This window comes from Ammospiza nelsoni, chromosome 11 (assembly GCF_027579445.1).
Source record: "Ammospiza nelsoni isolate bAmmNel1 chromosome 11, bAmmNel1.pri, whole genome shotgun sequence".
In the NCBI taxonomy this organism is placed as follows: Eukaryota; Metazoa; Chordata; class Aves; order Passeriformes; family Passerellidae; genus Ammospiza; species Ammospiza nelsoni.
The window spans coordinates 11,125,917-11,253,546 of record NC_080643.1 but is presented as its reverse complement, the minus strand read 5'-3'; the positions used below and the strand labels follow the sequence as shown (position 1 = coordinate 11,253,546).

General features: G+C 43.5%; 2 protein-coding genes across 4 annotated transcripts; one reads left to right on the top strand and one right to left on the bottom strand.

Annotated features, from left to right (window-relative positions):
• Positions 1 to 10,656: 10,656 nt before the first annotated feature.
• KBTBD12 (kelch repeat and BTB domain containing 12) lies at positions 10,657 to 50,241 on the bottom strand. Its single transcript, XM_059480467.1, has 6 exons — positions 50,177 to 50,241; positions 39,582 to 40,716; positions 38,381 to 38,651; positions 35,007 to 35,157; positions 24,355 to 24,552; positions 10,657 to 12,140 (listed from the first exon to the last, which is right to left on the bottom strand). Exons 2-6 carry the CDS (start codon positions 40,649 to 40,651, stop codon positions 11,971 to 11,973), a joined length of 1,860 nt encoding a protein of 619 aa, XP_059336450.1. The 5' UTR covers positions 40,652 to 40,716; positions 50,177 to 50,241; the 3' UTR covers positions 10,657 to 11,970.
• Positions 50,242 to 65,257: 15,016 nt separating this feature from the next.
• MGLL (monoglyceride lipase) lies at positions 65,258 to 127,241 on the top strand. 3 transcript variants are annotated; one of them, XM_059480177.1, is made up of 8 exons: positions 65,258 to 65,455; positions 66,504 to 66,642; positions 86,032 to 86,138; positions 110,398 to 110,534; positions 112,016 to 112,126; positions 116,067 to 116,156; positions 121,954 to 122,169; positions 123,505 to 127,241. In XM_059480177.1, exons 2-8 carry the CDS (start codon positions 66,518 to 66,520, stop codon positions 123,628 to 123,630), a joined length of 912 nt encoding a protein of 303 aa, XP_059336160.1. In that variant the 5' UTR covers positions 65,258 to 65,455; positions 66,504 to 66,517; the 3' UTR covers positions 123,631 to 127,241. The 3 variants fall into 3 exon arrangements, with proteins under 3 accessions (XP_059336160.1, XP_059336159.1, XP_059336161.1); XM_059480176.1 differs by lacking the exon at positions 65,258 to 65,455 and adding an exon at positions 65,519 to 65,922; XM_059480178.1 differs by lacking the exon at positions 65,258 to 65,455 and adding an exon at positions 66,005 to 66,223.
• The last annotated feature ends 389 nt before the right edge of the window (positions 127,242 to 127,630 follow it).

The window sequence follows — 127,630 nt, the reverse complement described above, 5'->3', positions numbered from 1 at the left end:
TCTCTCAGGCTGTTTGACAGGTGCTTGTTAGATGTCCCTAAAGGTTTATTTATGCAGGTACATGGGCTCTAGGGGTGGTGGCATGTGTGAAACGAGTCACTAAGTGGTAGTTCATGATCTGAGTGACAATGGGGCACAGACATAAGGATGACCTTCAGGAAACCCTGAGTAGACAACATTCCTGAAGTAAATTGTTTGCTACTAACCTAAAAGAGACTTAGCTGGTAGCTCCTTTAATACAATAGCCAGACTCCATTGATTCCACAGAGCTAGAATCTCCCTGGTAGTCTGTAATCAGGAGAAAATCTCCCAGTTTGAGGAGCCCCAAGCAGCTGCCAGTTACAAGTGGTGCTCCCCAGGGCTCCACACTGGGGCCAGTTCTGTTAAATATCTTCATAAAAGATATCATCTGGTCCAGGGGGTGGAGGGCACCCTCAGGAAGTTGCAGAGATGACACCAAGCTTGGTGGGAATGCTGATTTGCCAGAGAAGACACTCCAGAGGGGTCTGGACAGGCTGGACTGATGGGCCAAGGCCAATTCCATGAGGTTCAATGATTGTGAAGTGCTGGGCCCTGCCTTTGGATGTTTCATACCTGTGCCTGTTTGGAAACAAAAATCCAATTTCAATATCTAAAGTGAGATATCCAAACGATTGATCAAATAGAATACATCAAAAGAAGTTTGCCAGACATAAGACCAAAATTGCAGTGCACAAAAGCATTTCCAATATCATTATCAGGACATGAGAGGCTAACTGAATATCTTGCTACTGCTTTGCACAAAGTGTTTTGGGTCCTGAACTCTGTTATGACTCACCTCCCTATTTCTCAAATTTGTTCACCCAGGTGTTCCTAGAATATCATTTTATTCCATGTATTTATGGCAATTCTTAACAAGGTGTCTAAAATACTGTACAAGACTGTACCTTTAACAAGCTGTGCTCCCAGCTGGCAGCATTACAGCAGTGCTTGCTCAGTAATGAGGATCCTGATTTCTGCTTCTGATAAAAGAGACCTTCTACATAACACACACTTTGTGTAGCACAAGGAGTCAGTAGCTAAACCCTGATCCTGTCAAAGAACAACAAGAAAACTGCAATAGGAGTATTGTTCCATCCTGCATCTTTCCATGAAACCTCAATATTTCAAGTAGAAACAAAAGGTAATGTGTGGTTTTGCAATGAGAGCAGCACTACTGATTCAGAAAAAGCTCTGTAATCGAGCTACCTTCTGTTTGCTAAACCATGCCATGGAGGGGACAAATTATGACAAATTACGGTAAAATTATGCAGATCAGCCAGCAAGGTCAGAGAGTTACTTACCACCAACAGCTCATGCAATATGGGCACTTGCAATATATGCAAGAGGAATGAAAATGGTTCTACACCCTTCCCTGGGGGATGCAGTGTTGGTGAGTGCTGGCCACAGAACTCCAGATTAGACTGATGATGGCTGGTTCTGTGCAAACTGTACCTGCCCACAGTGAACCAGCAGGTGAGTACTGCAGCAAGACTGACAGGCCTACAGCTAATACAAGGTTAAACTCTCTGTACCATCTAAATGCTTCCCATGTGTTCTCTCACAGCTTCTTCAAGGTTTCAGAAGCCTTCAGCATGCTTTTATTTATGTTAAACCCCTCCTCTCCCTCATAGATTGCTTATTTTTCATGCCCTACTTGTTTTTCTGTGGCTTATCTAACTAGATTCTGTAAAAAATGATAATAGACCTAACAAAACCAAATGTTTTCATATTTCTGGGTATTAAGAACTAGCTTTTACATATATGATCTGTTTTTCAGTCATCAAACTATTGACCTGGAACCATTGTTTAAAAAAACCCAAAACCCCAACAAACAACAGTGTTTGGAACATTAAGGAAAAAAGTGCTTGTCTTGCAAATACTGATGCCAATTTCCCTTAAGGGCCCAGTAACCAGATATATATAGCTCTGATAATGGACCAATTTACATAAAAATCACTGCCAGCTTGATTGTAACATTCCCCACGTGGAAATTGGCCAGGGCTGGAAATCACCACTATTAACCTGAGAGCCTTTACACCTTTGCAGAGACAGCTTTTGGCACGGAGCTTTAATTTCATCTAGAATTTTATGAATCATTAGCAGAAATACCTTTTGGGCTGCAACCACATTGGACCTGTATTCGGGAATGGAAACCTACCACCAGAGGAGGTGTTTGGTTTTCAAGTCAGCAAATGTTACCTGACTCCCTCGAGTCCAGCTGGGAAGTTCCAACAGTGGTCAAATAACAACGTGAACATTGGACTTCAGCACCACCTGTTGTGCTTCAAATCAGTGTTTGGATATTGAATTTGAATAACCTCATGCACCCAGGGCTGTGGAGTTACACACAAAGCTGTACTGGTGGGGTGCACACAGAGTGAGGCTGAGCTCTGCCTGTAGCTGCATGGCTTTTTCATGCAAATTCAACCTGTAATACACTGACACTTCTGCATGCAGTAATTATCATGTGCATGCTTGAAAAGAAAATGCTGTACATGTAAAATTCTGCTTTTGATCCTGGAATAGAACTGATTTCTGTTTATTTTATGGATATTTGAAGCTCTTGCTGAATAATTCTGTGATTCTTTCAATTTTCATCTCTTGACAACATCAGCTTTTAAATCCAAACTCTTTGTAAACTACCTTTTGAGCAACTGTCTTTTTCTTTCTTCTGGAATTCTGAGCAGCAGCAGAAATTCATCAAGTAAATTGTCTTCCTGGCTTTAAAACCAAATCTGAAACCTAAGCTGTTCTGTTTGGTACGTAGTGAATGGGCTTTGATTTGATTTTTATTGTATTTCATTCAAACTTTATTTTAAAAATCTCCCAGGGACACTTGCATGAGAAACACTTTGCAAGTAAAACAGCATTGTATTTCCAGTCTCCCATTTTTAAAATCTCTCCATTATTGTAACCTTTTTGTCATGCTTGCTCATCTCCATAATAATCCACTGTATGGCAGACAACTGCAGCTGTTAGGTCATAGAGCTAGATGTCTCTGTAGGTTTTTTAATGGATTTTTTTTTTCCCCCATACTACAAAAGGGTTTCAATGTGTCATTAACCCAGTGACCAGCACTTCTGCAGTCAGCCTGTGGGCTGTCCCCAGGCAGCTATATTTCCACTGTTTTCTGACTCCAGTTTTGTCTCGGCTGATTTACTGACATGGAATTTTGTGTAGATTTGAGATCCCTCAAAAAACCATTATGGCTTAAATTGAGCAGATGATCTTTATGGGTGGTTCAACAGTGAGTTTTATGTTGATCCTTGTAGTTAGTCCCTTTAGAATTTATCCACCCATATTTTTCAGTGGAATGATAGTGACTTTCAGCAGATGGATAATTTCAGGTTTGGATTCAGGTTGGGCATACAAAATGTATTCTTGATATCTCTTTCCTTGTAAAAATTGCAGTTTAAATCCAGACTAGATATAAATTACAATATATCACTTCTTTTTATTTACCTTTGATTACTGTTTATCTCTCAATCTCAGAGAAGGCTTTTTTAAATGCTAAAATTTAACAGGCTTGGTTTGATCTGGCTTCTATTTCCATCATTGGCCAAAAAATCCTGCTGGGTCACATCCTCTGAATAGACATCCCTGTGGATCTCCTAATGCACTTTATAAAATGCATCCAGTAAATCCAATAACAACAGAAATATGATTAAATACACAGTGAACACATGGCTCCAAAAAAAGCAAGTTAGAACTTCACTTTGAATTTTTACTTACAAAGATTTACTTTCCTTGTGAAAGTAGGCCATATAAATCTTTATCAATATTTACTTAGCTCAGCTAGGGAAATAAAACAGTAACTACACCCTGATCTGTGCAATATCAGAGCAGTACAAACACATTAAAGTCCTCCTTAAATGCAAGTGGGCAGGACTCTGGCCAGCTAGAGAATTGCTAACACGCCTGAGTTTTACAGACATGCCAAGAGGCTTAGCAGCCTTCAGTGAACATTGCTGTTACAGCAGCTTGCCTGAAATAAGAAACAAAGAAATCAGATTAAAGACTGAGCTGCTTAGGGCAGCAGCATTAGTATGGCAAATTTCCTGGCAAGAGAGTTGTGATTTTGGGCATCAGATGGCTGCTTTATGCTGCAGTGCTGGGTGGCAGTGGATTCCTCATCCCTTCTGAAAAACACAGAACAATAACTGTCAGGAAGGTTTTATCATCTGTGAATACTGGAAAGAGGGTAAATTTCCTGTTCCTGTGGTTTTGTTCATCCGCTATTTGGCATCTTTGTGTAAGAGCCCAAGAAGCCATCAAGCAGTAAGCTATTAATGCAGCAGCTATGACAAGGCTTTGGAGCAATTTCAGTCTTTGTACAGCCTCTGACTGTTTGTCCCTCTGAGCACTCCAAAGAGCTGGCTTTACAGTGGGCTGGCTCCAGAGCTGAGGTGAATGCTGGTGCATCCAGGCAGCCTTTGATAAGTGAATTTTCAAGTGGCAGTGCTGGCACAAGCAGCTGCTGTGCCACACACCCCTCAGTGAGCATTTGTTCTCTGTGCCTCTCTCTGTGCTGTGCTGCTGTAAGCAATTTGTAGCTTCATGGCAGCATGGGCTACAAAATTATCTGACTGCAAAATGCTTTTTCAAATCCTGCAGATGAACTACAGATTTGGTCATTTTATACTCATTTAGGAGTTCTGATGCGGCATGAGTGAATGCCTTGGTTAGCTTCAGCTGAGGCTGATAATTAATGAGAGCAGCGAGCATGTAACAGCTTGGGCTTCAGCATGGGCTGTCCGAGCCAGCCAGAGATCACACTGAATTGCTCTGACAGCTGGCACCTGCACTATTGAATCTTCATTGCTGATCATTACATCTGGCTTGGAGACATCTATTCAGCTAAAAATCACATCTCACAGCACCAAGATGGCCATAGCTTTGCCTAATGGAGGTGTGCTCTTTCTGACAGAAGAAGGGAGATGGAATCAGACACCTTTAAAAGCCACTTTTCTTCTTACTTTTTAATCTTCTTACCTTTCCCTATACACTTTATAGTGTACCTGTGGACTATTCAATTAGTTAAGTGGGCAACAAAACCTTAAAACATGTCATTACTGAAGGATGCTCAAGGAATAAGCAAATTAAGAACCCCTTAAGTTTTACTTAGTTTTATTTAATTCAGTAGCTAAGCAAATAGATGCTATTGTAAAACAGCAATATTGTACAACCCTTTTATGCATATTCTGTAGGTGATTCCTTGGATGCAGCAGGGCCTTTTAGTGGCTAGTTAAATCAGTCACAGGTTTGTTACAGAGCTCCCCAGAGAGCTGAATTTTTCCTATAAAACCTGTGGTAGATCCTCTAAATTCAGGTCTCAGTTACCCAGTAAATCTACTACAGTTCTGCAAAGCACCTTCTCTTTTTTTGCTTCTCTGCAACTGTGTCTAAGTGGAGTATTTTATTAAATCAGATCTGCTTTGAGAAAAAGACAGTTCATTCATCCTTCTAATTACTACTGTTCAAATTTAGCCTCAATTAGTGACCACTCAATTTGCTGAGATTAGCTCTGCCTGTGTCCAAGTGAGACTGGCTGTGAAGGTACATGTAATAAGCCCTACATTCCTCCTTCTACTTAACACATCAACAATTAGATATGTGGTGTTGCTTTTCTATAAAGGAGTAAATAAAATGTTCTTGTTGGCTGCAAACACCCAATCTCTCCTTTCCCAGAAAAGCTCAGTTTCTGAATGCTGGGGACAAATGTGTCACCAAAAATCAAGGAGGTGAGAGCAGTGGAACAGTGTTATTGTTCTACCTCTGTACAACACTTTCTGATATGTGAAATGTCAGGTTGCAGAGATGTGAGCCCCTCCTTCTAAACACACAAGACAGCCACACAAAATGTTTAAGGATGTGTTATTATAATTGTTTCACATGGGTGAACCTGGGCAGAGACACCAGATGCCCAAGACTAACAAATGGAGTAATTGAACTGAAAACACACCCAGAGAGGTTCAAACTTCTGATCAGTGCTCTAGTTACAAGCCATCTCCCTGTGATCCTCCTCCTCATACTGGGGAGCCTGCAAAAGCCTATTGAATGGGTATTATAGCTTTTTATGTTTGGATTCAGCAGTTGTTTCAGCCACATTTGAAAGGAATGAGTCAGGAATTTGTGTATGTGGGAAGTGGTTTCCTCTCACATTACTGCATGTATGGATGAAATACATTTCTTCTACTATGAAGCTGCTGAATGGGAAAATAAAGTAGTGCATCTGACTGGCACTTTAGTGGCTGTACTTGGACCCTGATAATGAAAAGCCAGTGGCCTTGGGAGGCTGGTTTGGACAATGCATTCCACAGAAAAGCTGGGGAAATCACTTGTATTATTATAAAGAATGAACTAGAAAAGGACAAAGTGGAGAAAAAATACCAATATTAAAACCTGATAAATTAGAGACCCAGTTCTTTAGTGAAACCTGGCCTGGCTGAAAATGCAGGAGGAAATGTGGCTTTAAGACATGAGCTACAAAGCAATAATGAAGACGCCTCCCTCTGTGCTTCAGGCAGTTTTTGCAGCATCCAGTGCTCAGGAATCAGGGATAATGATAATGGCTTGTGCCTGCAGTCATTACAGCCGTGGCACGCACAGCATGGGAGGCATTAACATCAAACTCAGGGCACCAAGCAGCGAGGGCAGGGCAGGGCTGGCTGGAATGCAGGTCACCTCCCAGCCTGGCCATGGCCACAGGAGTGTGACATTTCAGAGCAGGCAGGGTTCATCTGGTATGAGAAGGAACAGCAGAATTTTGGCTGGAGCTACAACCTGCCCAGAAATGAGTGTGCACAAATCCAGGGAGCTGGTGTGATCTTCCTTTTGTCCTTCAAAGCTGATTTGATGCTGGAACTGTAGGGTCCTGTGAGGTCTGGAGCTGGTGAGCAGCCCAGTGGCTGTTCCCATCTTCTGGGGAACTGGAAGAGAAACAAAGGAGTTTAAGGACTGGTCAGATAAGTGGGCTGAGGAAGAAATGGGATTAGAGGAAGAGAAAAAGGAGAGACTTGCTTAAAGCTTTTGGGAAAACCCTGAGGAGAAAACTTTGAGAAAACTTCTGAGGAGAACACAGCCAGCATAAAATTGGAGAAGGGAGAACACATAGGGAAGTACTAAAAGATTTCCCTGTTTGTTCCTTAGCTCATCAGGAATTTAAGGATCTTTTTGACTTGAAGCCCAGAATAGTTCAAATTATTTAAAGACCGACACAGTTTTTTTAGAGTACTTTGATGAGTTAGGCAGAAGACAGAGTTGCCAGGTATGTTTTATAAAAAGAATCTTACTGCTGTCAGTAAAGAACTTCTAAAAATAATGTTATACATATGTATATAAACTACATGGGACATTGTGGAACACTTAAGGTTTGAAGGTAATTCCTTAGGCAGGGCAGCCTGTCAGGATCCAGAGCTCCACTGTGGATCCCTCCAGCAATGCCAGCATGCAGCCCCAGCCTGGCCCATGCCAGGGGTGATGAGTGAATTACTCCAGGAAACACCAAACACACTGAGACATTCACTGAGAGAGAAGGAAAGTGTATTTCTGCCTACTTTCTGTGTATATTTTTTTGCCATTTCCAAATATTTCCTTTGCTTTCAACCTCTACACATCAAATGATAGCAAATTGCAAATGTGCTAGTTCCAGCTGAGCACAACTGGGCGTGAAATAGCTTTTCTTTGAAGCTGGAGCTAAAGTCCCCTTGAAAAGCTGTAGGGAGAGCTACAGACATTTGCAAATGAAAACTGAATTTCTGACCAGGTGACTCAAAGCATTGTGATTCATGAAACTTATTTTCAGAGGAGCTACATAATCCATTAGGGGAGCAGGCAGTGAAAGGGACCACCCCCGTAGCTAAGATAGCAATCACTAGGTATACAGCTGATTAAAAGAATGTCATTGTCTTCCAAATCAGCAGAAAAGCAACATAGATCTTTGTGAATATATTGTAATATTAAAAAATATATTCTAGCTTCTTTTATTTTTTCACTGATTGGAACATGATCATGGATCTCAGTACACATCTCAAGCAGAGGGGAAAAAAACCCCAGAATCAGGAGATCCAGGGCCGAATCCACCACATGTTGTAACACTCTGGAACCTCTTCCCATCTCTGTTGTCAGCCTCTTGTACAGATGCTCCCTCAGCCTCTTACCTGGAGCATATTTGGGAGTGCTGGTAGAAGAGCTGACAGCTCTGTGCGCACCAAGGCAATTTTCTTTTGGCAAATCAAGGCTTTCTGAGTATCAATGTGTGTCTGCTGGAACAAAATACAGACACTGCCCCATAAATCTCAATATTGCACACATGCGAAATGCAGTGTGTGTGTGTTTGCCTGTTGTGGGCAGGGACTGAGACCCAGGCAAGCAGCCCCAGCAGTGCTGGGTGAGGGTGAGCAGTCAGATGCCTGGTGGTTTCCTGCTTGACAACATGTATGAAAACAGACATGAGAAATCCTGCAGGAATCTTTATGAAGTCAGTTATCTATGGACAATTTCAAAATTAAAACATTAGCTGGGGTTAAAAATTGAGAGCTTCAATTAGCTTTTTGTAGCATTTCACTTTTTTGCTTTTTTCCCTGTGTGCCATGTGACCAGCTACCATTCCAACTTTTTTCTTCATGTATGGGAACCAGTGAAATACTTCAGCACCTCAAGTGAAACTGTGGTGTATGCTTTTGCTTCATAAACCCCCCATCCATTTAAACAGCTGGTGGCTTCCAGCACTGCTTGCATTTTAGAGTTATGGATGATGTAAATTCAGCCTTGATGAAACACTAAGCTAACTGCTGCTCAGATGGAAAGGGGCTGCAGTAAAATATTATTTCAGTGAAACCCACACTTGGTGGAGGTTGGAGAATGCATACTCTGCAATTTATTTTTTGCTTGTATCAGGTTTTGTCATAGAAGAAGTTAAGACTCTTAACAACTTTGACAGCAATGTGAGATTACCCATGGACACAGCAGAGCTGCAGATTCTTATACTCTCAGAGGGATGTTGGTTGACATCTATACCTCTCAATAAGCATGCTTTCTGCTTCTGCCTGCCTCAGACAAGCTGCACTTTCAAATACTGGTTTGGAAATTTTAGTCATCCCAAGGGCAACCCAAGGAACTGCATGGGGCCCACATAAAATTAAGAAGTTAGTGCCCCCATTCTAGATATTTAATCCAGAAAAAAACCCCAAACATTCCCCTGTGCTAGACATTGTGACTTGGGCAGAAACAGAGACAGACACATGGGGGTCCCCCCTGGCAGTCAGACCCCATGGGCAGCAGGAAAGGTGATGCTCAGAGCATGTGAGGGAGGTCACTTGGCCCTGCTGCATGAAAAAAACCTTGTTAACTGGCCGGTGCAGCTCAAGCTCCCTGATTGCAAGGCCATTATATAAAATGTCTGTCATTATTCTCCTCAGTTATCAAGACAGACCTTCTCAGAGTATATACTTTCCTTCCATCCAGCTCATTAAATATCAGTATTAAAAGCAAAACATATGAAGTGAGAAAGAAACAGCAAGTTCACTACTGAAATAAAAGTTTAATTGGAGTGTGCCAGCTGAGTTTCACACACATGTCAAATATTACTAATGAAAGGTTGCAAATATCTCCCTTCTTCCCTTGAAATATTTCAAATAGACTGTCTTTTAGGGAGTGAAATCCAGTAATTAGCCTAGGCTTTAAACCACAAGGACTGTAAGAAATTGACCACAGAGCAGAGACCAAAGATCAAAAAAAATCCATTAAAGAAAAAAAAAAAAAAAAAAAAAAAAAGGAAAGAATTAGGTACAGTTACAGAATTTGATGTTCACAAGGAAACCCTTAATGGATACTCAAGAGCATTGCTTCCAGCTGCCTTAAGAGCCTTGTAGAGAAATGAAAACAAAATTATTTCACAGTAACAACAAAAGTCAACGAATTTCCAGTATTGGATGGTTTTTGATTGGAAGAACTTTCTACTGATTTCATTTAAAAACTTATTAAAGCAGAGTTTGCCTTCTTGATCTTACACCTACAACTGCACTTGATGACCAGAGGGGTTGAGATTTTAGCAACTGGTCACTGATTTGCACTGCTCAAGTTCATGGTTGTCACTACTCTGTTCTAGGCAGTTGATAACCTATATAAGCAATGGAAAGAAAAAGAGGATTGCTGAATAATACAGAAATTATGCAAACACAAGAGTACATATTTAGGCTGTGGCACACATTCTGCTTGGGAAATGCAATGGAAGACAAGCAATTAGATGTAAGGCTCATGGATTTACTCTTTTTCTATGTGTTTTCCTTAATTTCTTCCCCTCAAATCCCTTCTTGTCTGAGCATTCCTCAGTGTCCTACAAGAGTTATCAGGGAAAATTAGTCCTCTTCCTCTTAAAGTTTTTATATGACAGCTTAATATTCCCACTGGATATTTATAGAATAATTAATGAATAACACAAGTTGAAATTGGGAAAGGGCTTTTGGATCATCCTCTCCATCTTTCTCTGCCATAAGCAGAGCACTGCAGTCAGAAAAGCAACAAAGAGAGCTGGCATTCTTGCAGCCTAAAACATGATTGAAAGAGAAAATTGAGATGCTCTTAAACAGAAATACTGGAAGTAACTCTGGGTAAACTATCTGATGCACTCCCTCATTTCTTTGCTTTTTTTTTTTTTTTTTGTTTTTGTTCCACTTTTGTTGCTGCTTTTGTAGTTATCAAAAGCCACTTCTTGCTGGCAATGATTATTCTCACACAATATCATAGTTTAGTCTTATGTTTGCCTCTGACATGCAGTCTGCATTGCAGCATCTTCCATTTACAGCTGTGGCCCAAGAGCACCATGAGATTTCCAGTTCTCGTCTGCAAGAGATACACTGCAAGGCAGGCACCAGAGAACTGAGAATAGTTATTGGTAATTCAAATAGGATAGCAATTTTCACTCTAACCTACTGTCTTCAAGCCCTACAAAGGCTAGCACTGCCTTCAGAAGCACTGTTTGAATTGTTCCTCTTCCCTGTGATTATAGCCAATTCTGTTGGTAGAGAATTAGCCTTATTAGCCTCCATTAAAGCTATTACAGAAACATTTATTGTTTAGCACATCTCTCCTTTCCCTGTAGCTGCAATGCTGATATGCAGATAATAGTGGTCTCATTTATTACTTTTTAGTTGGCATTCCTTTATCCATCTCTCAAGGGAAGTTTCCTAACTGAGCTCCAAGATCCTGGTCATACCAGGCTTTGTAATAAATAGGATTTATGTGAAAATTTAACATCTTTCTTGTCTTTGCTAGAGACTGCCTACCAACCCTACTGAAAGGCTCATTTGTGATTTGTTGCCAAAGGATTAATTTTCTACCAGCACAGGTTCAGGTCTATTAGCAAAGACAGGATGTCTTGACTGTTGTGTCTGTGCCTTAGATAGTGTTTGCAGGAGCTGGTGTTCTTGGCTAATGGACCTTGGCTAATGGGATTTTGTTTCAAACAAAGGCTTTTCTATGTTTTACCTTTGCATCAGTCAATTACAGTCTGGCACTTGTTTCTCATCAGCTGACTTACTCTATTTCTTAGCTTCCTGGGGATGAACAGCAAAGGAGGGATTTCCCTGGCTGGAGCTTTCTGCCATGTGTCTGCTGTGAGCTGAGCCCTGGCTGCCACTGTGCCTGTCAGGCAGAGTCCCAGCAGCTCAGGCTTCACCCAGCACTGGAGCTTGCACAGCCAGACTGAAGATGCAGAGGCACACACAAGGGCTGGACAACCTTGCCTTTCAAGCACAGAAGTGCAGAGCACCAGAACTATCAAATTAAGCATCATCAGAGAAGCACAGCTCAAAGGCAATTACGTCCTTAAGCATGCGTTGCCCTTCCCTCTGTGTGGGACCCAGCTGTGATCCAGAGCCAGTGCAGCATTTTTCTCCCCAAATTCTTCGGTATCTGCAGAATCTGGAAGTGCTGAGAGCCCCATGAGTTCTATTGGTCCACTAAATCTGGAGGAGGAGGGATGAGGTCCCGTGGGTTCAGCCGGGCCACAAGGCACACGTCGTAGCTGTCGTGCATGAGGACGTTGGTGGCCACCACGTTCCACTGGTTCTCCCACGTGTCCAGCTCCAGGATCTCCTTGGAGATCACTTCATGACGAGCTGAAAAACAAAGGCAACAGCAGCAGGGAGCAAGTCAAACAGGATCCAAGAGGTTTGGGCAGTTGTTATTATGACCCTTCTGAAAGGGGAAATAAAAAGGTAATTTCTGTGGTACTGACACTGTCAACAAACAGCAAATTAAAAAGTTCAGATGGAAATCTCCACAGTGCAGTCAGTCTTCACACTCTGGGTGCCAGGTGCAGAGACAAAAGCACCAAGTGCTTCATCATTGTACAAGTATGCAGGTGGCAGTTTATCCTGCAGTCAATTGTCAGATGCTCATCTTTTAGAGCCAGAGTGTTGCCTCTTGTTCACAAGCATGCCTGCATGCAGTGTGTTCTTTTCTTGGCCCCAGCCAAGATGCAATTCTCAGGCTGCAGGAAGCACTCCAATACTATGGCTTTTCTTGGGTGCACAGTCTGAACATCCTGTGATTTAGGGAGAAACAAAGACAGAAAGAGCCCCCAAGGCTCTAGATGCACTTTAGATGTTCTGAAATGCTGAGGAATTTGTCATGGACAGGCAGGTTAGAAGAATGTCATTAAATCACAGCCAACCTCCAGACAATAAGCTTTTTACAAAGACAAACAAAACATAAAGGAATCACCATGAGGCAGAGAACCAGCAGTGCTATATCAAAATTCTTACAAGACTACAAATCCTTCCTTTGCTAACAACAGTCCTGAGCTCTGCAACAATTGTTACTCAAAGCCAATCTTATGTAAAAATAAAACCATCTTTCATTTCTGCTCACTTTTTCTTTTCATCTTAAAGTTGCTTTCTCACAGCAAGTAACTTTAGCCTAAGTTTTCCTTACTTTGAGCTGAGGACATGCACGTGCTTTGCTGTCAGATGAGCCTCAGAAGAGATGCTTTAAAAGCCAGGTCTCAGACTTCCAAGGACAGACACTTTGCAGGTACCAGGGCAAGAACCATCACAGCAAGAAACATTGAATACTCAATGCTGTTTTATTGAGTCTTAAGAGACTGGTAACAGGATAAAATTTACAGGCTCCAGAGTGAGATTCCCATTCAGCTATCCCTTATAGGAATTTTTTAATACAAACAAACCTCCAGCAACAGCCCCATCTCATATCTACCTCATGGTTTGGGCACTGCCCTTATGTGTAACTGACGCTGAAGGATTGAAGAAGGGCAAAAGAATGAAAGCAGAAGAGCACCCAGAGACACAGATTGTTCCTCACGTTGGAAACAGACCACATATTTCTCCAGGGGACGGCAGCTCTGGGGGTTGAGTACAAAATTGGTGTTGATGTTATAATGATGCAGTGTGGTGGGATTCAAAATACCCCCCCAGGCTCCCCTGCAAGGAGGAGCTTTGGGATGTGGGGAGGTCAGATGGAAACAAGGCTTCTCCTCCCAGAATTGGCTCCCTTGCTGAGTGGGTACAGGACAGTTCTGTTTTCAGCAGGTTCTGAACATGCACGAGATCTGTGGATGTTGCACAAGTTTTGTGGACATTTCTGCACATTTTTGTCATGCTTATCTAAGGAATCCACTCACCATCACCTTCTTTCATCTGGATACAGGAGGGCAGCACAGCGTTTCTACCCCCGCTTCCACAACTTGTTCTCATTTCCCCCCATAATTTATTGTGGTGTAATTTTTGTTGGTCCAAAGCCAGACCTCTGGGACTCTCATAGATCTCCACAAGCCTACTCTCCAGGAGCTTTGAGCAAGATTGCAGGATACAGTCTCATCTGAACAGTCTTTGTTCCATTCCTTTTTGTGAAACAGGTTATGATGGATTGCTTATTGAACCTGGACTTTATAGGAGGAAAATAATACATTGGAAGTCTGCAGCCATTCAAGACAGAAGACAGCAAACTGCTAAAAAAGCCATGTGTGAAGAGAGAAGACACAACTGAAAAAGATCAAACAAATAACATGTGCCACTACCAGCAAACTCCTGTGTGACCCTGCAAGAGTGAAGAGGTTTTTCCTGAGGCAAATGCAGGAACACAGACCAAAGCTGTGGCACGGGAGGCTCCTGTCTCTGTGGTTTTTTATTAGATCATCTCTTTTATGCAATAAATTTTTATGCCTGGATTTTCTTTGGCATGCACGATGACAAAAATGAGACAAACACAGGAAAAATAATCAAATGCTGGAACCAAGACATTCTGTGAGTGATTGCAACACTTCAGAAAAAGAATTCATAATTAAAAGATCAAAGGCAGGTTCAGCAGCCCTTCCTTACAAGCCTTGCTGTGTTTTTTCCTGACCTGGGTGACTCTCAACCTTTATGTCCCTTGTTTCCCTTTTTCTGTGGGATCTTCTGACTGGTTTTGTTCCACATTAGAAATTCTGCTTTGCAGCACAAGCAGTGTTAGTTAACTGTTAACCCTTGGGAGATAAAAAGAGTCAAGGGAAGCAATAACTTCTCTAGTTTTATCTTGTTTAAAGGAAATTAAGCAGCACCCTTTAGATGAGAAAGTTCATGTGAGGCAAAGCACTGCTCAAAATAGTCATACTTCAGAAAAAAAAATTACACCTTTTCTAAAAGAGAAATTAGTTGAAAACCTTCAGTTCTCAAGCCTTCTTTTAATCTTATTTTTTCTTGGTAAAAACAACAGAAAAAGTGGTGCTTTCCAAAGAGAATAGCACCTTTGATTCCAGGCTATAATGCTGGATTTGGGCTTTAATCCCAATAACAGCTCGAAGGTACAAGTCATTACTGATTCTTCTTCATTGATTTGCCTTATTTAATTGCAATTTTAAAAAGGCAAGGTCATAGAAGATTATTCTGCTCACAGGAGAATCATATGACACCTGCAGAATGATATTGGCTGTATTGCAGAGATCACCTTCCTAAAAAGCCACCCCACACAACTCTCTGTCCTCATTGCATTATTCTGCCTCACCAGACAACCACCTTCCCTAATGAAAGGGTTTCACTCATTTCTACAGAATGAGGCATTGTTTTTCTGCATGTTCTTGTTTAAGAAGTTAAAGTTTTAAAGAAACTTTCTTACCCTGTGTTTTTCTGCACAGGATTTAAACCACTTTAGATTAGAATTATTCCAATTGTACAAACCTATGCCTGATGCAGATCCTTTTCTAGCAGTAAAACAGTGATTTATTCATATTCAGGAAAGAAAGAGGCTAAACCAGCAAAGGGATCATTAATCCCAGTGTAACTTAATCCCCACCAGAAATGGTGGGGTGTTAAAAAGACTCAGAACTCTTTTGGTACAGTTTTGCCTTCTTGATGTACAAGTCCAGACTGCAGGTTAACAGTGACCCTAGAAATCCATCTCTTCCCAGTGCAAGACTTAAATTACACCTGAAAATGTTCTATTTAGGAGAGTTAAAACTGTATTTTATATATGCAAATACAGTAGTCAAAGCAAAATTAGTTTTAAGATTAACTTTTATATTCTGGTCTGCAAACAAAACACTTTTTCACATCAAATTTTTCTTTGAATGTGCAGAAAGGAAAAGAACACAAATATTAATTTTCAGTAAGTGATTGCCTGCTTTCCATATACACAATCATGTTTTTTCTTGGAAAGGTTTGTGACTCACTCCCCAAATATGGCCAGACTTCACTTTATGCCATAAGTTTTTTCATGCCATTTGAATCAGGATTGAACATAAATCAGGATGAACAATTCTTGGAAAGACACACAGTATGACTGCAGGCAACATAAATATTTCATTTGCTTTTTCATCTGTTTTGTTGTTGGTGGTTTTTTGTTTTGCTTTTTGGATTTTTTTGCTTTGTTGGGTTTTGTATCTTTGTAGGTGTTTTGATGGACTTTTTTTTTTTTACCACGTTACAATTCTGATTTGGAGGCTCGGAATGAAGGAACAACTTCCCATATTACATTAGTATTTATTACCATCCTTTTTGGACCTTTCTTTCTCATTTGTAACTGAAAATTCAGGTACAATTGTCAGGTTTTCAGTTGAGGGAGGGAGATGTAGAAGAATTAAGCAATATGCTTAGCAGGTAGAAAATCCATACTCCATCCAGGACTACTAACCACACATCAATTACACTTGTAAGCCAAGATAAATAAATCCTTTCTGCTGTAGCCTGCTCATTGTCCAGAGGATTGAACTTTAAAAAAAAAATCATTCTGAATTTCCATTCACTGGAGGGAAATCTATGGCAAGTTTGCTGAAATGTGGTTGATATTTCATTGTTTCTTGCAGAAGCCCATTGACATCAGCTGGGAGGTTTTGGGAGGTTTGCTCCAGCACAGGAATGAGGAAGCAGAGTGGTGGAAACAGTGAGAGCAGGTGCCAAGCCACAACTCATGGTGCCTCTGCATCAGTGCAGAGCAGAAAAAAAAAAAAGAGTATTCTGGGACAAGTTCACCTGCCTTCTAGCAGTGACAGAGCCACACTGACACACTGTTAGATGGCCAGCAGCACCTCAGCAACTTTAGCCAGAGCAGGGCCACCTCGTGTGCTGGGAAAAGCCTCAGTCTGTCCTTGAGGACATTCTCACACAGGCCACTTGTCTGAGCTCCTCCTGATGCTGGTTCTCAGGCTGATACAACCTTTTGTCCTTTCCAGTTTGAAGGCTTCTAATATGTTCTCTATTCTTTTGCCATAGATCAATTTATATAAATAAATTTTATAAAAAAGACATGTAGCAGTTGGACTGCTGTCTGCTCTGCTCTTGTCATGGAAAAAAGCACCTGAATATCACAAGGTGCTTGCCAATTCAACAGTCCTTGAAATATTTACTCAGGTGTTTCTTTCACTTGTCTGCCCAGTTCTTGTCACCAAACAGCCAACCAGAACTGCCTTGGAGCAGTTCAGCCTCCACTGCTGGTTTGTACCTGTTTTTTCATGCCATTATCTGCACCAGAGAATGATTTCAAGCACATGGGACTAGCCTCTGCTACTTATCTTCCTCACCACTAATAGCTGCTTCCATAATTACATGAGGTGGAGTTAGGTGACCTGGGAATTCATATTTGTGTGGCAATGGGATAGAAGTGCATTTAGATCATTACTACCAGATGTCCTGGCTCCTCATTTGCAGTAGGAAAAATAATAAGTTCACCGAGTCTGTGGCCTTCAATCCCATTTGTGTGTGTGAGCTGCTCCCTATCTCCACCAGGGAGACACAAGCAGCACCCTCAGGAGGTCAGGGCCATCCATCATCTGTGCCTGTGGGCAGGAGCAGGCAGAGAATCCACAGCTTGGCTGGGCTGTTTGAGGCTGGCCAGGTGAAGTGCCCAGGCAGTGTGTCCCACCAGACACACCCAAAGCTGGGAGGAAGGCGGGGGCTTCAATTTACCACTGTGCACCTTGCTGTTTCCCCAGCACCTGCATGGAGTAAGGTAAGCTATTCATTCTCATAAACAGGTCCTCCCTCATCCTGATCTGCTGTGCAATTCTTCAGGACCATAGATTCAAGAGCCACCCATTCACTCACAAATCAATGGAGACGAAAATTAAATATATATATATATATAAAGAATGGGCTGGTCTACAGAAGGGAGTTCCTAATTCAGTTGCTTATCCTTGGGACTGACCCAGCTGCTTAAGCTTTTAAAATCTTTCCAGATTTTGCCTCCTCTTCATGGCCAAGGCCTCTTTCAGGCACAGTCTCACAAGCAGGTGATAGCAGGATCACAGGTTACTGAGGCAGCAATATGAATGAATGCAATATGAACTTATATGGGTAAAAACAGCAAATCAGAGTAAGAACTATTTGGCTCAGCCCATCCTGAAGTACTGTTCCTAAATGCCTTACGATAGGTTCATATATAATTTATAGAAGATATAAAACATGTTTAGACTGTGCACGACAGTTTTGAACACAGTTGATGTCACACATGGCTACAAGCCATGTTTCTAAACAACCTATTGACCTATTCAGCAATTAATTAAAATGCATTAAAATATCTATTAATCATTCATTAACCCTTTATAAACAATAAATGAGCCTCAGTAAGAAGCAGGACTGAATAGCTAATACCACTTCCAGAGAGTGAGAAGGTCAAATTTAGATGTGAAATGAGCAGGTGCTGCTGCCCAGCAATTCCCCTGACCTGATTTGGCCTCATTTATGGCAGCACATTTCCAGCTAATGAGCAGGGTAGAGGAGCAGCTCTCCCTGGGCAGGCAGCATTTCAGGGGTCTCTCCCAGTGCCAGCAGCTCATGCTGGTGCTGGGGGAGGATTTGGTGAAAGGTCAAGCTGCATTTTTTGGGGTGGATGTGGCTTGTGAGCTGCAGAGCCATGGCAGCGCCTGCAGCCCTGAGCAGAGCAAAATGCAAGGGCTCTGAATCCCTTCCATTGGTGGGAATATTTATTCTAATGGCAACAACTGTGGGCAGGAGAACTTTAATTATTCATCTGTGCACACTAAATTTTAACAGAGGGAAACAAACAGTGCTGCAGATAAGCAGCCCGGGGTTTGAAACTCTGCTTTATTTAGCTGGGAACATGGGAAGGTGCTGGAGAACCAAGTTTTGTTCCAATCTCTCAACCCCCAAGCTTCACAAGTGCAGTATTTACTGTGCCAGACTCCTTAATATGTCTATATTTAATTCCAGTAATGTTCCATAACCACTATAATAAAAAACAAGCACTAGAATGATTCTCCATCTAAATCACATAATGGAGGAGACTAAGGGGAACAGCTTCCATGGGAGATTAGTCAAAATAAATAACTATTAAGTTAGTCAGCTATTAGGAGTGGGCAGCGTGGAGATAAAAACTCATTAGCTCAGCTGGAATATAGTAATTACTACACAGTTCTGCACTGCTGCAAGCAGAGCTGCTTCTATTCCAATGCATGGATTGCAGATTATGTAAATGAGGAAGAATAGACTAGAAAATTAATCCACTGTAAATTTTTGTTTTGTTTATAAGAATCAAAATTAACACAAGTAGCAGGACTCTGTATCACTGTCACCTATCCTGGGTAACAGTTGCAAGCACAAAATAATTTAGGTTCTTGCATGTCCATTTCACAGATATTTCTTCCCTTCTTTCTTTCTCTGGCAGTAACAATATTCAAGAGAAAAATTTATTTCTACTTGATATGAGTAAGTAAATAACAAAACTGGATTAAGCAGCTCTGGTACCATATAAAACTACACACATTACAGAAAATTTCAACATACATGTTAGGGAAGTACATTCTCCTCCTCTGCCCTAAGCTACACAGGAGGGAGATGGCAAAACTGCCAGTTCAGAGACAGCTCCACAAAAAGCCCCATTACCTGATGAAATTATGAGACCTTTTAGGGGATATGTGCTGCTAAGAGCAGATCTATTAAACATTTCATAATTTGCATTGGGGTGCTTGTACCTGTACTTTGCACATCAGCTGATGTCACATGGATGACAGTATCACAGTAGAAGTGGCATTTTAATTAACATCATAGAATCATTTAGGTTGGAAAAGGCCTCTAAGATCACCAAGTCCGACCATTAACTCAGCACTGCCAGGCTACCCCTAACTCACGTCCCAACTACATGTGGCTTTTAAACACCTCTCGGGATGGTGAGTCCACCACTGACCTAGACAGCCCATTCCGGTGCTTGGCAGTGCTTTAGATGAAGAAATTTTCCTTAATATCCAATCTAAACCTGCCCAGGTGTAACTTGAGGCTGCTTCCTCTCTTGTCCTGTCACTTGTTACACCTGGGAGAAGAGACTGACCCCACCTGGCTACAATCTCTTTCAGGTGCTGTAGAGCCATAAGGTCCCCCTGAGCCTCCTTTTCTCCAGGCTAAACACCCCAGCCAGTCCCAAGGAGGTTTGTGCTCCAGCCCCTTCGCAGCTCCCTTGCCCTTCTCTGGACACACTCCAGCCCCTCAATGTCTTTGTGTAGTGAGGGGCCCAAAACTGATCCCAGGATTTGAGCTGTGGCCTCAGCAGTGCCCAGAACAGGGACAATCACTGTCCTGGTCCTGCTGGCCACACTGTCACTGATACTGCCAGGATGCGTTGACTTAAAAAACCCAAAAAACAAACCAACAACTCAGCTCTGGATTTCAGTTTCCAGACAGCTGGACCAACACCTATAGCCTGAAACTAAAGCTACAATCCCCAGCCACCAGATACAGGCTACAAGTGACAATGACTGCAGATGACATAGTCCCAGTAAGCAGGCACACACACACCTTTTCTTTCATTACTTTCACCAGAAAAACATTTATAATGCTCAGAAGCAGTCAAAAAGAAAGAACCTGATCTGGCAGGCATTTTATAAGGGTGTAATCCTGCATACCTGAAGAGCTGCTCCCCCTCCATCAGGGAGCCACACTAATGAGGCTGCTTCTGCTGGGCACAGGCTGATGTCAGTAGCTGTCAACCTGTGCAGCCTGACAGGTTTTTGTTCAATGAAAAGAAAATAAAACACATCAACAAGAGCACTGTACAGTCAGGCTGCAAAAGCTGGTTTAAAATCCACAGTTACAGCAGGAAATGTGGCAGTGTTTCAGCAGAAATCTGACTGGCTGTTGCACACTGAGCCCTGCTGAGTATTCATACTTGGGGTAGTGCTTTCACCCTGTGCTGAATTATAAACCAATGGGAAAAAATTAAACATGTGTGATTATCTTGATGAGTGCTACAACAGTGCTAGAAAATGACATTTGTGACAAAAGCTTCATGAGCTGGAGCAGAGACATGCAGGTTAATGGCTCCTGTTTACCATGGACGTTTTAGTAGAATATGAGCTAATTTATATAAACAACTGGACAACAGATGAAGTTTTGCAAGTCTCACTAAGGAGGAGACAGATTCAAAACAAGAAGTGTGTTTTTTGGGTACTTATGACTGTAAAAACATACAAATTAATCAGCTAGTGATAACAATACAGAGGTCTCAGATGTTTGCACCATCAAACCAGACACCAAGTTCTGGATGTCTTTGCCCTAGGTAAGCCAAGTTAGAATCCCTCACATCCTGATTTAAACCTGAAGCTTTAAAAGAAGGAGAGCTCCTCTGAATTCTGAATTTCTTTCTGCTCCTTCAGAGCAGATATAAAGCACCAAGGATCTGAATCTCCCTCTGAAGTGTCTGTGGTTCTCCATCTGCTGCAGGGAGCCCAGGGTTACCAAGTGTAGGCACTGCAGAGAAGTGTCTGAGCTTCAGCTGAATTAATCCCCTCTCCTCTTCCATGGCCAGCTTTGAGCAAGCTTCTAACCTGAGCAAGCCTCAGCAGGGGAAACCTTACAAGCATTACCAACATATCTCAACATTGAAAAATATTCCTGGCAGTTCAGAGGGAATTTGAACACACTTTGGAGTTCACTTATCTTCTAGAAGGACTCCCATTGCTACTGTCATCCAGCCAAGCTGACTTCCCTCTTGAGTAGCTGCAGTTTTTCTTCCTTTTCTCCTGGGGATGATGTTAGGGCTGCACCATTTGTCTTCCCTTCAGGCAGACAAGGACTTGTGACAGGCAATACATATGGAATGGGAATCCTGCCATCACAAAACTTCAGTTGTCACATGGGACTCAGAGAAGATGGTAGGTGAGCAGTACTTATCCTTTCTTCCAAATTTAGGGCCCTTTAAGCAGTTAACAACTGCTTTTCAGCTTTGGCTACAGCATCTCTGGGCTCTAATGATCCACTTAGGTCTGTACACAGGCAGGAAGGCATAGAGAGCATGACACATACCAGTCAAAAATTAACATGAAACAATGTCTTTACCAGGTCAACTTCCTGCTGGATCAAGAGTGGGTTTAAGCAAATGCAAAGGCAAGTGAAGGCTGAAGAGATTAGGACAGATCTATACTATACAGGGGGTTAGTTTCAGCCCTATAGGCTAAGACTTCAATTGCAGCAGTGATTTTGGCTTATTTTCCTTTTTTTTTTCTTTGCTGTGCTTATTCTTGAATGATCACAGCAGTCTTTTGGCATTCAGCAGGCAGAAAACCCAATGACTACAGCTGTGCTTCCAGCTTGTTCCAAGAACTCCAACTGGATGAAAATAAATTACAATGTTTTGTAAAACTGGAATATCCTCTTTCAGTCACATCCCTCACAAAAACCAAAGTGACATGCCAAGAAGCCCAAAGACCAAAACCAAACAAACACATCCTAAAATAATACTATCTTCTACTAAAGCAGCAGAAGCACATGCTGTTCTGTACCTTGAGGCTGCTGAGCAGCTGTAATTGTGAAAGTGCAGGGTCAAGGCACCCTCTCCAAGCTCCCATGTGGCAGTAATAACCCTCCCTCACTCCAAAGGGTAATAAACCTCTCTTCATCAGGCAAGAACCCTTTCCAGCATGCAGAGAGCATGTGGCCAGGGAGAGAGACCAGCCAGGTGACACCTCCACCCTCAGCTCACGGCCTCTGCCCATCCTTGTCCTGATGATGGAGCCAGAAGCTGTTATTGTTGTGACCACTTAGAAAGCCCTTTTCCTGTACTAACTTGCAAGTCACATTAATCAGCCTGTATTTAAGGCACAGGTTCCTCTCAGCTCCTAAACTATGTGGTTACACTTGATTTGACAGTGAGACTCTTATTTTGGCTGCCTTGTTAATGACTGCCTAACAGCACAACTGCACACCACTTCTTTACTGGTGCACAGAATGCACATGTAGGGGGTCAGAATTCAGGTTGCACAGGTAACTGCAAAACTGGCATTTTGTAACTTTGACTTCTTGTTTTCCAATTTAAATAGCACTATTAGTACAAAGGAGTTCTATACATAATGATACAGAATGCAATTGTAGAGGAGGAATCAGGACCCCATTGAGCTGGCATTATACAAATATACAAAAGACAGCCTTCTTGAAATCCACAGGAGGACTTTCAGCCTCTCCCAGAACAACCACTCTTTATACATGACTCAGTGACAGAACGTGGTGGCATTGTACAGAAAGTGTTTTTTATGGCTCTGAAGTTACACTAGTCAGAAAATCTCATATTAATCTGTTAGTCATCTGGAAAAAAATTGCTTCATTTTTCACCTGTTAATGATCATAGTCATCAAATTGTTTAGGGTGAAAAAGACCTTTAAGATCATCCAGTCCAACCATTAACACAGCACTGCCAAGCCCACCGCTAAACCACGTACCCGAGCTCCTCATCTACACATCTTTTATCTCCCTCCAGGGATGGTGACTCAACCACTTCCCATGATTAGCCTTTTGAAATTCTTACCCACTAACTTTAGGCTCTTTCATAATGTTGCTGAGAAAAAAAAAACACAACTAGAATGGCACAAGATTTGCTATGGAAACACGGTAATTTGTGATAAGCAAAATTTCTCTGACGTCACAGAACTTCCATCAGAGATGACATGGAACGCGCCAAACAATTCTTTTCAGGAAGCAGCTTCCTCAAACAGCAGCAAATGAAAGCAGAAGGCAAGTTGTGAACTAGCTGATGAAAATCATAATTCTAAAATAACAGCATCTTTAAGTTTAGACATTGTTGTACAAGTAAAACTGTAATGAGAAGGACAGGTCTCCCAGTGATACCACCATTCCTGATCAACAGTGAGGCTGACATGATATTTATTAGCACTGGATAACTGCTATTGCTATCTGTGCTATTGCTTTCTCCTAGAAAGGAATTTGGGGTGGCAGCTGTATGTAGCAGAATCGTTTAAGTGTGCTTGTTTTGCAATCCTTTGCATTTATAATGAAAAAAAAATAGGTTATGTGCACTGGAGATCTAGATAAAGCTAAGCAAAGTTGGAAGAAAGAAGACTTAAAAGCAGAAAGGTGTCCCTGGGGCTAAGATTATTTAAAATCACCAGACCTAGACCTTCAGTCTTTTTGTATCCCAGGGCCCTCATTAAGTACACAAGCTTTTTCAACATTGATTACAAAAAGCATGTAAGTAAGCAGGCAGAGTGAGATAGCATGGCTAAGGACTGATGGACAGGGCCCTAATCTTCAACAAATATGCCCAAGTTCTCTGATGTCCATAAAACACTAAGCTCCTCATTTCTGTAACTCTAAATATAAATCCAGAATAATTCTGCTGAGGTTTTAGATTCGGACAGGTTTAGAAACAGATCACAAACATCCTTAAATTTTTGTGTTTTGTTAAGGAAAACAGCCAAAGCCAAACATTCAGAACCCAATTCATATTGACATTAGGAGCTGGCAGTCCAAAGGGCAGAATCAGGTCTGTGACTCCAGGGCATGCCAGTGCCACCTGATAGGGCTGATCACTCACCAGGGCAGTCTGTGCCCAGTGGAACTGATTGTAACTCCACAGAGCATGCTGGACTCATTTTAGTACCTGCTCCATGAAATCCTCCACAGAGGTACAGCTTCCCCTCCACGCAGCCTGCACTGGTGGAGTTGGTTCGTAAGGAGAGGAGGGGAGAAGGCAGAGGGGCTCCATTCCTCCAAAAGTCTCCATCAGGGTTGTAAATCTCCACTGCATCAAGGCATTTCCGTGTCTGTCCTCTGTCATAACCAAGGCACCCAATTCCTCCTGCAAAAGATACAAAGGTGAAATGTAACAGTCCCACGTTCTGCTGTGAAATACATTGCTGGCTGCATTCTGCTTGCATCCTCTCATTTCCCACTCTTTCCTCTTTGCAGCTTCAGAAGTTTGTGAGAGAACACAAATCAGGAGCTACAGCACCTTATCCACAGACACCAAAGCAAGATCCCCTCTGAAGTCTCATATCAAAGGAAGGACAAGCAGAATGCCTTCAAAACACAAAGGTATTTTGTTCTATTTTCTTCCCATATGGTAGAAATTGTCATAATTATTTGTTCTATTTGCTGGACAAATTGCAATGGATGAAAACCTATTTTTCAAATACTGTTGCTGGATTTGACCCTCACACATTACTAGCAATTATTTGCATTTTTTGGTGAGTTTTCTTCAATATTATACCTATCTCTTATGCTAAATTACACTTATTTCTTAAAGCAAATAAAATTCCTGTAACAAACCCATTCAACACACAGGAGAGCCAGCTGAGTTATTAGCAACAAGCCCTACTGTTGAGTGGCTAATTAAGGTGCTTGAAGGCAGTATGCAGGATTGAAACAGATCCCAGTTTCCTTTTGCTGGGACAGCCTGCAGGTGTACCTGAGATCCCCATGCACACTGGAAACAGTGGCAGTACTTTGCAAGCTCTGCCTTTCCAAATCCCTTCCAGTGATCAAATCCACATTTTGAATTTGCAGCCTTTGGTTCCCAGGAATTAATATGCTGACATCCTCCCCATGCAGGTTTTCCATCTGTGCCAATGGACACAATACCCTGTAATGAGCACTGATGGAGTTCTTTTGTGCATGTGTGTGCTTGTGGCTACTTTTAAACATGAAATGGCTGCAATAGGCAAGCCATTTCCACATGGAGGCTGGCATTCCAGATACACGTGTGGGGCTGCTCAATTGTGCAAATCCAAAATGCATTGTAAGCATGTAATTATGCCTATGCAAAGGGAAAGGACTGCAAGTGCAACCTGTGCTGGTTCAGCTGCTTTTAAAATACATTGTCCCTAGTGCTGTTTAGCTGGTCTGTCAGAGAAATGAGCCCCTATTGCTCCAAGTTTTACTTGTATATGATTTTCAATCTACCTCTTAAAATGGACTGTGTTATTTTTTAAATCTCTTGTGCATTCTCCAAAAGTGTTTGGAAGAGGAAGCTCCCTATAAATGGGGACTGCAGTGCTCCAAATTTGCTAGCACTCTGTTTCTGATTTGCATTAGCATTTAGAGTCAGGCAAATATAAAAATCAGTTAAACCTGTATCAGAGCAGAAAAATTAGAATGAAATTCAGTGTTCGTTAGCACCAGGAAGTTTTCCTCTGGCTGAAATTAACAGCATTTTATTTTGTTCAATATTTGAAATTGAAAACCTTCATCAAGTTTGGTTTTCATCTCCTTTTCCAGCTCAGGGAACCTTTACTTGCCCCAATACCCGCCAGCAAGGTCCTTGCATTTGGTACTAGATACCCCTTAGTGTGTGCCAACACAGGGCTGGCACTGAAATATGCTGAGTGTTAACATCCTCAATTAAAGCAGCATTTGCTCTGATGGACTCCTCCTCTGAAGCTTGATTCACCTGAGAGCTGAGGTAGAGATTAACTGTGGTCATGGGATTTTGCTAATCATTTCCTTGTCAAAAAGGGAAGCATCACCCTACTGAGCCTTTCTCATGATGGAGGCTCACTGAGCTATTGCTTGGGGTATTTCAGAATTCAGACATTTACTGTATTGCTCTTTACACCAGAAGCATTGTCCTCTCCTGTGCAGCCTTTTCCTCTACTCCTTAATGCCTCATTAGAGAGGTGACACTCTTAGAACAGGACAATAGTCTCCTAAATTTATCAAGAAAAAAATTTAAGAGCTAATAATATTTTTTAAGCTATTTAATTGATTGCTCATCTCATATTGTTTCTGATTGTACAGATCCATTGGCAGATTCATAGAATACAGCATGAAAACAATTTGCCACCAGTTTATGTACAGTCCACAGACTGCAGTGTAATGCAGAGAGATTCTCAAGGCAGTTTTAACTGGGAACCAATAATATTAGAACTCCCCACAGACTAAATTGACCCTTTCAAAATACATCTTTGTGGTGCCAAAGACAGATGGCTGCCGGTTGTCAAGCTAGATATTTTTAAATTAGCCCAGTTGTTACTGTACCCCACTGAAGAATATGCACTCACCCAAAAGAAAAGTCTTCATGTGAAAAATGAAAGAGGTTCTTGTTCAATCAGAGGAATAAATGGCACCAGCTAGGGAATGCATGCAGCATGTCAGAAACCAATAACTCAGCTGATTGCCTTATTATTTCAGGCAGGGAGGGGGAGGTGAACAAAATGGCCCTGAACTTCTTTAGAAGCATAATAGCTGTTTATTTCTTACTGGTTTTTTTATTGCCATTTTCTAAATAGAGTAACTGTGGGGCAAGGTAACTTCAGAAAGAACACAAATAATCAGGTACAAAACTGACAAAGCAGTCAGTGACTTTTTGCAAAAAAACCTCACAACCATTACCTTTTAATGAAGGCATTCAGCTGCCAGTCCAGGGGATCTCCCACCAAATATTTTTCCTGTATAGTTATTAGAAAAGCAGTTTTCCAGGACCTATTGATGCATCTTTTCAAAAATTTCAGAGCTACTACATTTTCAAGCATTTATGAAACCTTCATGGGGTGGTTTAAGCAACTTATATTTAACCTCTGTTAATCCTGTCTTTATCAGAGACAGTCCTGAAGGTACAAAACATTTCCATTTTATTTAAACCCTGCACAGCTATTTCAGCTAAATCCAATTTCATATTCAATTTATAATGGCAAAACTAAGTTCTCAGCAAATAGAAAGGAAGAAGGAAAAACCAGAGGGGAGTAAAATTTAATTTTCAAGCTTAGAAGAAGAGCATTATGGAAAACAAGACATCATGAACTTCAACCTCTTCTCTTAAAGCAATGTTAACACTGCCAGGTTGCTAACAAAGGAACTGAGGATCTCAGACTCTCTAAGCACTGTTTTTCTGTGTTCCCAGATGCAGTAGCTGAGAATTACTCCTGTGAATAAGTATATTTTTCCTCTATGGAAATGGATGTCTCAGGACTCTTTCCAAAGAACTGAATACAAAAACCAACAAAAGTCTCAAATTTAAAACAATTCACATCTACAACTGAGTGGAAGAATCTCACATTAACCAGGCTATTCATAATCTACAATGTATATATATATATATACACAATGTGAGATTTCAAATTGGCAGAAAAAGTCCCCTTGCTGTGTCAGACAGCTCTGGCCCCTTTGTGCTCCATCATTCAACAATTCACATCACCCAGAAGCCACTGGCATCTTCATTCATTTTTATGGAACCATCACAAATGCAAGTGGAGACACAGGGAACTATGGTTAACACCACAAAGATTGTCTTGATCTCAGGTTCTCTGGATAGAGCAGCTGAAAAACTGAGCTGGTGCTCTGCTCCTACAGGAGCCTCTACACAAAATGGGGCTGACATTTAGGGAGCAAAGGCAGGTGCAGAAGAGGGCACAGGGGTTTAGGACATTAGGTTTGTGTTTAACTGATGCTCCTGACCTGTGGGCAAAGGGGTGGGTGGAGGCCCCAGGTGATGCTGCTCAGGGTGATCAAGAGTTGTTGGTGCCCTCAGGGTACTGACAGTGTCACTTTTTATCCTATAACTGAATCCTCAGATCAAAATAGCAAGCAATATGTGCTTTTAGTAGTGCCTCTTTGAATTTTTATCAAAGGAACCTGGGAAATGGGGGAAAAAAAAAAAAAAAAGGAACTCTTCAACAAGCAAATGAAATCCAAGATTTGTCTCCTGTAAAGTAATTCATTATTAAATTGATCTCTGGAATGCACAATGAATTTAATAGTGCTAATCTCTTATGTAACATTTCCCTTCATTACCAGCACTCAAGCTGAGTCCCAGCAGTTCTATTTCTCTCTCATGCTCTGCTAGGCGGGGCAGGATGGCAGAGAAATGAGGGAGCCATAAAGCAGCCCTGGCAGGCACTTCCAAAGGTGAAACCAAGAAGCAATGTCATCCTTTGCTAACCCAGAGCACAGCAGATGAGGTAATGCAGCTTATAGAAGACACGAGGGCATAAGATTGATTAGAAGCAGGGCTGAAAAATCAGATTATTGTCTTCCTAAGCATGGTCAATGTTTCAGTTTAGCTCCTTTTCTCATAAAATGCCTTTTCTGACTTCCTTTGAAAATACTTAAGTGTGTAGAAAGCAGTTTCAATCTCATCTGTCAGACCAATTTCTCTGCCTATTTTTGTTCCTTCCTGCACATGGACACTTTGGTGGCTGTTGCACAGGTACAAAAGCTCAGCATCAGACCCATAAGCTGCTACTTGTCACAAGTCCAAAGCATATTTATAAATAGACATGTTTATTTTAAAAGAAAGTGTTTTTCAAATGCACAGTTAATATTCAAGCATGAAAGCTAAAATGTTTCCTTCCAGCTCCTCCTACACACACTTTCTTTTCCAGAGAGACCCCAAAGTACATATTCAAATACGTATTTTTTGATCAAGATGTTCAGTATTTAATTGAACCTCATTTAACTGTTTAAAACTTCCAAAAGAAGCTTTCAGCAAGAGCCCAGGGGAAAAAACCCAAGTTGTAAGAGGTAGGATGCCAATCTGAGGAGGATAAACAAAAATTCTTTGGTTCCTAAATCTTCCCTAATAAGATTTCTCATCTAAGTCCTTCAATACATTATTATTTATAAAGCAGGAATTATACAGCATAAAAGCAACACATGGTTGAAGCTGCCATAGTGATACAGCTTTTTTTTTTACCACTGACCTGTATTTCAGAGACATTAGTTTTACTGAGTGTGTTTTAACAGAAGCAATGAATATGGCATTCAAATGGATTCATTTGGATAAATTTTCCTGATTTGTACGTCGGCTGTGATAAGTTTTCAGAGAAGTAGCTGGAAAGGATATTTTTTAAAGTGAGAGATTAAAATGCATGACCTTAAATAGAGCCCTCCCATCTGGTTTTCTTCCAAAAGTGTCTCAATTGCCTCTGTCATTAAGAACACAATACTGCTCTTTCTTGGGCTTTCCAACAAATATAGTTATGCTCCTGGGAAAATATGGAGAGAAAGAGCTGAGACCAGTGAAAAGAGATGAATAGGAGAAAGGATTTTGAGCCTTAGGAAATGCTGTTCATTTACTTATGAGGATTATGTATGGTGTATAAATAGATGAGAGTCTCTAGGAACATTGCACAACAAACAGACAATTACAGTGCAGGACTGCTGATTAAAACACACGGTACAGGTTCTTGAACAATGCTATTATTCAGACCAAAAACTCTGATCTACTTCTCATTTTCCTTCCATCAGCTTGACTCTACAATAATTCCATTTAAGTCATTAGGGTTTTACAAGCTGGAGCTGGCAATTAGTCTGGGAAGGGTTTTTGGACAGTGACTGCATACTCTGTGCTGTGCTAATAGAACTTTTCAGAAATTAACACTTCAAAGGCTAAGCATCAGATTCTGATCTGGGTGAGAATAAAGTGATCTTAACACAACTGCCATCAGTAGACTACTTACTACAGATTTCCACCTACATGGATGACAGCAAAAATTAAACTTGTCTATCAAAGAGTCTGCTACTTTACCTTATTCAAAGCTAATATTCCATCAATTCTTTCTGCTTCATATATATGATAGAAATTGCATTTATACATCACAGACATTAGAGAGGATCAACTTTCTCTGCAATGATTTTTCATCTGTGCTCTAGAGTCCCTCAATGTGCTGACACCTGTGCAAGAGATCCTGCTGGAAAGAGCTGACAACCTTACTCTATTTAAGGACTTTGTTTCCAAGACTTGCTTGAAAGAAATCTCTCTCTGCATCACTATGTGCCCAGCTAGAACTCTCTCTTTATTTCATGCTTTTATTCCTGGGAAGCAGGGTGTGGTCCTCCAGGCATACAGAAGATATCTGGCATTTACCTGCTTCAACCTTGCCTCCTTTCCTTCCTCTGCCTCCAGCAGCCCCAGGGGATCTCCTCAGCTGACTGCAGGATGCCCATGGAGATTTGCACCCCAAAAGAAACAAGAATGGTAGGAGAAGTGGGGGGATCCCTGTGGGAATTCAAGCAGTGCCATTTCATGCTTCTGAACAGCCCTTTCACAGAGTGTCCCCTGGCTGGGGCTGTGCAGGAGCCTGTCAGATGTGCAAGTTCTGTGCGCACACACTTCACCATGAGAAACTCCCATTAGGATTAGAGAGCAGAGACCCAACCAAAGCCTCTCTCTCACCTTCAGCACAAAAGCTTAGACATTATCCCTGAGCTATCTCTGAGGCCACTAGATGAGAACAACTTATGACCTATCACAGCTGAGACAGCCACCATACACAGAGTATCCCCACACAAATTAAGAAGGCTTCAACCCACACACAGTAACACCATACCACATCAGAAGCTTCAGGTGTCTGCCCATACAGAGCAACATCAGAGCACTTCAGAAGGCTGCAAGGGTCTGCTCTTTCTTGTTCCTCAGCCCAGACTTTTATCCCCTCCTGTTGATGCCCTGCACCTGTGTGCCCTCTGCTCCCTTTGGTGGTTGGGCAGTGCCCTGGGCACTCCCTGGCTCACTGCTGCCAGTGCTGCTCACCTGCTGCTCATTGGGGATGAGGTGGGGCCAGCCCCACTCCCAGTTACCACAAACTGTGTGCCTACAATGATCCTCTTCAGAATGTGCCTTTTTGCAGAAATCACCCTTGACAGCATCTTTCTAGACTCCCAGAGTACCTGGCACTTCTTATGAAGCAGGGTGATGTCCAAGGGATGCACAGCTTTGGGGTAAAACCACAGTATAGTGGTTTTACCACTCTCATGACAGTTGCTATTCTTTGCTCTGTCACTCTAAATCTCTATTCTTTCCATCCCCATTATCTCCTGAACATCATCTCCATGATCAAGTGCCACATCAGCCAGATTAGGAGCATTTTCACTTCCTCTCAATGCCATGAGCTGCCTGTTCCCCCAGCTGGAGTTTCCATCACAATTGTGTCCAGAGGAGAGCTGGACCCACCTCACAGGCCAGCAGCCTGAGAACTCACAAGGTAACATGAGCCTGTCACCATAGATAAACCATGGAATGATTTTTTTCTTTCTATATGAGGTTTAATTACAGTTGGTGAGTGTGTGTTTACAGCTGCAGATGAGGCCGTGTGCAGTGTCTGCAGAGTAAGATGCCAGTATCATGTCCGTATCACTGTTTCCAGCCAGAGTTCATTTGGAAATTGCTTCATCACTTTGAGAGGTATTGGAAAATGCTTTAATCTCTCCACAGTTTTCAGACTGTGATGGTTAACATTTAGCGACTACATTGTCTTCTTAGTTTTAACATATAAATCTGTTTCCACCCGTACTCTTGCAGGTGGATTTAAACCAGCATATTCAAAGGCAGAATTTGTTGACCAATCATTTTTGGCTCAGACTTGTCTTTCAATTTAAAAATTAGTTGCAATATTGTAATATTGTAAATTTTCTTCCCAAGAAAACAAGACTCATGCAATTATATGTGGTCTCTATCTGCAATTACATTATTTTCTCTACCTTACATATCTTTTGTGCCTGTTGGCCAGTTTCAACTAAATTTTGCAGATTTATGAATGTTAAAGTTTTTACAAGGTTTGTGAAAACTGGCAATGAGGAGATTGTGAAAGCAGCCCAGACCTAGGTCAAAATGTCTTTTCTGCAACTGATATTCCTGCTACCTGATGGTAAATGATCTGTGTCTGCACTTGCTGCAGTTACACCTTGAGTGGGCAGAGCATCAGAAGGGAGGCAGGCTCAGAAATGTAATGGTAAACATAACCCAAGCTCTCTCAAAAATCTGCTGTTGGGAGCAGTGTGTGAGCTTAGTTACCCTTGGTATAAATCACAAGCAAGTTTGTCCATTACAGTGAAATTAGCCCAGGTTTACACTGTTAAAACTGAGAACAACAGTGGCATTATGATTGTTTAGTTAGACTTAGTGGAAGGAGTGAAGGGTCCAATGCAGCAAACTGTAACCTAAGCATTAAGTGCATTGGTTCCCTTAGGAATGGGCTCAAATAAAGACTGCCATGGGAAGGTGTGTGAACCAGCAAAGTGATGGAGACAGAGCAAAACCCTGCTACCAGCTATGTTCAGATCAGATTGTAGGAAAGATTTTCTCTCTCCCACACACAGAGAATTATTTGTACTGACCAGCAGGTAAGAAAGAATTCAAGCTATTCAGTGTTCACCTCCCTGAATACTGCAGCACTGGCTGCTACATATACTGAACCAAGGCTTTTTTATTTTTTAATTAGCAAAGTGCTTCTGAAGGTCCACAAGACCAATATTTACCTCAATGCCATTTAAAGAGGCATTTTTTGGATTTAAGGCTCTGTTTTGTGTTCAATCTGTACATTTCATTACTGTAAGCTTTCACATATGCTTCTTGCTTTGTGAGATTTTGAGGGAAGAAAATGGATGCAGTTTTCCCCATTAGCCACTCCTTTTCCCTGAGCCAGTTTCAGGCTTGCTGGGAAGAAGACTGTCAATTTGTTTTATCACATGCATCCCAAGGCAGCTGCTTATTTTTGCTCCCTGACTCCCTGTGTCATCACAGCCTTCGAGGTCTTGGTCTGGGAGCAGTTCTTAGTGAGACACATGAATGTGCTGTTCTCTTCCAGCTATTCCAGCTGCTGCCCCATTAGAGCACGAGTGTCAGTATAAATAATTACATATATTTAACCTTTTACAAAGCATGAAGCCTTCATGTTTTCAAAGCACCTTTGAACCAGGACAGCCAACACTCTCATTATTTAAGAGCACACTGACATTCTCTATCACTAACCTTTGACAATAATGACCCAACTTTCTGTTTTCAAAACTCACTTTTTCATATGAGCTTCTTTTATCCTTCCTCCTGGTTGTGCCTATGGGCCTCTCTCAAATCACTTAAGAGAAAGAAGTTTCTCTAAAAGAAGACAAATGCAGCATTAAAGCCACTTTCCTCTTCTGCTTCAAAGACACCTTTCCTGCACACCTCCCTTTCTGCATTACGAGCCAGGAACAAACTGCTTTATCCCTGGTATGTAACAACCAAGACAAAGCCAGAACAACCTGATATAGGAGGTATATTATGCTGATAACACTGTATTCTTGTGTTCACTTTGATCAGCTAGTAAGCAGGAGTATTTGAAGCAGAGGGGATTGAAATGTCCTGAGGTGCTGATAGAATTGCTGCTTTCTTCATACCTAAAGCTGCCCATGAGACCATGGGAGCAGGGAAGGGCATGAATCACTCACAGCCCACCTGTAGATTGACTGGATGGACTTTTTTCCTTGCTTCCTCAAGAACTTTCCAGTCATATAGCTATCTACAATAAGATTTTGGGGCAAAAGTTCTTGGGGCAGGTAGGAGATTATTGAACTCATTTGCACAAATTGTAAAACATTTGGTCAAAGTACTGGTTTGAAACAAAAAACCTGAAAGGATTCAATCAAAACTTGACAAAAATAATTTTTTTTTTTAATGCACTGTGTTGAGATAGGTGGAAGAGAGTTCACTGAGTTTTGTCAGGAGACAATGATATTAGTTTTGGGAAACCAAAATTTTCTTTATCCTTATGCCTTTCCTTCAGGATGCTGCATATATTCCTTAGCATTTCACTGCTCACCTGTGAAATGATGCTTCAAGGCTTCTCTACTCACCTTTTAAAATTCCTTATTATTTATGTCACACCCTGACACCCCAAAGAAAAATATCTTTGTTGCACAAATCCAGAACACTACGCATTCACATACTTTAACCTACATAAATAACAGAAGGAAGAAATAATGTGGGGAACAAATAACTTTATAAAAATACTCCCCATTTATCACCAGCTGTGGTCTATGTACAAATCACAAACAGGATGGGACTGCTGGGAACGTGCCTTGAACTGTTTTATTTTCCAGCATCAGTCTCATTACATGGTTATGACAATGGGAAGATGCCAGCAGCTCACATCCCAGGCAGCAGTAATGTTACAACTTACTTCATAAGGTTTTTGACCAATCACACAAGGCAAAGCACACTGACAGTAGTTCTATCCAACCACTATAAGCACACGTACTTTTGGTTAAAATAATGCTTGCTTATTTTGTATACAATACCTGCTTGTAAGCCTGAAAACACAATGCACAGAGCTCCATTTTTAAGCTTAGAACTTCCTAATATCTCACTAGATATACTTTTCTGCAGCTTAGGGAGTTATTCTAGACAAGCAGGAGTTATTCTGGACATTACTCCCCATTCAGTATGAGGTACTTTGCCCTACGGTACGTAACAAAGGGTGAGATATTTCACTTCACAAAGGCAAATTGCTGGAAAGGAGAAAAAGTAATGGTCCTATCTGTTAAAGATCTGTTTCCTCTTACCCAAGACATAAATCTCCCCATTGACCACGGCAGTGCTGAAGCGGTACTTGGAGAACTTCATTGGGGCTCTCTCCACCCATTTGTCTTGGCCCGGGTCGTAGCGAAACGTTCTGTTACTCAATCGATCCGGCTCCTCGTCAGGCAGATCCATCTGCATGAAATATGACAGCCATGTAATAACACAGCATTTGGAGCCCTCCACACATGCCTGCAGGCAGTTAATCACAGCAGACAGCTCGGCAGATAAATAGCACAAACACATCAATTACAGCTGGGGGGGATTGTTCTCCCCAGGGTTTAGCAGCACCCATGGCTGGTGGCTGGGAGTCTGCTGTAGAAGGCAAAGGAATAAGTGGATGTCTCTATCCTGCAGCAAGAGAGCCAAAGATTTGGATCCTAACAATACATTCAGGGTTAGGGTTAAGGTTCCCAGCTCTGGAAGAACATACCCCCTTCCACAAGGCTGCTGTGCAGTCCTAATAAAAATGAGAGAAAACCAGTCTGTCTTTTTTTTCCTGATAAATGTTGAAATCTCTTTCCACTATTACTCAGACTGTACCATGAGTCTCAGTCAGGTACTTTGCTGGCCTTTCTCAGTCATATGTATATGTATATGTATATGTATATGTATATGTATATGTATATGTATATGTATATGTATATGTATATGTATATACATATATATGTGTGTATCTATTGATATATATTTTTACATCTTATCCTAAAAACATTTGCATATTTATTTAGTCAGCCTAACCACTGTAATGTTGTTGTTCAACAGCTGTAACTTCCATAGTTTTCATAATAAGCTCCTAACCCCCTCACTATATCTTTGCTGCCATAACACTTTTTATACTCACTCCTACTCCTCTTGTTCTCTCTAATCTTCTTTCCCCTTCTCTGCCTGTCTTATACAATGCAGGGAATTCAGACGCTGTTTTCTGGGTATGACACCCTTGAATGTTAGCAGTGGGATGTGGAGGGAGGATTCTGAAATATTTTGGGATGAAAGTTTTCACATAGAGAGAGTGAGAAGGAGAGAAATACTTTGCTTACTTGTGATGGCGTTACATGTGTCCTTATTTTCTTGTTATTTTTCTTTCCCAAAAAACCTTTCCAACACTAATGTCATGGACAAGGTAGTAGGAGGCAAACTAGAGAGTAAATATAAAGCCCCTTGGTTACTCCCAGTAAGTGCCCGGGGCATGTTCTTTCCCTGTGGTAAGTGTGAAATGCTAATTTATTCACTGAAAGAGGGATATTTGGAAGCTGAGTATTTTCAGCACAGACTAAACATGTACTTAGGAGAAGACACCACTTGACATGCTGTAAATTCACATCCAACCTCATTTTTGTGGTAACATTCTCCTTGGAGCGCACCCTGTTCTCCTTGTGTACAGAAAACATGACTTCCAGCAGCCCTTCCCTGTGTCTCAGGGGTACGAAATCTTCCTCTCAGCCTCACCAAACACTTTCTTCCATTTTAACAGCCCCCAGTTAGCAAGGCTGGAGTCACTTTGTGTTTTAACTGTGCTGGCATCAGGGGCCAGCCCGATGCTGAGCAGAGCAGCGCTGTGATGAGCGAGTCCTTGCCCTCCTAAGCTGTTATTTTATGTCCTGGCTTGACTTCGAATTGTCTTATTTCAATTACAAAGCCTGAGTGGGAAGGGTATTTTTCTCTGTCCTGTAATGGACACGTGCATTTAGGGCACTCTGTCAATGCTGTTGTTAGTGTTTGTTCAGGATTGACAGAACATTCAGTGCTGCTCCATCCAGCACAGGGACAGCCCCTGGCTTGGCCAGCTCATTTGCTTTCCCCGTGCAGCTGTGGTAACCCCACACAGGCAATCACTGCATCTGACAGGGGGAAGATAAATGGTACAAGAAGAATTCAGCACTCTTAGTGCTGGTCTCAAAGCACTTTTTCAAGAGTACTTTAGCTAATTTATCCTGGTCTGCACAGGTACAGCAGAATCTTACAAAGCTGTGGGTTTTGATCAATTGCTGTTAATCTGCTCATCTCAAACCTATTTCTATATAAACTCAGACACCCATGCATTGTTACTGATAGTACTGGTAGGCAGGTATCCACTTTAGGTGGATTTTAAAAAAATTATTCTTGGCTCAATATTCCTGACTCGTGCTTCTAAGCCACCTTTCCCTCTCACAATCTGTTCTGGAAAAAAGCTTAACAAACCTGGTTGTCTGACTTCAACATCTATCTTTGTTATATGACATATCTTTCAGTTCAAGGTTTTTTTTACAGACAGATTGTTTCTACATTAAGTGTTTTCGTATTTTAGTTCTTTACATATGAGACACCCTTACACAGTTGTTTCTCTATCAGAAATATTCTCTGATCTTTCTGTTGCCTCTTTGGGGACTCCCGCACTCAAAATATTCAAAGAGGTGGAAGTCTTGTTAGCTGACTGCATCTCACTTTTAAATACTTTAAGCAGTAATTTATTTCGAGAGGACAGAAACCATTGAGTTGTGGTGACAGTCTGAACATATTGCAACGAGCATTACAGATGCTCCACTTCATTGTCAAGTGAATGCAGGGCTTTTTCCTGAGCACTGAAATTTGAAATTCACCAAGCAATAAATAAAAATGGGCTAGACTCTGAAAAAAACATATTTTGCACTGGGAGAACTGGAGAGAGTGAGCGCTGCCCTTGACATCCATCTTCCTTGGAGCATAGCTCTGTATAATCTCTGTACTACTGAACATGTATCTGTGGCCCTGCTGAAAATCCCTTTAAAAACTTTACATAGCCAAGCAAGGCAGCAGAAATAAATAAATGGATTGTTTAAAGGACTCTGTTTCCCAGAGAATGCTTTGACTTTTCATTTAAAATGTAATGTAATAAAAATCAAATAAATTAACTTTAGTTAACCAAGAAAGCTTCCTGAGAAAGCAAGGTGAACTTTAAATGTCATATAGAAATCTGTCCCTGAAGTGTACTTGTGTACACACTTTTTGAAGACAGGGCACAGTTAAGTGTCCCTGTACGATTAAATGCCATTATTTATTATACCTAGAAAAATTAAGAGGATTGTAAATAGGGAATAGAAAGGACAGAACCTATAATGACAAAGGAGATGTATTTTAAACTCTTGCTCACAGTCAACATCTTTGTGAATAAAAACTGCCCTTCCTGAAGTTGGTATTTACAGTGAGGATGGCATAGATGGATATTATTCTTCTTCACCCTGTTTGATTTTCCTATAGAACATGTTTAATCAGAGAAATGTGAGCAACTTATTCTTCTGTTATCACTGATGTGATTTCCCATGCAAGAAGCACTGTAAAACTACACAACAGTTCCTGTTAGTGCACAAAGCAAACAAAGCAAAAGGGCACAATTCTCAACCTGTGGTGTCCATCCACCCAGCACGTACAGCTTGTCCTTCACTGTCACCACCACGTGGCAGGCCAGTGGCACTGGCAGGGGCGCTGTGCTTCTCCAGGTGCCTTGCTCCATGGAGTACTTCTCCACACAGTTTGTGACCAGATACTGATTTTTCACTTTCATTTGCCCTCCTATCACATAGAGGTCGTTGTGGGCAGTGCCCAGCGCGTAGAGCTCGCGGAGCTGAGTGCTGCACAAGCTGTGCCAAAAGTGGTTTCCTCGCTGGTGGTATCTGTAGGAGAACCCACAGCTGTGAATGCCCTGCTTCACCCAGGTCCCATCAGCCTGCTTGGAAATGTTGCCCCCTTTAATTGTCAGTGTTTACTCAGCACAGTGACGAGAGGAGCTCTCTCCTTCACAGAGAAGTTATAAAATAGAGCCCAATGTTTGCAGGATCAAGCATGTTTAGTATGTGGAATCCTAGGTGTCCTTCTTTCAAAGATATTTTACCCTAATTAAGACAAGAAGACACTTATTTCTGCATGTGCTGCCCAATCACAGTTTCTGCTGAAATTAGTGGGAGCAGTGAGAACTCAACGCTGCTGAAAAGAAAGCCACTTCACCTGCCTCACTATGAATTAATTTCCTCAAATTTAGGCATTTGCATTTGAAAATGGTGTCACCATTTTAAAAATTGATCTTTAATCCTGGAAATGTCTGGTTTTCTTTAAAATGTGTGCATCTGAAAGGATATGAGTAAAAACAGAATGAGTTTTTTGAGCTATCAATCATCATATTTAATCTATGAAGCATTATCATCAACATCAACAGAGAAGCATATTTTCTCTCTTTTACTGGGCTCATTGGATCATCACTTGGCTCATTTCCCTCTGATAATGACCTAGAAGAGAAATATCCAAGGAAAATACTGAGATTTTGGTAAAGAGAATATAAAATCTACATGCATTTATCAAATTGAGCTCATTTACTCAGAGATACCACAAGAGTAACTCTTCATTCTTTCAGAAGAATTTGGTTGTTTGTATACCTCAGAGCTGTGAAAATAAATTGTGACAAATTGATCCAAGTAGTCAAAATCTCTAAGAAAAAAGAAGCCAAGTCAAAAATGCTTTGTGGAATGGTCTTCCCCAACCCCCCCCCCCCCAGGGACATTATTTAAAATTTTGCAATAATTAGGGGATTTCTGACAGAGGGTACACACCTATAAATTTCAATGTTCCTCGTCCTTTGTCTAGACATTTTGACGGCGCTTGCCTCGCCTGCTACAATGATTTCATTTTTCTCAGTGACAACTCCAGTGCAAACACATCCCAAGCCCTCTCCATATTTTGGGGAGGAAATGAAGTAGGTCTTTCCTGTCACAGGAGCATAGCAAAAGCTGGCATCTGCATAGCTGCCGTGCCTGGACCTGATGCCGAGGGAGTTGTTGCCGATGCAGAGCAGGAGATCTGTGGTCTCCATGCCATATCTCAGGCTGAGGGAAGGGTGCCTGGACAGCTGGATGGCTTTCAGTGCTTCCTCGAACATATCATTGCATTCTGAGTTGCACAGAATCATTGTGTTCCTCTTCCGGGCTTCCACAAGAAAAGAGGGGCTGACGAGCACCAGTCTCACTTGCTTGAGGAGCTCAACAAGGTGCTGTGAACGGGACTCTCTGCTGTGCTTGACCCATCTAATGACGAGGTCCAGAATGCTCTCCTCCCTGGAAATATTCAGGTCATCTGATTTGATGAGGGTCAGCAGCTGCTGGAATTCAATCTCTAGTATTTCTTCCTGCAAGCTCACCTCAGCAAAATGCTGATACGTGTATTTCCTCGCTTGGTCACACAAATCATCCGCCCCGATGTGGTTTGCAAAGTAATAGATGCCCACGCAGTTGGAAGCGTCCATGTGGTCCATCATGTACTTCTGACACATGTTGCAGACCTCTTCCATCTGCATGAAGTAGGCGGCGAGGGCGACAGTCTGCACGTTGAGGCCGGTGAGGCGCAGCTCGGCGCTGTACACGTAGTGCAGGATCACCGACACGCTCTCAGCTGAGACATCGTGCAGCACCACCTCCCTCTGCGTGCACTCTGCCAGGCCGCACGTGAACATGGCCCTGAAATAGGCACTGAAGGCGGCCAGCACCACCTTATGGCACGGGAACTTCTGGCCCTCTGCAACCAGCACCACGTCGATGATCTGTGTGCATTCCTTCATGCTCTTCACCTGCTCCAGCAAAGCCAAGCTGTGGCGCTGCTTTCTCTTCTCCTCAGCCTTGCGGTCCATGGTGGATCCCCAAACTTCCTCTCTTTAAATATCCTCAGAACTAAAGGTCTTCATTGGGAATGTCTCTAGAGATAGAAGCATAATGTTGTCCAATAAGAACAAACCATTGGGCAAATGAATATTGCTGTAATTACCTAAAGTTAATAATCTGTATGGTGTGATATGAATCAGTAATGTATAAAAATCATGCCAAATTATGGTGAGGTCTCAGGTTCAAGGCCTCCAAGACAAAATATAAGAAAAATCAACACTTCAAATGACCTTCGCTATTCAATACCTACCCCCAAATTCTGTCATTATTTAAAGATTATTACAGACTTCCCTTCAAAGCAGCCTTTTTCAACTGCCTTCTCCCTCTTTTCCCTGATCTTGATACAGAGCCTATAAAATTGAGCAGAGAGAGTCAATGCAGTGTTATGGGTGGAGGCAGCTTTTACCCCCAAAGACTGGTAGTGAAGTGGCAGGAAGCAATTTGGTGCAACTGGCCAGATTCTTTTCTCTGTCACACCAAAGCATAGGCCACTGGTTTCTACAGAGTTGCTACCAGATTCCTTTGGAATTAGTAAAGTAAATAGTGTAAATAAATTCAGTTAATAGAGGCCAGCCTTCAAGCTGTCCTCCCTCCTCTCAGCAGGATGTTTATGTGCTATAGAGTCACAGTTTTGGTTCCACTCACTGTAAGCTCAAGGGACATTTTAAATTAAATTGTAATTATTAACATGCTCCCTCCAGTTTTATTTACAGGGGGAGAAAATGGAAATTTGTGGTCTCATTTCTGTTTGGTTTTGGGGCTTTTTTGTTGTTGTTGTTTTGGGGTTTGGTTTAGTTTGGTTTTTTGGGATTTTTGTCTTTTGGTTTTTGGTTTTTTTTTGAAGGCAGATCCTTTAATGAATCTCTGTCTTTTTGCAGAATGTGAAGTACAGGTGTAGAATTTCAGTGGGAGAATGACATTTACCATCACTTGAGGGATACCAGTCCTTATCACAGTTTTTGGCTGTAATATGGTAATGAGACAGCTCTGTTTTAGAAATGCATTAAGGACTCGTGTCATGAGTCACCAGTACACGAACAAGTCCTAAAGCTGTGGTATAACCATGTTTGAAACACATTGTAAACATGGTACAAAGTGCTTAATGAGACTGTTCAAATGAGTAACATTCCTCAGCAGCTTAAATACTTGCAGGATCAAGGGCTTGTATCACAGATTGAATTAGTTTTCTCAAATCCTGGCAACACAAAGATAAGTCTTAGTTTCATTAAAGAAACGTGTAAAAATGAGTATATGAAATTCTTTGAAATTCCTCTATTTTTACAAACAGTCCAGATTTTTCTACAGATTTAGATAGATAGATCTTTAAAAATATTACAGTTATTTCCCAGGTGGAAAGGAAACCTACAGCTATATCACCAAACTCAAACCTACTCTTTTAGCTGTTCAGTTGTTTTTGGAACTAGTCCTCATTCTGCAGTTAGGTAGATTCCTCACTTTGAGTGCTAATTTAAAAGCCAAGCATGCTTGAAGATTGGCATTTCCTTGATTTGATTGAGTCTGTCCATATTCCAAATATGGAACCAGAAGCAACAAATCTAAGAAATGAAACTGGGTTATTACCAGATTTAAAAAATTAATTTGGAAGACTAAACATTAACCTCTGGATGTAGGCCAGACTCTGAGCTCTTCTTATGATACCTCTAAAATTCAATCAAAGAGCAAGTTTAGTACAAAAAAGACAGAGATGGTATTTCAAAAACTAGATTTTTTTTCCTGTCTCCTTTGAAATTAAATACTGCATTTGAGAAAACATGGGTCTTAATTCTGCATTGACTACCTCTGGAGCAGTCTTTACAGTCAGTAGAAGCCTTTCATGAGATTAGAAATGTTCTTTTTTTTTAATTATCCTACATGATAATTAGAACATTTATTGTTTACCCCTTGTGCTATTTCATAATTTTGTAATATTTGACCTTCACTGCATTTTGATAAAGGAACCTCTCTATATCTCAGAAACTGTGCTTCCCACCTCAAAGACCATAAGCACAGACCTCTTAAAGAAGATGAGCTGTTGTGTCCTGAACCAGGTTGTTCATCCCCAGCTGTATGAAAGTGTTAGTGAGCACCAACAAGCTCCAATCCTGTTTCACATTCTGACTAATCATGACTTTTCCTCCAAAATTATCAACTTCAATCTTTTTTCTTTTCTGATGTCAAAACTTTATGCATCCTCCAGGTTTTCCATAATGGTCAAAATGTGTATTTTTAACGTAAAGAACAAGTGAGATAATTAATCACCATAATTTCCCCCAGACTTTTGTACAGATCAGGAAGAAGCTGTCTTAGAACTGAGTTATGATTTCATTTCCTTTGCTGGTCACCTTTATGTTTTCTTTCACTGTTAATTTAGCTTTCTTAAGAGCAACCATTCATCGGTGATTACACTGTTCATTAGATTTGTGAATTTTAAAGTGTCCATACCAGCCATCAGCACATCTGGCACAACACTCTGGCAGCCACCTCCTCTGCTCTTTCATCAGCAGGGCCTCAGCAACAGCATTATTGAGGAAAAACATATCTCATGCCATTAGTGTGCTATTTGAGGAGTTCATAATCTGATGGATAAGTCCCACACCACCATGAAGGGCAGTGTCCATCTGCAGCCAGGGCAGGTGGGCTCCTCTGCCACCCCAAAGCTGCTGGTTCTGCCCTGGATGCCCTCCCCAGGAGCAGCAGCTGGACTGCTCATAGCCTGGGGGCAGGAGATGGGCTGAGCCCCTTCTCCTGGACCTGTGTCACAGACATCTGTTATGAAAAATCCTTTCCTTAGGATTTTTTCTCCTGAGAAGTTGAGAGGCCTCAGGAACAAAATGTAAACAATGGTTATCTGCTGCTGTGGAATGCAACAGGTGCATCTTTTATTGGTCCATGTTGGTTGTTTCTAATTAATGGCCAATCACAGTCGGCTGGCTCAGACTCTCTTGAGAGTCAGAACTTTTTGTTATCATTCTTCCTTCTTTCCTTTCAAGCCTTCTGATGAAATCCTTTCTCCTATTCTTTTAGTATAGTTTTAATATATAATTTTCTTTTAATATAATACATATCACAAAATAATAAACCAGTCTTCTGATAGATGGAGTCAGAACCCTCATCTCTTCCCTCTTCCTGGGACCCCTGTGAACACCACCACAGACCTGCTCCATGCCCACCATCCCCTCACCCTGTGCAGAGTCTGCACCTTTCAGGAGGGTCCCTGCAGCCCTCCAAGCTGCCTCCACCCACCCCACTGAGCTCTGCAGAGCCACAGTGTGGTTACCTCACTCTTGCAAGAGGACAATATTCACTTTTTCCTGCCAGAACACATCTTCTTTATGCCTGTGCTTTGACAGCACAGCCAGCTCCTGGCTGAACTGCACTCAGCAAAATCATGCTGTTGACTTGCATGTGAGTCTACCTACAGCTGAGGAAACTGAAGCTAAAAGGTTAAAAAGAAAACAGGATTAAAACCCAGGGGTGAAATCCTTTCATTAACTTCAGAAATTCATCCCTGTGCTTTAGATGCAAACTTGTCACTTCCCTCCCAGCTTTTAGCAGTGCTTAGGTGAGGTCATTGGAAGGATATTAATATTCTCCTTTATATCACTGGAAAGACTATTAAAGGGTAATAATGGAACAGTGCTGCTTTGATTTCCCTCTGGGTTACAGAGGGGAAAAGATGGTACATTGATAGTTAAAGAGAGGATAAGTGTGATGCAAATATAATTTGCAGTAAGACACTGCTCTGAGATTTTGTCAGGGGCTGAGTTGTCACTATAAAACTTCCAGTGCAAGGTTCAAATCCTTTATAATGTGACAAGGAGCTAAAATCAGAGTTAATGCCTCACTCAGAGTTTTGGGATACCTTTTTCTTCTGCTGTGAAAAATGGATTCAGGTGCAAACCTCCATTGTATGTAACTTTGAGAGCTGGGCTAATAATTTTTCTCCAGTTCTCTCTGCTATTTTAATTTTTATATCAACCATTTAGTCAGTCTAATTTCACCCTTTTATTCCCTTTGTGCCATGAACCTTACAAAGAGCCATATATAATGGTATGCAGGAGCTCCAGCATACAGTTTGCAAGGCAGTGGCGTGCTGCATGAGCAGTTTAAAACATAAATAAGCACACTGCTGTGAGCTCAGCTCTCCAGCTTTTATGAGGCTATCAAACTATAAATAAATGCAGTCCTCAATTCTCAGTTACACTGCAGGCTCTTTGAACTGCCCCAGTGCAAAGGGACTCTATACCAGATGGAAGTAGCTCATCAGGAATTTTCCCCAACCTCTGGGGGGGAAAAAAAAGCTACTCTGTAATAAGAGACATTATTTTGTCTGTATTTTTTGTCTGGGACATAGATTTTTTTTGTCTTTTCCTGAGGAATCTCCTGTTTCCTTGTCATGGTGGGAGGGTGGGAGCTGCAGGACCTGGCCCAGCAGAGGTCACAGCACCCAGCGTGGGGAGCACCTCCTGCATCCTCCTCTTCACCCTCTGCTATTTTTTTTTCTTTTTCTTTGCCTTAATGAGGCTGCCCTGCCTTCAGCCAGCCTCCCTTCAGGTGCTGAGAGGATCAGAGTTCAATCACATCAAAGAATCAGTGCCTCTGCCCATGAATTATTTGTGCTTCCTTTGTTATCAGTAAGCTGAGAAGCAAATCTGTTAATTGTATGCATTATGACATTTGGCTGACAGCCACAGTGAGGCAGAAATCAGCACCCAGAGGATAATAATGTTATAATCTCAGAGTTCAATTATGAAGGCTGTGCTGGCATTTAAAATCAAGATTTTAAACCGTGCAAAAGATCCCACAGTGCTCAAAAAGGGCAAATAATAATGCTAATCTTGATACAAGGAACAGGTATAATAAGATATATAAAGGAAGCTTCCAATGAATTATAGATGTTCCTGTATCTATGGGATAATAGGAATCATTCTCTTAATTCTGACACCTGGAAAGATGCCAGAAGAAATTATTATGTGATTGAATTATAAGGATTTAGAGGGTAACAAGGTGATAAAAGCAGTTATGGCACCTATTTATCAAGAACAAATTGTGTCAATCCAACCTAATTTTCTTCATTTTTTCAGGGATAATAGGGGATAAATTAGACACTTTGTCTTAAGACCACTGATATGGTCATATGTGACAAATTATGATGAAATCCACAGACTAAATCAAGATCAGTTAGGTGCCCAGCTGGTTGAAAAAGCCAATTCAAATAATAGTTATTGGTGGTCAGACTGGGAAGCATCTCTAGTCTGTGGCTGGAGATCTGTGCTGAAAAGGTCACTGACAGTTTCAGGGAATACTTTCTTGCTTTGATTCAGATATAATTTCTTGAATTAATTACATCCATTCTGTCCAGGTAAAATATACAGACTTATGGCAGCACATTAAGAATCTCCAATTAGAACTGGAGAACAACCAATTCTTTTAGGAAATTTATGTTGATATAGGCATACAGGTAAGTGTCACTAAAAGATGGTTTTCTGTAACCATTATACATTTAGTGCATGGATGTGTTTCAAGTATCACTGTAGCTACCAGCAGCCAGGGTACCTTTCTGGAAGTTTTCCATATTCAGTCAATTGCCAGTTACTTAGAGAAGTAAGATTTTCAGGCTTTCAAAGGCATCTAATTAAGTTAAAAGCCCAGCTCCTGCTTCAGCTTACTGAGCAATGTAGGAACTGAAGTGTCTGCATCACTTTTAAAGGTAAAAATTCAGCCTTAAATAGCTTAGAGAGTTCTAAAAGATTTGCCAGATGATGGGGTCACCTTCTATTAAAGTCATTGAAAGAACCCCCTTGCTCAGCTCTCTTTGGTTTGGTGCATATATTACTGGGCAGGTTGTAATGACAGCCAAGTCACCCTCCTTCATGGTGGCTTTCCAGCATTTGTGCCAATGCTGGATGAGTGTGTTGCCATCTTGGGCAAGAAGTGAGTCTGCCACCCACTCGTGATGTGGGAATTCCACACTGAAGGGTCCCACTGTGTGAGGATTTTTATCTGGGTGAGGCACTCCCTCAGGGCTGGGTTGACCTCAGGGTAAGGCAATTCTGTGGGGTTTGGGTCCATCTCAGGGCTGTATATGGGTTCTGGTGGTGCTGAGGGTTTGGCGGAATCAACTTACAAAGCCATGAAGTGGCTGACAGTCGAGTGACTTCCTTTAATGGCCACCATGATTGTCCCCATTGTCCCCCATGTAGCGAGGTGCCCATAAACTTTGGGATAAACTGGAGATATCAAAAAGTCTCTGGCCTGCTGCTTGCCATGCTTCTAATCAAAGTGGCCCACTACAGAGAAAACCTTGAACTTGATTCGACACCCAGTCCAGCAGGGTGCTTAGTTTTTTATCAGCCATATTAATAGATTGCTGATGTAGGGGCTGCCTGACCTGGCCCAAGCTCCTGCTTTGTTCCACCTCCCATACTTTCTCTGACTGGTCTACTCAGTGCATGAGGTGCATGCACTTTAAATTCCCCAGTTCCTTCCCAAACTCTTGAGTTCCTTCCCAAACTCTTCCCAGATCCTTTTCCTGGATCCTTCCCAGCCAGTTCCATGACCTAGTGAGAGCTGCTACCAGAGCAGACCACACACCCTGCACCGCCTTTATGAGTCCCTGTTCGGGCACCATTTGTAGCAGTGGGGAACAAAGTGACACGGATCCCTACTTCATCTGAAGGAGATCACTTTATTGTAAAAATCGGCCTCTTTTTATACCTTTAATTTTAACCAGACGTAACTGAAACCAAACCAAGACCTAACAGAAATTAACAGAAAGAAGGCACCCATTGGCTGGCTCAGATGCCGTGCTGCTGTCCATGTCCTACCATCCAATCAGCTTCTGCTCATATGCTGTCTGTGTGTTCCTTCAGCCAATCAGATTCCTGCTCATATGCTCTCCGCGTGTCCTTCAGCCAATCAGCTTCCTGCTCCCACACTGTCCGCGCGTTCCTTCAGCCAATCACAATCTCCCTTCCAACTGTCACTACGCTGACTCTCCTCCGTTGGCTCCTGCCCATCCAGCCTGCAGCTCTGCCTTTCCCATGGGGACTTCTGGTGAGCATGAGCCTTCAACTCTACCAACTGTAACCCCATATCCTACACAGCCCCACAGCAGGTACAGATCAGGGGATCTGAACTGATTTATTCTTGGCAGAGGAGGAATTTTGAGGTTTTGAAGCTACTAACACTACAAATCCAATGATTTGCCCATATGAGATAAAGTCTAACAGTCCTTCTGAGAGAGATTTTAACTATTTTTCTCCCTCCATCCCTGTGGCACTTTGTTTCTGTTATTGAGAGGGCTGGGTCAGGGCACTCTGAGGTCTCGCTAGATCCAAGCATAGGCTGGTTCTTGCTGGGATGTGCTGACAGGCTCGTGGGAGCTTTCTTAGCTTGCTACAGTCTGAAAGTGGTGCAGAAGGAGTGAAAGACACAGGCTGCTGACCTACAAGCTGCTTCTGTAGATGCAGGCAGCTGTGGCACTGTTGTGCTCCCCTGTGTGCGTCCCTGCATCCCTGCTGCTCCAAAAATCCCACTCCTGCACAGCCTGCAGTCATCTCCACTCAGATTGTAACAAATACAGCTTGGCCTTTCTGCAGAAGCTTCATTTTCCTTCTCATTGCATTGCTCTTAATTTAAAACAAAAATAAAATGGACCTCAACAAGGTGCTATGAACTAGGAGAAACTTGGTGCCTACCAGGGAGATTTTTTAAGCAGTCTGCAAAGCTTCAAAAACTGTGTTTGGGAGCATGATTGACCATTGGAGACCTGAAGATGCTTTGATCAGTTTTCAAAGCCTTTGGGTAGTTTATGATTCTGGGAAGATTTGACAGTTTGAGCTTTGTGTACTGCCAACTCACAGGCCTAGATGTGGGATTGGATTAATATTGATCCTATCTCAGCAAATACCAGGCTTTTTTTTTTTTCTTTAAACTGTTACAGAAAAAAATTCATGAAAAAAATCAAAGCAGCTGGAAATGAAAGACCCTATGGGCCATATTTTCCAATGTGCCTTCACCTGACTTAATCTGGTTCAAAGCTCAGTGAATCAGTGAAAAGAATCCCACAATTTAAGTAGAAAATTGATGTAGCTCTGTTAACAAACAAATGCCTATGGACAAACCCCAGTTTGAGTCAATTATGTGCATTAATTGTATGAGAAGAATAGAACCTAAAGATAGACATACCAAGCCCATTTCTTTTACAGTTCACATATGCAGATCATTTCTCTTACATATAAAAACTGAAATGGCAAAGTGCTCATTCACAGAAGGAAGATGCACAAGCTTTTTACAATGACAGATGCCAGCAGAAGGAAAATGTATTTCTAAAATGCATTTCAGTAGCTCTTTAGGCAGCCTGACAAGGGCCTTAGGAGTTTCTCTTTTGGCATTTCTCTAAATATACTGGCTAGTGTAGGAAAGGCTCACTTTCCAGAACAGTTATATAATATAAACAGGACTGTGTCACATTAAAATAAACATAATTTAATAACTGTGCAAACTAGGCCCTCTTTGCATTTTCACAAAAGATTGTGAACTCTAATTGCTAATACTTACATAACTCAAGAGCATGCATCCCTCTGGTGAGCAAATGCAAGTATGTAAAAACTTTAATAACGTTGTCATTTGGCAGTGAGATTATAATAAAGTGCAAATTGTAAACCCTTATAACTCAACGTGAGGATTCCATTAGTTACTCCATTAGTTGAATCCAAACTTACCACTGAATTTCTCCAGTTCCAATTTCAATCACTACCAAGCAAATATGTGGGTATGTCCATATCCACAGAAGGGAAAATTCAGAGCAACCCATGGCAGCAACACACCACCACCTCCAAAACAGCCCCTTCACTGACACACATATTCAATATGTCCTAAATCTGCAGTCCCCACTGAACCTCATATTGAAAATGTTCATCCCTTTGGCAGGGATCAGTCCCAGGCACGTATAGATACCCTGATTGAAGAGGCAAGAGTTTCCCTGAGCTTCCTATATGGAAGCAAGTCCAGATGTTTGCAGGTTTGTGGAGTATTCAAATTTCCCCACCATGCACAGACCTTAGGCACTGAAATTCCTGCACCCACTGGCTGATCCTGTTCCCACACTGCTGACAAACTCCACATAGCTGCAAACAGACCCCCCCAGATGCTGATCAATGGTTCCTGTGCTAACTTTGTAATGAATCTCTTACAATTCCTGTATGATCTAGGCAGCAGGCACTGTAAGGAAGTGAGAAGGCTCAGTTTTGGCACCAGCAGTGGGTCCTACAGCCTCCTCCCCCTGTTTCTGCCTTGCAGCTGGCCCTGTGTTTGTGCCCCTCCAAAGCACCTTTAAGGATTCCCCAAGACAAACATTCGGGTATCCCTGCCTACAAGTTTCCCATGCACCCAGCAGCCCAAAGCAAGCTTGGCCCTGCTGATTGCCCATCTGTCCCAGCAGCAAACACCCTTCTCTTTCCCGTTCCAATGGGAATGGGATTTAAATGTACCTGTTCCACGCTGGGAGCGGCAGGGGCCCGTGAGAGGGCATGGAGAGGGGAGCAGAGCTCTGACACAGCACACAGAGCTCCTGGTGACAGCGAGGTGCCAGGGCTATAAATGGCCTTGCACTGGGCTCCTGGCTGGGATGAGGAGCTGCTCTAATGTCAGGCTCAGGGGCACATTAGGACACAGCCAACAGGCACCTTCTCCTCACCCCTGTCCCTGTGCTGCCTGCCAGGCACCGTGCTGGGGAGCAGCAGACTCTTCCTGGGGTGGGACAGCTCAGCTGGTGTTGGTGGCCACTGCAGGAATCATGTCCCCCACAGACCTTGCACAGAACCAGGCATATCTCTGGGTGGCAGCTGCTCCTGGGTGGCTGAAGCAGTTCCAGCACAGGAGCATGTGACGGTGTTCGCAGGGGTCTGAGGATGAGGGAAGAGATGAGGATATGACTCCATGTTTCAGAAGGCTTGATTTATTATTTTATGATATATATATTATATTAAAACTATACTAAAAGAATAGAAGAAAGGATTTAATCAGAGGGCCAGCTAAGAATAGAAAAAGAAAGAATGAATAACAAAGGTTTGTGTCTCAGACAGAGTCCAAGCCAACTGACTGTGATTGGCCATTAATTAGAGACAACTACATGAGGCCAATCACAGATCCACCTGTTGCATTCCACAGCAGCAGATAACCATTGTTTACATTTTGTTCCTGAGTCCTCTCAGCTTCTGAGGAGGAAAAATCCTAAGGAAAGGATTTTTCATAAAGGATGTCTGTGACAGGAGCACCCACCTAGCTCTGAGGTGAGGGTACCCAACCACACAGATGCTGTTGCTTGCTGACCCTATCCAAGTCATCCCCAAAACCAAGGCCACTGTCTCCATAGCTGACAGAAATGTTCACAAACTGATCCTCCTGCCCTTCTGCGAGAAGCTGTAACCAAAGAAGGATTTCTGACCAAATTGAGTTGTTATCTGTATATTTTATGGTTATCTTCTTTTTTTTTGTGCTGGTGTAGATCAGAAACAGATCAACTAAATTAGACCAGAATAGTGGGGCTGCACTGATGTACATCTCATACTCTGAAAATTAAAGAGGAGCGGAGACGGCCATAATACACTATTTTTTATTTCCATATGTTTAAGCAAAGATGGAAAAAAGATTAAGCAGAATTTAGGGTTATAAAACTGATTAATGTTGAGCCAATGCTTTTAGTTGAGAAAGACATTAAGGGGTTTTCAGAATGTTCTTTTTTAAATAGCATGAATTTATTTCTTCACCATGCTAATTGGTGGATTGATTGTAATAACTTCTAAGAAAATGGAAAACGAAATGTAGATTCCTTATCTAGATTTTTATTCTGATGATTTTATTACGCAGTTTTTCTAAAAGCCATAGAGGAAGTTTGCAGAAACATTCAACTGCTAAGAGCAGTTCATTTGGTTTAGAGGGAAAATTAAAGTACAGTATTTTAAAAGCATATTTTATAGCATTTGTGAACAAAACTAGGGAAGAAAAATCCCAGTTATTAAAGTTTATTCTTGTCAGAGAATTTGAATGACCAGATTACAAAGATATATATTGTCTAAACTCCCAGATTGTTCTTATTAAAAGGTCAGATTTATCTTAGAAATAAAAATACCCAGTCTGATACCACAGTTCTCACAGAAGCCAAGATAGAGCAGTGTGCTGATGAAATGCCACAGCTGTGATAAAAAATGGACCATATCCTGTGCCCTGTTCTCCTCTAACTTGGAACAATTTATAGCATGGTGCTGGTTAACAATGGAGCATTTATGTAGTTAATTTTATTTATATAAAGGCAGTCCACTACCTAAATAATAATCATGCTTCTTTATGGATGCATTCCTTCTGATAATTTCTATAATGAGCCTGTTTCACAAAAACACTAACATTTTTAAGGAAAATTTCTCTTTATTGGTCATGAAATTCAAGTATTTCTCTTGCTCTTCACTGAATTAACTGGGACACCCCATCATGCAGTAGAGCAGCCCCTGGGCAGATCTCAGCAGCACTTCATGATGTCACAAATTGAGTGTGTGCCCCCCATATTTTTGCTGAAATTAAAAGCTTTTTCTGCTCTAAGCCAAGCCTGTTTTCACCTTCTTCATGTAATTAAGTAATAATCTTTTCACTCTGATATCATTATCTGTTGTCATGGTGATTTTTGTTATAAAAATGAATGGCTGAGATGTGGGCGAAGACAAGTTTTTCCTGAACTTTGTTAAGCTAATACCAAGGGAAGAGTATCTGTGATAATTCAATAAATGTGTGATCTTTTAGCACAGTGTATTTTAAAATAACGAGCAGGACTAGGCATCAGAGACAGAAAAGGCACATTTAATGCAAATTTATCTGTGTTTAGGAAATATGTGTTGAATTTAATGTTTTAGAACCGTGCCTGCATAACACCAGTCATACACTACATGGTGGTGCTGCACGAGCAGAGACATTCCTTTCTAAATCTCAACTCTTAGTGATTCACTTATTGGAAAAATAGCCCTTTTTTTTTTTAGGAGAAAGTCTGACCAAGTGTGTCTTTATCACAGTCCACAGTTTGGGAACAGCTACACAATGTTCACGCCTCACCTGAAAGCAGGACACCTGTTCTGGTGGGTGGGTGCACGCAAAGCGTCCACGGATGAAGCTTTGCTCCAGTTTGCCATGAGCAGGACCATGAGTCACAGTCAGTTCTAGCTGAGCTTCAGAGGAGAACTTCATCAGCTCAGTTAATCTCTGGCAGGCATCAGGACATGGTTTTTCTTTTCTGCCACTGAAACATCTCAGCCGAGGTTCTGAGCTGAACTCACCTCCTCTGTCACTCTTGCCATGGTTCAGAGCTGGACCTCATTCTCCATTGAAAAATACACAATTGTGCCACTAAATGGTGGCACATCATCATGGCTTGGGAGAGGAGACCCTCATGCTTGGTGACTCCATGCCCATGGGTGGCTCTCCAGCATGGGCACTGCTCCTCTCATCTCCCATGCCAGCAGTTTCTCGGGGCTCCTCAGCCTCTTTTCCTGGGGAGTGAGGCAGCCTCTGGTTTGGCAACTGGTACCTCATGTTTGCTTTACTTCCCACATGAGTGGTTCTGGTGTGTTTGTTCCTCCATGTGGCATCAGCTGAGTGTGGAGGAGCCTCCAGGCACCGGCCGATGGCACTGGCACCGTTCATGGCACAGCTGCTCCCTGCACCTCCTGCTTGGGCAGCTTTGGCACCTCCTGCCTGGGCAGCTTTGGCATCTCCTGCTTGGGCCTTCAGCCCTCAGGGTGGGTCTGGACTCCATTACAAGGGTTGCTCCACAAACCATTTGTTGTCAGAACCAGCAATGATGTTTTGGTTATCATATCTGTATAAACAGTGCCAGTTTGGGTACATAGGGACAAAAAAACCCCAGAAATACAGAGACTTCAAGTTTGATTGTATTATTTATTCTCTTATGACAGTCCAGATATGATATTGATTTGAGTTTTTTTCCTTGGGGTTGGTGTTGGCCTTTAGAGCAGGCCAAGGGCAATCTGGAGCTTGTCTGTGACCACAAGTCTGGGAGGCAGCACCCTGCAGCCCCTCTGAATTGAAATCCCTTTCTGGCTCTGTCAGCTGATTCCCAGGTTTCCTGACAGATAATGTAGCATGCCAGCAACCCGCTGCTTTTCCATTTAAATTAATGATAAAGTTGTGGTTAAATTAACACTCCAGCAGAGGTAATAAGGACCAACTCAGCAGCTGCCATGATGTATGCAAATTGCAGTTTCACACATTAGGAGCTAGATGTTGCCTAATTTGTAGGTCTCTCTGTCTTTTAAATGAAAGAGCCTCCATCAAGTTCAGGCAATCTTAAAACAAAAGGCAAAAGAAACTCCCCGAAGTCAACCACTCACCAGTGCTTCTAACTACATATTCTATTTGTTTTTACAGATCCTAACTACAGTTTTTCTTCTGGGGTTTCCCTCCTGAGCCCCAATAAACAGTTATTACTGAGTTACACTGCACTGCTGGGTGCTTTTAGGCAAAATATCTGCTGATTTCCAAAGAACAGACAGCCTGATTAAGGAGGCACTGCCGTCCCTTTGGTATAAACAGAAACCTCATTTAATTTACAGTGGTGCCACAATCCTGAGGCTCAGTATCCATCAGGGCTTTTTCCTCTGGAAATGAAACTGTAACAGAGCAAAAGAAGAGCTGTGATAGCTGCCAGCTAATCAGACAGCAGAGCAGGCTGATAGGAGAGTCCTTTTTCTCCTCTTACATCAGTAGAGATGGGAATGGAGAGGCAAAGAAGCATGTAACTGGATGGGATTCTAGGAAAGGTTGGTCCCTAAGTTTTAATGCTCCTTAATCTCTCTAAGAAAATTATGTAACTGTGTTAGAGTCAAAAGATTTCCAAATTGACACCAAAAGCGCATCCTCAGAACAGCAGAACTTGGGGTTATTGGAGCTTGGAAAATACTAATGTCCATCAAGGTGTACTCTGTGAGAAGGAGCAAAATATTAAAGCATTCTGAATGAAATTTTAGCTGGCTCAGAAATGTGCAGTTGCTGTATATATGGCTAACAATATACTTGAAGCTCACACAATCTTTTTCAGGTTTTAGTCAGAAAGGCAGATATTTATTCTGAAACAAATCCCATCCACATGATTTAGGGATTTGTCTTATCTTTTTTGCTCTTCTGACTTATGTGGTCAGTTCTCAAAAGCTGTTGCTAGAGGTTTTTGAATACCTTTGGAGGAGATTCTCCTTTCTCTGCTCTTGTCACCAGCCCCTCCATGCTCTCTTCCTGATCCTGGGTGTCATCTTAGCCTTCACCTCAGCCAGAGATATCTTAATGACTGCTGGCATCCCATTAGCAAAGAAATAACAGGAACTTGCCCTGTCTAGTCATTATTTGGCTGTAAGTGTTGAAACAAACTCTCACAGGAAAATGCAAGATAAAAGCTGCAATGAATTTGTGGACAGTAAACGCTCAGGCTATGACCAAACCAGGAGGGTCTGAGAGTGATTCCCATTCCCAGAAGTTAATGCATAGTCAGGCAGGTTTCCAGCTCCCTGCTGCAGTCAGAGCTGCCCATTGCTCTCACTTCCCAAGGAAAGGAAATCTGAGCAGCCAGGTGGGATGGGAGGTGCAGCCTGCCCTGAGCTGAGCTCTTGGAGGCAGGGATTGAGGGAGAATCCCCAGGCACCTCCGTTCTGCTCTTCAGGTGCAGGCTTGCCAAACTCGAGTGGTTTACTGTTCAGAACACCAAAGAAGACTGCAATTCTGTCTGCTCTGACTCTGTCACTCAGTATAAGCCCCTGCCACTCTCTTTGGTCTTTGTCTCTCATTGCTGAACCAGGATAGTGATGATTTCCTAGCAGTCTGAGAGATTAATTAGTGTTTAGTAAGCTGCAGGGCCCACTTACCAATTGTGCAAATACATGTTTGTGTATTCCAATAAATTCTGCATTTGCTGCAGCACCCCAACCTGGGACACAATGGAACCACCAAAAAAATTAAAAAATTAGGAAAAAAGTATTGTTCTTCTGACAAGCAGAGGCAATAACTCTGAGAGACACAGAGTACTCCCATCATGGGCTTGAGGCATTTGTCCCTGAAGTGTTATGAAGATGATGTTGGTTCACACACGTCCAGTCCTGAGCGCTGAGCTGGAGGAGGTTCCTCTCTCCCATTCCCATGATGTCCCAAAGGTGTCTGGGATGCCACATGGTGAAACTCTGTACCAGAGACACACAGACAGCCTGGACTGTCTGTCTCTGGGTGCCAGGGTGACTGGGAGACAGATGGTCCCAGCAGGAGTGTGAAGGAAGAACCACCAGCAGGGTTTACCCTCGGAGCCCTCAGTGAACGGTGCACATCCTGACAGGCTGGCACCAGATCCCTCCTTCACCCCAAGATCTGAGTCACAGGCTGCAGCTTTGTGAGTTCTCCTCTGCAGGTTCTCATGAATTAGGAGGTAAAAATCTTGAAAAGATCTGCAATATCACCATCCTTTTAATTGCCCACCTACATTTGCCCATAAACATGCAGCTGATTTTGCTCAAACCTTGCAGCTGACCATAGTGGTTTATCCTAGAGCAGCATAGAAAATAAACAGGAATTGGGATCCTTCAAAAAAAAAAATTAAAATTACTTCTATTTCTGTTCAGAAAAAAAAAAAAAAGGATGAAGAAATGTAGCATCTTCCAAGCTACATCCCATATGGCAATCTTCCAAACCTCTTTCCATATGTTCCTAAGTGTTGAAAGCCCAAATGTTCCCTATCTTGCTGCCAAATTCTCTGCATCAATCCAAATGGCTCTTACAATACAGTTGGATATTGTCTAGAGAAAAAAAAATCCCCTTAGATAGATTGATAATTAAAAATATATTTGATCATCAGAGAGATATGAGTGGCCAAGGGGTGCTGTGCTGAATGGATCATTCATGCTCACATATTTCAAAGCAGAAGGATATCTTTGTGATCTTAATGGAGTTGCCCCAGAAATCCTTAATTGTTGCAGAACATATTGCTGAAGAGATTTGAAACTGGGCACAGAGGAGGAGGCAGATGAGGCAGAGCAGAGCTCCGTGTGCCAGGTGCAGCCTGGGGAACGTGGCTGGCTGGCTGCAGGGGGAGCTTTGGGCTCCAGCAGACATCCCTGCATTGCTCTCAGCCCTGCCTCATTTCACACAGCCCCACAAAACTAAAGGAGGAATTTATCCTTGATTTAAACCACAGCATATCTGCTGCTGTAATCCCATTCCTAGGGGTCTTGGCAGAGGTCTTGGGATGGTGAGGCTGCATGTGCTGGTCAGTGCTTCTTGTACACATTTCATAGCACGGGAGGGAAAGAGAGACTCTTCAGCTTAGGAGCTGAATGTTGCAGCCTCCCATGTGCTGTCCTCTTCCTCAAACCCCCCAAGGTCTAGCACTGATGAAGCTTCATGTAGATATCTCCATCCAGGAGCTCACCCTCCTCTTGTGTCTGAAAGTGCAGCATCTCCAAACCTCAGTTTCCATTTAAAAACTTACTGTAGCTCCAGAGGAGGTTCAGTAATGTACCTGAAAAAGTCAACAAGTGAAAATAAGCACGTGCTGGTGTCAGAGCATAGTACTGTGGGCTGGAATGTTCCCATCTGCAAGAGTTCAGGAATCCCCTCCAACAGGTCTGCAGCAGGAATGTGAATTGGTGTTAGGAGTCCCCAGCAGCTGCAGATGCCACTGCCTCCCCAGCACAAACAAAACCACAGATACCTGTGCTACAGGAGAGTCAGACTGCAGCCAAGATAAATGGATAACTTGTGTTGGAGGAAACAGGATGAGGTCTGGGGAGTGAACTCTCAGATACTGTAACTTGTGATGTTATTAACAGTACATGCTACTAATTTTACAATAAGATCAGATGGCAGGTGTTGATGGCCTTGGGGGTTGAAGACACATCTCTAGCGCAAACAAGGCTCTGGTAACCATCCCTTCATGTCCTGAGATTGTCCAAGAAGCATTGCCATCTTACACAGGAGATGCTTTGGGATGATTTGTCCCATTTTTCACTGCAATGCTTCTCCTTTGACTTCTCCTTTCTGTGTACTCCTGAGTCAATTACCACATGCATTAATTCAGCCTAGGAGAAAAATCAGTGAGTGCATTTTTCTGGGGTAGAAAGTATAAAATAATTGTAGCAGACACTGTGAAAATTAAATAAGTGAGAGGGAATAATTATGAACCAGATGCAAGCAGTGATGAGTACTTAGTACAGAACAGGTCACCTGTGATTTCATAGTATTAGGGCACAGCTGAGCACAACTGGGCCTTAGTTCTGTTGGTCACCTGGTGCCACCACAGTAAAAGAGCCCTCCCAGAAGCTAGCAGTGCATTTGGAGTGAGGTTTCTGCAAGACATTAAGATCCTGCCTAACACCTATACCAGGGTGACAGGGTATCTGCCACAGTTCTTTTGTTGTTCCATAGCACAATGCTTTATTTTTTTCTGCAACATATATTTCACACTATTTTTTATTTTCTCTGGTGCTATTCCAGCTGTGCATCAGTGTGAGCAGGATCAGGCCTCCAGTTTGTTAAATAACCAATGCAGCTGTTTTGCTGAACCAGCTTCCTGGCTGGGAAATGAATCCAGTAGCTGTGGATCACAAACCTCAGTAAGGGAGATTTCAAAGATTTCATACATTAATTTTTCTTCTTAATATTTGAAGAGTTACTTTTCTTACAAAATCTGTTAGGCAGATGTTAGGAAGTAATTACTGTACATGAATCAGAAGGAGAATGCACATCTTATATTGAACATGAGTGGACTGAGTAAAGAAACTGATGATAGATTAAAAAAAAGCTAAAATAGGTCTGAGTGAAATATGCCTGAATTTGCCTCAGGATTATAAGGAGGAAGGAGCACAGGGCAGGCTCCTCTCATGAGCCAGGTGTTCATTGTCTTTCCAACACAAGCAGCCACTGATTTTGTTATCAGCAGCACAACCATTGAGAGAAATTGGCCCTGGCTGGGCAGGGAGAGTTGCCATCAACACCAATATCTAATTGCTTTCCAGGCAATTGCATCAGTGTCCAGTGTGCTGGGCAGAGCTCAAACATCACAAAACTAAAATACTCTCAAGTGTCCCAAGGAATCCTTAGATCATGGAGCACATGGATATGGCTGATAGGACTGATCATATCAGTTAAACTCTTGTCTCCACTTACAGATTTATTGTAATTTTTATGTATAAATACAAACAATCTTCAAATGATAGTGGCAGGAGTAACAGCACCAGAACAATATCATAGAAACAAAACTGTAGGGAAAATGTTGCCCTGAATAATGCAATTGTCCAGGCTGTGGTATTGTCCAGGCCACAATATCCCATATATTTACAAACCTGGGCAATATTCAGTGGCTGAAAACATTGCTGCTTCCACTGTACAGAGTGCTCTGATGGATAGATTTTGAGATGAAATTGGAATTAGTAATGGTATAATTGGGTAAGCAAAACCAGTAGCATTAAGAATGGATTCTGCCCTCAGCTTGCCTCCAGTATTGAGCCCTGATTTTCTCTGCACTGGTTTCTCCTATGTAAAATACAGAAATCATTCTTTCTTTCTGAAGTACTTTAAAATCTCAGGTTCAGAGTACTGCATTAGAGTTAAATAAAATATCTCAACTACTGATAATAAAAATACTGTGAGTCTTTTCCCATCATTAGCAGTTAATGCCCTTCAGAGATGGGGTTTCTGTAATTACCTTTATGCCACAATGAGGCTGGAGCAACGGAGGCTGTAATCAAGGAAATGATTCACCTGTACTGTGAAAGCTGCCTTAAGATGCTCTTTAGGGACATAAAACAGACCTTCAGATTGTGCTTATTGTCACACATAAAGTCAATTTCATTCAAAATACAAATTTCACATCAGTGACTACAGCCTTCTAAATTCCATCCAGAGTCTATAACCTATAAACACCACAAAGAGAAATGTAACAAAGGAAGCCTTTAAAATTACAAACCAGGCAGAATGTTTAATATTTAAAGTCTAATTTACAATATAAAACCCAATTTTGAGAAATGCTATGAAAGCATCAGGGTTGGGTGCATTTTAGAGCAGCATTTGTCACAAAAAAGAGCCTGAACATTTGGGTTGCCAAGGCAGAAACAAGCACCACAGACTCTTTTCACCCTTATGGGGATTCATCAAGGTTGTGCAGTGCAGCTGTTGTCTTAGTAAAAGAAAGTATCAGCCCCTGGCTGAAGGAAACAGAAACATAATTATGTTATGATGAGCTGGAAAACGTGCAAAGAAAAATTGGAATGCAAAGCGTGATAAATGATGCCTTGTCAATTGCAAAGCAGGCAAGAAAAGCAGGCAGCACAATAACAGCCCTTCTCCAGTCAATGCTTCCAGTTCAGCTACCAAAATAAAGCACCACTCTCAGCGTGGCAGGGCAGGGCTGGCTTTTGGCTGCAGCATTTAGCCCTGGTGCAATAATGCTGGGTTTGTAAGAGTGGGTTATGCAGTCAACCTGAGGAATAAAAATGAGAAAAGAAATGGTCAGGTACTCCTCAAAACTGTGACCATAATTCCTGCTAGAGAAAATTCATAGTGTCATCTTACTCTGATTTTTATGCATATTAAAATTCCAAGGTTTGGACCTTCTCCTTCAGGTTCCTTTTGATTTTGTTTTCTGCCCCCAAAACCTTTTTCTGCCACGGTGGCCAACATTTTATGAACATTACTATGGCCATATGCAAGGAAATGCCATTCTGTGAAAACATCCTTTAAGCTGTCTGTGCTCACACTGACAAGGGCAGGATTTCCCTTTCTCCTTACACCACTGAAGTACATTCTAGGGATGAGTACAAATCCAGAGGGAAAACTGGACTAATTATATACCAGTACAGGAAACTTTTATTTAGACATTGCAAAGATAAAAATGGACAGATGTCTAAAGAAAACCTCTAGATAAAGGGTAGAATGAATAAAAACAGCCCAAACCAGCCCAGCTGAGGGTTTTTTGGTCGGGCTGCAATGCCCACATGCAGCAGAGCTGAGGCTGTGCCCTCTAGTGCTGGCACAGCTCAGCCTGTGCACTTCCAGACCTCTGTGAAAACCTCTTCGTTCCCAAGGCAGAGCTGTTCTCAAACCAAAAGGCTGCCAAAATAACTCCATGAACCTCCCTCCTATGGAAAAAAGCTCTAGGGCAGAATTTCCACTCTCATTTTGAATTTCCTGCCTCTGGAAGATGCCTTCCTCTTAATACTAAAAATGTCTCAGAATCTGGTACTAATAATCTTGTGGGGGTTTTAGTTAAAAAAACTCAAACAAAAAAACCAACTGAACCACCCAACAAAATACGCATTGCTTCTGTAATGAAAAACAACCAGTTCTCAAATTAGCATCTGTGTAGGATAGGTAATCTTCCCTGCATCAGTTTAAAAAGCTGAAACTGATATTCAATTACTGGTTTTTTAAGTGTGTATTTTTTGCCCTGTCAAATAAGCAGCACAGGCAAGATAATAATCACTCCACTCATACAGCTGCTGTTTGCAAGTCACAGATTTATGACTTTTCATTACAGCATGATATGCAAGTTTTTATTACCTAAAAAAATTAGGACTATGTTTGCCACTAATTATTTTTATTTACATGGTAAAATTGCTTTATTATTTGACTGTAGTTTACATCTAGGGGTATTAACCCACTTGTAGCTTAATCTAATAGTTTTATTCCTACTGATTAGGGAAGGTGAGATTACTAAGGGGCCACAAATGAGTGGAAGCCTGCAAACAATTTCTGTGATACTCATGTGTTCCCTGTGCTTACCCTTCAGCCTTTCTCCTGTCACACCAATTTGTGAGGCCGTAGAATTTTGCAGAACAATCTTGAGCTACTTATAATTCCTCCTGACATTGTTAAGATTAACCTGATCAATACAGTATTTTCCTCTAGTATATTCTTCCTCAGTCTGGTTTGCCTGACACCAAGCTTCTTTTTTGGCTGCAAGACATTAAAAGAGATATTTTACAGGCAAGTGAGAACAGGTGATCCCAGCCCCCACTCCTGCCTCATCCCCATACATGTCTTGTTCAGGAAAACCAACAGAAAAGCAAAGGCAGATTACAGAAATAAGTAAAGGTGAATGCCCGGACTCCATCTAAGGATTAATAATAATAATTTAAAAAACAGCCAAAGAGAAGGGAAAATTCAAATTAGTTACTCTAAACTGACAGCTTTAGTAGCATTGGCTTCTTTGATTTTCACTTGATTTCAATTCTTCCTCTTCATGCTTCATTTCCCATCATTTCCCAGATGTTCTATTGCTTGTGCTGTGTGTTGCTCTCTCCAGCTGCTCCCTGGCTACTGTAACTTCCAGCATTTTTCTGGTTTTGCAGCAGATTCTTCCATAACCACATACTACTAATATATTTTATTATTCTGTCCTCCTCCTCTGATGTTTTTTCCTCCTTCTTTTCAGCAAAAGTTCACTTTGTGGTCCTGGTGAGCAGAATCCCAAGTGGTTTAGCACACACAGCCTATCAAATCTACTCCTCACACGAAACCACTGCTTTAAAACTTAGGAACATGGTGCTGTCAACAAGAGCAGGAGGGTCTCATACAGTCTATTTACCTTTGCATGCCAACAGGATAGGATCCATTAAAAATTCATTTTGGGAACAAAAGCCTAACTGCAAAGAAGGTCCTTGTTCCTTGTTCCCTTACCCTGCTATCAGAGCTACACACCAGCCTCATCCTTCTCCTCCTCCTCTCCTCCTCCTCTCCTCTCCTCTCCTCTCCTCTCCTCTCCTCTCCTCTCCTCTCCTCTCCTCTCCTCTCCTCTCCTCTCCTCTCCTCTCCTCTCCTCTCCTCTCCTCTCCTCTCCTCTCCTCTCCTCTCCTCTCCTCTCCTCTCCTCTCCTCTCCTCTCCTCTCGCTGTGATATCAAGTTTCATTACATGTATTTACTCTGTCATTCTAGCAATTGATTCTTTCCCTAAAATTTGCTTCATCTGAAAGCAAATACCCCTTTTCTCTATATTTCTGTGCATACCTTGGGGATCAATACAGATATTTAATTAAGCAGGGCTCAGCCTTTAATAAACCAAACATCCTTCCCTACAAGGATTGAGTAATTGCTGAGTTAGTATAAAGATTCACCAAATGTGAATTTATTTTTTATTAGAAGTTGATTTAGCCTAAGCTCTGCTTCTGAAATGTATTTCACTCTACCAAGACAAGAGGAGATGTTACAATCTCATAAATACTGCATGCTCAGGCATCCCTTTGATTTCTCACAGGGAGGCAGTATGCAGCAATTGCTCTGCTGAAACCTGGGTATCAGGTACATGAATTCCCCACACACAATCCAGTTTTCTCCAGTGGCTTTTCATTCACAGCTTAAACTCTGCAAAATTATAAGACAACAAATCAGCAGCTTCTCCTCATTCATTTTCATGTTGCTGACACTGAGATGGGGAAGTGTTTGTCACCCATGGGAAGAAATGCCCTCAAACTCCTGGGGTCTTAGGGAAGCTGGTGAGAAGGGAAGGAGCTGCTGGTTGATTCTTCATTCCAGTGCTGTGGTGAGGGCCTGGGCCTGCAGGGAGGGCAGGCTGCACCACAGTTATGCTGTCTCCAATTTTAGCCACACTGAGGTTAACAGGGCACCAAGGGAATCATGTATCTGGGCTGGCCAGGGCAGGCTCTCAAAGTCAGGGTCTCGCCCTTGTGTCCCAACAAAGGTCGTTTTCCTTGAGATGCTATTTTTATCCAGAAGTTTAAAAAGAGATTTTCTCCTCAACTCCCTCCACCCTTCTGTGGCCCTGGGAACTCTGATATTCCCAACACCACAGCAGGAGAGGAGCCTGTTCCTGGCATCAGATTTCATGGATGGCTGTAGGGAAGCAGTAAAGTGTTCCCGGCAGATAAACCCTGAGCGGGGGAAGAGGCTTCTTTCCTTCTTTCTTTTCTTCTTAATCCAGTTATTATCTGATCTGTATCATTTAAATAATTATATATGTTCTTGCTTCTACCAACTCTGGAGCTGGCTTGTGATAGCTCTTTAATTCCACCCATTCATACTTAGATAGTAACTGGCCTAGCAAATGGTACAGCTCCAGGTACAGCTCCCAGCTCTGCTTAAGGGCCATCTGACCTAAATCTCACTCATTATAAACAACCATAAATGTTGGTTTTGTTCACTTTTTTCCCCCAAACAACAGCAGTTACAGGAATATGTAATTTTGCTTTTTCCATTTATAACTAACACCCCCCTAGGCATTTAATATAAATGACACTGAAAGATGAGTAAAATAAAATATAGTTTTGATTTCCTTTTTATTTTTATATGGGCCATTTCTGAGATTTTGCATTTATTGTTATTAGTGTTAGCATGCATTTCTTTCCTTTCTTTGACCTTTGTTCACAGATTTACACTTGATGAGCATGTTGCTTCACTTCAAAAATAAGGTTAATAGCTGCCTCTTCTTAGAAAGGCTTGAGACCTCTAAGCATATGTAGGCATGTAAAAATGAAAGGAGCTGATGAAATCTAAAAGGCATGAATCTGTGCTCAATCAATGCTAACCACTTAGCAGTATTAAATGACAAAATTCTCTATTGGGATAGCTCCCCTTAAAGCTGGGGAGCTATTTTGGCTTCAGGGAACCTTGCTGTGACAATTTTTATAAGCAAGTATCACATACCACCAAACAGATCTCACATTACAGAGTAGCAGCACATGTATTGCATATAGTCTATAGTGACATAATGATTTATGTGAGTATAAATCATATGCTGTGTTTATAAATGGCCTTTACCCTGAATGAGGCTGCAAAGCTTGGGCACGTCTCTGAACTGGTATCGGAGTGAGCTCCCCACTATGGCTCCGAAGCCTGAAGAGGTGAACATTAAACAGCGAAGTTTGGTGTTGGGATGCCAACGAGCTGTTCGGACCGGGATGCCCAGGAGGCAGCACGGCTCCATGGTGTCCTGTGTCTGAAATTCAGCTGCCACTGCCCCGGTCCCCGGGCTGTCTCCGCTGTCCCCCAGCCCGCAGCTGAGCCGCTCCTGTGCCCGATCCCGGTGCCCGATCCCGGTGCCGGGGGCTGTGGGAGCGCTGTAGCCGCTCCTGTGCCCGATCCCGGTGCCCGATCCCGGTGCCGGTGCTGCGGGAGCGCTGTGGCCGCTCCAGCCCAACGGGACGGCGGAGCCGGAGCGGAGCCCCCGCGGGAGGGCACCGGGCAAGGGGCGGCCGAGCCTCCGCCCGGGGCACCGCGGGGCTCCCCCGCTGCCCGCCCAGCCCGGCCCAGCCCAGCCGAGGGTGCGGCAGCACCGCCCGCCCCTCCTCCATCCTTTCATCCATCCACGCATCTATGCATCCGTCCATGCATCCTTTCATCCATCCACGCATCCTCCTTCCATCCTCCATCCATCCCTGTATCCACCCGCCCACCGCCCTTCCGCCGCTGTCCCTCTCTCCGGGAGCAGCCCGTGCGCACCGTGCGGTGGAGCCACCGCGCTTCGGCTCCGCGGGGCCGCCGCGCCCGGCCGCGGCTGGAGGATGCGTGTGCGGGGCTGGCGACCTGGCATCGCGTCGGTGCTTGGATCCTCCCTCCTCCCTCTCCTCCTCCTCCTCCTCCTGCTCCCCTCCCTCCCGCTCGCCGCCTGGCAGCGCGGGGCTGGGGAAGTTGCGCTGACACGAGAGATGGCTTCGCAGCGGGGATCGCTTTGAGGAAAGGTCTCCCCCTCCCTCGCCTCCCCCCGGCGCCGCGGCCTCCGAACTGTAAGTGGCAGGAAGGAAGTAAAGTTGCAAACAACCTGCCGCGGCAGGAACTTTGTGAGCTGCTCCAGCTGCATGTGCTCAAGGTGCCTTTGATGTGCGTGCAGCAGCTTCTGGAAAGTGGACTGCAGCTTTCCCACCCGCCTGCCCTCCCTCTCCCCAGCCCTTCCCAGCCTCCCCTCCCACCACCGCCACTTCAGCCCGCACACGCAATTTGTTTGAGAAGAGAAAAAAAACAAAAGTGATGAACGAGAAGTGGTGAATTACCCAAGCGACTTTCCTCCGAGAGCGAGCGAGCCGGGAGAGGAGCCGGGGCGAGCCCCGCGCCCGCAGCGCCGGGAGGGACCCGCGGGGCTGCCGGGCTGCGAGCGCGGCTCCGCAGCGAGATGCAAAAAGCCTCCTCTGCTTGCGTTTGACTTGCCATGCCTGCTCCTCTCTAGAATGCAAACCCTTGCACAGGATGAAAACAGGTTCGTGGCGAATTCTCTTGGAGATGTTTCACTCCCCGCCGCCGCCGCCACCTTCCTGTCTGTCAGAGAAGATCTTAATGATGACACGGTGGCAGATACCTCTGCTGTGTACCCACCACTGTTCTTTGGAGATGTTCCGCCAGAGATAAATCTTTTATGCAGCTGTCTTTTCATATCTGTAGCGATTGCTGCATAATTTGCTCTTGATTGCAGTTAAAATATTCTCTTTAGGATCCGCTTCACAAAATGATGCAAAATAAACTCAGATGGGAGAAGTGTGGAATAGAAAGCCGTAAATGAAGTACTGATGGTGGATTGCTCTTCCTTTCTTATTATTCCCTCCCCCGCTTAATGCTCTACCTCTAAATGTGAGCCTTTTCTGAACAAAAACATTTGCTACATTTCTGTTTAACGCAGTGATTTTGGGGGCTCTTTGGCTGTTGTTTTGGGAGCAGCCTCCCATCAGTGGTACTTGCCTTACTGATTGACTTTCTTGAGTGTCTGTGGCTGCTAAGCTCATCAGCTTTTATCTTGTTTCCACCTGTTTTAAAGTATGTCTTGTTTCTTCTAACACCTTGCAGGTCATTCTTCCAGAATGCCAGAGGAAAGTTCACCAAAGCGGAGTCCTCAGAACATCCCATACAAGGATCTGCCCCATATCATCAATGCTGATGGGCAGTACCTCTTCTGCAGGTATTGGAAGCCAGAAGCATCTCCCAGGTGAGCACTTTCGAACAAATGTCCTTTCTACTATCACTAGATACGATTCTGTTAATGAAATTATTATTTATAGCTTGACTGGCATTACTGGGCCCTGTACATGGAGCTTTATAGAGCCCCTAAGAGAGTTTTCTCTCAGGTGAGAAAGTCCCTACTGTAAAAATTGCATTCTCCAAACCTTAACTTGCTTGAGTCAGCCTTGCAGGTATAAACGTGGAGCTGCTGTCATTCCATGCACAGCTGGCTTGGTTGGCAGTTCAATATTCTGCTCTGGCAGGTGGCTGATGCCTATCAGCAGTAAACAGCTATCCCCAAACTAATAGCACAGGCAGTCATGGAGGGCACAGATACAGGCTTTGGAATGTTCACTCTTGCTGATTTTCTCACTGTCAACAAACTTAACATCAGCATCTGAGTTCAGTTTCAATAGTAGTAGCAGGGCAACAGGCAGAAGGTTTGACTGCATTGCTTTTGGACTGGTGTTAAATTATTTATACTTAGTAAATGATTCAGGGAGCTCTCTCACTGGCAATTGCAATTTCAAAACTGACCTGTGTAATAAACGCAGATAAAGAATCAGATAGAGAATTTTTTCTAATATTTTGTCATAATTTAAATAATCTCTTTAATAGCTTTCTGTGCTAATTATGATCTGATGTGGCTCCCGTAGTTATGATCTTTCTTCTTCCAGCATCTACTGGCTTGGCATGTATTTGTGCTGCCACTAGTTATTTAGGTATCTACTTCATAAAAATCTGGGTATTGCTTAATTGTTTACTTTTTTTGCAAGCCAACAGGAAGAGCTGTGTTGATTTTATATAGCTATAGAACAGTCACAGGAACAAGTTGTTCAATCTGTAGTAGGGAGTTAAACTTTATCCTTATTTATTGATGACCCAACAGGTTAGACACCATCCTCTGCCCAAACCAGCCTGGCAACTGCTCTGAGAGAGGGATACAGGACCAAGTTAGCTGGCCTTGGGGTTTATGCCTACAAAACTAAGGGACAGTGGGAATAACATAGGGCTGGGTTAGCACTCAGGTAGTACAGAGGGCGGGCAAGCACCAAAATGTACTGGCCCCAGAGGGGAGGACAGTGCAGCCACCCCACCACAGCTCCATGGCCCAGGCTGGGCTGTAGGGCAGAGTTCTGGGTCAAGATCTCCTGGTCTACAGAGCATTTCATAGTTGCTTCTCCTCACTGCCTTTCAGGAAGGTTTTTGGCACTGATGCATTACATAGTCTTTGCACAAACCTGAAAATTGCCTTTATGGAAAAATAATGCTATGAAATTAAAGTTCTACAGTAAAACCAGGCTGTTTTGTATTATAGTGGTAATTAATCATTAACTACCCATAACATTTATCACCCAGTTGTGGAACTGCTTTTTTATCACTTTTAATTTCTTACCAAATTAGTGGTGGGTGGATGGATCTTTGTTCCAGAAATGATAAGTAGCTGAGAGTGAAAACTTGGTGTCTAAGTCCTCTGGGTAGTTAATTTTTTAGTGGTCTGTGCACCAAGCAGTTAATTAAGAGTGAACTTGTCCTAGTTTTGTGACAAGAAAAGTGGATGGGATCAGTGTTGCTCATTTACAAGGAGCTCCTGTGTGTGTGTTTGCATGTTTGTGTATAAGGAGGGGGCGTATTGTTTATTATTAGCTCTTCGTGAATTGTTATATATGAGACATGGTAAGTGACTGAATAACAAGTCAGTGCCTGGATCCTGTGATCAAGACTGCTCTTGAAGTGCTTTGATAGGCAAACCAAAAATACATTATTTTGCCCCCTTTCACTTTACATAAGAAGCTCTGCTTTTTCTTCTTCCTGTAGAAGCTCAGCAACTTTAATCTAATTTTAAGCATTCAGCAGAACCGATCTCTCTATATATATGTATAGGAAGAGAAAGAGAGACACCTCAGGGGACTTTTACAGGCCTGTTACAATTTATTTCAAATACTGAAAGCAATTCTTTCAATCTTCTAACTCAATTGTTGATTCAGGTTCAAATCTTAACGCTAATGAATGATGCTATAACCGTCAAATGGTGAGATCTTTCATTGATCCATTATGTGCCTAATCCCAGCTAGAGCTGTGGAAATACCTCTTCACTGCAGATGCCCAAAGATTATCATTGACTTGTCTTCTATTAGAATAGAACTTATCGCCCTTGATCCCTCCCCCAGGGAGGGGGAAAACCCAGGATGTCTGCCAAAGGAAATATTAAAAAGTAGCCTCAGCCTGGGCTTGAAGAGCAGACAATGGCCAGGCAGTCTCTGAAAGTGGGGATGACTGACAGACACCACCCCTTGGAGCTGGTGCTTCTTTTTTATCTCGTTGAACAGACTCATAAATGTGGATAAAAGTCTGTAGCAGATTAATGTGTTATAGCATATTTAAAAAAAAACACAAAAGAACAACCACCAAAAAACTATTTTTTCAGGAAGATGGAGAAATTTTGAGAGGCATTACTGCTTCATGCTCACAAATGCCCAGGCTCTGATCCTGTGTGGTGTTGATCTGACTGATCAGCCCATACTGGTGCACATATGGAAGCTTTGTTGTAAGTGCCACTGAGGCCAAGGTTGTCCTGCCAGTGAAAGGCACCTATTGTGAGTTCCTCAGCAGGGTCTCCTTTGTTTCAGAGGGGGATTTAGGTGATTACTTCACAGGAAGCTGACACACAAAGCCACTCAGATGTCATAATGATTAGATGGGGTAGATGGAGTAAGGAGTAATGGGGCTAAGGAAGAAGAAAGACAGTGTTTTCCACTTGTTTTTGGCGTGGGAAGTCACTCCCAACAGCAGAGCTGGGCCCTGGGTGTCGTCTTCTCTTGCTGCCTGCTGGCAGCAGTACAGGTGCAGCTTCCCTGGCCAGCAGCCCTGCAGGCTGCCCAACTTGTTAAGCCAGTTCCATCTTAAAGTGTAATTAAGTGGTCTCCCCTTGCTGAATGCAGCAGGGAAGAAAAAGCAGCGTGTTCTGGTGGTGTTTTCATGTTTTGTGCCAACAGCAGAACTTGTGGACCATGAAAATGGGTAACTCTTTGGCACCAAGTGCTCACTGCTGAGTGCAACACTTAGGATCTGGGCAAGGCATGGCACTTTCAGGTCTCTGTAATGTTGTTTGAAGGAATTAAATCATTAGAACCAAGCAGGGCTGATCTCATGCCTATAGCATGTCCCAGTAGCCAAAGAAACCCTACTTAACAGGAAAGCAGTCACTGTGTAAACATAAGCAAGGCTTAAACCTCTGTCACCACCCTGAGCACTCTGAGACAAAATATGAGGTAACAGGAGGTGAGGAATTAAGAAACCAAGTTCTATTCTCAGCTCTCAGACAAAGCTGCTAAGAATAGATGCTGGTGAGGAAGGGGAAGGAAAGTTGGGAAGAGAAGTAAAGACATTTCCTTTGAGGCCCCTAAAGGGCCTGGGGAACTTCAGAGGTGACCTTCTTCCTCTGTGGTCTATGTCCCTGCAGCCTTTTCTAGATGCTTCCTCCATTCTTGCCACTACCTAGATAAGCACAAGTAGCTTTTTGTGAGGCACTTTTAGCCCCTCTTCTTGACCTCAAGTATATCCTGTGAGATTTATTGACTCAGAGTAGTTTTTTCAAAGGTGCTCATAGCTGTAGCTGCCACTGACTTCAGACAGTGATGCCCAAGTCTCTCCTGCCAGATCAGTCACTTTAAGCTGGACACTTGAGACTCTTGAAGCTAAAGGATGCACTTGAAAATGTGATTTCCAGACATGTATGAATGTGAGCTTCCTCAGTCACCAAAGAGAAACCTTAACCTGGCTAGTTAGCATGGTGCTTGAGTGTCTCTCAGTGGTCTCTAGGTGGACTTAGAGGGTTGCCTGGATCCCCTGTGGTTCTCTGTCCGTGGGTCACAGGGGCATTGCTAGGCCATTGTTAACTTACACTGGAATGGGTTGGCTCAACTTCAGACATGGTGAGCACAGTTTAAGTAAACAGAGCTGCAATTGTCTGAGTAAACTGCCTTTCTAAGAGTTCTTTCAGTTCTACACCTGAGATGTGTTTAAAAATACAAAATTAAACAAACAAAAGGCACCCACTTCTCTATTTACTTTTTACATTTCTTTTACTCTTTGAAGAATGCCTGCCATTCTTTCTGACTTGTTAGTAATGCAAGGCCAAGCCAATAAGGAGAAAACAGATTTCTCTGTTCCCCAAAGATTTTGCAGATGTGCCTGTGGTGCAGAAATACAAATTGCTTTTGTATTTGAACTGGCCCTTAAATTGTAAATATTGCTTGATGGTTTTGGCATCTCATTGCCAGCACTTCCATGCCATTTCCAGAAGAACAGCGCAGCTCCCAGCATGAGCAAATGACAAAATTGAATTTGACTTTCAGACCTTTCCAAAGTGAATGAATAAATAAATAAGGCAAAGTAAAGTCAGAGCAAAAGAAATCAAGTCACTGATTATAATGTCTTTAATTATAGTGTATTGTGTTAGTCTCTAGAAATATTTCAAGCAGTTTCTAATTCAGCATCATTCTTGAAGAACACTTTGTTTGTACTAATGAGGTCAACTCAAAATTAAAGCCAAATCTGTAGGATGCAGAGTGACTTATGTCAGCACAGTTTGCTGTAGGATGAATTCAGCCCCTCTGTTTTTCTGATCCCATTGCACACACTGCAAAGGGAAATGACAATGATCATTGTCAAATCAACATTCCAGGCTTTGCTTGCTGTACTGCTACTGCCTGAGTTTCTAAAGCATCCCTTCTTCTCATCAGCTGTGTATGTGTTCCTTTAATGCCTCTGTTATCTCTGCTCCATGTGACTGTCTTATTCACTGTGAATGGGGGCATCCTTTTATGATTCCTTATGTGGTTCCAGAGGATGGGCAAATTAGCAAAGCAGCTTTGTGTGAGAGGGACTCTGACAGACAGGGGAGCTGCTTTGGTTCTCACTGCAGATACTTCCAACAGGCTTCTTCAGTATCATAATTTTTTTTCAGTCCCCACAGGAATGCCCACCAAGAGCAAATATGCCTTGTATTCCCCAGAAACCAAGGGAAAAGGTGAATAGCAAATGGAATAACAATTGTAATTAAACTGTCCCTTTTGCTCATTGCCCTGTTAGGATCGGCCTCAGAGCACAGGCGTACAACTTTGTGACATTAGTGTCTGGGAACAAGGTGACTTTTGGAGTTCCCTGTTGTGAGTCTCAAAGCAGCAATATTTCATCCTGATCCTGAGAGCAGCAAGAAAAAGCAAAATCAGTGTTGGCTCTGTGTGCCACCTGATGAATTGGAAACATTGCTGTCCAGCATGGTGAATATAAGAAGCGGAGGTAGAAATAGGAGAAAAGAAGAAAAACGGTCTAAAGATAATTTTTCTACTAATTATTCTGCCAGAGACTGAAGGATAAGCAAACCTGGCATCTGTAAAACAAACAGTTCATTTGCTTTTAATTGGAATACAAGTGTGATGATCAGTACTGGCTTTGTGCCATGACTCCAATGGATGCCCAAGTTGGTCACTCAGCATTTAGAGATCTTTAACCTGGGCAGACCCTCCACTGATCCTTTTTTCATCTCATCAGACTGGGAATGCTCTGAACCAGATATTTGATGGTAGTGACACAATAGCTGAAGCAAACAACTCAGTGATCATAGCAGGGTTCCAGATGCAAGAGCACTTTACTTCACTGCTACAAGGAATATATGGGTTGAGTGAAAATAATAAAAGAGCTGCACACAGTTCCTTCCTTCAATTTCTCTAGCACTCCTGGAACATCCCTTGGGAACACACAGCAGCTCTTTTAGATCACTGTGGATACATCTACAAGAACTGGCTGTACAGCTGTTCTGGCTGGAAGAGGCTATTTTTTCTAGATGTCTATAGCAGAGGAGTTGGCCTTGGAAGTTCCCTTCAGACTGCTGTGACTTTGTCCTTTTCAAAGTCAGGGTGAACATCTGACCTCTTTGTTCTTCTAGGGAAATTGCATTGTTCCAAGAGCTGTCCCTGCAGACAGATTTGGCTGAGCTGCCTTCCCTAGGTTCAGGCGTGTCATTGTCCTAATGTGTTCCCACTTGAATGGAAGCCACCAGAGTTTGAACCCTCCTATTGTCCCTTATGCAAGAGATGTGACCCAACCCTGATAGCAAATGGCTGATTATTCCAGGTATCCAAGGAGATAGTGTTGCATCTTGCCCATGAGATCCCTAAAGATATGCTTAGGCAGGTCCTTTACCTCATCCCACCCCAGTCACATCCTTAACTACACCCAGCCATCCTTGTCCTGTACTGCACAGCACAGCCATTCTGACGCTGTGTCAGTATGACTTATTGTCCATGACAGGAAAGAAGGAAATCAGCAAACATCAGGGTAAGTAAAGTTTTTAGACATCATTAGAATTATGTCTCCTCTAGTGTTTCCTCTTCCACTTATGTTAACTGAAAGAAAAATACTGGTGCAGCAATCCCAAATACCAACCTTGGGCTAGTCCCAGCCACAAATATCTTCTGAAGCAACCAGGCTTGGGTGAGTCACTGGGTGGTGGTGGCAGGAAGGCATCCCCAAGCTGACCAGAGTCACTGCCCACACAGTGGTACCAAGGTGTGGCCTTGGAGCCAGGAGGGGAACAGCTGGTGGCAGCTGTGCTGGTGGCCACAGCACTGCAGTCAGATTTACCTGCCTCCAAGCTTGCTCCTATGGGATATCCTCATCAGTAGGAGAGGGGATAGGTCTTGGTCTTGGTCTTTTTCTGCTTGGGAATGTGCTCGTTCCTCTCAGGCAGATGCAGTATGTTTGTGTCTGAAGGGAGCCTTGAGTGACACCAAACTTCATGAGGCACGAAGTTTGAGTAACACCAGACTTCTACTGGCATGGAGTCCCTCCTTCTGTGTCAGACACTGGCTCTGCAGCCAGGAACTATCTTTGTTTCTGCTTGGCAGGCACTCACTTGATGATGGAAGCCTCTGAATCCTCCCATACTGAGTGGTGGCAAAGGCAACTTGCTAGACCTGGAGAATTTAGTGTCAAAAAACAGAGAAAAGGAGACAATGAGGAGCAGAGAACAGGCAAAACATGGTCCAGACAGTCATTAGACACAATGAACCAGTGATTTACAGAATCAGACTTACAACTTATCCATACTTTCATTTCCTTGTCTACAACTGTGTGTAGTCATCCAGCCAAGTGATACAAACTGGGGCTGGAGTCTCCAGATGAAAGTTGCCAGAGAAAGTAAGTTATTTCTTGAGCAGCTGGTGGTTGAAGAATGCTTGATGTTTTAAAAGAGATTTTAAATAAAATCTCCTAAGTGATGTATTAGTTGTTCTCTGCTGAATTAGTTTACTTCTGCTGCAAGTAAATTGTCTCAGTGGCAATCAATGAAAAGAAAGAACAGGGGATAAAAAGGGAGACAAAATATTGACAACTGGGCTAAAGGCAAACATTCAGCAGTAACTGGGTAGTTATCATTTGCTCTGGTGTTGTGTACAGATAGGTAAGGAGAAAATGTACAAACTACTATAGATTTGGTGTGCAAGAAAGACTGCTGATCTTTTTCAGATGTCTGTCTGACCTGTGATAAACGTCTTGCTCTGTATGTTTTCTTTCTTCCTTGCTCAAGCTTGAAGCTTGTAGAGAGAGGGACTAAGACCTAAATCATTGGCCTTTCTTTAAAACAGAATTTGGTTTAATTTGCAGTAGATATCAGGAGGTCTGTTGGTTCACCAACAGACAAGATGAGCTTATTTTTATAATTTTTCAACATAGTTTTAACTTCTATGTTCAAAACTATCTCAGTGGGCTTTCAAATTCAATTGTCAATTCCAGAAATCTGCAGTGGTTTAATTTGCTGGGTGAAAGGCATTAGGAGTGACAAGGAAGCAGTAAGTAATTAAATTTCTGTGAGATAACATCCAGCTGACTTAATGGTTAAGCTTTTTCTTCATTTTTTCAATTTTATGTGAGAGCTAGTCTACAATATTTGGAGCATTAAAATCTGTATTCTGAGCAGCATTCATAACCTCATGTTATTAAAAAGACATCAAGCAATCAGCATTCAGTCAGCCTCTGTCTGTCCCCAAAACAGAGATGTGGAACATCTCAACCCAGCTTGTCCTGAAAATGCACAGAGCATCTTTCTGACATTTTTAGATGCCCAAAAATCCATTAGGACAGAAAGATTTTTTTTTTAATTGACTTTATTCCTTCCAGGTTCACTGTGGCCCCCTTCCCTGTAGCACAGGGAGCCCATGGTGATGTCTGAACTCTGCTGTTGAGCTTCTGCTGGCTGCTTTAGAGTCAGGTTTTTACTCACACTGTGTGTCCATCCTTGCCCCTGGCATGCTGTCCTGCCGCAGAAAAGGCTTTTTACCTTTGTGCTCAGTTTATGTGGCAGTGGGAAGAAGGGTTGATCCTTACTTGGGTGGGGCAATGGATCAGAGAATCTCTTGAGGTGCCACTCATCCCTGCCTTGTGCAAGTGCCCTGGTTGCACCATTTGTAAAGCATTTTGGGTTTTCTGTATGAGGAGTGTTGTACAAAAGCCAGCTGCTGTTATTATTTATCCTGTTTATTTACTGGTCACATTTCTCAGAGCGGGGGAATGGGAAAAAAACAAGCAATCAGCAGATTCACTTTGTTTACATTTCATTTCACTTTCGGTGGTTGGGGAATGCTGATTTGCTAAACTCTATTCCTTCCTTTGAAGCCTGTAATTTTGCATAGTGGAAACATTGCCTCATTTTTACACACAGGTTTACATTTCTGTTCTGAAGCATTATTTAAGGGTCCTGCCCATCAGGGGTTTGCTTCCTGCTGGGCACATTCTCCTGCACACCAGCTCTCACTCTTCCTTTGCCAGGAATGGAAGGAGGGGAAGCTGTGGGGTTAATAACTGTGGTATTGAAAGCATTTGCTCTGGATATTGTTGAGGCTTTTTTAAAATGGTCAGAAATAAGTGGTACAGTCTCTGGTGAAGTGTTCCACATGAAACACAGCATTCCTGCAGCAGAATAACAGCTTGTGGTTTAAATAAATGTTGTTATTTCTGCTCAGCTGTAGGTGTACATGTATGTTTTGGTTCAGTGACTGCCAGATACTGTAAATGAGTATTGATTTCCTTTTCTATTTTAAGCTTCTCTGCAGAAAAGACATCCCACATGCCTTTGGCTTTCTTTGCCTGCATCTAAAATGATTGCAGCCAAGGACTCATCTAACTAAATACTCTTTTTCTTTTATTGTTACCACCCATCTTTATTCTAGTAGTTGCACCACCAGTTGGACAGGTCCCCATTCACATTTTGGAGCTTAAAGCTATTACATACAGCCCTTTTTGAGAGCAAATCAACAAGGCAGTGATTAAAACTCATGGCAGGTATGTTCCTTATTTGTGTTAGCATGGCAGCCCTCACTGAGAGAGGTGAAGCTGCATGGGTGTTAGAAATAAAAACATTTTAGGAACCAAGCAGCAGCTAAAGCCTTTGGACACCCAGATTAGCTCAGTGCAGCCAAGAAATAACACATATTGATTTGGCATCCATAGGCTGAAGTCTGTATCCAACTCTTAAGTCATCTGTAGGTAAGTCATTGCACCTCACCTGTGACTAAAATTCACTTTGGTCCAAAACATGAATAAACATTTCAGCCTTTAAAGCTCCTGTTGCAGTCATCATTGTCTTAGCAGCATTCCATGTCTCATGTAGAACTGCTTACATTAAACTTTCCTTCCTACCTCAGGTCTACAGCAAACATGGAATAGTAAATTAATTGGAACATGCTGAAAGCCTTGGCAAACGCTTTGCCTGTGACATTCCTAATTTCCCAGAGGAGTAGCTGCTGATATTGATTTTGACAGAGCCTGTAAAGCCTCTTGCTGCAAAGATTCCTCTCATAGCTGGGCAAGGCTGAAGTACAGCACTGGGATGTGCCAAGATTTCATTGGAAATTAATGTGTTTAATCTCAAAATATGTTAAAATATACATAAGCCCTTTATGATTAAGAAATAAATCCTTGAGCTTCCAAGTTTATGGGATAATTCCACCCTAGAATTTGGAAAATCATGTGGAAAAACTTGGCAATTTAGAGACCCATGCTACCTCTGACATCTGAACTTATAACGAGTTTGTCAGTTAGTTAAGGAAAACCAATTAAGATCTCTGCCAACACAGAGGACTGCTGAAAAAATTGGGTCAGGAAGGTAAAAGTGAGGATGGGCAATTGACTCAGTGCAGGAAGTAATCAGGAGTTCCACATTAGGAGTGGAATTGCCTGGCCACAAACAGTATTACTGGGTCTAGGTATTTCAGGGAATTGAAGTCTTTTTTAAACCATTGCCATACAACTAGGAATTGCACTGACAGTGCTTCATTAAAAAGTTATAACAACATAGTATCTTGACTTCACAGAACAGGTAAAGTGTCATCTCCTTTCTTGCTCCTTCTTTATTCACAGCTCTCTCCCTGGAAGGTGTCCCTGACCATGACAGGGGGGTTGGAACCCAGTGATCTTTAAGGTCCCTTTCAACCCAAACCATTCTATGATTCCAAGCTAGTGAAGGTTTGCCCACATAAGCCCCAAATGCCTGATCAAAGGACTTTCAGGAATATGCAGGAATAGCTCAGAAATGTTCAGACCCTCCTGTGCCAGGTGTGTGCTTCTCAGCCCCTTCCCTGCACAGGTGCTGGGGTGCTGAGCTGAATTCTCCCTGAAACAACTTTTTCAGTACTGCTGGTCATGAGCTGTCTGTACCACCTCTCCCTGAAACAGCAGCTTGAGACTGGAGGTGATCAGAGTCATGCTAGAGCCTGAACCATGGAAAAGCCCATTTTTGAGACCCATGGATCTGGGGGGAGGATTGACTGTGAAGAACCTCTGGTGCACCTGGGTTCTGAGTATGAGTGATGTCCTGCATAAAAATTCCTTGCAAAAGAATTGAGGTCAGAAGAAGGCTGCAGACTTGTCTTACAGGACTCCAGCAGGTGCCATAAGTGGCACCACTTAGATGTGATATTCTCTGGAGCACTTGATTATTTGTCTCACACCACAAGCCCTTCTTAACAAATATTTGAAAATAACCAAGCAAGCAGCATGTTCCTAAGAACTTAAAGATTACCATGTACTTGTGTGGATCTAACCAGGGGGATGGCTTTACTCAATAAAATAATTTCCATCATTTGGAAGCTACAGAGGCATATCTAAAACTCCTCACCTCAATAACTGAATACTGCTGTCTATTTCCATCTTCTGTGCTATGCCAAAAAGTGAGATTAAATTGTAAAAATGTGGCTGGGATGCCATGTAAGGAGCATTCTTGCATGGCTTGAGCTCATCCCGTAATGAATCACACCTTGTTCCTTTCTAGGAAGCTTCTCCTCTATTAGGGTTGAGTTGGATTTCAGGCTATGAACTTACAGCAGCAATAATGACTTGTCACTGGAACAGGTTCCAATGCTCTGAATATGCCAAGACTTCAAGGGAGTTCAGTAAAAAGGAACTGGTTTTGCACAGCTACTTTGAAACAGAGACATACTTTTATATTAAAAAAACCCTTTTTTGTTCACAGAGCAGGTGTAGTACTGAACTAGTGAGTAATGCTGAGTTTCAGTGATAGTGACAGTGCAGAAGCTTCTTGCCCTTCAACTGCAGCTTTTTCGTGCTTGGAAAGGACAGTCCATCTCACCACACAGGCCTTCCTATTTCCAAGGCTTTGGCTCACTAGGCAGTGTCTGCATTTTGATTTCAAGAAGAAACTGCTACACGACTGGCTAAACAGTCATTTTTGTCCCTTTGGAAATCATTAAACATTCAGTGCAAGTGAAGAGGAGGGAGAGTCTGAGAAAACTGTTCTTGCTCTTACTCCCTGTCTGTTGGGGCTCCATTGAGAGTGGTGGCCCTGCAGTGGCTGTGCTTCCAAGTCAAAATGAATTTTTAATCAAACTAACCAGAAGTTCTTTATTTTTCCTGATTTCCAAAGGGATCTGTGCCAAAAACTCTTTCGTTTCTTGCCATATTCTCCCTCCACACCCTAAAGCTAATCTAAAAAATTTGGGGGTGGTTTCAGGTTGACTTGAATTTTGCAGCTGATGTCTTCTATTTAAGCAATGTTTTGCACAGTTTTTTCAGACAGACACTGACTACTTTGTGCATCTATCCCTGTAGCTCCCCTTGGGAGATATGACCTCCATTTTATCTACCTTGTACCGAGCAAGGGCTGAAGCAGACAAAGCACAGTGCTGGGATGTCCAGTTCCAGAATTCCTCCCAGTCAGGTCGTGGGGCAGTTCTGTTCCCTCACATCATCCCTTCCTTGGTCCTGTGTGTGTGACAATGCCTACCCCTTTTCTTGCTGGAAGCAGAAGTCATAATCCTCCTTTCCAGGCTTCCTGAGCTCTGTAGAAGGGCAGCAGCCACAGGAAAGCTCAGATCCAGCCCTGGGTTGCCCAGGTCTCCAGGGGTCTTGCAGGTTCAGAGCAGCAGGTCTGGCAGCCAGTTCTGCCAAGGCAAATCCCATCTCTGATATCAAAGTGGAGGAGTGTCCCCCCAGAGCAGTCCATGGAACCCTAGAATCCCTCCTCATCCTCAGTTTAATCAAGAACGGGGTGGGAAGATCCAACCCATGAATTTTAAGCTACACACCAGGCATTTCACCTCTGATCTCGGCTTCATGTTCTCTAAAATATTGCTGCAAAGCCTCCTTGAAACAAAATACAGCTGATCCTATGTGCTAACTTTGCAGAGATTTACCCAGAGCTATGCAGTTGCAAGGACCCAATAATTCTTTCTCTCCCACCCCCACCTGAAATTTCCTTCCTCTCTTCTCCTGGTATTAGACCTCTCATGAGTTATTCTCAGTGAGGGCTTGCTTTTTGAAAACCCACAATAAATCAGCTTAAACTATTTCTCCACATTGTTTTGTGCTGGCTCTAGCTGGATCCTGTTGAACCTTTTGTTATGAAATATATTTGTACTAACCGAATCCGTCTCTGCTCTGCTGATTTATGTCTGCACTTTGTGAGGGGGTTGGAAAACTTAGCCATGCTATCCCTTCTGCACAGTTTCAGAACATGGCTGTTCTGAAATGTCCTCCTAACCGTGTTCTTGTGAGGAGTTGTGATTTTGAGATGTCTGATGAGACCTGGCTTGTTGCAAGAGGGTTGCTTATGGAGCAGGCACAGGTTTTAAGACTGAGCCCTAAATCTCTATGATGTAAGACAGCAAGATGGGGTTTAAACTAACAGCAGCCCCTTTGGAAGGGCTTGCATGGGAATTTCCAAGCCTGAGGAAATGAGGAAATGAGGAAAGAAAGCAGGACACAGAGCTTGCTGAAGAGGCTTTTTTTTTGAATGCCAATTCAAGATCTGGACAGGAATAAAGCTACTGATTCTACTAGTCTAGATCAAACCACATCAAACACAAATGTACAGAACCCTCAAGCCCCACAAGCTCTGTATAGTCAAGCAGAAATTGTGTATTGTGAGCACAGTGCAGGTTCCTCTGACGTGTTCCTTCATGCATAAAGGTTTTTCAAAGTTAAACCCCAGAGATAAACTCTCCAGATTCAGAGCTCTGTGAGGTATCCATGCTAATGCTGTAGGTCTGTGATTTGGAGAGAAGGTTGACAGAGACTCAGCTCCAGGCTATTGACACTCTGATTTGCTTGGTCTGTGATTTGGAGAGAAGGTTGATAGAGACCCAGCTCCAGGCTATTGACATTCTGATTTCCTTTTTTCCCTGAAGTGGGAAGAGCAGTGATAGAGCTGCTGGAGAGAGGTGTCTCCCCAGAGCCTGGCAAAGCTGTGGGGCAGGAGGGCAGAGGCTGAGAATGCAAAAACCTGATCAAGAGAGCCAGAAACGCCCTGGGGTGTGATGCCTCCTTGAAACATGGATTGGAATTGGGAGAAAAGTCACTCCCTCTTACACCTTTGGGGGACATAGCTCAGATGTCTCCTAGAGGCAGAAGGATGCCATGGAGGGAACACCTGACTCCATAAATATTCCTGTCCAACTGGAGACACCAGGCTGAACTCATGGCCAAGTGTGTAGGTCACAAGCATTCATAACATGAGTGAGATTGCTACAGCTTTTTGTAACCCCTACACATGGCCCAAGATTTTTCAGGGTTGTCTTGGGGGACAAATCACCTCCAGAAAAAAGAATGCAAAAACTGACTCAAAGAGCAGAGAGCGACAATCCCCTTCCAAACTTTGGGTCTTACACCCAAAGGAAGGGCATGAAGAACCCTCCAGAAAAGAAAAGATCACCAATTGTTTAGATCACAAAAAAAGTTATTCTTCATTACATATTCTTTTAAACTATTAGCTGATTTTTTTTGGTAACCTTTAAGCAAATACCAAGGGTAGAAAATCAGATTGACACTTAAACCTCAACAAATATTATATGATAGATAGCTATTCCTCATAGTGAGGCCCATTCACCCAGCTAACACAAGAATGAACACCTTCCAGTGACTTTCCATTATAATATACTTTGGAAGCAAAATACACACATAACATTTTTAACACACTAAAAGATTTGTGAGTGACTATCCTCTTGCTTGTCTAAAAATGTCACCAGTTTTGGCAAATAAAAGTTAATTGTTCAGCTACAAAGGAACTGATAAATCAGCTCAAACAACACAACAAAATGTAGTACTTAAGCCAGTCATTTTTCTGGCAGCTCAGCTGGCTCAGAGCTTTCCTGTCAGTTTGTTTTTAAAAATTACTTTAGGAATTTAGTGTCTGCAATTCAACACTGTGCAAGTCAGATGTTCTTTGTTAAAGTTGATCTGGTTCTGGTAACAACCTCCATAAGACCAAATGAAAAGCACAGTTGCCTAACGTAGAATAACATGTTATTCTGTATGGTATTAGCTTAAGTTGTGAGGGCTTGATTCAGGAAATCACTTGTGTGTGTGATTAAATCAGTCCTTGTTCCGGACAGCATTTACAAATCCTCTTTTAACTTTCATCCTGTACTTGGAGAGTCCTGTTGACTTTCATGTGTTGTTGAGGAAAGTTTCCTGAGGTTAAGGCAAGTACTTAAATATTTTTCTGAAGAGGGATGCTTTTGAATGGGGTGGAAAAGATTGCATTTTTCATACATGCAGTCATAGGAAGCTTGTCTTCCGTTCTTTGGTTCAGCCCTAATGTTTTGGGTTATTTTCTGGCAATAAAAGAGCAAGCATGGGGTCCCAGAGAAGTGGCTCTGTCCCCAGAGGACACAAGATGTTAAATTCACACCATCCTGCTTGCAACCATCTCTGTCTGGCTCAGTTTCAACATGAATTTTGTTCAAAGCAAAGCAAGAACTGTGGGTCCTATGCCCAGCAGGACCCAAGCCCTGAGTGGTGTTTCAGGCCTGCCTGAAGTGTCACAGCACAGCAGCTTTCTGGCTGTGCTTTCAGTGTATTTTTCTTCTAACAGTCTTGGTTTAAGAGGGCTCTTGCTCATGTGTGTAAGTCCAGTGCTGCAATTTATTTTGCCTAGAATTGTTCTCCTCCAGTTGACTGTGGAATTGCATCTCTGAGCAATTGTCAAAAAGACAGCAAAACAGAAAGTGAGAACCTTTAAACCTGGAATTGCCTTTCTACCTAGAGCTGCAACCTAAAGCATGACCGTGCCCTGCAAATCAGCTGCCTACACAAGAAGAGAAATATTAGTGGATGTGAAGCTACAGTGAGAAATAGGGAAGTCTTGGGCAAGGCTAAAGCTTGGATCAGGTGGTGACCTCTCCAAGAGGCAGGACAGAAAAGAACAACATGTTCATGTGGATTTGTGCACACAGTGTTGCAGCATAGCCTCCACAGTTTCCACACTCTCTAATAAAGGACAGGGTGTGCTTGCAGGTGCTTTGTATTAACTGCAGGTGTGGCATTGCTGTGTTTTACAAAGCTTGACAGGCTGCAGCTGCAATATAGGAGGGACTGAGAGCAGTCAGGGGACATGTGGGAGCAGGGACAGGTCATGGGTGCATATAACCTCATCATGGAAGAGAACTAAACACAGCCTGTAGTTGATTTGAATATTAAAGACAAATATTTTTCTTCCTTCTTGTTGCAATAAGCAAGTGCATCTGTTTGCCAAGCTGTGCAGTACCAGGAGGCATAAACCTGCAGTGGGGAGGGGCCAGGAGGAGGAGGTGATAAAGGCCATGGGAAGGGCAGGAATCTGCAAAAACCATCTGTTGCTTTTGCAAGCAGCAGTCAATAAAGTGGTTTCCTCTAAGAGCCCGTAATTGCTGTTGCAGGGCCGGGTGAGAGCCAGAGCGTGGGACCCAGTCCCACCCTGCTCACACCTTGGCTTTGTGCTCAGAGCCAGCCCAGCTCGGGGCAGTCCTGCTGCCCTGGGAGGAGCTGATGCCCTGAACAGGTGCCAAAGCCCCATTTCCAAGGTGTTCAGCAATCACAGTTCCACCAGCCAAAGCCAGCTGAAGCACCAGAGATAGAGGAGCTGTCTGTGCTGTGGTCAGAGACATTAGAACCAGCAGGGATCCAGGCACAGGGCACTTTGCAGAGAGTTTTGCAGCTGTGCACGGTGTTTTCTACCTGCAAACTTGCAAGGATTTCAGCAGCACAACTGCAAGAAATTTCTCCCCCTTTTTGAACAAAATTTTTATTCTCAACCTTTTTTGAACAAAATTCTCATTGAGACTGCCCAGAGAGGCACTGCAGCCCTGCAAAACCACGAACACTGCAGGATCCATATTAATTTTAAATGATTCTGTTGAAAGCAATCTCTGATAATCTCTTATTCCAGCCATTGTGGTAAGGAAAAAGAAGACTGTGACTTAAGAGCAGGGATATCTGCAAAAATGTTTACATACAGGAAAGAATTGCTGTCAGTCAATCTAATAGTTTGTTGTATTTTCCTGGCAGCTTGCTAGTGAAAATATGTTAAATCGTATTTGTTACACTGCCTTCAGGTATTATTTGCCAAATCTAAACTTACTTTGTCATGGAAAATTGGAGATTAAGTGAAAGAGCCAAATCCTTCAATCCTTGTTCAGATGATACTCATACTGATTTCAATTTTTGTAGGTTGTGCTCAATATGTGGCCCTTGTGCTTAGATCTGAAAGCTGGAGCTAAAGAGCTGTGTAGATGTGACCTAGTTTTTAGTCAGTAAAGCCACTCTCACTTTTTATTGAACAACAGGATAGGCTGATTTTGTTTCAGTGTCACAAATTGGAAATTTTATGCTTTGTTTATGATACTTGCTAGGACAGAATTTTCAAAAGTATCTAAGTCCTTTCAGCAGCTACTGTCATCAGAGCTCTTAAGGCACAAACAGGCTCAGGGGTTTTATTCAGGATTTTGCAGACAAATAATAACCAGGTCTGTTCCCCATGGTGTGCAAAGGCTCAGTTCTGTGACACCTGGAAATTGTGTTCCAGGTGGAAGGAAAGGTCACAGGAACACCTTGCCTCTCTCAAGCTTTGGGTTTTTATCTTTTCTCGCTTGGTTTCACATAAAGTGAGGGCTCTCAGTATCTTGAAGGATGCTGTATCAGTGTGAATAAAAGCAAAACAAGGGCTTTGCTGTCACAGGGATGAAGAACGTAGAATTTCCTGGAAGGGATCTCTTTGCCAGCTTCCCATTAGGTTTCATTCACTTAGTGCCATTTAGTGCATTAATTCAAATAATATTTCTCTGAGAATCGAAGGGCTTTGTTCAGTCAGCCAAGGTGCACCTTTGTCTCTGTGCCTAGTCAGCAGAAACAAATGTAGGTCCCCTAAAGAGATTAAGTAAGACATTGAGCAAGGAAGCTGTCAAGCTTGAAGGTAGTGGGAGGTGTGGGAGTAGGAGGTGTGGCAGAGAGACTTAGCCTGGCTGAGTCTGTTGAATATCAGGCCAATGGGCCCACAGGAAGAAATTTAATATTCTCCACTGAGTAAGCAATGTCTCACTTTCTTCAGTATTTAGAGGTACAATAATAGATCCTGCACTCCAAAAATCAGTTATCACTCAATTGATAACTTGACAAATCAATTGATCAGGGACAATGACAAAGGAAGGAATGACTGCTCCAGACGGATTGTTTTGCAACCTTCAGTGACACTTAAGAGGATTTGTAAGGCACAGCAAGTTAAATATGGTACATGACCTAATGTCACCCTTGCTAATTGGTGTTAGATACCAGAGCATCTTTGCCTTGTTGCTTTTGTGTTTGCAATGGACTCTGTACAGTCCTTCTGGTCTAGATGGATGCTCTTTTAAATTGCCCAGCTGGGCAAATGCTTTAAAGCAAGTGCTAATTAAAGAGCTAGGATAGGAGTCTCTACATCATCCAATATGTTTTTTAAGTTTAAATATATTTAAGACCTAAGCAGTTCATTGCTGTGAATACACTGTCTAAAAAGGTATTCAAAGCCTCAATTAAGATAAAGTTGAGGAATTTCCTAGCTGTTAACTGCTGTCATTGTTTTATGTTGTCAGTTCTTGTAATATTTCACTGTTCATGTACTGAAAATGTCGAACTTGTAGCCTTCAAATGGCTTTGTGGTTGCTGATGTTGCAAGGACAAATGGTCCTTTTAAACAAACAAGTTATGTTTATGTTGCTAAAACTGGATTTTAAATAGTCACCTGTCAAATCCTGCAGAACTTCTGTAATCTCATAGCTACTTCTGCTATAGTTCTAGCCCAAGTCTATACTAATTTTATCTAGCAGAAACACTGGGGAGTTTCAAGTTCTGTCACTTTGATTTGATGGCATTCCAGTAAAAGTAAGGTGTTATTCATAAAACTGGAATATTCAAATATAAGTATTTGCAAAAATAAGTGTCTATTAGACTAGTTTTTATTATCTTGGTCTGCACAGTGGCTATGTAGGAGTCATTTTAATCATAGAAGTGAAGCAACTGTTTTGGGGCAGAAACTGGAATGGTAAAATTAACATAATTGGGTGAAAAGATAAAATTCCAAACTCCAAGCAAAGTGCTGGGAACCTATTCTTTGGCTAAAATTCCACCTTAGAGTGTTCTGGGGCATCAGACAATGTTTGAAGTTATAGTGTTAAGGACAGTGTTGGTATTTGAATCACAGAGAGATACCAGTCCCGCAATAAACAGATGGCATCACTTACACTGGAGGAGCCGTGTAGAACCTCAAGCCCATGGAGATATCCAGCTCAGGGACTGATGCTGATGCTCACCTGCATCTAGAATTTGCAGCAGACCCATGAGCAGTTGCCTTCCCTGCAATCCATCCTACAAAAACCTGTTGAAGGCCAGGTCGATGGCAGGCCAGGGTGACAACGGTTTCCCCTGTATTCAAACTCTGCAAATTCTATACCTGCCTGGTGTTTGCTGATGTCTGAAATGCTGTTGCTGAATTGGGTGGTTTCCCTTGCAGCTCTGCACTGTTTGCAGGGTGGTTGCCATGTTAATGATTGTACATTGATGCTCCTCTCAGGGCCCTGGTGTTCATCGCGCACGGCGCTGGGGAGCACTGCGGCCGCTACGACGACCTGGCCCAGAAGCTGACAGGACTCAACTTGTTTGTGTTTGCCCATGACCATGGTGAGTAAAAAACTCTGCTTGATTAACAGCAGCTCAGGCCTTTGCTGAAGTAAATGCCATTACAGCTACTCAGCAGTGAGAGAAGAGCCAATAAAATATTCACAACCAGACATAAATGAAAAAGGATTACCTGTTGCTTTGTCGAGATCTGCATTTGAATCTGTAAAAGCTAAACCTGTTTGCTTGGAGTTTTCTTCAGCCTTTTGACCTCACTCTAAGGGATTATTTCTTCTTCACCTGTCTCTTGGGGGTGAGGTGGTATTGCCCGCTGTGGAAGTGGGACCAGGAGCCATTTCTGCTGAATTCACGGTCAATGTCCTAAGTGATCCCAGAGGGGACGCTGAAATGTCAGCACAGCTTTCATATGCTGATACAATGAGACAGCTGCACCCTTGAGACATGGAGAGGCAAGGAGGCATCACTGACACCTTTGAGCACATCTCCACACTCCAGTAGAGAGACTGGAGCTGGCTGTGCACGCCTCAACTCTGAGAGAAACCCTCTGAGGAGGGTGCAAGGCTGTGACAGCACAGCAGCATCCCTTTGGCCCTCAGCCAGCAGGGTGAGGCAGTGCTGGGCCAGGTACACAGTGCTGGGCAGGTGTCCCTGCCTCTTCTTGCTTGAAGGGCTCTGCTCTGTGCCCCACGCTGTGATGGAGATGTGCTGGGTGTCACCAGGTCTCTTGCAGTGCATGGATGGGGACATCCCAGCAACATATTTGAGCCACCCGTCCTGGCTCTCTGGTAGCCTCCTGTCTCACATAAACCCTTGCAACTTCATAACTTATGCTTGGAGATCTTTGCTTTGATTTTATCATTGCAGACTACTGCTCCCTGTGACAGCCACTCCATCAGTATCAGTATCAGCAAAATGAATCAATGGGATTGATGATGGCAGCGGGCAAAATGCAAGGCCAGATTCTGAGCGGACAGGTTGAAATGAGATGGATCTTGGTGTAAATCTGATGTCCTTTGGGCAGATTGAAATCCCAGGTTGAAATGGGATGAATCTTGGTGTAAATCTGATGTCCTTTGGGCAGATTATCCACTGACATTGGGAAGTATACTGCAATTTACTTGGCTGAAGCCAAGACTCAAACCTGCCCCCAAGGTCTCCTCAAAGACAGGACTGTTTAACTTGAGTTTGAAGATCCTGAATCTACATTAGTCATTGCAACATTTACCCATGAGAGGAAAGGCAAAACCTTACTTAATCTTGGTACCAAGGCTTTCCCTTGCTCTTGCTCTTGTGACTCACTTTTGATCCCAGCACTGCACTTGATATGCAGAAATGATCCCTATATTTTCTCTGAAAAAGAGAATATCTAGCCCTCAAGACAGCTTGCAAGGAAAATAAATAAAACCCATGTGACATTTTATTTTGGAACAATCGATCACATGCCATTTTTGAGGCTGGCTTTGCACAGAGAGTTGACCTGTGCAGAAACATCCTAACTCAGCACCTAGGTCTCTCTCTCCCTGTGTAGGCAGAGTGTTTCTGAGTGTTGATTCATTCATTTTGATGCACTTCCTTCTGAGCAGGAGGCAGGCAAGCAGGAGTCTGCAGTAATCCCAGTAGGAAGTGTCTCCATCCCCCTCTGTTTGTCTGCATGGCATAAAGTTCATGGGAAGGGGGATGGAAGAGGCCACATGCTGCTCCCCCTGCAGCTGCTGCTAGCAGACCACAGCCACTCCATACAAAAAGGCACTGAGCTCCAGGATTGCAGTTGCTCTCTGTGCGTGTTTAACTCCATGTCTTAGCTCCTCATTTCCATAAAGCTTGATAAAGGTTCTAAGAAGCGGAGTTAAAATAGCATTAATTGAAGCAACAAATCAAGAAGAAATTATAAAACATTTATTTATTGCATGGATTTGATACAGAGAATGCTTCTTCTATTGATAAGGAAGGATCTTTGAGATGTGTGTTCCTGTCAGGCATGTTTTGTGCTGTGTGACTATTTGCTCTCTTTTTCCTTGAATATCTTTTTCACTAGATAAACATAAATATTTCTTGGTGTTTTAGGTTTTGGCTTTTTTTTTTATACCTAATATTGCTGGATTAAACAGTGCAATTAGTACAAATCTGATTTCTCAGGTCAGTTAACAACTTTGTTCTCCTTGTCGGACCTAGAGTTTTGTTTGTAAATTCTGTTTTCCTGATCAGTAAAGAGGAGAGGATGAAAAGGAACCTGAAAGCAGAACAATGGAAACACAGTTGTGTTACACAAAGAGCTGATGTAACTGAGCCTTGATTCACTGTAAGTTAGAAAGACAATTAACATCTTTTAGGCTCTGTATAATAATCTTTGCACTTAAAGAGACAACCACAAAGGCTAAACTTTGATGAAATACAAATTATATCCTGAGGTAAATGCCAGTGAAAGCTGAAGGACATAAATGCCTCCATTGCTAAAACTGCTCTGTTCAGACTGGGTGGTTTAAAATTTTCCTCCAATATTTTATCTATTCCAAATCACTTCAGCAGTGTGTTCCCTTTTGTGTCCTTTCCTTTGGATACGTTTGGGTAATATCAATTATTCAATTGTGTTAGCACTATAATAGCTGTCTGTTCCCTACCTCATGCCATGGCTCTTAGTCGTGTGAGCTCAGTGTAGACTTCCTGACCTGGATATTTGTTCAGGTTCTGGTATTCTCATGGATAAAATTCCCAATACAGGTGCATTATCCATGAGATCATTAATGCAGTTCCACAGCGTGGCAAGCGAGATTTCCCAAATGACTCGGGAAGTTACCAGGGTTGGAGTATGTGTGAATTGATTGATTTATGTTGTGTCTATCCTTCAGTCAAAAGAAGGAAAAATAATTTCCATTTTTATTGCTGACTCTGTAGGAGCTCACACATGGGCCCTAAATCTTGCCAAAGGCTGCTCTGAATCAGTGTTTCCTCTTATGCAAGGCTTGACCAAAAAGGTGCTTCACACAGTAACAAACACTGTGCACTCCAATTTGGGTCTTAGCATTGCCCCTTAGTGTAAGGAACCTCTGGCTCACTTTTCTCAGTATGTGAAGATTTGAGCATTCACTCTTTGGGATATTTCATTGTAGTCACAAGACTGCTGGACCTCATAGATATGTATTAGAAATTTTCCATGGTGACGGTGGATATTGAATTCCAGAAGACCTCTTAACCTTAGCTTACATCTAATATTATTAAATGGCTTTGGTTTATATCAGCCCTGTGAAAGAGGAAAATGGAATTTCTGTGTAATACAGCAATTTTTTTTTCCTGTGGTCTCTTATAAGGAGTTTCTAACAGGCAGGTAACTGCTTCCCATGATTTCTGGATCTGCTTGGCATGCACCTTCATGATGGCAGAATTAAGGCTGCTGGGATGACCTTGCTATTTCTTCAAATTTAGCTATTTTGAAACAAAATATCACCTTTTCAACTTAATTTCTGTGCTAATATTATTTTATTATGGCAAGATTCTGATGACAGAAGAAAGATACAAACGGATTATTGGCAGTCAATTTAGGAAAGCTCTCAGAATGAATAACTGTGGGGGATTCATCAAAGTGGAGTGATATTGCAGTTCTTCAGTCAGCTGCAGATTGCAGCTCCTTTAGTTTTAACACAGTAATTTTAGGGATCTGTAAAGCTGAGAGCCAAGGAAAACAAGAATAAAGGCTGGAGAATGTGGCTTTGTTTCCTCATACCAAGCATTTTGAGTTTGTAAAGCACATGATGTTCCAGCTATCCTTGTCTCTCTTCCTGTAGCATCTCATTTGCTGAGATCTAATGCTCTATGGTTACATTACATGGCCAGAGCCCAGAAAAACCATAATTTCACCTTCAAAAGTACATGTCAACTAATAGCAGTCAGAAACACATTTGGAAGATACAGGGACCACAAAAATGTGTTTACTTTTTTTACGCTTTTTAATCATAGTTGAAATTAGGCCTCTTTTTCACTTGCACTTGCTCATGCTACTTAGGGGTATGGTGTCTGTTTTACATAAGGATGAGGAGGATGAAATTCTCAGCCCTAACCTGGTGGCAGTTCCTAGCCACCAGATTCACTTTCATTTTTCTTTCTCCAGGAGGAATAAACCCTCTACCTGTCCTGGTACATGAAGACCTTTGACTCTTTCACCCTTTTTGAAGCTGTTGAGTTTCCCACTCTCGAGTTACGTTTAATGTCAGATCAAAGCAGAGGGGAAGGTTGCAGCTCTAACAGCTTATTCACATTCCTTAGATGTTTCTAACTGAAGTTCAGCTTGCTCTGGCAGCCCTGCTGCTGCTGCTTTGTGTGTGGGGAGCATTTCTGATGGGTTAGCAGGTCCCTCTCAGACACCCACTGGTGCTTCTTCTCTCCATTAATTTTTTCACTGCTTTCTCTGTTTAATGAAAGATTTATTTCTAAAATGTAGAAAATAGCTTAAGCAGATATTTTTAAATGCACCAAATATTAGCTGCTTTTGTTTTGGTTTTTTTTCTAAGTGATTGCTATGTTGTTCTTGCAACTGTTAAAAGACCATTTTGTTGATGAGAACAGAAGGCTTTTATTTATTCATAGCACTGGGAGGATTGGTCTACACAGAAAGATTAAAAAGAACTAAACATGGTCAAAATGGGAGGGGGAAATGACCAAGAAGGGTGTCAGAATTAATAAGAACAAGAGTTAGGGTGGCACTGTAAGTGTGAAGTAACAGCTCATGTACATTAGCACGCAGGAATGTTCTGGATGAGCCCATCGCACCAGGGCAGGAAAGGTTTGAAGACTTTTCTGCAGAGCTGTGGGGAAGAATGGCACTCACTGTTTCCTTTCCTTTGACAGGAGGCTTACAGTGGGTTGTGGGCTTTTTCACTTTTTTCCAGCTGAGTGCTCTGGGTTCCTCTGACAGGGGACCCAGAGGAGATGGCTCTTTGCCCTGCTGGTACAGCACTGCCAGTGCTGTTTTATCCCTGTTTTGACTCCCTGCTCAGTATAATCCCAAACCTTTCCCTGCCTTTCCTTCTCCAGATGTTGGGTGAAGGTAGCAGACAGGTTTATCTGCCTTCCAGATAAGGAATACTACCCCTGTGTGGGGCACACAGGAGCTGAAACCACAGATTGCAATTGCAGGGTGAGTTCAGATACTGCAGTACACCATGGAATTCCTTAGGCAGTGAGACAACTCTGAGAACCTGGAGAAAAGTCATCCTGTAAACAAATGGCTAGTGAGTAAACTTAGTTCTGCCTTCCTTCTCTAACTCTGTTTTGGTTGTGGGAATTCTCAAGGAAGGAGATGAGCTGAGGTCCCACCCTGCAGCCATCACGGAGCTCCAGGCAAAGGGAAATCAGTTGTTTCTAACCTTCAGCTCTTCTGGAATCACTGATCTTGTAACTCTGGATCTCAGAGTAGCAGTCACAACTTGCTGAGGAAACTGGGTCATGCTGTTTAACCTCTTTGAAATTATAGAAATGATAAAATTAATGCTATGGCTAAGATGCAACTTTTCCCATGCACTGAACAAGCTCTTGAACACAGTCTTTCAACTGGACGGTCTATTTCTCTGCTTTTTCCCAAGTTGCTGCATGAGCCTGGGTTCTTTTGGTGGTTGTGAGATGGTACCTCCCAGAGGGACCACAGCTCATGCAGGAAAAAATCCTCTGGATACACCTCCTATAACATAGTGGTGCTGAAATGTGCCCATAATTATATCATAACACAGTGTAGCCCTAGGGGAGTATCCTGTGGCACAACAGGCAGTTGTAAGCACTCTGAGATGGGCTTTATTAAATGGAGGTTTCCACATTATTCTTGTTATTTCAGGAGATCATTAGAGACTTCTGCAGCCCAGTCTTGCCCTAGTGAAGTGATCTCTGCTGCTTTAGCCCTCACCCTTCATTCACACTGGAACCACACGGTCCCAAATCTCTGGATGCACCATGTGGCATCTTTCAGGGCAGTCAGAGTTGTTTCCATTTGAGAGGAGCAACTACACAACAGAAAGAAAACTCTGGGTGAATCATGAAAGCACATCCTTGCAGTGTCTCTTGCTCTGGAGGAAGCCAGGACTTAGAAAGGCAAATGCAGCCTTTGGGGTTTTTTTTGTCATGTGAAGGCAGATGAAACAGCACTGTGGGGCCAGGAAGCAGCTAGACCACAGCAAACTAAAAATAAATAAACAGTCAGGCTCCACAGAGCTGGTGTGTCTGATGGAGCACACATATGCAGCAGTGTAGTATTTTGTTTTAAATATTTGGGTTAGGAAAGGTGCAGGGAATACTCAGAGGTGTTTCCTCTCTTCTCCACTCAGGGGCATTTATTTGTTTCATGGACTTCCCTGCTGATGTAAAAGTGGGGAAAACAGTCTTATACCAGTCTTTCAGGCAAGGGAGTTTGGAAATTGTGAGGACTGGCTACACCTTTATCACAGATGCATAGAAGAAAGAACACCTGAAATCAGACACGTAGTGTCATCTACTGTGAGCTATGAAAACTTGCCAACCACACCCAGGCTGCTCAAAGCAATTTATTTGTTTATCTGACCCTGACCAATTATTATTTTTTAAGTCAGATTTAATTGTGGTACAGTCAGTGAGGTAAGACAGGTTAGCACCATGCTATAACCCAGAGCTGGATGCAGTCACTGTTGATAGGGGGAAAGACAATGCAGATGTTCCTTCATCGCTGCCCCTGTATGTGGACATCACTGGATGGTCATGGTGGGCTGCAGCAAAGATTGCAAGAGAATGGTTGTGATTTCCTCAGTTACTCTGCTCCTCCCAACTGCTCAACCATTTCCTCACTGCTTTGTATCCTCCCCGTAACAAAAGGTTATTGAATAAACAACATGTCATCCAGCTGAACAGGATCTTTGGCTCAGGCCCTGGCTGAACTGAGCTCACTCGTCATCCAGCAGAGATGTGCTGTGAGCTCTGAGGGAAGCAGGGCTGGGACACATCTCAATCCAGGCATGCCCCATCCACCCTCTGGCATGAGCCAGTCTCTTTCCTCACTCCACCAGGTGATGAGAAGAAGGTGCTGGAGAGCCAGCTCCCCTGGCTTTGTTTCAGGCCCACTTTATGAGGGAACCCCTTTTGGGGCACACCAGTATCTGAGGGCCTGGCTTTTTACTCTGAACAAAATGGGCCAGGCAACCCACCCCAGTTCTAATAATTCCCTGTTTACTAAAGAGCAGGAGGAGAAACGTCAGTTGGTCATTCCATGAGACAGGACATCTTCTCAGCAGCTGCTTCTCGAACAAAGCCTCGCTGTTGGCCTCCACACAAGGAGGCGTGAGGCTGGAACAACAGTCCCAGTGAGCGTGGACACGGCAGCAGCAGGAACAGAGAGCTCCCTTTGCCACAATGTCAGCTCTGCCCACTGCCCAGGCCGTGCTCCTCAGCTGTCACTGCTGGCTGTTAGCTGTTGACAGACAGGCAGCATGACAGACAGACAGCATGACAGGAGAAAGATGGGTCATTCATTGGAGAAACTTTAAAAGGCTTTTCCTTACCATGAGGGTTGAGTCCTTCTGGCTTCCCTTCCACAGCTCTGCCTCTCAGGTGAGAGATAAACTCTGTGAGGGGAGTGGACCATTCAATTTGTTTTTCATGTGGTGCTGAAAATGTTGGGCCTAAGTGATAGGCATTTTGAATGAGTGGTACCAATAACCAGGAATAAAACATCCTGCTTTTGGACAAAGGTTTCACTTTGGTGAATTTGAGAAACTAAAGAGGAAATAGCCCTGACTAAACTCAGCTCACAATCATCTTCCAATCATCTTAATTTCATCCGTTGTTTCACTCTTGTTATTTCAAGATTCTGGGCAGTTGTCATCTGTGCTCAGTCTTTACCTGTATAAATTAATCCCCAAATCAAGGGCCAAATTCTGCTTTCACAGCTGCTCATATAAATCCACGATAACTCTGTCACAATGTCAGAAAGCAGGTTCAAGCTGCAACTTGTAGTTGCATTTTGTGTTAGTGCAGAAGGGCTGGCAACCTCCTGTAATGTTTTCAACAGCTTTCCTGCTCTCCATAACCAGCCCTGCAGGCTGTGGACATATGTCTGCATGCAAGATACTGGAGGGTGGAAGGACAAGGACCAGATGGTTATTAGAGCTAAGGCTGAGAGAACAGATCCTTTCATGTTCCCAGCTGTGTCTGTTATCTGGGGCTACTGGACAGACGTCAAACTTGCTTCAAACTTTGTTCCTTGACTGACTTCTGTGGTAGGACATTAGTTCATATCATCAGGGACTCTGACCTCAAGAAGCATCAGAGGAATTTGTATTCTTCAAGAGAAAGAATAACAAATCAGTGTTGCTTATAATATCAGTGGACCTTTTCCATTAGTGGTGTGGATGATGGGATGGAGAGACTTTCAGCCAGTTTTCAGGGTGGAAATTGAGCATGGAAGACTGCTATTCACAGGGACCTTGCCGTGCAGAAGAAAGGGACTGGCAGGGACCTTGTGAAGTTTCAAAGGCGCTTGGGGGGTTCTGCATCTGTGGTAGAGTAACCCCGTTCAGCATTAAAGGCTGGGCACTGAATGAATGGAAAGCAGCCTTGCAGAAAAGGACCTGGGGATCCTCACAGACAAGCTGGACATAGGTCAGCAGTGTGACCTTGTGGTGGAGAAGGCCACCCCATACTGAGCTGCATTGAAAGATTATAGCCAGCAACCAAAGAGAAGTGATTGTTCTCTTCCACTCTTCCATTCAGCGTTTTTTGGGACTACATCCGAAACACTGGGTCCAATTTGCTCCCCAGTAAAATGAAAACATTGACATGTTGGACCAAGGCCAGAGGAGGGCTGTCAAAAAAATTAGGGTACTGGAGGACAAGATGAGCGAGGAGAGGCTGATAAGACTGGGCTTGTTTAGCCTTAGAAGAGAAGGAAGCTTTAAGAAACCTTATTTAGGCTTAGAAGAGGGGATCTTGTTGCTATCTACAAGTCTACAAGTGGGAGCATGTGGTGACAGCAGGGCCAGACTCTTGGAGGTGCCCAGTGATGGAATGAGAGGAAAGTGACACAAGTTACAGCACAAGAAATCCCAATTATGCTCAAGGAAAAATGTCTTCATCATGAGGGCACTCAAATGTTGGAGCAGGACCCAGGGAGATATTTTAAACCCAGCTCAATAAGGCCCTGGGTAACCTGGTTAAATGGGAAACACTTTGAGTAGGGGCTTGAACTAGATAATCACCGTATGTCCCAGCATCAATTATTTTTTATGAACTAAAGAGCATTCTAGCTGCTAGTATTTGAGATGTTTTGCTTCTAAAAATAAAACATAGAGGGTTTTGAAATGGGTGAAAAGAACAACCTTCTTAAAAGCAGACTTTAATAGTACCTATGGTTAATACCAGCTTCATCTTCAAGGAGAGGCTTTTTGACATTTTTGCACTGTGAGAAAAAGAAAGCGTGTTTATTTCCACCTTTACAGGAACAATTTTCCCATAGCAACAGCATTTCATTAATGTGCTTAGCTTGCCTATTGTTTTTCAGATGTGATATTTGGATGAAGTTTCAGAAGCTAATTACTGATGATTCCTCACCTACAAGAGTATCTTCATACAGGTGTGGACTTTGTCATCCAATTGAGTTACAAATGACTGTTCCAAGTTACTGAACACCCTTTGAAAATTAAAGGGAAAAAACATACTTTGTTTATGTAACTCCAGTTGGATTAAAACATTATTTGGATTCCTTCAGTACCTTTTTAGATGGATAACAGGAGTCAAAGGAGCCCAGCCCAGCTCAGATTAGTCCAGCCCAGATTAGTGCCTGTTTCAGCACTAACCTGGAGAAGAGCCTGTTAAGGAGTGGGGTGTGCAAAGAGAGCTCTTACTTGCATGAACAAAGGCAAAGGACAAGCAGATTTACAAAGAGCTGTAAACATATAACCAGTCAATGAACAGCCTGAACCTGCAATTTTAATTTTGTCTTCATTTTTAATGCTTTTTGTGCCCTGCCTACGTTGGAAACTGAGAATAAAATCCTTCTTGCTGAACTGAACAGTCACAGTATCAGGGGAAATAATTCACTAAAGCAGCAAAACTTCCCCAAACTTCCAATAAGAGAATGGTTTTTCCTTATAACCTCCTTCTGAAGTCATGGGAAGGCTCACTTAAGTTGCATGCATTTGTGTGTTTTGATCAAAACTGTGGCACTCAGCCTATTTTTCACCAAAACTTGCTATTAACAGACTCCCTTGGCCTCCTCCAGGCAAACTTACCCCACAGTGTGTGTTGGCACAATGTGAAATGCCAGGAGCTGGTGCAGGGTCTAAACCAGCTCCGGGGTCCTTCCAGGCATCAGCTTCCTGCTCCTTCATGGCCCAGGTTCCAGAGCTCCACTTGACAAAATAAAGATGCAGAAGCAGCCCATGTACTGCTTTTCATAATTTGTAGTTCTAGTGTGGATTGTTTGTTTATTTGTTCATTCATAAAGTGTAGCAGGTTTTTCCAGAGCTGGAATTTCTCTTTCCAGCTGGTGGATTTTCTCCCTGCTGATTTTCCTGGGAGTAGCTCTACTTGTTACAGACTGTGAGCAGAACTTTTAAGGGACTCTCAGAAGTCCTAAAACTAATAGTAATTTTTAAAATAACAAAATATGTAGAGGTTTTTTTAAAAAACAGAATATTCTCTGTCAGTGCCTCCAAATGAGTGCATATTGCAGCAACAAGCCCCAGAAGGAAAGTAATTAGTGAACAATAGGAAAATTAATCCTTTGTTGATTCACATATTCAGGTTCTTCCCTCTTCAATAAGTCCAAGTGTTGGAGAGAAACAGAATTGGTTCTGCAGTGTCTGGTGGATTTAATTTAATAGTGCTTCTCCTATTGCACTTTCATTTTGAATGTTAAAAGAGGGCATTTATTTTATTATTAAAACATACTCCTGTTAGCAGCAGGGGCAGAAAGACACTCCCTGCATTATCTAGGCATTTGTTCCTGCAAACAGCATCCTCTGTCTTCTTCACAAGTGGTCAAAGATCAGTTTTTAGCCAAGTTTGTTTGCCAGCACACACTGTGGCTGCTGAGCGGGAGGTTCCAGGCTCTTGCCTCTCTGACTCTTTGAAGGTCCTCATTTTTTGTCCCAGTGTATTCCTGCCCACATTAGGGCTGGATGCCAATGTTTTTCTCTTCTCCATCTATAGTTACCCACAACATGTTCGTTCAGAGCATTTCTCCTTTGGTTGTCTGTGGGGCCTGGCAGAGCATTAATAACATAAACTGCTGTCCTTAGCTGATGTCTTTAACTTCTGTGCCACACATCCCCTGGCCCCCTCCTGGTTCAGCCTCTCCTTTCCTCTTTGAGACATCAGCTGAGGGATCAGATTCCATCAGCTTTGCCCCCCTCTCCTTCAGGGATGTGCCAGTCCCTGTGTCCCCAGCTCAGCCCTGCAGCCTCTCATTTCTTCCAGAATGCATCTAACTTACAGCCAAGTTTATCATGTGATTCTTATGTAGTTTGGGGATTTATTCCTTAGTTGCTTGAGCCTTAATTACTTCTGTGCTGCTGCACCCAGAATACATGTTTGCATCCTCTGAAGGCAGTAGCTAAATGCCACTAACTTCAGTAGGACTAGGATTTGACTCATAGGTTTTAAGGCTTTTTTTTCCTATTTTAGTAAAAAACTTGCATATCTTGAACTATTATTTTAGAGAATAAAATATCATTTTAGCATTTAAAGTGTACAGGGAGCTATACAATCATAGTTAGTGCTTTGGGAAAATTATTTCAGAATTTTAGGGAGTTAACTTTGATAATTGAAAGCCTCAGGCAGTGTGATCCTCTTCACTTCTGAGGCCATTGGTAAAGTAAAGAAAAACATCTGGTTAACCTCTGGTTCATTCTCCAGCCCAGCTGAGATTCTCCAGCATCCCAGTGACACTCCTTTTGGCCTTGAGCCTTCTCCAGAATAACAAAATGAGGATTGCAAAAGCTCCTACAAAACCTAAGGCCATCTGGAAGAAGTCTTACCTGAAGACGTGTGTGAAGTTCACTTTGAAGTTTTCTGTGCATTCTGGCAGTGAGGGAGAACTGCCATGGGGGGATTTTGGTTCCATAATGTACTAAGACATGAAATAGGGACTCATCAGCCAATTTCTCTAAGTACCAGCCAGTCCTCAGATGGGAGCTTGTCCTGTCTGTGCCAGCTGTGGCCAAATTTTAGTGACCTACACTAGAAAAGCTCTTTTTTTATATATTTCTGAAGACTTTCCTGGGTTTCACATCACTTTAAGTTGGCCTGTGTTATGTTCCAGCAGTGCTGCAGTTTTGGCTGTGGGTGTCTCTTGCAGGTTCCCTTCCCATTGATCAGTCCTGTGTGACTCAGATCAGGATGGGGCTCATTCTGTAGCACAGTAGAAGGCTGTGCAAGAAGGGGTTTGGAAACTGTCCCTTGGCTCTGCCATGGGTTTGGCTTGGCTCTCAGCAGTGACACTTCCCCTCAGTGTGTCTCAGGCTATGCATGAAAACACCTGAATGTGATGCTGACCCACTTCCAGGGAGCTTGCAGCTGAGGAGCCCTGAGCTCCAAGAATGCAAAGCCATGACTGTGAATGGTTCTTCACAGGCTGAGAGGAGGATTCAGCCAGTGAATAGAGCAGCTTATAATAAAACATCTCACCAGTATTGAAAGGGATGGGGCAGAAAAATAAGAAAGGTTAAATTGCACCTGTATAGCTTTTCCTTTTATCCATATTCTAAGCAGATGCTTTCAGAGCTGCTAAGGAATGGGCTATGGATGGAAAATAAACAATCAGATGTCAGGTAATTACAAGCTGCTTGACTAGTTTGGTAGTTACATGTCCTTTGGTTGAATTCAGGATTCCACCTGGAAACTTGAGCACTTCACCAACAATGCAGGAAAGTTACTGTGTCAGCCATTCTAAGTTATTCTAAGCCTGTGCTTTACCCCACCTTTCATCAGTGTTGCTCCATGAATAGGAGAGACCTGTTCTAACCACAGGGTGAGATTTCCCAGAGCATCTAAACTGATGCTGCAGAGCTTGTCCTGTGGCACTCGAGGGTTAATTTCTCTGAAGATGCTGTCTGCAGATTCAGTTCTTGGGGAGAGCTGTTATACCCACAGCATCTCTAATGCTGGCATTTATTCAGGGCTTGGCAGTACTCTCTAATCTGAGAATTCTTGCTTAGCTACCAAAATAAAGTTTAAAAAAAAAAAGTGCTGAATTGTAGATGGCACAAAGACTAATGCTCTCAACCCAGTTCTCTTAAAATTGACATTCTCCATGCTACATTTATTTTCTGGTTCCAAATTTATCCAAGACAAAGGCTGCTGACAGATCCTGGCAGTTTTTCTAATGCTCAGAGCAGGCAGCCTGACCCACGGTGGTGCCAAGTCCCTGCTCAGCTCAGCAGAGGGCTGGGGGAGGGAGAGGAGGCAGAGGACACTGGTGAGCTGACCCTGCCTGGTGCCACCTGCACTTTTGGCTGCAGCCCTGTGCCCTCTCATGCACCTTGCACCTCTCCTGCACAGATTTTGTAGAGATCTGTCCCTGAGCTGCAAATACGCCCTTGCTGGCTGGTGGTGAAGGAGCTCTCCCAGCCCAAAAACAGCATTTGGGTCTGTAACCTTCAATAGCTCAACACTTGTATCTGTGCATTGTTTACTGAACTGTAGACCTGCCAGCCAGGATTCATTGCCTACTGTCACCCAGGCATGGCTTGAAATGAGTAATAGAGCACAGAAAGCAATAACCTGCCTGTTTGATCCTGTTTTTTTGGGGGAAATATATATATATAGTGAGGACAATTTCAGAGTTGCAGTGGGGAAACATACAGAGAAAAGGGTATGAAGTGGTAAAAAACGACCACAACACTAACTTTGAAATCAACCTCTACCAGGAAAGGACAACAGCTTTGCTGCAGGACAGATTTAGGGGAGCTATTTTCTGCCCTGCCACCTCCCTGTGACTTTTCTGTGCACCATCTAAATGCCACCCAGCCATAAGCCAGCTGGCAGCATTTGTGCACACTGGGCAGGCCTGACCCACCCAGGAATGCTCCCTGCCAGGCCAGCTTCATCAGGAGCTTTTTTCCTTAATTGTGCTGCTCCCAGATCTGTTAGGGTTTGAGTGAGCTACAGATCTGAGCGGATATACCCTGCTTAAAAAAATAATTTTAAAAGCCTGCCCTTATTTCAAATAATGCACCTGCTGCTCACCCACTGAGCTTGTGCAAAGTGGGTATAAAAAGCTATTGGCTCTGGGAGAGTGGTATTTCCTTCATGCCTTGTCAGGAGCAGGGACAAATCCCATCTAATGAGGGTGGCACTGCCATGTGGAAATAGGAAGGAGTGAAGCAAAAAGGGAAAATCTTTTTAACTCTGTGAGAAAGCTCCCTTTGGACAGGGTGATTGAGAACTGGAAGTGCAACCCATGGAGAGAGCTGACCCTGACTGAAGGGTCTTGAGATCTCAGGTTTGTTAATGACCTTTTGGCAGATTAATTGGTAAAACACCTTACTGGTATCCTAGAACACGAGTCACTCTTTTTAGAAACATCATTATTCATTTGCCAGTTGCTTAAAAAAATTATATAACCAACAATTCTGTGCCAAGATTGCTTTGGAATAGAGAAATGCTGTACTCTGGTGCCAAGAATCTCACAGACTAAACAGAACCCACTGGGAGCCCTTGCTCTAGATGAGAACTCGTGTTTATTTTAACATGTAAATAAATTGAATGAAAAATGGGTCTTTTCAAATTTTTTTGTTGTTGTTGTTGTTATTGATGTGGGTCCCCAATGGGTGGTCTGCATGGAGAGGAACCTTTTGAAGAGAGCTTGAAAGGAAGCTGTGTCCATCTCCCAAGGCATTCCTCAGCAGCATGAAGGGAGCTCTTACATGATCCAGCTTTCATCTTCTTTTCTTTGTGATGCCCAGGCTACTGTAGGCAGGGAAGAATTGGGTCTGTCTTTCCCAAAATTAATTGATTTGATTGCTTGCTCGAGCACAGAGCTACCCAAGGCTCACATCTGGATTGTGCAGTTTGTTAAGGGAAGAAATGGAAATGTTTTCTAGTTGATCAAGCTGTCATTTAGGAGTTAACAGCGTGTGTGTTTTGGAGAGGCAGCACACGTGCTTTGGAATAAATGGGCAGGGAAGGGGAAGGGGAGTGTGCAGCTCCACTCCAGCACTCCAAAAATATTTGTTTTCATTGAAAATCCTGACATTTTGAATTGGTGTCCCAGCTGTTTTAAAACTGCATAACAGAAAGTCAGTGCAAATAGATTTTCATCCTTGTTTTCAGCTAGGAAAAAGTACAACTTGCACTTCTTTTTTAATTTTTGGGTTTGAAACAAGAGAAGAAAATTATATATGTTTAAAAGCTAAAATAAAATACCAAGGGAGAGATCCCTTGGCTGCTTGCCTCTTCCACTGAAGGTGAAACTCTAGCTACCATTAGTGATATCTCAAGTCGTATGTGGACAGCAGAATAAAAGCTCTTCTCTGCTCTTAGATCAGCAGCATATAGATCAAATGAGCTTGTGAGACCCTGGATTAACTCCAGCAAAGTCCATGCATTTTTCCTGCAGTATCTGAGTGTTGATACTGGTTCTGTGTCATGCCAGAATAAGTCTTTGAAGACCAATTCCACTACTAAATAAAGTCACCTCACCGATTCTTCAGGAAATTATGTGCTCCTCATGAAAGAGAGCAAAATCTCAGTGCAAAACTGCAAGAATAACTATTAAAATTATAGTGCCTTATAAAATTTATTATAGGCCCTAAATAAAATCCCTTAGTGCTTGATTAGTTGGTGTCTCTGACTCCTTAGAGCCATTGTAAGTTGTGCTTTGCTGATTATATATCTTATATTGTGTTGTGATCTTCATCCCATAGGAGAAGAGATTAGACAGGAATCATTTCATTCTGTCTAAAAGAAACTCTTTTGCAGAGGAGCTCAACAGTTACTCAGCCATCCACACTGGCTTTGTGCAATGTTTTCAAACCATTGATCCCAGCAGTCTGGTAGGAAAGGATTTTTCTGGGAGCTGTCCTCTGCTTTTATGTTCTTAAGGACTGGCTTGGGAGGTGCAGAAGGGCCTGAGGAAGAAAGTGGAATACTGTTGTGTGCTTTGTGGAGGAGGAAGTGGGCTCCATACTCCTCTTTCATGGACCTTGGCTTCCCCAGGCACGCCACAGCAGCTTCCTGATTTGGTGACAGGGATGACAAAGCTGCCCCTCTGCAGGCAGTGTGGGAGGTGACCATGGCGTGTGCAGGGTCTCACACTGCCTTGGCCCCTTCCTCTCATGATGCAGGAGACACTCAGGTTCCTAGGCTGGCCACAGTGGCTGCTCTTTGTAAATGCAGCTCCTTCTTTTGCAACACAAACACTCAGATGGGTTTTTTTAGCATGTTTGCATGAGCAACATAATGTTCCAGGAAGACTTTTAAGGAACTGCAGTTCAGAGCCAAATTCAGCAACTGCATTAGAAATGGGCAAGTCTTGTAAAGCCAAAAGAACTATGTTTGTATCCATTAGAGCAGAATTGGCTCTCAACATTGACAGAAACAGTTTGCCTTGTTAGCCAGAATTAATGACTGCTCTGATACATACCAGGTCATTTTGTTTGTCATCTCTGGAGTACTGAAAAGATCTCAAATGGCTTTAGCAAGATGACTGGTTGTCTGCTCCCTAGCAATAAGGCACAAATAATTTTAGTATAGAAAATTGACTGTTGGTTTTTTTTTCCCCTAACCAAGACAACAAACAATATATCTCTGTGTGCACTATTCTAAAAATATCTCATCTCTGCAAATGTGTCTCTGATGTGGGAGGAGAATGCTTTCAGTTTGCTGCACTCTTTGTGTGAGGCAAGTGAATAAAAACTACCCAGCAAATGCTGAAAGGAAAATTATTTTGCTAACCTTGGAAGGGAAGAGGGAAGCAGATGGACTTGTGCCTTCAGGACAAGGCTCTTTTTTGGTCAGAGTGAGGCAGAATCCACCTGCAGTTCTTAGTTACATGCTTCATACATAAAACACCCAGGGGAAGAGGTAATTCTGTTGGGTGCCATATTTAGTGGTTGTGTAATGTGGGAAAACCCAGTGTGTTCACTGCATCTCTGCTGGAGGTGCTCAAGAAGGGGTTGCCCAGATGTTGGTGAGGATAAGCATATGTTGAGCTGTATTTCGGGTTCTCAAAGAACATGAAAGTGGAAGCAGTGGTGAGAGACAATCTTCTCCTTTTAGCTCCTAATGGTTCCCATCTGATGTGAAAGAAATCTTCCTGGGAAAGACCACAGGCTTGTGTCAAACTGGTCTTTGTTGAGTGGAAACCAGAGCTGTGGGAGGGGATGAGGGCACAGCTGAGGCTCAGTCAGGTGCACACTGAGACACACAGCTCCGAGGTAAAATAAGCACAGCAGCTTGATCAGAGTCAAGGGAGCATGACCTGTGTCCTAAATCCCAGGACAGCTTACCCTGCTCTCTCCTGGCTCGTGTGGCTCTGTCCTGGTGCCAAAGCTCTCCACATGCAGCAAAATGAAGAGTAGGTACAGATGGAAGGCAGAAATTTCATAGTGCCCTCGGTGCATCAGGCTTGGTTTGGTTGAAGATTGGGGAAATCAAACAGGAACAAGCTCCCTTACTGTGATAAGTCTGTTCTGAGGGCAAGAAAGATGCTTTGTTGAGCAGGAATCAGCAGGATGATCTCTGAGGTGCTTCCTCTGTGTATTTGTTCTGCCAGTGGAACATTTGCTTTATGTGTTACTGACAATAAAAACACAGTCTGTTGACTTTTCCAGATGTTGATTGTCCTGCTTTGAAGCTTCTTCCTGTTGTTTTAGTTGTTTGTGTGTCTGAATGGTGGATTAGATGTACTGCTTGTTAAACAAATAATTAAACACTGAGAGCTTTGAAATCCAGTATGTTTAATTAATGAGCTTTGCTCACTTGCTGAAAAAAGATGTGTACTTAAATAATAACAAAACAAGTATAGTTTTTTAAGTAGTGAGCTGTTATGACAATTTGAAGCGTTTACTATTTCATTAATAATTTTTTCATTAAACCTTAAAAAGTCACCAAGCAGAAAATCAAGGCTTCACAGAACATTTGCTGTGTTGCCTTGGGTATTGTGTCCCCCAAATTCTCCATCTATGTGCTTTCTCCAAACTCCTCCTTTGCGAAACCATGCTGCCTTATAGCCTGGGATTGGAGTTAATTATTACTTTTAAATCTTGCTGTACCTTGGACCAAGGTCTGTGGTGATGCCCTGTGGTGCTGGTGCTGTACAAGTGCTGAAAAAAAAAATAAAAATAAATAGAAAGAAGCAGAGGAGTTTCAGTAGAGATTGTAAATACAGGCATCAGCTGCAATGCCTTGTGACACACTTCATTAACTGCTGCACTGGCTGCTGAAGCTGAAACACTCTGGAATATTGTATCTGCTATTGTATCTGCTGCATCTTGTGCTCTTAAGTTTTATCTCCAAGTCTGAATGCATTTTGTAAAGGGCAGAGAGGAAAGCAGAGGCAGGCAAGGGCTGCTGTCTCCCAGTCTGTGGGGTTTGGATAAAAAATGAGGTGCTGAAGTGGTTCTTTGCCCTGGCACTGGGGTCTCAGGATAGGCTGGGGCCATCACAGTGAGGTGCCCACCTGAGCAAGCAGCTGCAGGCTCAGGGAGATCCTGGGTGAGGGTTTAGGCTGGCACATTGCACCTTGTGCTCCAGAGGAACCATCCATGTTTCTGCCACTGGCATCTTCCTGCTGTGGGCTCCAGACCCAGCATCATTCCTCTGTGTGGGTCACCTGCAGAGGGAAAGCATCCATGAGCATTTTTAATTATGTGCTTTATTCCCTAAACCAGAGAGCAAGCAGGACACAACTATGCCAATACTTGCTCTTACCAGCAGCATGACCTGTGGTAGGGTGAGAACAAAAAAAGGGTGAGGTAGGCTCCCCTTCCCACATGTGACAGTGTCTAACACCAGTGAAAGGTCCATTCCATCTCCAATTTTGGACAGAAAATAGAGGCAGAGGACATCAGGAATAAGACAAATCTTTCCAAAAGCTAATAAACACACAATAGCTTCTTTTCCAAAAGCCATTTGGGAGTTTGCTTCAAATGGACCTATCAGATTCCAACAAGCTTATTGATGAAGAAGGCAGTGAAAGAAGAGGATCTTCAGCCTGAGCTTGGCTGTGGGCTCTAACACAAATCCTTTTCTGCACACCACTGTCTGTGCTGTAAGGAGCTGCTGCCCACTGCTGTGGCAGTGCCAGTGCTAAAGCAGCAAATTCACCTTTTCTGGCCTACAACAGCCCTTTGGGAACTGACTCACATCATGCTCCAGCTTATTAAATCAAACTCTCCAGCTCCAAGCCTTGCCAATGATGGCCCCTCTGCTATCACTAAGAATTTCTTTCCAGTGTGGGGCTCTGAGGTACCAGAGCTGCTCCTCAGCTGTTTCTGGGAATCATTGAATTCACAGTGGTGGCACTTCTCACCTTTAACCACTGAAAACTCCTGACACTCCTCTGTTAATACCATTGCAATTCAAAATGTGTCTGTGCTGAGAGAATGCTTAGCCTGGAATTCCTGACCTAACCCCTGGCTCTGCCTGTTCCTGACTCTCCCACTCTAAAATCTTGGAGTTACACCTCTAGAGAGGAAAACAGAAAGTATTGATGGATCCTGAGGCAGGAGTCGAGTCAAGCCCTGCATTCCTCCTGATTGTTTCTACTATCAGCTGCCAGGGGAGAACATCTCATCCTACAAAGGTGGTGTTCTCACTGCAATAAAAATGGATCCAAACCATCCCCTTCCCCCAAAGCTGGAAACACCAAAATATCTGAAAGGCCAAGATACAAATTCTTCCTGAAAAATTACTGTTCCCTAGGCAGATTTCTCCTGTCCTTTTTGTTTTATGGCTTTTCCATAATAGATAGGGGGCAAAGGCTGAAAAAACAACATGGTGCATAATTTCTGCTTTCCCATGACTGTAAGCTTTAAGGAGCTGCCCTGAAATTGGTGAATTTACAGCACCATGGCTGAGCTCAACATTTGACCTGCATTCCCATCACCTCATTTTCCATAGCAAAATGTTCCTGCAGAAGGTCAGAGGGTCAATTCAGTCCTCAGCTGAGCACCCAGGGCCAGGCTCCACTTTTGTCAGGAGGGTTGAGCACTTGGAAAAAGAAATAAATATGCATGGTGTGTGGCTTCTGTAAAATTCAGTGTTTATAACAAAACCAGAGCAGGTATCAGAGGGTGGGCAGGGTGTGGGGACACTCACCATGCCCAGGGTGCCCCTGAGGTCTGAGGCACCCCACACTGAGCAGGCACAGGTACTGCCAAGCTCTCCTCTCTGCCTAATATTCTGCTTTACTGCATTTAAGGATGGATTTCTTCAGCTCTGATGGATTTATTCAGCTTGTCCCACAGCCCCAGCAAAAAAGCATCATGCTGGTGGAGATCCAGCCCAGGTCCCCTCATCAGGCTGAGTCTGCCCAGCAAGCCCAGAGCCCATTCCTTCAGGCAGTTCCCATCTGGCTTTCAATGAAGGGAAAGGAGTGTCAAGTTGGACTGGTTTTTATTTACATGTTTTTCAGGATATCTCCAATCTGAACAGGACGTAACCTTTCTTTGAGGCCTGTGAGCCAATGTCAGCTGAAGAGCCTGGCTGCTTTGGAGTGGTTTTCAAAAGCAAGCCCCACAGCATGAGAGAATGTGGGATTTGAGGAATGAAGGGACTTGTAGATGTATTTCCAGGGTCACAGGATCTGTTATGCTGGCAGAGTCATATTTACATGGCTATAACTGACTCCCCAGAGACCCTCAAATACTCCATCCCTGAACTCTCAGCTTTGTCTCCCTGGGCAGGCAGTCAGTATTATTTTATCCAGAGAGATGTGTAGTTCTGGAGGATCTATAATCATAGGTGGAACCACGCTCTGAAGTCATGCTCTCTGACAGGACTGACTGAATTGTTTGTTGTTCTTGACTCCAGGGGCAGAGCCACAGTCTGAGCATGCTCATGCTGAAAGATAGAGGGAAGAATTAAAAAACTGTGTGACATATTGGACCAGATGATCAAGCCTTTATTTGGATTTTGTTTGGGCAAAGTATGTTAATTTGCAGAGGTGTGTTTGGTTGGAAATGGATGCTTAAACCTCCTGATTCTAGATTTGCAACTTGAAAATATGTGGTTTGGATTCTCACTTTTAAAGGCTTGTGGAAAGGATGCCTGCAGTCAGGTCAGTACACACAACCTGAAATTATCACTGAGCCACTGCTCAAACACAGCACTAGCAGTGAACCACACAGGCTGGGTGTGAAGACAGATAGATGGGAAACAATTTAAAAGCTTTTGGGTGCTGTGGGGACGTGCACCAGCAGTCACAGCTCTGTGCACTGCACCTCACACTGCCCACAGCTGAAACCTGTGGGAATGCTGGGATGAGGAGCTCATGGAGCTGGTATTCTTGGACACTTCTCTGTTGTCAGCCTTGGTGTTGTGTCACTTGGGTGTGGAGCAGTCTCTGGTTAGTCCAAGTTGCTAGGGGAAGGTGGATCTACTCCTCTAGCACCCACTGTTTTGCCACTGGCATTGTGGAATCACTACAGCGGCTTAAATCCCAGCAAAACCCAAAGATAATAACTTTACATCAAGGATGAACATGACCTTTCATTCTTAATGGCTCTAAAGGCAAAAGATCAGAGAAAAACATGTCAATATTCCTGACTGTATCAATGTTTGGTTGTGCAAATATCTTTCATCTAATATAAGGGGTCTTAGTTCCTCACCCTGAAGTTTGTCAGCTGGGAAATTCAAACTTGCAATATACTCACTCACTGGGGGAACAAGTTTGGTTTCTTGGAGAGGAAGAACAGAAAATAGTAAAATAAAAGACCATGAGCTAGCAATGCCCCCTGGCTAACCTTGTGCAAGGGGCAGGGAGGGTTTTAAAGCAAAAATTTGCATGGCTTTCCTGTCCCACATGTGCAGACAAACTGCTGCTCAGGCTTTGTGCCATCTGAGTGGGGAACAGGAGTTTGGTATTTAAAACCCAGGGTTAAAAAGGGGGGTTCATTAAGTTATTAATAAAAAAATGGAAAAATTTGAAGAGGAATTTGTCACAGCATTGCACAGGTATTCCTTGGATTCCACAATCATTGCTTTGACTGTTACAAGCAGTGTCACTGTTATGTGGTAGGAGCAGGGGAAATTCTTCACACTAGAGCCAAGGAGGCTTTCCAGACCTCCCTCAGTCTCATCCAAAAATAGGCCAAGGGCTCCCAGTTCCAGAGCAGGAGTCATGGCCCACTGACAGCCTGGCCACGGGGGTTTGCTGTCTCTGCTTGCACAGCTGCCTGAGATGCAGAGAAGGAGAGACTGCAAGCAAGTGAGGCAGCACTGGAGAAAATAAAAAACTGAAGTGCAGAGCTCTGTTAGGGAAAATGTTCCTCTCTCTGGACTGTTCAACTCACATTAACCTGCTACATTTGGAGTTAAATAGTAGGCAGATAACACATTTGAGGACCATAAAGTGAGTGGACTGAATGTGTATAAAAAGTGTAATAACCTCACTTTCCATCTGTAATAAAAACCAGTTTAAAGTCAATAGTTCCTCTAGCCACACACATGGTTTCACTTCTGGAGATTATCATGACTTGTAATTTAATTTGCTCTTCGATTTGTTTCTGGCCACTGATCCATGGAGGATGCTTGCTGCACCATATTTTGGCAGGAATTGGAGTGTGTGCATGGAAAGCAGAACTGGTAAAATGTTATTTATAATTGATCAGCATGGTGTGTATGGGTTTTTATGGCAGCCAGGGTGGCTGATTGCAGCCTGCACTGCCAAAAGACCCAGCCATGGAGATCACCTGACAAAAAAACAAGTTTGGGGCTCAGTTTCTCCTAGATGGAGTGAATTTAGTCCAGATTTTTATTAGAAGTTCTGCCTAATTTGCAAGGTGATTTTTTTGGGTGGCTTACAAGAAAGTTGAGACCTACTGATTCCCACTGGTATGACCACTGCCAGCAGATGTGACTGACTACCTTTGTGGCTGTGTCAGTGGTGCTTTTCTTTGCTGATCACTGCAAGGGGAACCATCCAGCCTGTCAACAATTATCAGCTTCACCTCCTTTAACAAGCCATTGTCCCTTTGTGTCTATAAATGTGCCTCAGTGCCCACTGGAGAAGGCCTAAGCTGACACCCAGCAGGAGGGAGATGTTTAACACCCCCTATGCCCTGACCTACATGAGTGGGATGTGTTTTCCCCTTCACAATTTTCCTTAACAACCTGCATGGAACAGAAACAAGCAAAGGGCTGTTTCTAAGGGCAAATCCTATTTGTGATAGACAATAACATGCATGTGCGGTCAGGTAAGCATGCAAACTGCTTCCCCAAGGTGGGATTAATTTCAAGCCTTTGCAAGCTCAAAATTGCCTGGGGCTGTGTTGGTGGTGATGCTGGCTCCACCTCTGCCAGGGATGCCACTGTTCCCATGGCAACTCACCAGCTCCCATTTTAATCTTCCCCTTCCCTTCCATGAGGCAAGATAATTCCCAGACACGGAGCGAGGAAACAGTGTCCAGGTGTGGTACAGCTGGCATTAACACTCGTTTAGGAGGAGGATGCCACTGGATACTTGCCCACTGCAGGCTGCTGCAACCTCCATCACTTGACCCCTTACCTCACACAGAGCTTTCCAGCCCACCCAGCACTGCAGGGTATCATGCGAAAAAGCAGGACTGTGAAGTTTATGCTCATTCAGGCCCTGGAAAGGCTGTGTCCATGGTCCATTAAGTTTATAGCAACTGTATCTAGTCCAGAATCTTTCTGGTTTTGGCCAAGATGCTACACAGCAGTTACAGCTGTTCAGTGAGCCTCCAGACCCACGATCCCTGAGGCAAATCCCCATTTCCCAGGATGCAGTGACCCTGGGATCAGCAAGGCAAGACAGCCCTTCCCCACCTTGATGATGGAGGTTGCCAGAACTAAATTGTTTTGAAGAACAGATAGAAACATGGGGGAATAGAAGTCCAAATTTAAAGGCCCCTTGCAATCTCTTAACATTCTATGATTCTATGATGTTTTTTTAGAAGTCAGGTCATGGACAATATGTCACTTGACAGGTCTGTGCAGTTTCCTTTGCATTTCTGCAGCACTTTTTCTGTTGAGAGATGACTGCAGGAGAAGGTCAAGTTAGGACAGGAACAGTCCAACAGGTTTATTTCTGCCAGGTCCTTTCTTGACTGTACCCAGTGCTTCCAGTGACTTATCTGTGTGCTCTGTGTGCTCTGCTTCTCCCCTGCAGTTGGCCACGGGCAGAGCGAGGGTGATCGGATGGTTGTCTCGGATTTCCACGTCTTCATCAGGGACAGCTTGCAGCACATTGATCTCATGAAGAAGGAGCACCCCAAACTGCCTGTTCTCATCCTGGGGCACTCCATGGTAAGCACCATCCCCTACCCCTCACAGCAGCACCCAGGACATGTGTCACAGCCTGGTGGCACTCATGGGGATGGCAGGAAATAACTCCACAGCAGGAAAACAAAACTGCAAAGAACCTTCCCTTCCACTTCATTCACTGATTGATTTGCCAGCATGCTACAGCCCTGAGATCTGCCTTGAGTAAAGACAGTCCTTAACTTTCCACCCCCACCCATGGCCCTAATTAGCCATTTGCAAGGAGGAGCCTGCTTTCTAACATGACCATTCACTCCCGTGGCTGTGTGGTAAGGCTCACCAGCTCCCTGCAGCATCAGGTTTCCCCTTTTCTTTTAACCAGTAACCAGGAGGTTAAGCCCTCCAAGGCTTTGTGAGCAGCATGGGGATGAAGCATAAAAATACCCTGTAGCCTTATTCTGTTAAACAACCTAACAGGAAAATGTACCAGGGATTAAGGCTGCAAAAACAAAGGCACTGATTTGGTGAACAGATCTGAAGCCTGATTCTGACAGCACGGGCCAAATCCCTTTATTCAAGCTAACAGTATTCCCACTGATGTCATTGATCTGCCCTCCCTGCCTTCCCAGAGGAGATGAAAATGAATGAGTACTTTGGGATTCAGCCCATGCTCAGATAAAGAAGTGTTCTGGCATAAGAAGGCATGGCATGATCTGAAGGGCTCTCGTGCTCCAAAGCCACCGTGTAACAAGGAGCAATTTCCCAGTGAAGCCTTTGAGATCCTTGCTGCTGCTCCATTTAACAAGCCCCTGGTTCTCCAGAAGTGTGGAAGTTCACCAAATATTTCCCTTAGCAACTAATCCTCTGCAAACTTTCCCAAGCAAGCCCACGGGATCCCTTCCATCAGCACCCCTCGCCATCAGCCTGTCCTCGTGCAGGACGGCTCAGCCTGGCTCTCATTTAGCTCCAGACCATGGCTGGGTGTTTGCTGCCAGGCCCTTGTGGGACACTGAGGAGGAGAATATTTAATTCCCATTAATTAGTGAAGATTTCCACATGCCAGTGGCAGCACTGCTGTTGCCCAGGTTACCAGTGGCACAGCACGGAGCAAGCCCGGCTTCAGGGCACCTTCCCCATGCAGCACCAGACTGTCAGCCTGATAAAACTCAACTTATTTTTCAAGTCCCTCCTGAACTACCACTTCAGATATTTTCTTCCTCTCAGTGCTTTAAAGTAAGGAGGACACAAGACATCCTGGGGAGCTGATGGACATTGCATGGAGAGTTGAGTTGCGTGACGTGAGGGTTTGTAGCATGAGAACAGAAACCAGATCTCTTCTCCCCCACAAAGCCAGACACTTCCAGTCTCACTTCCACTCCTCCAGCTTCCCTTGCTGACCCCACTGCACTCTCAGTGGGGCAGAAGTAATTGCTTGCTTGGACTAAACCCCTTCCAGCAACAGGATTACTATACAAACAAGATGTTGGCACCTGTATTAAGCTGTGGGCTGTTATTTTGCATTGCAGGGGGGAGCCATCTCCATTCTGACAGCCAGTGAGCGGCCCAGCGAGTTTTCAGGCATGCTGTTGATCTCTCCTTTAGTGGTAGCCAGCCCAGAAGTCGCCACTCCCATCAAGGTAAGAGCAAACCATTGCACATGGTCACCTTGCTCTTCTGCACCAGGAAAAGTGTTAACACCTCTGGCCCTGAAATGCAAAACCCTCCTGGGATCTGTGCCACCCTGATGCCAGTCAATACTTTTCTTCTGAGAGCCTCCCCCATATTTCCACCTACTTTTCAGAGGGGAAGTGAATCCTGAACCTGTCCAGAAAAACCTGTTTAAGCAAGAGTTGGGTACTGGTGGTAGCAGACTGTGCTTTCTTCACCTCACCCCGTGGCAGCCCACACAATGCTGTCCTTTCCCTTCCTCTCCTACAGCTTTCTTCCTGACTCATGCAGAGTCTGGTATGGTTGCAACACAGGCTGCTGGCTAAGTCAGGCCAGGGTTATTTTTGGCATTTGGGGGATGACCAATTTCTGAACAGAACTAGAGCTCCTCAGTCCCAGAAATCCTTTATGAGCCTCAAAAGAGGCTCCCAGCTGAAGCATCAGTGCCCCAGCTGCATCCCATTTGGCCTGGTACCACGACTGGTTCTTGTCCAGACCATCTCTTTTGGTTTGCATTTTGGCTTTATCCCCCTCCCATCTCCATCTGCCCTCCAGAGCTGTTTCTGATCCACAGTTGCATTGCCCAGTTTGCCCTTCCCCAGGGAAGCTCTGCAAAGCAACTGAGCCTCAGTTCTCTCCTCCTTTTAGCATTCTAAAAAGAATAAACAGCAATCCTAAAAGAAGCTGCAAGCAAAGGCAAGCAGCAGCTAAACCAGCACGAGGACAGAGCCTCTCATTCCCACAGGACTCCTTCCTTTATGCTCTCTCCTTAGACACTTCTCCTAGGGCTAGCTTCTTGTTTTAATTTACTTCTAAGCTATTTCTCCTTTTTTTTTTTTTCCTCTGTGAGGAAGCAGACAGATTGCCTCAGCTTTCAGTATAATCCTGTCCCACTTTCTGCTGTAGCCAAAGCCATCTACAGACCTCACAAATCATTACAGGCACCAAAGGGTGCTCCCTAATTACCTCTTTTCCACTGAAAAAAAATGCATTAAGACCTCTAGCCTTAAGATGCAGAACCCTGCTGAGATCTGCACCACCTGGATGCCAGTCAATATTTTCCTTCTAAGTGCTTTCCCATAGTCCTAGCTAATTTTAAGAGTAGAAGTGAATCTTGAAGTAATCCAGCCCAAGTAAACTTATTTAAATAGTAGCCAGGATACCAAAGTCTGATTTTAGGAGGCTAGTTACTGATTCTTCATGTGAGGTTACATCTGGCATAAGTGTCCTGTGAGCACCAGTGGCCCTGCTTTTCTTATCTGGGAAAGCAAAAAAGAATAACTATTAAGAAAAAATAATAAACAGTCTGAATATGAAAGAGACTGTTATCATTTTCTTTCTAATCAAGAGAAATAGAGAACAATTTTTGTAGCTTTACCTTTTGCTGGATGCTAAACCCTTTCTGAACAAGGACTCACCAGGTCTGTGGGAACGGCATTACTGTAGTCTGGTTTGTTGCAGATCTGTACCAGGTGTTGCTTTATTTCTGTGTAAGAAATAAATGCAATGATGCATTACTTAGGTAGGAAATCCTATTCTCTAACTGGTGTATTTTGGAGGTTTTTATATGGTCTCTTTCCTAGAAAGTCTCTCACATGCAGTAGTACAAAAGCACAGTCAGTTTCTTTCTCTTTCAAATCTATTGCATCTCAACACTGATAAAAAATTAATTATTCCTGAAATAGCTCTGTTCTGTCACACTCAGTTGAAATAATTTTGGGAGTTGAAAAGGTATTTGCAAGAGGAAGGATTGAAAACAAGCAGAGTATTCCTGCATAAGCCACATTTTCCCATAAAGCTGTGTGGCTTTTTCCCTCTGAGAGTCAAAAAACATTTCATGGTGATTGTGCTTCTGAGGAACAAAGGCTTAGTTTTCCCTTGGAACTGGTACGACTTCTGAGCCCTGGGCCATTTCCCAAGGACCGCTGCATTCATCCCTTTGCTGGGGAAGTTTCCAGCTGAGCAAGAATTTACCTTGGCCTGAACAAATGAGGGCTCAAGACAACAATAACAGCGAGCCAGATGACACACTGGGTCCTTCAGACCCTCTCAGAAATACCTTCCCTGGCTGCTGAGCCAGCCCTGGCAGCAGTAGAGGCACAGCACGTTGCAGGCTCTGTGCAGGAAGATCAAATGCTGCTCTTTGCAGAAACTATTTCATCGGTGCCCTATAAATCCTGTGTCCTGATGGAAGCATCCAGTTGCAAATCCAGTTTTGTGAGAGGGATCTTGCTGCCTTCCCCCTTTTCTTCTCAAGTGACCTGGACAAAATTCAGCTCTGAGTCTTTGCAGTTTCAAAGGCTGCAGAGACAGGAGTCACAGATGCTGGCAAGGGGCAGAGCAGGGGTGAAAGAGCATCTCCCTCTACATTTCTGCTATTGAATGCTTTGAAATCAGGTGGGCAGGACATCCCCTTAGGAAATATTCCCTGGTGTTTAATCCTGTACTGACCCTCAGCCTATTGTTTAAGGACTCACTACACGATATTGTCTCTTTAGCTTTTGTGTTTTCACCTCTTGCTGATCTTTTGCTTTCTAACCTGACTGGACATCACGTTGCTCACTGTCTTCCAGTCTGAATCTGCACCCAGTAACACTGCAAAGGACTTTTCCTAAGGTGTAATCAAACGGAAAGAAAATGCTATATTGATTTTTATTGTTGTTGTTGTTGCTTTATTCCTTTATTCTGTTCAGTTTAGCAGAGATGATAATCATCAGGTTCAGAGTCATAATCCTGCCTAGGATACCTGAAGGTGCATAGCTTAAATCACCACTGCCTGGAGTTAACATGGAATGAGGGAAACCCCATTCCTTCTTGGATAATCATAAGCTCATACCTGCATTGTTGTGTAGTAAAACTTAACTTTGCTGGCACAATGTCGTAGCCAGTGAGGGACTCAAGGCAGTGACACTGGCTCCTGCTCGCGTCTTCCCCAAGGTACACACGTGTTACCAAACCTGCTGTGAGTCTTTACTGCTTTTCCCTCCTCAATGACTTTGACTTCAACCTTGTGTTATTCCCCTAATATCATAATTAATCTGTCATGTGTCATCTGTGATCCGAAGTGCCAGGGAGTACTTCAGAAATTATTAGGTATCTGCAGAAACAGAGGGCATAGGGACAGCCTACCTCCAAGTGTTAGCTGTGAACACCACAGCTCCACAAACCAGACCATTGAACACTCACTGTGCATTTTCTCACTTAAGCAGCGATCACTTAATTAAAGGCAGCTATCAAAGATCAGAGAACTCTGATATCAATGTGCTTGTAGTGCTATTGAAATAAAAGATGTTACCCTTTCTTCTAGCAGCAGTTTCCAGCCCGGGCTGCTCAGTGCTTTTGTGTGTGGTTCCCAGGAGATGTGTGAGCAATGGATTCCCTTAGCCAATGCATGCACACTTGGCTGTTGTTTATTTACAGGTCCCCTGGAGAATATGCTTATCAAAATGAGTGCAGCCTAGGCAACTGCTGCAAATGGCACCCAGCATCACTTATGCACTGCAGCCTGAGAGCAGAGCTGTGGCAGCAAGGAAAGGGCAGGAAAACACCGAAACCCAGCCCTCTAAGAGCTGGAAACGACCTTTTCCTATCAAAGCACTTAACTGAGGCCTTTCAGAAATTAACTGAAGAATGAGGAAAAGCCCCAGCACAATGAAGTTGTGCTGCTGCATGTGGACGGACAGCTGACGGCATTTCAGTCTAGCACACCCACTCCCTGCTCCCAGGAGCAGTTTAAACACTTTCCTCGTTAAGAGAAATGGTTTAAATATAGGACAGATCTTTCTCTAGAGTTAGTTGACAATTCTCAACTGTTTAACTCCTGTGCTGATTTCCATCATCTCAGGATTTGGGATTCTATGTTCCCTCTCGTCCTCTAACTGGCTCTTTGTTTCCTTTCCTCTCCCACAGGTTTTTGCAGCAAAAGTGCTCAACTTTGTGCTCCCAAACCTCTCACTGGGGTCCATAGATCCAAGTGCAATTTCCCGGAACAAGAAAGAGGTGAGAACCTTAATGCCATTTTAATTCACTGTATGGTTGGCATCTTGTCCCAGTCTTGCAATTTTTCTTTTAGAAAAATCCACAAATGTTTTGCTAAATCAGGAGGGCAGAATCTGTGCTGGTGCAGAAAGGTGACATATCTCTGAAGCCAGTGGAACTGGCTGCTCACAGAAGGCTGTGGGGAACCAGCTGCTCCCCCCTGCCTTGCACCCACAGCTGCCCTGGGTACCAGACATGGCAGAGAGCTACAGCTGCGGGGGGAAGCACGTGGGAGCCACATCTTTGTCTCTGCTGCACCACCACCACTCATGACAGCAGCACAACCCAGATCAGGTAGCAAACACACTGCTAAAGTCAACTTTTCCACCCCTGGTCCTTGCAGTGAAATCATGCAAAACCCTGCAGTCCTGGGGATTGGTTTTCCTGCTTCCAAACCAGGATCACATCATGCCAGATGCATTCAAGCAGAGGACAAGAGCATGCTTGAACCAAAGAACTTGTTCCAAGGTCTCCTGGACCACACTCTGACTCTGCTACAGCCTTTCCAAACAAATTATATCTCCATGCTGCACCCAAGAATAATACTTTAGGGAATTGAAGCAACTGTTGTAACAACACAGCTCCAGCCTCACCACTGTGAATGTGCATGGAACTGTCCTGGGTTGAGTTTTTACAGTGCCACAACAGCCTGGGACTGTCTCACTCCCACCCACTCCTGGTGATAACCATGTCAGCCTGTCCGTGCCATCCCTGCACAAACAGGTGTAGCTGCAACTGCTGCAACACCACCAAATGAGGGTTTTTCTTTCTCACCACTGCGGGAGGAGTGAAAGGAGATAATCACAAACCATGTCATTATTAAAAGTGAATGAAGGTGCTTAGGCTAGACCCAGAACTTGGTGCATTTCAGAAAGCACCATATTTTCTTGAATTATAGGAAATGGCACTCAAGGGTGTCTCAAGAGCTTTGCTGGTGCAAAGTGGTGACTTGTTCCTGTGCTCCCATGCTCACATCTCACTGGCAGATGCTGTAATTTTCCCTGCTGTTCATGCAATGGTTCATACTTTAACTAGGAATTAATAAATTGCCTTTCTCTGAGAGGGCAGCTTGACCAGCATTAGAATTGAAGCTGAAAGGATCAGGGGCAAAGACAGTGCCAGCACCTGTGTGAGTGCATTTGGCCTCAGCATATCCCACATCTTTGGCTCACCTATTCAGAAAACTGGAAAGCAAAGAGTTTCCCAGAATAGCCTCAAGGCTCAGGGTTGTTTCTTGGCACTGCCAGAGGGGTTTTTGTTCCAATGACTTTCAGTTCACTTATCCTTGAATAGAGCATAAGATTTCACTGTGTTGGAGGTGGAAAGATCCAAGGAGCTGAGGAAAAGAAGACAGGACCAGTGTGGAGTGAGATCATGTGCATCCGCTGATGCACCATGTGACATATGCTCCAAAGCACCAGATGAGGCTGCACAAAATCTATGCCTGGGAAGAAGGCTGAACTCCAATCTAGCTGTAGAAACCTGTTCCTAATTGCATTCAGCTGCCATAACTCGTTGCATATAATTCAGAGAAAAGGTTTCAACTAGACAATCGATTCTCTAAAATGGCACAGAGCAAAGTTTTCACATCTACATTTGTATTTAGAGGATAAAAGCAATCAGTGCTTTGGAGGGGAGAGGGATTGGAGAGCTTTATTCCCTACCTGAAGAGTGAGCATGTCTGTGACTTGTGGGTCTTTACCTGCCTCTGCTCTGATTTGTTATGTGACTCCTGAACTCTGCTGCAGCTGCATTTAAAGGATGTTTTCAATTTAAAACATTTAAAGATATTTTAAATACACTTCCAAGAGCTGGAAGATGCAACTGCTGCACTCGATAGCTTTGTAGGAGAAAAGTGATGATGTAGGAACATCCTGAATAATAATAATGCATTTAGGGAAGTGTCAGAGAGCTCCTGAAATTGGCACACAGCATTGACTGAGCACTTCCGTGTTGTGGTGATGGTAGGAGTCACCACAGCAACCACTGGACATAGTTTATCATAATTGCAATTGTGTTGTCTTTCTAACCACGTATTTGCTGCTGCTTGGTCTGTTCTGTGATGCTTCAAGTCTCTAAAGGTTCCTTGGAGCGTTGTTTTGCTCTGCCCTCTCCCTCTCCATGGAGCAAGGGGAGAGCCTTTTGCAGTGGATAAAGGTGTAGCTGTGCTTCATCAGAGCCTGCCCATAATGGAGATGTTTTCCAAATGAGACTCCCTGTGTGCTGTGCTGCCTTCTCACCTGCCCCTGAGCACACAGCTGACAGAGCAGCTGGGGTAGTGATGTAAAGCACTTTCCTGACCCCCTTCAGACACCAGGATTTGAGGGCCCAGGCACTTACTGAAGACGAGACAGCATTTTGGTTCTCTGCCTGCCTCTAAGCACACCCCACCCTCCTTTTGAATTCAAGACACTCAGATTTAAAGCACACAATGTGCTGGAAACATCCATTATTTATATCTTACACATACTCTCCTGCCAGACCAGCTTTCTATTCACTAGAAATATTTTTGGGACAACATCCAAGAATTTCCTAATGAGTTTGTGTTCCCAGAAAGCTGTCTTCAGGCTATGGGGACTGAAATATGGAATGATGCAGAGATGTTTGTTTGATGTTTGCTGTACCAAACACAAGAGAGGAAAAAGAGAGCAAGAAGCAACCTTAAAAACCAGTCCTGTTATTCCAAAGAGGAATGACATCACAGTGACAGGAGCCTCTTTACCCCTGTAATCTTTGTTAGCTGCTGTTGATTTAGTGGAATGGTCCCCCTGGTTCAAGCCTTGTTCCTGCCAAGTCCACATGGGATGGGGCTGCAAGAGGAGATGCAGACCTCTAAACAGGTCAATGCAGTGCAGCAACCTGAGGGTTGCTTCTGTATTGGAATTACATAAAGATAAAAACAGCTGTTGTGAGGGACCCTGGAGAGCCTTTGCCTGGCAGTGTCTGGAGCAGTCACAGGCTCTCCTGGGATCACCTTCTGTTCTTGCCCCTATCTCAGAGCTTGGTGCAGCAATGACAGTTCTGGGCCTGCAGGGTTTGCAGATTGTAGCCTGCAAAACATGAAGCCCATTCCCTTCTTTCCTCCCTCCCCAGAGAGCTGCTGCTTGGCACTCACCCCATCACTGAGCATTACTCTGACAGGGATTCCTGTTCACTGACTATGAACAGGATACTGCCCCTGCATTCCTGATCATTTTGGGCTGGGACTGGATTTGGTCTTTTTTTTTTCTGCTGCCATCCACTACAAAAAATATTTGTTGGCTGCTCAGTAGCTAAAAAATCCCCATTCTTTCAGACACCAAGAGAAAGAAGAAACCCTTCAGGTTATTCTTGTAGCATTTATGGGGCTGGGGACGAGGTCAGCTCACATGAATTCATCAACACTCTTTTACTCCATGGGAAGGGACCTTCTGTCAGTCCATCCACCTATCCCTCCTGAATCCCTGCTGCAAAATCTCTTATTTATTACACTCAATTAAAAAAATCCAACCAAAAAAACCCACCAAACTAAAAAATATTAAAACCATTTCAAAACTCTGTTGCTTTAGCACAGCACTGTGACATAGGTCCAGATTAGGTTGAAGCCAGTTGCTAAGTAGCCAATGCACACTTTTTTTGCTCAAAAAGCTAATGAGGGTCCCCATGTTTGGCTGAGCATACCAGGGTGGACCCAGCTGTCAACAGGAGAGTGAGCTGCACCCCACCAGGCCCTTGGTGTTCTGAAAGTCAAAGCTGAACTTCTTCCATGAGCACATTCCCAAGGGAACAATTTCTTCTAAACACAGGCAGCTTCTTGCCCTGCTTGAAAGACTTTGGAGAGCAGAGAAGGTGCAGCTGAAGAGTGCAGGGGATAAAAGATGCAGATGGAGATTTCTGCACCAACAAGCTGGTTGGGCACTGGGATGGTCCATGCAGAGCCAAAAGGGCTGTGAGCTGTTCAGTCTCTGCTTCCCAGGGCCATTAGCAGGAGCAGAGGATGCTTACCATGTCCCAGTGTCTTAACCACAGTCTCATCTTTACAGTTGCCTCTTACAAGCAGTTTTCCAGACCTTCAGCAAGCACATACTTCTTTGAAAGGGAGATGCTGTGTGTAATATCCTAATATGATGAGCTGTGATGATTATCTTTGTCTCCCTGCCAAAAATTACCCCTCACTTCAGAGCAGACATAATCTTGCAGAGACCAAAATACAACAATAGCCTTAATCAAATCCTAGAAACATCCACCACTTCCAAGGATCCCTAAGTGAGTTCTCTGACTTGAATTTTTTCAGTCCAACACAAAGTGGAGTGGCTGTACAGCTGACCCTCCCTGGACCATCCTCAGTACTCTGGGCTGGGTCTGAGGGGTGTCAGCCACTGACAGTCCCAAATTTCCCCCCACATCTTTCTCTTGCTGCATGTAGGGATAGGAGCCATGGAATCAAGCAGTGGGACATTGTGGGGACTGGAAGTAAGAAAGTGATGGGGAAAGACTTGGGAGCACCAGAGTGCCACTGCCACCTACATTTTCGGTGTTTTGTGCTCCAGGTCATTGGAGATGACAACAGGAGAAACTGCCTTCAAACCCTCTGGCAAGTGAATGCATCCAGGTGGATGCATTCCCACCATGCATTCCCACCATCCCCACCATGTTCTGCCACCCTTAGAATCTCATCTCACAGGGAACTGAAGACAGAATTCACCCCAAAACCTTTCTGTCCTACAGTGCCTGCCTGTGCTACCCCTACCTTAGCCCCTACAAATGGCTAAGTGTCCTTGGGTGGCCTTTGGGTCACCTCTCACCCATGGTCCCCTCAGGGCAGGCACAGGCAGAAGCAAAAGCACCTCAAGTTAAAGCCTTCAAGGTAGAATTTGAACAGACCTCAGTGCCTGTGAGGAGAGGAGGAGACTGTTTTCAGCTAACCTATAAATAACCATCATTTCTATAAACATCTGCCAGGGTTGGGAGAAAGTGGAGGCTGTGCCAGAGACCAGCCCATAATCAAAGCATTCTGGCAAATATTGCAATAGTGGGGTCTGTGTGGGCCGTCTCCACATACAGTATACAAAATATTTACTGTAGATTTGCCTGCTGCAGTAACTACTCCTTCCTAGCAACTTTCTGTACCAGCACTTGAGCATTTTTATCCCCTCACAATCTGGCTAAGCAAGTTGTTGACTGCTTTTTTTTGCCTACCACCTAATGCCATCATTTGCTGCCTTGTCTGTCACGCTTTGCAGCCAGAGATGAACCCTTGGCTTTGCAGTCACCTCTGTCATCTGTCTGGAGGTGTAGGTCGTGGTCACCACCCCCAGACAGCGAAAGAGAACATTTGAGCCCTCAGCAGACTCAATTGGCCTGGAGAACATTAGCTTTCAAATAAAACATTTTGAAGAAGAGATATCTCTGTAGAAGAGATATCACATTGGAATGACAGAAGGGCACAGCAGAGGAGAAGAATGCAGGCAGGAGTCCCTGTGGGAATGGTCTTTGTCCAGCACTGGTTGTTTCCCTGCAGGAGCTCCTGTCAAAGAGCTCTGGCTTGAATATTTTCTAGTGATGTAATAGAGAAACATGCAGCAAAGAGCATGTCAGGTTGTGTGAGTGATGCTGGTAAATCACAGTACCTCACCCTTGACTCTGATGGCCGGATGTCCTGAGAGAGTGGGGAATGACCGTGCAAGCCAAGGGAAGACTCTTCACTGCCAGCCTGACCTGCTTTCTCTCATATGCATGAAATACTGCTAATCTCAAACCACCTCTGTCTCCCTGCCAGATGGAGTCGTACACATCTGATCCCTTGGTGTACCACGGCGGCATGAAGGTGTCCTTTGTCATCCAGCTGATGAACGCCATCGCCAGAATCGAGCGCGCGCTGCCCAAGCTGACCCTGCCCATCCTGGTGCTACACGGCTCCTCCGACAAGCTCTGCGACATCAGGGGCTCCTACCTGCTCATGGACACCGTGCCGAGCCAGGACAAAACACTCAAGGTCATCCTGCTTTCTTGGTGGTTGGGAGATTGTGGTGTCAGTGAGCATGAGTGGCTGTGAGGGGTGGGAGCTGCTGGCCTCCAGAGAGATGGAGGCAAACAGAGCTGGTGCATGGGGGAGGCTGGGCAGGTGACAGCCCCTTTAACCAGCCCAAGCTCAGCCCTCCCTGGGCTCAGTGTGGTGGCCTTTCACCAGCTACAGCCTGCCTGGGGGCAGGGGACGGTGGCTGCATGCCTAGAGGGTGTCTTGGACATGAAGCATATAATTATCCAACCCAAACCTCTGTCATTCGTATCAATAAATCCCCCCTCTAGCAAGCCACCCGTCGGTGCAAGCACTACCCCTGAACCTGAACTTAAGCATCTTTGACCAATTTTCAGCCCATCCTTCCTAGGAATCCCACTGATCCTCATCTCAATAGCATTCCCAGCTCTCCTACTAACATCCCTAGACAATCGATGAATTGCTAACCGACTCTCAACCCTCCAACTATGATTTATTAATCTAGTTACAAAACAACTAATAATGCCCCTGGACAAAAAGGGACACAAATGAGCCCTAATTTTAACATCCCTCATAATCTTCCTCCTACTCATTAACCTTCTAGAGCTACCCTACACATTCACCCCAACCACCCAACTATCTATAAACCTGGCCCTAGCCTTCCCTCTTGGTGTGGAAGTAGAGCAAGTGTCTGAGCAGGTAAAGCATTGACCCAAAAAGCTCTTCTGAACAGTGCCAACTGTGTGAGCACCAGCCTTACCTCATGTCCCAGCGTGTAAAGGTGCAGGAAGGTCTTTCCAAAATGCTGGACAACAAAAGCCACTTCACATCTGCTCATTTCAAGAGAACCACAGCTGATTAACCAATTGTTAGCACATGAATAAACCTGAAAGAAAAGGGAGGGAGACCAAGGGAAAGCTTTTGTCATAGGAAAAATAACTGGATAGTCTGAGCATAAAAGGAGTAAAATTGCACAAGGCATGATGGGAACATCCCCCATTGTCCTTTACATTCCAAGGGCATGATAAGTATTTCCTCCTCCCTAGTGGAAAGGGGCTGGGACATGCATTATGTTCCTAAAGGGCAGCAGGGTGCTCTGGTACCCACAGATGTCAGGCAGGCAGCAATGTCAACACCTTCCTGCTTGTTGAGGGCCAGCACCACCAGTGGCATCTCCTTGATTTCATAAACTGCTGCATCTTGGAAAAAACCTGACAAGTGGTGGGCAGGAGGTGTTGGACCTGTGGGTGTTGATGAGAGGGGACTGAAGGCTGTTTTGTTCATGCAGATTTATTTTTTTCTGTGCTGATCTGTACTTCTCCCCGGTTGCAGGTGTATGAGGAAGCCTATCATGCCCTCCACAAAGAGCTGCCTGAGGTCTCTACCTCTGTCTTCACAGAAATACTGACATGGATTGGCCAGAAGGTCTCAGCAGCTGGGGAAACCAGCCATACTTAAGAGCAATCACATTTGCAGCTCTTACTGGGGTTTTCTAGGAATAGATGTTTTTCTTACTAGAAATCTCTTGGGAAAAGATCTAACATGGAGGGATTCTTGGAATATTTTATCACACACAGCTTAAGGGAGGGTGGGGGGAGAGGCACAGGGTGGGGCATTATTTGCTGATGTAAATGGCCACTGCCCTAATCTGGAGAAGAGTTGATAGCTGTGGGGTGCCCCCCACCCACCAAACTTTCTCCACAGCTTCCCCTTCTCTGCTTTCGCTGTGGTGACTGGGGTGTGTTTATACTGCAATAATTATTGGTATGTAAAAGAAATCAGTATCTTCCACTTCACGGTTTTGATGCCAGGTGCGTCCCTTGTCCCCACCATCCAGCACCTTAAAAAACCCTGGTCCCTGAGAGGAGAGCACTAACAAAGGTGCTGGGTGATGAGGAGAGGCTGAAGATGGAGCTGACAGCTCCCTGAAGGTGAAAGGCTGATTTTCAAGATCAGACCCCTTTGGATACTACCTTTTTAATCAGACCAGGCCAGGGGATAGAGATGCCTCCCCCACCACCCTGCACATCCTCTGCGAGTTTGCACTTGGGGAAAGCATGTTGAACAGTGCTTTGATTTTCATCATCCAGGCAGGATCCCAGAGGGAAGAGCAGGAATGTGGATTCAAACCCACTTAGCACATTCAATTCCCCTGCTTTTCCCCATGTCAAACCCCATCTCCTCTGCAAGATTAACTATTCTGTAAATATCCCTAGGGTCAGGGGTTTTTTCCTTCTCTCTTCTTTTTTTTTTTTTTAACTTTCCTTTCTTTTTTCCTTTTGGAATTAATCACTTGTGCTACTGAAAATGAAAAAGCAAAGTCAAAGTTATAAGAGAATATAGTAATATAATATATGATATAGAGGTGGCTGGAAGCTGGGAAAGAAATGGGAGGAGAGCAAAGGAGGAGTTAATCATTCCTTCTCTTGGCAAGGAACAATGTTGTCCTACCAGGATCCGGTCCTTTCACCATAACTTTACAGTCATAATCTGTTGTTTTCCTTCATCAGTTGGAAAATGTCCTGAAAATAATGCTAAAGAGAAGTGCAGAGCATCTGGTGGCTGGGGAGTAGCAGTGGGTGTCCTCATGGTCCACTGGTTTAGCAGGAGCCCCCACAGCATGAGCAGAGATCCTGTCCAAGGCCATCCCAGCCTCCTCCCAGTCAGCACTGGGGTGGATCACTGAGCTCAGCCCTTCAGGACATGTGGGGACTGAAGGCAGAGTGAGGAGTAAGATCATCCATCCCTCCATCCCTCCCACCTGTACCTTGTGCACTGGGCATCCACAGACCCTGCTGAACGAGCTGCTCTGGAGGAGCCTGTGGACAGGTAAGGCAAATTCTTGAGCTGCCTGAGTCTCTGCTAGCAGCAGGGTGGGAGGAGAGAGTTTAGACCCTGGATGAGAGCAGAGCCATTGTACTGGCACAGTGAAAGCTGCACAGTGATGGCAGAGTGACTGTGCAGGCCGATTTCTCCAGCGTGATGGCCTCAGCATGAATATACTTGGCACTATCCAAAGGGAAGGGGCTTAACCTGCACCTCTCCCTCTGCTTTTGCAGAAGAGAATGCAAATGTTGCACTATGAGAGAGTGGGGCATCTGACCCAGGGACACACCAGCCCTTACTGCCTTCCCTGGCAGCAGCAAGAAGCACCAAGCACTGTGCCTTGAGCTGCTGTCCCCAGGGCTGGATCCCTCCTTTGACAGTCAGGGGATCACCCACCTCTTCTCCCTTTGGAAGCAGTTCTAGCAAGGTTCAGGAAAGGACCTCTGTGCAATAACAGTCAGAATCAGGGCTCAGTCCCATTCAGTCCCAGCAGCACGGATGGATGAAAGACGTGTGGATGCAGGTTGTATCCTTGTAGTTGCCCTAAGGGGCCCAAGTCAGGGAAGCTCTTTTATACAGGTTGATCCAGGCACTTTGGCATTTGTATTTTCTTGCCTCTAAAGAGAGGAAAGAGCTGTAGTTCTCCCAGCAAGGTTAGCTTTTAATTGAAATATTATTCCAGTGCAATCAGCTGTTCTCAGCAGCCCCTGCGAAACCTCTGGTGACACTTACTCTGGGAAGGAGCAATGAGCAGGGCACCTGCTTTCCATCTTCCAGCAGCCTGGCTTGAGGCAACTTCTGCTGCCTGAGCAAGCTCCCTCCTGGCCAGATGCTGCTGGAGAAAGACTGCAAGAAGAGAAACACTCCAGCAGTGATAAATCTCACCTGCTCCGTCAGCTGGAAGGGAAACAAGTGGGTGTGATCCAGAGGTGACAGACGTTGCGGGGGTAGTAGCAAGATGATGATTTAAGGATAGGATTTTTGAAAGCACTTTTCTTGAGGAAGTCAGGAGGAGTAAATCAATGCCCACAATTTTTACATCCCTTCCAAAGTGACAAGCACTTTGCAGGAGGGGAGAGGGAAGTGATCCTTCAGCAGAAGGGTCAGAGCCCCTCTGCTCCCTCCAACCTGGCTTCAGGCAGAGGAACGTTCATTGTCAGTGCCTTTGCTAAAACGTGTCCTTTCACCCAAGAAACATCTGCAGCTGAACAGAAATAAAGGGAAACCAATTACATTGATCTGGGGAAGACTTGTCTTTCGTCTATAGCTCAACTCAGCAGTGGCACACAGCCTGGGGAGGCTGTTTGAAAAAAGGTTTACACACAAAACCTACAAAGAACAGCAACAACAACAACAAAAAAAAGCCAAATGACCCCAAAGCCATGGCAGCAGGTATTGCCACCCTCAGCCAGTTTTCTGAAGAGTTACCTTCTGAGCAATTAACACAGGGAAACCTATCCAGAAGAAGCTGACACTGCCTGTGCTGACCCCACAGACCCCAGGCTGGCTGCTGAGCAGAGGGGCCACAGCCCCTTGGCAGGTGGGGAAATGAGTGCAGAGGGAAGGAGCCAGGAACAAACCAGCCTGGGCCAGGTGAGACAGCAATCTGCACATTCCAGCTCTCTCTGCTGTTGCTGATCCCTTTCCCTGCCTGTAAGCTCCTTTATACTGACCTAGTTAGGTTTCACCAAGCCCCGGAGGAATTCTTCCTTGGCTGACCAGATTAGCAATGAGCAGAGCAGCTGCTGAGGGAAATGTAATTACACTGTTTCCAGCTAGCAGGTACCACTTGCAGGGAGCACAGCCAGCCTTATGAAAGTTGCTGTGCAGAGCTGCACCAGAGTCTGCTCTGCCTTGGAGAACAGGTGGCACCCGTGACTGAGCAATAGCAACGTGTAACTACTGTATATCTCACCACCTGTAGCACTGAGAGGCCATTTCCCACTGCCTAACCCACCCTGTTTTCTATTTAGCCTATCCTTTTTATACCACTCACCTTAGCACACTGCCAGCACAAACCCCTTGGGATCACGTTTCCTTTTACAAGTAATTCCTGAGGTTGTCTCTCTTGTTCTGTTGTGTTCCAGTTCAATAAAATACATTATATATATATATATATATACATATATAAAAAACATATATACATACACATGTATTTTCAGTGGAAAAACCATATACAAGTTTAGGATTCTTAAAGGAATACAATGTATATTGCAACTAATAATAAAGTTATGTTTTCTGAACAGAGTGTGTCTGAGGGTGTCATTGGTGACCACTCCAAAGTGCTTCCCACAGCCCAGATCAAACAGCAGTGTGGAGCTGTTGGAGGACAGGCAGTACCAGGCAAACTCAGCCTGCTTCAGCAGCTGGCTCCCATGCTTTTAGAAACCCATTACAAATGTGGTGTTGGTCCTGAACTAAACCCAGTTCCAACAGGAAGCATCTGCACTGTGGCCAGAGTAACTGCTGATTAAATCCTACATTTTGACCCCAGCTGTGGCTGCAGATCAGGCTGGGGCTGGCTCTGATGCTTTCAGCTCCCAGGCAGTGCCCAGATGCTGTAAGAGCTCCTGGTCCATGCAGAGCCAGGGGTGGTGCTGTCCACACTGCAGAGCTGCCCCCTCCTGCCCAG

Bases quoted from the DNA above. Each gene is read 5' to 3' on its own strand.
- MGLL (XM_059480176.1), top strand. The intron at 86,139-110,397 runs GTGAGTAAAAAA...TCTCCCCTGCAG, and splicing joins TGTGTTTGCCCATGACCATG to TTGGCCACGGGCAGAGCGAG. The intron at 110,535-112,015 runs GTAAGCACCATC...TTTGCATTGCAG, and splicing joins TCATCCTGGGGCACTCCATG to GGGGGAGCCATCTCCATTCT.
- KBTBD12 (XM_059480467.1), bottom strand. From the start codon at position 40,651: ATGGACCGCAAGGCTGAGGAGAAGAGAAAGCAGCGCCACAGCTTGGCT. The intron at 38,652-39,581 runs GTGTGTACCCTC...GTTCTCCTACAG, and splicing joins AGGAACATTGAAATTTATAG to ATACCACCAGCGAGGAAACC. The intron at 24,553-35,006 runs GTAAGAGGAAAC...TATCTTTTGCAG, and splicing joins TGGGGAGATTTATGTCTTGG to GAGGAATTGGGTGCCTTGGT.